The sequence below is a fragment of the Castor canadensis genome, chromosome 8 (genome assembly GCF_047511655.1).
Source record: "Castor canadensis chromosome 8, mCasCan1.hap1v2, whole genome shotgun sequence".
In the NCBI taxonomy this organism is placed as follows: Eukaryota; Metazoa; Chordata; class Mammalia; order Rodentia; family Castoridae; genus Castor; species Castor canadensis.
Genome location: NC_133393.1, coordinates 123,397,614 through 123,541,792, shown reverse-complemented (window position 1 = coordinate 123,541,792; position 144,179 = coordinate 123,397,614). Strand labels below are relative to the sequence as shown.

General features: G+C 34.4%; 1 protein-coding gene and 1 non-coding gene across 4 annotated transcripts; one reads left to right on the top strand and one right to left on the bottom strand.

Annotated features, from left to right (window-relative positions):
- The first annotated feature begins 36,665 nt into the window (after positions 1–36,665).
- On the top strand, positions 36,666–95,227 carry Slc6a15 (solute carrier family 6 member 15). Of its 3 annotated transcripts, none has more exons than XM_074084061.1 (12): positions 36,666–36,822; positions 66,559–67,015; positions 70,067–70,224; positions 70,565–70,691; positions 71,697–71,878; positions 79,029–79,139; positions 82,152–82,393; positions 82,498–82,690; positions 84,306–84,498; positions 87,331–87,490; positions 92,287–92,449; positions 93,857–95,227. In XM_074084061.1, the coding sequence occupies exons 2-12, from the start codon at positions 66,727–66,729 to the stop codon at positions 94,226–94,228; spliced, it is 2,190 nt and encodes a 729-aa protein (XP_073940162.1). In that variant the 5' UTR covers positions 36,666–36,822; positions 66,559–66,726; the 3' UTR covers positions 94,229–95,227. The 3 variants fall into 3 exon arrangements, with proteins under 3 accessions (XP_073940162.1, XP_073940163.1, XP_020009030.1); XM_020153441.2 differs by lacking the exon at positions 36,666–36,822 and adding an exon at positions 53,172–53,471; XM_074084062.1 differs by lacking the exons at positions 36,666–36,822; positions 92,287–92,449; positions 93,857–95,227 and adding exons at positions 53,170–53,471; positions 87,788–90,569.
- On the bottom strand, positions 59,397–59,503 carry LOC141426034 (U6 spliceosomal RNA). The gene has a single exon (XR_012451147.1). It is a non-coding gene; the product is annotated as a U6 spliceosomal RNA (small nuclear RNA).
- Positions 95,228–144,179: the final 48,952 nt, after the last annotated feature.

The window sequence follows — 144,179 nt, the reverse complement described above, 5'->3', positions numbered from 1 at the left end:
CTTTTCTTTGCTATCTATTTAGACATGAAATTTAATAACATGCTACTGAGGATATGGAGTCATAGGCAATTAAATATGGGAGAAGATTTGATACAAATATTGCAAAAAAAACCTTTTTATAATCCTTATAAGAAGTATCATTACAACTTATATTTATTGAAAGGCTGATATATTTCAGACATTGTACTAAGTAATGTCTCTTAACTTCACAGCAGTGGTACAAGTTATCCTGTCATAGAAGAAACAATTGGGCTAATGGGTAAAAATAAATAATACAGAAAGGGACAAAGCTGATATAAGGCAAATATAAAATTTAAATCTGGGTCTGATTCCAAATTCATAGACAAAACATAACTTAAAATATAGGCATTAAGTTTTAAGACTGTTTTAAATGAAAGCTTCAAATTTTTGTACTTGCAGTTATTTCTTTAAAGAAAAGCTCTTATTGTGACCACGGGAGCTATGTTGACTAGGAAAGTAATTTTAATTTTAATCAGAGCATAGTAGAGAGGCAGCAACATGTAACAGTAGCTAGAAAGCAGGGTTAGAGTGCATATTCTGGAATCTGACAGGCTGAATTAAAATCTCACCCCCAGTATTTATTAGCTGTGTAAACTTGAACACATTACTAGTTTTTTTTTGTTTCCACTTCTTTTTAAAAATATTTTTATTTTTTATTGTTTTATTATTCATATGTGCGTACAAGGCTTGGGTCATTTCTCCCCCATGCCCCCACCCCCTCCCTTACCACCCACGCCACGCCTCCCCCTCCCTCTCCCCCCCATCCCCTCAGTACCCAGCATAAACTATTTTGCCCTTATCTCTAATTTTGTTGAAGAGTATAGGCAATAATAGGAAGAAACAAGTGTTCCTGGTTGAGATAAGTATAGCTATACAGGGAGTTGACTCACATTAATTTCCTGTACGTGTGTGTTGCCTTCTAGGTTAATTCTTTTTTATTTAACCTTTTCTCTAGTTCCTGGTCCCCTTTCCCTATTGGCCTCAGTTGCTTTTAAGGTATCTGCTTTAGTTTCTCTGCGTTAAGGGCAACAAATGCTAGCTAATTTTTTAGGTGTCTTACCTATCCTCACCCCTCCCTTTTGTGCTAAAGCTTTTATCATGTGCTCAAAGTTCAATCCCATTGTTGTGTTTGCCCTTGATCTAATGCCCACATATAAGGGAGAACATACGACTTTTGGTCTTTTGAGCCAGGCTAACCTCACTCAGAATGATGTTCTCCAATTCCATCCATTTACCAGCGAATGATAACATTTTGTTCTTCTTCATGGCTGCATAAAATTCCATTGTGTATAGATACCACATTTTCTTAATCCATTCATCAGTGGTGGGGCATCTTGGCTGTTTCCATAACTTGGCTATTGTGAATAGTGCCGCAATAAACGTGGGTGTGCAGGCGCCTCTGGAGTAACCTGTGTCACAGTCTTTTGGGTATATCCCCAAGAGTGGTATTGCTGGATCAAATGGTAGATCAATGTTTAGTGTTTTAGGTAGCCTCCGAATTTTTTTCCAGAGTGGTTGTACTAGTTTACATTCCCACCAACAGTGTAAGAGGGTTCCTTTTTCCCCTCATCCTCTCCAACACCTGTTGTTCATGGTGTTGCTAATTATGGCTATTCTAACAGGGGTGAGGTGGAATCTTAGTGTGGTCTTAATTTGCATTTCCTTTATTGCTAGAGATGGTGAGCTTTTTTTCATGTGTTTTTTGGCCATTTGAATTTCTTCTTTTGAGAAAGTTCTGTTTAGTTCACATGCCCATTTCTTTATTGGTTCATTAGTTTTGGGAGAATTTAGTTTTTCAAGTTCCCTATATATTCTGGTTATCAGTCCTTTGTCTGATGTGTAGCTGGCAAATATTTTCTCCCACTCTGTGGGTGTTCTCTTCAGTTTAGAGACCACTTCTTTTGATGAACAGAAGCTTTTTAGTTTTATGAGGTCCCATTTATCTATGCTAGTTTCTAAGTGTGTTGGTTTCATTGTGAAATAGACATGCTAAAAATACCAACTTCAGAGCGATATGGAGGATTGAGTTAATATATGTCAATTTCAGAGCCTGCCCATAAGTAGGACCCACATATGAGCCAGTACTTCATTACATTTATGGATCAGGATTATGACATTATGGGATGGATACCAAGGATAGATTAGGAGAAAAAGGTGAAAGAAATTTGGAGTTGAAAGCAGAAAAATACGCACATTTAGCTAATTATGGACTAAAGAATGAAAAATAACTCACATAAGTAAGGTAGTGAGCTAATTATAATATTCATGATTAATCTAGCATAAACTAATTTATCCAATAAATATTTACAGAATGAATTTGAATACCAGGCACAATGTTAAATGTAAGAAACGTTAAAGTGAAGGAAAGATACTGTATTTTTGCCTTTTAAAACTACAGACTTGTATCAATAACAAAACTTAGCTCTAGTCATTTCTTAATGCAGCTGTTGAATGGAGACATGTTGGATACTCCAACATCTGTCCTGTATAAAGAGTCAATGTTTATTGAAATTACTTATTAAAGCATCTTCTGAGTTAGTCTAAGTATCAATAAATGTGTCACAAGTCTGCCTGAATATATATCACCCTATTGATTTAAGAGAGTAAGGAAGAGTAAAATGTATATGCATAGAGACACATTTAATCAAACAGCAGTTGATAGTATGATAAAAATTATTGTAAAAAATATAGTAGATTGCTATAAAGCTATTTTGCTTTCATTCTGTCTTTAAAGTTATATCTAGTACCCATAATTTTTCTTATAGGATAAAGTTGAATACATAATTATGCTCATTTCAATGTTCAATAATATATAAAGAAAATATTCAAGCTGCAATAAATGGATGTATTTAAAATCTTAGTATTTAGTAACTGAGAAGAAAAACCCTGTCTATCCTGTTTTGCTTTGATCTGGACAAAGAAACTGGTAAAATAGTCTTCATGAGTGTTGCAGAATAGTCTTGGACAGCTTAACAAATATAGAACTTTGGTCAAATGAGAGTTTAAATGTTTCCTAATGACAGACACTACTAGTAACTATGCACTGACATTTCATAAGACAATGTCATTTTGAAATAAAAGATTTATCAGTCATATTATGTTTTTGGTTTAAAAATGTGGTCATATTTACATAGCAAATATACAACCTGCATTTTTGATGAACATTATAATTTGAAGAGCTGTTTGAGTGTTTTGGTGAAACTTTAATTTTGTGGCAGGGCTTAAGACATATAAGTTAGTAAATGTTCTTTTATGTATACACTGAATATTTTGGCGCTTGAAATTCACTATTAACTTTCCAGCATAGTAAGTCTTCATTATTTTTATTGGCTTAACATACATTGCCTTAAAAGGAAAAAAATAATGCTATTAAATTCTGCCATGCTATGTTAAAAGGATGATAATAACCATAAGGGAAAACAAGTAAATTAAGTTTTCATAATACAACTTTATATTAACCAATGCTTTGCAATCCATTATCATGAAGTCATGAAATCATAAAATCACATATTTGACTATATGTAGCATATAAAGTTTACAAGAATATTCTTGCTCTCAAAAAATTTACAGTTTAGCTAGAGAGAAAAGAAAAACAGTAGGAAAAAACTAAAAGGCAGCAGAAGACATAAATCATGTTAAAAACAAATGTGGGAAGTATGTAAATATGACCATTATTTTCAATAGAAATATATAGAAAATTTAATGGAAATTGAATCTGACTTGAGTTTGGAGCTGAATAAAGAGGAAATCATTCCAGGTAGATAAAAGAGAATAAATAAACCATAGAAAAGGAATGGTTCATGATATGTTTAGTGGACAGTGGGTTTGAAGGGTTAGTTAAAATGAAGAGTCCACACAAGGGAGATCAGTTCATCTAAGTTCATAGAATAATAAGCTCATACTGCATGCCAAAACGGCACTGGAGAAGACATCTATTCATTCAATATAATTACACAAATGCCATGAGATGTTCTTATAAAAAGTTCCTGCTCCCAAGTTCCTAAATAGCTAAGCTAGAACCAGCAATCCTGCAATGATTTTCACCCCCTTTCCTGGTATTCACGCCCTGTGTGGTCCCTTCCACTGAGTCTTTAGGCTGGACCTGGTGACTCCTTTGAAAAGGAATAGAATACAGGAATAGTGGCAGAATATGACTCCTAACATTAGAAAATAAAAAGACCACAGTTTATATCTTATTTGCTTGGAGACAAGCAAGTTTCATGCACTTCCATGGCTATAACCCTGGGACAAAAAACTGATGTCTCAGCTGGGCACTGGTGGCTAACACCTGCAATCCTACCTACTTGGGGAGGCTGAGATTGGGAGGATCACAGTTATAGACCAGCCCAGACAAAAATGCTGGACACAGTGGCACATGCCTATCATCCTAGCAATGGCTGAAGCATAAAATAGGAAGATAGCTCTTCAGACTGGGCCAGACAAAAAATGGGATTCTACCTCAAAAACAAGCAAAAAAGGTGTGGCAGTATGATATATTTGATATATGGTTAGAACTTCTATAAATACCACAATGTATATCCACCCAGTACAACAATAAAAAAAGAAAATATGTTTTAATTAAAAAAAAAGATGTAGAGTGCCTGCCTTGAAAACACAAAGTCCTGAGTTCAAACCCCAGTACAGCAAGAGAAAAGAAACTGATGTCTCCAGTAAATAGCTTTGAGGACTTAAGGATCGCCACCAGCCACATGCATGAACTTGGCAGTAGATCCTTCTCTACTAAGCTTAAGATAATTGCCACTCTGGGGAGATACATTGATCTCAAACTTACAAGACACCTTTGGCCATAGTCAGCCAGCTGAGCTGTATTGAATTCCCTACCCAAAGAAACACTGAAATAATAATAAACATACGTTGTTTAAAGCTGCCAATATTTTGGGGTAATTTATTATGCAATAGATAGCTAATACCATCTAAAAACATAATATGGTAAAAGATGAGAGAGGTGGCCCCAGGGTAATATAGAGTTCACAGAAGGAGGACACTTTGCCTTACTGAGTTTTGCAAAAGGCTTCCTAGAGGAGATGATATTAGAATTGTATGAATGAGTAAGGGCTAGTCGGCTGAAGAAAAGTGTGTCATGTTTTAGTTAGTGAATATGCCATGCTTAAATCCCTAGAGAGTCATGAAACCACTTAACATGTTTGAGAAACACTCTTGTTTCAGTATCATGAGAAGTTCAATTGCTAGATTTAAAGTAATGGAGAATGAAGTTAGCTAGTTAAGGAGAGGGTTTGATTTTACTCTTCAGGTGATGATGGTTTTAATCAAATGAATAATCTGATCAATTAGATACATGGGTCTACTTTTATATAGGAAATAAGACATGAAAGAATAATACCAAGGGAGGAGAAAAAAAATTTACGCAATTAGGAAGCCTTTTCAGTAGTCTTCATTAGTGAGAATTAGGGTTGGACCCAGAGAAGTCATGGTAGGACTGGAAAACAAAAGACAGATGTGAGAAATACTTAGATCATACCAGCAGGACACCACAGATAATTCAGTGTAGAATGGGGTAAAAACGTAAGGGGGAACTGAGAAGTTGAAGATTATTCATCTTTTCCTGTTTTAATTAATATATCAAAATCATTTTTTCATATATCCTTTGTAACAGAAACTCGATTTTGTATGAGTGAAAAGATAACTATTTCCAAACATTTCTTCCAGGTTGATATGGGGCCTTCTCCACTTTAATTTTTATTTGGATAGCAAAAAGGGATATGAAAATTTCTAGGTTCACAGTCATATCACAACATCTAAAAGAAGAATGCTAATTCTTGTGGTTCTTTTTAAAGAGTGAGAGGGTTTTTTTTCTAGGAGACTTTAAGTGTATAATTCTCTGAGTTTCGACAAGTGTTCACAGTCATGTAGCCACTACTGCAATCATGATACAGAATGTTTTCATTGTTCAGATTTATTTTAAGCAAGTGCTTCATGACTGGGGGGAGATGGCAAGTCTGAAATCTTCAGGGCAGGGTGAAGACTGGTAATTCTGGCTGGAGTAATATAGGAGTCTTAAGTCTGAGGGTAATGAGGAGGTTGGATTTCTTCCCTATGGGAAACCTCAATGTGCTCTGAAGGCCTTCATTACTCACTTACATTATAGAGAATACTCTGCTTTACTCAAACTCTGCTGATTTTGATATCAATCTTTACTCAATTTGTACTGACTTCAATGTTAAATGCATACAATGTTAAATGTTAAATGCATTCAAAATGATTTCACAATATCTAGAGTAATATTTTCCTAAATCATTGGGTACCATAGCTTAGACAAGTTGACACATAAAATTATCCATCCCTCCCATTACAAATATTCTCATACACATATTTGAAAGCATAAGTTTTCATTTCCTTTGGGTACTACCTAATAATTGCTTTTCATATGTATTTGAATAGCTTATAAAAATGCTGAACTGCTTTTGTAAAAACTTTGTAACCATTTTTAAAGTGTCATCTTAAGAAAGTAGGAAAAATAATTAAATGTAAAAAGAACATAAGAAGAATACAAAAATTAGAGTGGAAATGAATAAATAAAAATGCAATAGCAATAGAGAAAATCAACCAAACTAAGAATTGGTTCTTTAAATAGGTCAACAAAATGACAAACTTTAAATAGCTATCAAACCAGCTATGGTAGGAAGCATAAAATAGGAGTATCTCAATCCAAGCTGGCCTGGCAAAAAAGTGAAACTCCATCTCAAAATTAACCAGAGCAAAAAAAGGCTGGAGATATGGCTTAAGTAGTAGAGCATTGTCTTAGGCAGCATAAAACCCAGAGTTCAAATCCCAGTACAATGAAAAAAAAAAAAGGCAAACTTTACCTAATCTTATGAAAAGAAACCTGTCAAAAACTGTTCCAGGAATTGGGGAGGGGGAAAGAAGACAAGCAGTGAAGGAGGTGAATCCAAGCTTGATATATTGTAAGAACCTTTATAAATGCCACAAGGAACCCCCACCAGCACAACAATGAAGTAAAAATAAATAAATAAATAAATAAATAAATAAAAAGAAAACCATAAAAATCTCAAATTAAGAAAACCAGAGGGCTGATGGAGTGGCTCAAGTGATAAGAGCACCTGTCTAGAAAGTGTGAGGCACTGAGTTCAAATCCCACTGCCACCAAAAGAAAGAAAGAAAGAAAACCAGAAATGAGAGAAGGGGCATTATTACTGAATCTATGGAAATAACAGAATTATAAAGGAATAGAATCAACAACTATATGCCAACAAATCAGACAACTTGCTGATGTTGTAGAAAGAAACAAACTACTAACACTTATTCAAGAAGAACAGAAAGGGCTGGAAGAGTGGGTCAAGTGGCTGAGCAGCTACCTTGTCAAAAGGAAAAAAAAGAGAGATAAACAGAAAATTTCAATAGCCCTCTAGTAAGCAAAGATGTTGAATTAGTAATTTGAAAACGCCCCTCAATGAAAAACCCGGTCTCAGATGATATTGAGGTAAATTCTACCAGACACTTAAGGAAAATTGATACTATTCCTTCTCATAAATTTCCAAAATATTGAAGAGTAGGTCACACATCTCAACTTATTCTATAAGCCCAGCATTATCATGGTACTAAATTCAGATAAAAAACATCATAAAGATCTTCAACAGAGCACTAGCAAACCAAATGTAGCAACATGTAAAAATAATTATACTACATGATCAAGTACAATTTATACCAGGAATGGCAGAATGTTTTGATATTTAAAAATCAATCAGTCTAACACACCATACTAATAAAAATATGACAAAAAGATACTCATTTCCATTTGTATTGAAACAATTTTTTTAGAAAACCTCAAATCATTCATGAATAAAAACACTCAATAAAGAATTAAAGGAAATGTCTAAAATTGAGTGAACCTCAACCTCAACCTCAAAAATGATAAGAGGGATCTATGAAAACCCCATAGCTAAAATTATATGTAATGTTGAAAACAGAATAAAAGACTTGTGTGTAAGAGTTTTAAAAAACACAGAGGTTTTTGCTCTCACACTTCTATTCTACATTGTCTTGATATGTGGTGTCATTAAAGAATTAAGAAATTAAAAATGTACATTGAAAAGAAAGAAATAAGCACTCTTTCGTTGCAGTTGGCATGATATTATACATACAACATTCCCAGTAATTCCCTAAGTGCTATTTGATTAATAAGCAAGTTTACCAAAATGACTGTAAGATCGATACACAAAAAATCAATTGTCTTCATATAGTCTACGAAGAAAATCTGAAAATTAAATCAATAAAACAATTCAACTTACCACTGCATCTAAAAGAACAAAAATAGTTAGTAATAATTTTAACAAAAAGAATACAAGACTTGCATTCTTGAAAACTACCAAACAGATGGGGCAGATAAGGCATATAATCTGAATGACAAGATGGTGCCTTTTGTGATTGGAATGTGCTACGCTAGTCCATAGGGTAGCATGACAGTCTTGCTGCAGGTGTAAATATAGATGATTTACAGGTAAGTAATTGGATGTAGTTATCCAAATCTCAAAAGAAGGGTTAAGGCTAGAGACAGAAATCTGTGCAACATTGACATATTCATATGATATGGACGAGAATGTCTAAAGAAAGCATGTGAAGGAAGAAGACAATAAAGTGTTAAGAGAAAGCAGATTTTAGTTTTTCATAGATCTCTAAAATTAGACAAAAGGAAGAGTTATTGAGTATATAAGAAAGTCCCGGATCTATTTTTCTCAAGCAAACCAAAGAATTGTAGGGTTTAAACGGCTATCTTTTCAACACACCAAAATTATAGTTAAATAAGACACAGAAATGCCACTGACCTGGTAAAAAGGCAAGTGAAATTGCTGTGATTTTGGCATAAATAGAAAATGGATATATTTAGCTATTCCTATTCCATCCTGAGTTTTCATCAGGGATGAAAACTATATTTAGCTAAACTTTTATTATAAATTTTAATTTTTGTTTATATACCTATAACAGTTCTTAGCAATGGGAATGAGGTGATGATATATGATTTAGTTTGTTTGTTCAGTGATTAGCACTTGCAGGTAACACTGTTGTATATGTGGGTGAAAGCAAAAATCCAAAGATAATGTACAATGCAGAATTTATTGCTGGATGATTTCAGTGAGTCAAGCAGTGGCCAATCATGTAGCATATTATTTGCCATGAACTACTAAAGAATTTTTGAATAGGAGTGATTTGTCCAGATTTACACTTTGGAAATATCACTGGAAGATTTAGGACAGAGGGATATGGGCACCACAATATGACAGTACATTCATAGCAAGAGACACAAAACAGCTTATCTTGATCATTATTAGCAAGGATGGCAAAGAAGAAAGCTGAAAGCTGATAGTGACAAGTCAATTGTCAGGTATCACAGATAGACTTGCTGAGGAAACTGACAACAAGGAGGAATCAGGATTTACTCCCTATGCATCTGCCTTCTTTTGACCTTGTTGAATTGGAAAAATCTTCAGGATATTCAGTTGCAGATGATCAGAAGGAGGTGAATATGAGTCTGAAACTAACTCAGGCAGATACATGTTTAAAAATAAGCTACTTCAAATAACTCATATTTGCTATGTTACATTGTAGAATCATGGTGGGTTTAAATAATGATTGAGATGCTTAAAACCCTTATATAACACTAACTGTATAAAAGCATACTATGTAAGTCCTGGAAGGAAATTGTAATATGTTAAGTATTTCCTTGTTCACAGACTTTGTTAGATAGAGCTGTACCACTCCTGAGTTTCTTGTTCTCAGAAATGAATAGCTTTGGGATGGATATTAATTTATGAATACATAAAGACTGAGTAATGGTACCATAGAAAAAAGGCAACTGATTAGGGGAAATACTTGATGAACTTCTGATGACTACTTCATAATGCTTAATTAGATGCAATTTCTGGGCAGGGTTTTTATGTGACCTACTTGTTTAAGAGCAGTGGAGAAAATTCTTTGAGCAGTTTTTAAACTTAACATTTCTTTGAGATGTAGTGTCTGATTGTCATTGCACTTGATGTTCACATTGTCTTGTTCTCTCCAGGGCTGCAATCTAAGCTGAACATAAAAAAACAGAGAAGAAATATACTGAAAGGATAGTGGAATCTTCCAATACAGGCTCACAACTTTTACACAAATATAAAATCCAAAAACCAGAAGTGATTTATAACTAATTTAGTAACAAAAGCTGGCATGAAGTGAAGCAAGACTATTAAGAGTGAACATGTGTGCATGCATGTGTACACACGTCTATATACTGATAAGTCTATGTCTATCCCTCTAGCCATTACGCATCCACACATTTTAACTGCAGAAATATTCCTACAGTGCTGCCCAAGGCTCTGTTAATGTTACTTCAAGGAATTCAATATGTATACCCTTTCTAAAATTAACAAAAAGATTATAAAACACTTCTTATTCCAAGTATTTTGGTTAAGGAATTGTGTGCCTGAAATGACTATTTTCTGAGTGGATTTACATTAACCATAATGATGAACAGGCTCCTGGCCGAAGTTATTGCTTTTTTTGACTAGAAATCTACAAATAGACTAGGCTCAGGGTTATCCTAATTGAATATTTTAACATGCTTCTTCTGCAAGTCACCATTCTTCTCTTCTCCACTTCAATCTTTACTTGGATTACAAAAAGGGATTTGACATTTTCTAGGTCGAGTCATATCACAGCATCTTGAAGAAATACTAATTCTTATGCTCCTTTTTAAAGAGAATTTTTTTTTCTTGAAGACACTATGGTTTGAATATAAAATAACCCCAGAAGCTTGTATGCTGAAGGCTTGGTCTCCAAGAGGTGAGATAATTGAGAATTGAAAATGTCATAAGAGCATTAACCTTCTCAATGCACCAGTTCTCTGTTAAGTTTATAGTTGAATAGGCTATTAGGAAGTGAGGCTTATTTGGAGAAGTAGGTCATTGCGTCTGTGGCTTTAAAGAGTATATATTTTGTAGGTTCTTTTCTCTTTCACTCTCTCTTTACTTTCTGTCTGCTGTAAGATCAGCAACCTACCTTGTCCCACCTTACTGCTGCCATATTATTGTGCCTTACCTCATACCCAAAGCAATGGAACCAGACAATCTTGAAATGAAATCTCTGAAACTTATGAAACAGTGAGTTCAAATAAAACTTTTCCTCTTTAAGTTGATTTTCTCTGGTATTTTGTAACAGCTATGGAAAGCTGACTAACACAGGGACTGAGCAAACTTCCCTCTGGTTCATTGGACTAAATTACCTCACATGCTATGATAATTTCACATGAGAATGAATGAGGTAGAAACATGATAAAAAATAAATGCTCTCCAATCCCATAGAAGTTTTAAATTTTCAATAACTAATATGCAAAGAACAAATTTTCAGCAAATGTACTAAGAAATAGAAACTAGTATATGAAAGAATGTTGCTTTCTAGTTTACCTGGTCATATTGCTATAAATAGTACCCTGAAATTCTTGCAGGTTATGCTAAGTCTTGAAAGTAGGTTTATACAGATATATCCCTTACCATATAACCCTGCAGCTCTAACATCTTAAATTACTGAGTTACCAAAATTGGTTCTAGTAAATCTAAAGTGTGCATTTCAGACTGTTTTTAAATTTAGCATTCCTTAATAGCACTTGGGAGTTTCATGTGAAAATTCCATATATATATAGTGTATTTTGAGCAAATTCACCCCTCTATTAAATTTCCTTAATTCCCTCCTTCCTCCCTCTCTTCAAAAAACAATATTTGATGGGTTTCTTTAAGCTATCTCTATACATAGATAACATACTTTGATCTGCTTCACCCCCCTCAGTACCCTCTACATTTCCCCCACTACTCATTGCCTCTCCCTACTCCAATAGTGTCTCTTTCTCACTCAAGTCCAATTATCATTGTTAGGTTTTTTTTTTTTTATCATTTTAGACCTAGATTCTGCATATGAAAGAAAACGTGATATTTGGCTTTTTTGAGCTTGCTTTATGTCACTAAATATGATGATCTCCAGTTCCATCCATTGTCCTGCAAACATATTTTTTCAAAATACTTCTACAGGGATCTTGCTATGTCTTTGGCATTTTACTAAACAGTCACTAAACTGTTTAGTATGGGCTTATAGTCTCTGATGTTGATGGGAGGGACCAAAGGCCACCACCTGATCAGGACTTATAAATCATTCCTGGAACTGAACTGATACTGCTTCTTAATGAAGAGTAAGTAATGGAGAGTGTTAAACTGATTGAAAGGCAATCCCCCTTGAGTAAATAATATACACTTGAAAATGAAGGACAGAAAGCAAAACAGATCCTGTCTGGGGTAAATACCAGTGGAAGGAGGGAAGGCATAAGGAGAGGATGAAGGAGAGGGAGTATGGTGGATATGGCAGATGTACTTTATATATATGTATGAAAATAGAACAATGAAACCTGCTGAAATTGTTTTAAGAAGGGGGCAGAGAAGATGGTGAATGGGATGAATCTAATTAAGATGCATTGTGAACATATATGTTGTTATTAAAATGAAACGCCACCCCTCTACAACTGACATATGCCTCAAAAATGCTGGAATAATACTAGTTAGTATTAGTCTAATATTCAGATTAACTTCAATCCACAATTTCTATATGGCTGCACCTTAGAATGTCTCTGCACATTAAAATATTGATCCAAAACTATAGAAGTGAGGTCCTAACATCAGAAATTTTAAAATAAACATCCCTGTTTATTCTTATATGCTATCAGCATTGAGAACAAGTGACTTAGACAACTCACAGCACCTAACCGGACATGAAAACAATCTCATGAACCTTGGGACTAATGTATTGAAAAGATAGTTATAGATAATGAGAGATATCACATTGCCCAATACAGTAATATCTTTTCTTAAGATTTTCTTCATTCAACAGCATGTATTATCTTGGATAAATATTGGAAATATTCATTCAAATGAAATGAGTCTCTCCATTTCTTTAATTCCTATTACCTTTTGTTCAATTATATTATTCTTAACTTTTCTCCATCTATGAGCTCTGGTTAGCCTTAAACATAGGCAGAATTTGCTAATCCATGTATTCTGAGACATCTGATTTATGGGTGGATGAGATTGTTGAAGAAAGTTGCCACCACTTTTGCTTTTTGAGTATTTCCTCTAATATTTTGGAAAAATTACATTGATAGGGTACAAGTATGTACACGTCATCAAATAAAGGAATAATGCATATTTCTTCTATAATCAAACATATTTCTTATCTTAAGTTTCCATAGAAAATATCCCAGTTCAAACTTGACAAAAAGCATTGTCTAAACAGTCAAGGTAAGGTATGACATAAACACTAATCAGAAGAATATTGTAAATATTCTATGCTACCTGGAATGGAAAATTTCAAAGTTTTAATTTTATTGCCCTCATTTAATTTAGATAAGAATGAAATTTTAGTACTTTTGTAGAGCTTTTTTACAATTTTCAGAGAGAGTAAATTATGAAATGCATATTTTAAAAGAAAAAATAGTTTAGGTCATACCCAATATTGAATTAAGAAAATAACAATTTAAAGCATATGGAAAAAGTTAACATTGAATATCTAAATATTAATTCCTAAAAAAGGCATTTGTTTAAGACCTAAGAAATGAATGTTTTTAAAATTTTTCTATCAGGAGAGCTTTCTGGATACAAAATACAGATATCAAAATCAATTTAAAGAATAATCTATGATCTTGAAGAAGTCTAAAGAATAGATTTTATTCAGTAGAATCATTAAATTAATTGAAGTGTCTTTTTTCACATTAAGCTGAGATTGTCCTTGTAGGATGCAAGAACATTTCTGCTTTGTGTTAATAATGGTATAATTTATTCATACATTATCCCTCTGTTCTTTCTTCATCAAGTTTTCTATTTCTATTTCACTCTTTGTTCACAAACTGATAGTTACTCAAGTCAGATGAAAAGATCCTCAGCAGCACTGTTCTCAGATAAAGTCCTAAAACCATTCCTTTCAATATGCACATTATGTAATCCAGCAGTTTAGTCATAAAGACAATATTTATTAATTATATAATTTCAAATAATTTACATTTTTCATGTAAAAATCAACTGATCATCCACTATGTACTTAATTTTTCATAGTTTAAACAGATTCAGACAAATTTATAACTTTTGGTTTCTCCACTTCAAAGATTTAAAAGTATCTTCCACAAAATATATGTTTTAGAAAAATATATATTTCTACTTTGAGAATTGCTATATTATCTGAATTCCAGGAAGGCCAGAAAAATGTTATTTTGTAACTTTAACAAACAAATGTAAAGGTTTTTATGGTCTAGAGACAGGGCCTCCTCATTTTTGTTGTTGTATTTTGTTTTGATTATAGTGCAGAGGATCAAACCCAGACCTTTGCCTACGGTAGGCCAGAACTGTACCACTGAGTTATAGCCACAGCCTGACTCTTCATATTTAATTTTAGCATCTGTTATGGCTTATTGTCATTGTCCAAAGATGCTTAAGGTAGGAAGAAAGTGAAGGGGGAAGGAAGAGGTCAGAAAAAAGAAAAGAGGAAGAGAGAGTGAGGAGTAAGAGGGTGAAGAAGGGAAGGAAAAAGGAAAGCAAACAGGGAAACACTTTGTTAGTGTCCCAAATATGCCTCTGTTGTCCCAGGCCTGAAATATTCTCACCCATCTATGTTTGGTATCCTGTTTGTTGATCAACATCAGTTCCAAATTTTGATTCTACATTTCCCTTGATCATTAACTGGATGTGATTTTTCCCCCTACATTTATTAAGTTTACCTCTTTGTATAACTCATTCTCAGATTGCCTCTCACCTAATAGCAACTTCTAGTGTAGAACATCAGAAAAGCTCACACTCTCAGGACAACAGGAGAGGAGAGATGTTCTGTTTCGCAGCATCTATTCCAAACTCTTAAAAAGAATATGTTCTTGCTTAGAAAGTGTGAAGCCCTGAGTTCAAAAACTAGCAACACCAAAAGAAAGAATGCTGATAGCCTTGCTCCATCATTTGCCCTCTCATTGACTAATCATTTGTAGAGAATGATTTTTTTCAATTTGTGGTTAGCTTATATCGTGTGCTCACCTCCCTAGTGGGACAGATGGCTCATTAATGAAACAGTTGACCATGAATCATGTGTACAAAAACACATACTTTAAAAAGGGACATTTCTGTTAAAGGAGTTGATGATTGATAAAGAAAAAAATCAATTGTTCCTTATGAACAACTTAATATAGGGCATAACAAAGGCAACAGCTACCGAATACAAGGATAAGTAAACTGCATTTCTGTTACCATAAATGATTATTTTATCATACTACAATAAACTATACTGAAAAGGAAAACATGCCTGAGAAGAAAAAAAAAAGCAATACCATAAGAAAGTCTAAACATCTCTAGAAATCTTAATTTTGTTTCACCCAAGTGTCTTATAATAGGATATGGGTATTAACTCAGTTTACTCAACTATGGCTTTCATAATCCTTTCTGACATTTGGTTGAATCTTTTGAACTTGTGAAATTTGCTTGGAAGAATGTTTTGTATTTTAAAGGAAATGTGTACCAGATTTGTTGGATTGGGCTGAGGCTTAATTAAAATTGAAAAAAAATACATAAAATGAAAAATAAATGGTTAAACACAATCTGACAAACTCATTATTGTCTCATATTAACTTTACATTAAATTTGTTGCAATGATATTCATTTCCTCAATTAGCCAATTATTTCAAATGTTATTATCCAATATGAATGGCCTAAACACATAAACATGGAAAATTTCTGTATGAATAGATTTGTTTCAGTTGGTTTTATATGTGCTCATCTGATTAGTATGCATTTTTATTATACAAATATAATAAAGTGTTATAGTAAGAGCTATAACACTTAGCAATGAACTTTTAAATTATTAAAGAGTAGCCTAATTTGCAAAGTAAAAATTATAATTGTATTTGTTAATCTTTTTTATTGTTTATTCATTTATTTATGTGTATACATTATTTGGGCCACCTCTACCCCCTGCCCCCACCCCTCACCCCCTTTGCTTCCAGGCAGATCCTGTTCTGCCCTCTTCTCCAATTTTGTTGAAGAGAAAACATAAGCTATAATAAGAAAGACATAACATTTTTGCTAGCTTGAGATAAAGATAGGTATACAGTTAGATTCCAAGCATTGCTTTCATGTACATGTGTATTATGACCCAAACTGAGATTGTATCAGTTAGAATATCATACTTTCACTGTGTGTCCTTTGCCTCACTCTATATTCAGCAATTGTTTATAGACGGTGTCTTGGCTGGTGGAAAGTTGCAGCACTGCCTTCCTGTACCCATAGTGGGGAATGTAAATATGCTTGGGGATCTTGGCTACAGAGATTTTGACTAACAATTTGGTAACGAATTTTTAAGAGTTTTCCTGTTGCTTTCTTCTCCTGAGTAATAATATTCTAATTTGTTTTCACCAAACATTATTGACAGAATTTCATTTCTAGTGGAAAACACATTTGGCTACTAGAGTGGAATTGCTGGTTTTGCAGCAATTTATACAGAAAGCTCTGTTATGTGTATGAGAAGATCTGTGTGTTTCCTAATTCTAATTTAAAGGCTGGTAACTAAGGTAGATTTTATAATACTAAAATTTACCATTGTAATACACAGATAAACAACATCTCTATGTCACTAGCCTCCCTTTTAAATAATATCTATAAACTCTTTGAATAAAATTATACTGTGGAACCAGTTTTAAGCAGTAACTGCTAGAAATGGAATCACAAAATTACTCTAGCATTTGGGTATTAAACACAAAGTTAGGAACAAAAAATCTGCAATAATTCTCTTTCAAATTGGGTGATGGATGATGAGAATAACAAATATAAATGAAGGAGACTTTAAGATCATGACGTTGATGTAATTAAAATAAACACAAATCACATAATTCAGATACTGCTTCTACTATTACATTGTTTCATAAAACCAAATTTTTAACATTGTTTCATTTTCATTTCCTGCCACATCTCCACAATCACAAACATTTTTGCTTTCAATTCCAAGAACCAAGGTAATTACCTTCAAGGGTAAAAAGATCTGATGTTCCTTTATTATAGATCCATGCACATCCTCCACGGAATTAAAACTAGGTTGGATCTAATAATCACCACAATCTTTTGAAAATTTCCTAACTAAACCAGTGTAGAGTGAATCAACTCAAAACTTTTCCTATAACCACCTCTTGAGTCTTTACATCTTGGTACTGGTTGACATTATTATTCATTTATAGACTTTGTATGTCACTTTCTTTTTCTTTTTTATTTTTTGCATTTCTTTTTAGCTTGTTTCTTTTTGTAAATTATACTTTTTTTTCTTTTATTCATATGTGTACACAATGTTTGGGTCATTTATCCTCCCTTCCCCCCGCCCCCTCCCTTACCTCTTCCTTTGCCCCCTTCTTCTCTCCCTATACCCCCTTGCTACCAGGGAGAAATTATTTTGCCCAAATCTCTTATTTTGTTGAAGAGAGAGTATAAGCAATAATAGGAAGGACCAAGGGATTTTGCTAGTTGAGATAAGGATAGCTATACAGGGAGTTGACTCACATTACTTTCCTATACATGTGTGTTACCCTCTAAATTAATTCTTCTCAAATGAACCTTTTCTCTAGTTCCTGGTCCCCTTCTCCTATTGGCCTCTGTTGCTTGAAAGTATCTGCATTAGTTTCTCTGCTGTCTAGTTTTTTGGGTGTCTTACCTATCCTCATACTTCCTTTCTATGCTCTCACTATCATGTGATCAAAGTTCAATCCCCTTGTTGTGATTGCCCTTGATCTAATGTCCACATATGTGGGAGAACATATGATTTTTGGTCTTTTGGGCCAGGCAAACCTCACTCAGCATGATGTTCTCCAGTTCCATCCATTTACTTGTGAATGATAAGATTTCATTCTTCTTCATGGCTGCATAAAATTCCATTGTGTATAAATACCACAATTTCTTAATCCATTTGTCAGTAGTGGGGCATCTTGGCTGTTTCCATAACTTGGCTATTGTGAATAGTGTTGCAATAAACATGGGTGTGCAGGTGCCTGTGGAGTAACCTGTGTCACATTCTTTTGGGTACAACCCCAAGAGTGGTATTGCTAGATCATATGGTAGATCTATGTTTAGATTTTTAAGAGCCTCCAAATTTGTTTCCAGAGTGGTTGTACTAGTTTGCATTCCCACCAGCAGTGTAAGAGGGTTCCTTTTTTCCCCGCATCCTCGCCAACACCTGTTGCTAGTGGTGTTGTTAATGATGGCTGTTCTAACAGGGGTGAGGTGGAATCTTAGTGTGGTTTTAGTTTGCATTTCCTTTATGGCTAGAGATGGTGAGCATTTTTCATGTGTATTTTGGCCATTTGAATTTCTTCTTTTGAGAAAGTTCTGTTTAGTTCACTTGCCCATTTCTTTATTGGTTCATTAGTTTTGAGAGAGCTTAATTTTTTGAGTTCCCTATATATTCTGGTTATCAGTCCTTTGTCTGATGTGTAGCTGGCAAATATTTTCTCCCACTCTGTGGGTGGTCTCTTCAGTTTAGAGACCATTTCTTTTATTGAGCAGAAGATTTTTAGTTTTATGAAGTCACATTTATCTATGCTGTCTTTTAGTTGCTGAGCTACTGAGGTTCCACTGAGAAAGTCTTTGCCTATACCTATTAGTTCCAAAGTATTTCCTATTCTTTCCTGTACCAACTTTAGAGTTTGGGGTCTGATATTAAGATCCTTGATCCATTTTGAGTTAATATTGGTATATGGTGATAAAGATGGATCTAGTTTCAGTTTTTTGCAGACTGCTAACCAGTTTTCTCAGCAGTTTTTGTTGAAGAGACTGTCTTTTCTCCATTGTATATTTTTAGCATCTTTGTCAAAGATAAGTTAGTTATAGTTGTGTGGCTTCATATCCAGGTCCTCTATTCTGTTCTACTGGTCTTTATGTCTGTTTTTGTGCCAGTACCATGCTGTTTTTATTGCTATTGCTTTGTAATGTAGTTTGAAGTTGGGTATTGTGATACCTCCAGCATTGTTCTTTTTACTGAGTATTGCCTTGGCTATTCTTGTGTTTCCATATAAAATTAATGGTAGATTTTTCAGTCTCTTTGATGAATGTCATTGGGATTTTGATGGGAATTGCATTAAACATGTAGATTGCTTTTGGGAGTATAAACTTTTTTACTATGTTGATTCTACCAATCCATGAGCATGTGAGATCTCTCCACTTTCTATAGTCTTCCTCAATCTCTTTCTTCAGAAGTTTATAGTTTTCCTTGTAGAGGTCATTCACATCTTTTGTTAGGTTTACACCTAGGTATTTGATTTTTTTTTTGAGGCTATTTTAAATGGAATTGTTTTCATATATTCTTTCTCTGTTTGTTCATTATTGGTGTATAGAAATGCTAATGATTTTTCTGTGTTGATTTTATATCCTGCTACCTTGCTATAGCTGTTGATGGTGTCTAGGAGCTTTTGAGTAGACTTTTTTGGGTCTTTAAGGTATAGTATCATATCATCTGCAAATAGGGATATTTTGACAGTTTATTTACCTATTTGTATTCATTTTATTCCTTCTTCTTACCTAATTGCTCTGGCTAGGAATTCCGGTACTATGCTGAATAGGAGTGGAGATAGTGGGCATCCTTGTCTTGTTCCTGATTTTAGAGGGAATGGTTTCAGTTTTTCACCATTAAGTATAATGCTGGCTGTATATTTGTCATATATAGCTTTTATAATTTTGAGGTACTTTCCTTCTATCCTTAGTTTTCTTAAGCTTTTATCATGAATTGGTGTTGGATCTTATCAAAGGCTCTTTCTGCATTTACTGAGGTGATCAAGTGGTTTTTGTCTTTGCTTCTGTTAATGTGGTTTATTACATTTATTGATTTTTGTGTGTTGAACCACTGCTGCATTCTAAGGATGAAGCCTACTTGGTCATGGCGAATGATCTTTTTGATGTGTTGTTGAATTCAGTTTGCCATTATTTTCTTGAGGATTTTTGCATCAATGTTCATTAAGGAGATTGGCCTATAGTTCTCCTTTTTGGAGGTGTCTTTGCCTGGTTTTGGGATAAGTGTACTACTGGATTCATAAAATGTGTTTGGCAGTTTTCCTTCCCTTTCTATTTCGTGGAACAGTTTAAGGAGGGTTGGTATCAGTTCTTCTTTAAAGGTCTGATAGAATTCAGCAGAGAATCCATCAGGTCCTGGACTTTTCTTTTTTGGGAGACTCTTGATTGCTGCTTCAATTTCATTTTGTGTTATAGATCTATTCAGTTGATTAATGTCTTCTTTGTTCAGTTTTGAATAATCATAGTATCTAGAAATCTGTCCATTTCTTCAATATTTTCAAATTTATTTGAATATAAGTTTTCAAAGTAGTTTCTGATAATTTCCTGGACTTCCATGGTGTTTGTTGTTATCTCCCCTTTTGCATTCCTGATTTTACTGATTTGGGTTTTTTCTCTCCTCATTTTAGTCAGGTTTGCCAGGGATCTGTCAATCTTGTTTATTTTTTCAAAGAGCCAACTTTTTTGTTTCATTAATTCTTTGTATGGTTTTTTGATTCTTATTTCATTGATTTCAAGTCTTATTTTTATTATTTCTCTCTTTCTGTTTGTTCTGGGACTTGCTTGTTCTTGTTTTTCTAGGAGTTTGAGATGTATCATTAGGTCATTGATTTGAGATATTTCAGTCTTTTTAATATATGCCCTTATGACTATAAACTTTCCTCTCAGGACTGCCTTTCCTGTGTCCCATAGGTTCTAATAGGTTGTGCTTTCATTTTCATTGATATCCAGGAACCTTTTAATTTCCTCTTTTATTTCATCAATGACCCATTCTTCATTAAGCAATGAGTTATTCAGTTTCCAGCTGTTTGTATGTTTTTTGTCTTTATTTTTGTTGTTCAGTTCTAGCTTCATTGCATTATGATCAGATAGAAGGCATGGCATAATTTCTATTTTCTTATATTTGCTGCGGCTTACTTTGTGCCCTAGGATATGATCTAGTTTGGAGAAGGTTCCATGGGCTGCTGAGAAGAATGCATATTGTGTAGAAGTCAGATGAAATGTTATGTAGACATCAACTAGGTTCATTTGATCTATGGTATGTTTTAGATCTAGGATTTCTTTATTGAATTTTTGTTTGGATGACCTATGTATTGATGATAATGGGGTGTTAAAGTCTCCCACAACCACTGTGTTGTAGTAAATACATGCTTTTAGGTATTTCAGTGTATGTTTGATGAAATTGGGTGCGTTGACATTGGGTGCATATAGGTTGATAATTATTATTTCCTTTTGGTTTATTTCCCCTTTTATTAGTATGGAATGTCCTTCTTTATCTCATTTAATCAATGTAGGTTTGAAGTCTACTTTGTCCAAGATCATTATTGCTACTCCTGCCTGTTTTAGGGGGCCATTGGGTTGGTAAATTTTCTTTCAGCCTTTCATCCTAAGCCTATGCTCCTTTCTATCAATAAGATGGGTCTCCTATTAGCAACAGATTGTTGAATCTTCCTTTTTAATCCAGTTTGTCAAATGGTGTCTTTTGACGGGGGAATTACGTCCATTAACATTAAGTGTTAGTACTGATAGATATGTGGTGATTGCTGTCATTTAGTTGTCTTAGTTGTTTGAGGGTTTGATTGTATATATCTAAATCAATGTTACTCTCTACTTTCTTGATTTTTCTTTTCCTATAGTTTGGTACTGCCTGCCCTTTCATGGTTATGTTGGGTTTCACTTTCTGTGTGCAGATTCCCTTGAAGAATCTTTTGTAGTGGTGGCTTTATGGTCACATATTATTTTAGTTTCTGCTTATCATGGAAGACTTTTATTGCTCCATCTGTTTTGAATGATAGTTTTGCTAGGTAGAGTATCCTAGGGTGGAAGTTATCTTCATTCAGTGCCCAGAAGAACTCACCCCAAGCTCTTCTTGCTTTTAATGTTTCTGTTGAGAAGTCTACTGTGATTTTGATGTGTTTACCTTTGTGTGTTATTTGTTTTTTCTCTCATACAGCCTTCAATATTCTTTCTATAGTCTCTGTACTTGTTGTTTTAATGATAATATGTCATGGGGTAGCTCTATTTTGGTCAGGTCTATTTGGAGTTCTGGAGGCTTCCTGTACCTGTATGGGCATAGTTTTCTCTAGATTTGGGAAATCTTCTGTAATTATTTTGTTGAATATATTACACATTCCTTTTTTTTACACTTCTTCTCCTTCTTCAGTGCCCATGATTCTCAGGTTTGGTCTTTTGATGGAGTCAGTAAGTTCTCGCATTTTCTTTTCACAGGTCTTGAGTTGTTTAACTAATACTTCTTCAATTTTTCCTTTAATTACCATTTCATCTTCTAGTTCTGAGATTCTGTCTTCTGCTTTTTCTACTCTGCTGGATTGGCCTTTCATTTTGTTTTGCATTTCTGTTTCATTCTTTTTTCTGAGGTTTTCCATACCCTGAGTCTCTTTAATATTGTCTATTTTCAGCTTGAGTTCATTTATCTCTTTACTTATCATGTTCTTTCTTTCACTTTGGTGTTTATACAGTGCTTCTATGGTTTCTTTTATTTGTTCTTGTGCTTTCTCAAATCCTCTATTTTTGTTGTCTTGGAATTTCTTGAGTGTCTCCTGCACATTTTGGTTGACCATATCCAGTATCATCTCTATAAAATTTTCATTGATTACTTGAAGAATTTCTTCTTTCAAGATTCTTGTGGGCTTCATTGGGTTCTTTGGCTTAGTTTTGGTGGAATCTGGATCTGGGTATATATTTTCTTCTTTTTCCTCTAGTTCCTGTACTAATTTATTATTGGGGGAAAATGTTCTCCCTCTTTTTTCTGTCTTCCCATCATTGCCCTTGCTGTTGCTACTGTCCCTGTACTGTGTGTAATTTAATATTGTTTAGCTTGTAATAATAACAATAGTCATATCTAGAATGGAAGGGTGAGAGGAGAGGGAAAGCAAAGAAGGCAAAGAAAAAGGGAGAAAAAAGCCAAAATGAAAAAATAAACAAAGAAAAAACCAAAGAAACAAATTAAAAAAAAGAGCCAAAGAAATAAACAGGGAGACATAGTGTACTAATCATCAGTAAGCTAAATAGGCATTAGAGAAACAGAGAGAAGGTGATAATTATAATAAAAACAATCCCCAAGTTCAGCTGAAATAAAGTTTCAGTCTTAATAATTTTGGTGTTAGTCCTTCAGCCGCCTCCAGTCCTGAAGACTTTTCAGTGTCTGAGTAGTTCTGTTGTTTTCTCATCAAAGGGGAAAAAGCATAAAACAATAAACAAAAAAGCCAACCAAACAAAAAAACAATCCCAAGTTCAAATGCAATACAGTTTCAGTTAGTCCTTCAGTATCCAGTCCTAGTTCTGTCTCTGTCTCATCAAAGGAAGAGAAAAAAACAAAAGGGAGTCTGGGACAGCTTTGTGAATGTCTATCTAAGGCTGTAGCTCACTTGCCTGCAACTGTCAGTCATCTGATGCTGCAGGCTATGTTTATTTAGAGTTCTCCTGGATGCATGCCCCTTTTGTTTTCTCCAGTGTACAGCCCTACTGCCTTTTGCAATTGCAGTCTTTTTTTTTTATTTAGAGTTCATGTGGAGCGTGCCACACTTCACCTGCTGTTACAAACCTTTCCCTCTCCAAGCACACTGTGGGAAGTGGCACCACTCTTGCATTCTCTAGCTGGCTTGTTAATTTACAGTTCCAGAAGGAGTGCCTCTCCCCACTCTCCAGAGCTCAGGGTGCCCCACTCTCTTTGCTATGTGTCTTCTTTTTTTTTTTTCACCTGCTTGTTTATTATTCAGTTTGTTTTTTTCTCTTTATTCCCTGGGTGGGGGTCAGTCTGTCCAGGGGGCTATGCTGATCTGGCCCAGGGTTGTTTGTGGGAGTACCACATGCTGCCTAGCTCACCTGGTGGTCTGCTTCTCCCAAGCAGGTTACGAGCTGGTGTCTGGCAGCATGGGAGCCTTCCTAGTTTCTCCATTTAACATGGTGTGGGGATGCTATGCACAGGCTGGGAGTGTGAAGGTGTCGGATTTTTGCCTCTTCTTGGTGGTTTTTCCTGCAAGGTGTATCTCCAGCATCTCTCCAAGATTTTACTTTAGGAAGGACACTTTCTGCTTCCTCCCTCTAGTCACCATCTTGGAATACATCACTTTCTTTTTAATACAAATTAGCTTTATTTGTTTTTTATTAAAATTAGCCTAAGTGTTAGAAACTTTAGGGTTTTACTCAAATTTTGAAATATGGGAGCATTAAGGAATGCTTTAAAATTTATCTTCCATAGTCCCTAAGACAAATCACTATAATAACTAGGGAAACATTCTGACTTGGAAATAAACATCCTAATTTAATTGTTACTTTTCTGGTATGATCTAATGAATACAAAAATATTTCTTCATGGTAGTTCAATTTCCTTTATTTTAAGAAATGGTTTCAAATATTTCCAAGCCAACTAATATGGTGTCATTTCTCAAAAGGTCAAAATACATAAACCTGGACCAATGTGTTGCCTCTGAGATAACAGATATGTGACACACTGAAATAATCCATGATAGAGAGAGCATTAGAATCCTCTTTTTTTATAACATGACTGGGTTCTTTATATTTCCCTTCCTACCTGAAATAATAAGAATCTATACAATAAAGATAATTAGGATTTTCTGTTTTGTATTAATGGAAAGTTTCATCTGCATCTGTTACAGCAACAGATTTTCTCTGCCAGTTTGAATAATCCATCACTTGAAAAACGTATGGTTTTCTTGGAATGGTTAAAAGGTACTTTACCTGGAAACAAAGAGATTTTTTTACTTGAATTGTGAATGAAATTAGATAAATTTCAACAATTTGAAAGAATGACTCCAGGTAAATACAAAATGAAAGGAAGTCTGCTGTCTATGATGAATTTCCTAAGTTGTAAGCTTAGAAGGTATGAGAGCAAAACCTTGACATTCTGTCAAGCATTAGCATAGTTTTTCTGTGAACCTAACAAAATCATGAATTTGTTTACATTAGAAAAATCAGGCAAAGTGGTTATTTATTAAGAGGTACAGAGTAAGTGAAGATGCTTAAAAATATTTTCATTAGTACAACAATAACAAGAAAACCTTATAAAAGTAACTTATTAATATTTATTGAGCAGCTACTGATACTATGTATCAGTATTGTGAAGAGTAACAGAAATATTAATGAATGTTATGCCTCTTATTTTCACAGCATTCTGTGGAGAAACAGAGAGAAAACAGCAGACATTTAAGATGTGAGGTCTATGAAAAATAAAAACTTAGAGTTTTTTTTGGCTGCACTAGGATTTGAATTCAGGACTTCATATATACTGGGCAGGCACTCTTACAGCCATTCTCCCATCCTGAAAAATAAAAACTTTTAAATGTAGTTCTAGGGGTATAAGTAGGAGCCAGTGCTCTGTGGCCTCAGGGAAAGCTTCACAGACTGAAATATGAGAAAGTCTTAAAGGATAACCAGAAATGACTTGTGGGGAAGCTGCAGTGGTATTATGAGCATGGAAGACAGAATAAGCCAAGATTCAGAAAAAATGGAAAGCATGGTTTGTTTTGAGAAATCTACACATGATTCTGCATGGTTGAATCAAAAAATACATAGTTGTTAGAAAGGGAAGATAGTTTATTTTAGAAAAGTAAGGTTTTGGAGGCAGAACCTGAGAGGTAAAGTTTAAGGCCCAAGTTATAAGATGTCAGTTCTTTTCAGTCAGTGGCAGGAAGAGAGGATGATATGGTTTGGGTGTGATTTGGGTATGTCCCCCAAAAATTCATGGTCAGAAGCTTTGTCCCCAATGTGGCAATATTAAGAGATGGTGGAATGTTTAACAGGTGAGGTCTAATGGAAGGTAATTAGGTTATTGGAGGCACAAAACTCTGAAGTGGTTAATGCTTATCTTGGGTGAATTCATGTATGATATGTTTGATACATCATAAGAATCTCTGTAAATTCCACACTGTATCCCCACCTATTACAACAATAAGGGAAAAAAATGAAGGGAGCAAGTTATTTCTTGCAAGAGAAGATTATTATATAAGAGCAAGACTGACCCCCCCTCAAAGACTTTGGCTCCTCAGTTCACCATTAATCTTTTCTGCATCTGGCTTTTTCCCTTCCTACTTTTCAGTTGTATTGTGAAATAGCCAAGGAGTCACACACCAGAGACCAAACCAATGAAGACAACTATTCTTCCTTCCTTCCTTCCTTCCTCCTTTCCTTCCTCTCTCCCTTCCTCCCTCCCTCCCTTTCATGTTTCTTTTGTCAGTACTTTGGTTTGAACTAAACACTTGCACTTTCTATACAGATGCTCTGCCACTTGACCCCAACCCCCAGCCCTTTCTGCTTCTATTATTTCGAGACAGGGTCTCATCTTTATGCCTGGGTTTGTCTGGACTTCAATCCTCCTATTTACACTTCCCAAGTAGTTGGGATCACAGGCATGGACCCCTACCATGCCTAGCTTTTAACTTCAAAACTGTGGGCTAAATGAATCTATTTTCTTTGTGACATATGCAACCTTGAGTCATTTGTTATATCAATAGAGAATGGACTAAAGCAGAGGATATTGAGATTTTAAACACAGACAGACAAAATTAGATGCCTATTCCAGTGCTACCATCTTCATATGTTCTCATGAATTTTAAGACAAAGAAGATATCACAAATCAAGTTGGGAATGGTAGTGTATTTCTGTAGCTCCAGAACTGAGGAGGCTGAAGCAGGAAGACTGCCAGTTCAAGGCCAGACTGACTTACAAAACAAGACCCTCACTTTTGAAAAAAATCAAAATCATGGAGTACTCAATATGTGGAACTTATGGAGCTAAATTTTAGTGAACATTAGAATTTTAGTTTTAGAGGGGAGAAATTTTCATTCTACTTCTATGGAATTTTTTTAATATTCATCTGCCCAGAGAAATTTGCATATTGTACACTAATAGTGTCTTTTTTTTACAACATATTATATTTCTGAGAACCAAGATGAAATGGATATTGAATAAATGCATGACTCAATGAATGAATAAAATTACTGGTCAGATCCCAATATATAATAGCTTTAACACCTTTTTAAAAATTATGTTCTGAAAAGCTTGCTCAGAAATTGTCCAGGAAGTGTTTCATTATTCAGTATCAAAAATCTCTGTTACTTTGTCATCTGGTCTATATCACCACTTTCAATTTACAAGTAGCAAAGAACCAATGTTTATTAATTAATTTAAATTTTTAATAAAAAAACTAATTAAATTAGAATTAAAGTCATTCACCAGCATTCTGGTGTGGCTTTTTTTGGTACAAGAAAAAGAGGTAGAACAATAGATAGTATTGAGGTGAATTTCGTATATTATATAATTCTTTTTACACTCTTAACTATATTTCCATGGTGTGCATCCCGGTAGGAAAAGAAAAGTTTCAGCATCAAATAAATAGAGAATGGGAACAAAACAGGTTAGCAGAGGTCTGTTCTCATCAAAGGGGAGAAACTATCCAGTCTGTTCCTTCTACAAACCTACATAAGGCACCCATCTCTCGAAGTCGTCCAAAGCCCAGCTTTGATCTATCTGTTGCATCTGATGTTGCATCAAGAGAAATATTTGCTGATGAACTACAAATAGAATGAGCTCATATATCTGATCAATAATAAAGAAAAGAAAAGAAGGTTTTTCTTACTTTTCCTACATATATGGTTGGTATTGTTTTGGATTTTCCAGAAAAGAGTCAAGGATAGGAATGAAAGATAATAGAAACAAAAATCCACACAAAATGCAGGTAATTTCTATTTGAATAGAAAATCAGTTTTTCCATATGTTCATAATGCCATTTGTTTATTTATTCCAAACATTTTCATTATGTGTCCTCTGTGAATCTTCTATTACTGTACTGATTTCTCTTACTCTACTCTACTGACCTAAGTTAAATATCCTTAGCCTCATGAGATTAAGGGAGGTAAGTATAATAAACAATATTAAAGACTAAATAATTGTAGCTCCTAAGAATGAAATAACTGTTATAGGGAAAGGGGAGAATTGAGAGTGGCTGAGCTGAGAAGAAAGATGCAATTTAAAATATTATGGTCTGGATGAAATTTAAAAGAAGAGTGCTGCTCATTGGTAGAAGACTTGTCTAGCATATGTGAGACCCTGGGCTTGATCCCCAGAATCACAAAAAAATTAAAAAAATGAAACAAAATTTTAATATGGTCTAGGATATTGAGCACAGCTGAAGGATAAGAAAATATTTGAATTTGGAGCAAGAGTGTTTCAGGTAGGAGAGTGTAGCCATTGCAAATGTTTTAGGACTGTGGATTACATCTGAAATGTTCAAGAGTAGCAAAAACTCCAACACGAAAGGAGCTGGGTGAGCAAAAGTGATGTGAAAGGGAAAAGTGCACGTAAGCCTGAGCAGTGTTTCAAAGAATGGATGGGGAACCATGAATGACCTTGTAGATCACTTGATGGAATTTAACTTTCTCTGAATAAAACAGGAAGTGTTTTAGTTTTTAAAGCATCAGAGTGACAGGATATGACTTCCATGGTCATAATGTTATTTTGGCCACAGAAGGAAAAGGGAAGAATCAGATCAAACAGCTAGAAGACAATTGGAATTATGGGTGGGAGGTAGATGTGGTGGAAGGAGAGGATGTGAGAAATAGTCAATTTCTATTTATATTGTGAAGGTATATCAATATTTTAATTTGGTTTAAATTGTTAAATTTGTTCACATATTAATTTAACTATCATAGTATAGTAAACCCACCTTACTCATATATTACATGTGATTTTGAGCAGGTACAGTAAAAAAATAATAAATTTTAAAAAATTTAAAAAAAATTCAAAACCAAAAATTTTAAATTCCCATGTACACTTTCCATAGGTCAGTTAAGGCAGAGTAGCTCTAGATCAGTCCTGTGTTATTACTAGTTGTGTTTAAATTGTTTATGATTGGCTGAGTTTCCCTCCCCTTGTGTTTATTAAAATATTCCTTCCAAAAATCAAATACTGACAGGTGAAAGTTATGCGAATCCCTGCCCAAACCCAAAAGGGAACATAACGTGCTCAACTTAAGTGATAAATTGAAAATGTTTGATTTGTTGAAAGGCAACATGTCTTTAGCAGAAGTTAGGTAGTGTTATGGGAAAAAACGAATCAAGCATGCATAGTATTTGAGATTAAAAATCATGAAATAAGATCTAGTATTTGGTGAGCAGTGTTAATGTGTACAGTCGTATTTTTTTGTGGCAGTAATGGATCCTACTCCATGCAATTTCAAGTTATGGATGCTTCGTTACTATTCATATGGCACAGGTAAATTTGAGTAAGTTTAGAGTACTGAACTCTACACATTCTGAGCATTTCCATTTTCCCTCAATTGAAGTCTTCTTAAAACCATATACCTTTGGATACCAAGGGTCTACTATATTAAATGAGTATAAAATGCTAAAGCTCTAACTCAGAATGTTGTATTTATTGTTTCTTTTAGATATATTTGCATTATTTTCCAATGGGAAATGTTTTGTGAGTTACTTGAAGACAGAGAGCATATTTTATGCACCACTTTGTCTTAGCTGTACAGGTACTTAGCAAATATTCTTGGATTAGGGTTTCTTCAATTAAACAATTGAGAAAACTCTCTAAAATTTTCAATTTTGGTTAGCTGTATTGTTTAACTAATGTTTCTATGATAAAAATGATTATGTGGTAACTAAAGCTATGTTTTAGGAGATTAATACCTATGATTATTTTAATACAATAGTACTGTTACAAAGGTTAATTCACTTAATCCTTCCATTATTTACATTACTATAGTGAGAAAATTTAAGTCCCTAGTCTTGATTAAAAACTTGAAATCAAAAAAGAGATGCTACTAAAGAGAAAAAGTGAAAAAAAAAGGGGGAGAAAGAGTGAAAGATTCACTTAAGTCTAAATTCTCCCTAGGAAGAAGATATAAATTTATGTCATTAGGATATTCTTGAGAATAATTAACACAGTTATACTTAAATTTAGTTCTTTAAATAAAGATAAAATATTACTGTAATAAATATAATTGCCTCTGGTCTCATAGTTTTTGAAGTTTATAATATCTTAGCATGAAATTCCAATAACCATTATAAATTTAAGCTATATAATAAGAAAAATCAAGTAATGTATGCACTGAAACTAATAGAAAATATCTTCTGGGTTTTAACCTTCCATTGATAGCAATATTGATCTGGAAAATTACGTTTTGCCTTAAAATAAGAAAAGGCAGGGGGGGGAGAGGGTACACAAATACTGATTTGAATTTGTAAAGTACAAATTCATTTAATTATATTAGCTTAATTGTGCTTTCATTACCTTGATCTAAAGTCTACAATACAAGTGAAAGTAATTCATTAAAGAAATTAGAGAAAATATCCAGTCAACAAAGAAGGAAAGGATCTCATTTGCATTATTAGAATGTTGCCTATATAGGCTCAGCCTACGTGTACCTTTAAAATGATATTTAAATTTCAATTAGTTCAAACCATTGTTTAGAATTTCTGGTTTAAAAAGAGCATGTTAGTAACTATAAACTATAGATGTTTAGGCATTGGACAAAAGGATTACTGGTATGTTTTAATAGAACTTCATGTAACACAAGAGCATCTGCCCTTTCAACATCTGAATTTATTGGATAATATTATAATTTTTCATATAAAAATCGCCTTTAAGAGACTCCTCAGAATAGAAAATACCATTATGCAAATCACAAAACTATTTCAGAAGCATCCTTATGGGGATTTTTTTTTGACTGTCAACAATTAACATGAAAAAAGGAAAAAACCTTAAGAAACCTGTTTTAAAGAAAGATATTTTAATCTTTGATTATTTTACTACCAAGTGGAAAACAATTCAAGTGGAGCCATGTGGATATGTTTGAAAACTCTCAACTTTCTCAGAACTAAATGGTGTAAAGACTATAAAATAAAATCTGAAAGATGCCTTAATTACAGTTTACTATGAGAAGAGTTTAATGTACTTCCACACATGCATGATAGCTTTGCCTGGGAAAGGTCACTGTAGCTGAAGGATGTCCATCTTCGTGAGGTTGTTTTCCCATAGGTAACCTCCTGTCCTCACAGAGAATGAAAATTTTCCACCAGAAAAATCATCAGAAACTCTAAACCTGGGCTTGTATTTTTCTAATTGCACAGACATCTTTCATGCCTGTAGATATTTTTGCTTCCAAGACAGCCTGCATTTCTGCTTGCCAACCTGAAACTTGTTTCACAAATTTTTCAGCAGCTGGTATGATAATAAGCCAGTATCCATGCAAATTTGTAATCTTCCTAATCAATTTTAACTACAAAATTAAAATGTTTAAAATATTTGAGTAAAATATTTTAAAGAGATAAGATACCAGATCTATTTCTTTAGCTTGATTCGTAATATACTGTCTCTGATTTTAAGAAATATTTTTCTGATACTGAAGAAAGTCTTCCAATACAATTATAGTTTTAAAAATTGTGATACAATTGATTTTAATTGAAAGATCTATTTTACCTTTCCTTTTTGTTAATGTTCTTGTAAAATGATACATTTTCACTAATTCAGATATGAGGTTGGCATATTTTTGCTCTAATAATTTAAAGGCAGTAAGTTAACATCAAGTATCTGTTTTGTAATCCACTTCTATTCATTCATTTTCCTCGCTTTATTTTATTATTTAATCTTAATTTTACTTTTATTGACTACTAATTGTACAAAGGGATTTCTCATGACATTTCATAGATGAATGCAATGTACTTTGATAATACTCAGTTCTGCTTCTCTTCCTTATCTTCTCTCCCCTCTTCCCTCTTCCTCTTTCATGTCTCTAGTTCTCTCTCTTTTACTTCCATGACCTTTAAAAAAAAATTCCTATGTTGGATAGAGAGACAAAATGCAATACTGTTTCTGTGGGACTGGCTTATTTCACTTAACATGATGACCTCCAGTTTCACCCATTTTCCTATCTGCAACATTATCTCATTCTTCTTTATGGTTGTGTAAAACACCATTGTATGCACACACATATATTTATGACATTTTCTTTATCATCCATCCATTGACAGCACCTAAGCTGATTCCATAATTTGTCTATAGTAAGTAGTGCTGTGATACGTATGTTCAAGTATCCCTATAGTAAGTTGATAGGTTCTTTTGGGTATATACCAATAAATGGGATGTTTGACACATTTCTTTAGAAAGAAAAAATAGCACCAAATAAAAGTAATTTTGATGCTGAAGTAAATTAATCCTTTTATTTGCCTAAACTAATCTTTTTTAAACTACAAATTAAGCACTATTTTATTATTTACTTGTTTTGGCAGTACTGAGGTTTGACCTCAGGACCTCATGCTTGCTAGGCAGGTGCTATATTACTTGAGCCAGACCTGTAGTCCTGGTTTTTTTCATTTTTATTACCATATATTCATTATACAGAAGGAATTCATTGTGACAATCCAGAATACCCTTACATTGAATATTGGTTAGATCACATCCTTCAACCTCCTCTGTGTACCAATTAAAACAATTACAGAAGTTTCATTGTTCTATTTCTAATACACATATGAAGTCCATCAACCATATTCCCTCACCTTCATTTCTTCCATTCACCCTCCCTTCTGAGTACCTATTTTATAGTCCTGTCCCATTTTTAGGGCCTGATGCCTTTTGCCTGGACCATCCTCAGACTGTGATTCTCCTACCGCTGCCTCACATGTAGTTGGTATTACAAATATGCATCACCATTCCTGATCTTAGAAACTATTAAATATAATTGCAAAGTCCTAGATATATTTAAAAGTTGTTTAGTTTATTATTTTATTGTAAAATAATTTATTTTATTATTCTATGCAATGAGCATTCGATTGCTATTAAAGTGCAATACTTATTACTTATTACTGATGAATGTTTATTGTATAAATATATTTATGTATACTTGTACAGACTTTTCAAATTTGATGCCCTGGAATATTGCAATGTGCTCAGAGATAAAGACACCCAATCTTTACTAAAATACAAGAATAACATTCATTTTTATATTTACTTTTAATCTTTATTTTTGGTAGTATTGAGGTTTGAATTAAGGGCCTTCTGCTTGCTAGACAAGCATTCTACCACTGGAGACCTACTTTCCAGATCTTTTTGGCTTAGTTTATTTTTCAAGTAAGGTCTATTTTTTTTTTTTTTTGGCCTGGGACTGACTTTGGACAACAATATTCCTTCCTCTAACTCCTGCTTAGTAACTAGGATTGCAGACATGTACTACCATGCTGAGCTTGTTTTTAGAGATAGGGTCTCACTAACTTTATCCATGATTCTCTCATATCCACCTTCCACATAGCTGGGATTACAGCATATGACACCATGCCTGCATTTTTTTAAATTTTAAGAGTTTATATTTTTCTCTCAATCATCATTATCAATATCTTTGAATTCAGTTATTTCCACAATAATCAGAGGTAATTTTGAGCTAAAAAATTCAAAGATCAAGCAACCTATCTATAATTTAAAAAAATTATGACCCTTTCAAATATACATGGAGAATACTGTAAAACTTCAAAATTTTAAGTTAAAAATATTAAGTGAATTATTAATATTAAAAGTTGAAGTTTTTATATAGAATGTATTTGATGTATGCTTTGAGTTTGCAGGTTTTTAAAAAGTCCTGTACTTTTTAGTAATAAATAGTTTGCTATGGAACAGATTATCAAAACAAGGAATTATTTTGTTTTTGACACAGTCATTCCTTTTTCCTTTTCTTCCCAGATTCAATGTCTGTTTCCTCTTCAAATGTTCCTTTTCAACCCTCTAAAATTTTTCATTTAGGCAAAGTGTCTAGCACAAGCTAGAGTATCCAGACATACTCATTAAACTAATGAATGAGAATGAGAATGAAAATGATTTTTTTTCTTTGTATTGTACTAGCAATGCATTCTTTAAGGTAAATCATGAATATATTCTTTTGACTATAACTCTTGATTATTCCTTCAATTCCTGTGGCATTGTGCTTCCTTGCCACTTACTTTGTTTCCTCTGCTTTTTTCTCTTAATACTACTGAAACCAAATAGAACCCTCAATGAAGACAAATGACCATCAGAACCAAAATATGGACATTTCTCTCATTTTACTCATTTCTTTGCTTTCTGTGCTTATTGTCTCTCAAGTCCTTCCTTCCTTCTTTTAAGTTCATTACAGAAATATTACTTGTAAGAAGTCAGCATGGTGCTGATGTAGACAAAGTTGGAAGGTATTTTCCCCCTCTTTTTAATTCTACTTTTAAGTTGGAGTGTGACCATTAGTAAATCATCTGAACTCTCTAGCCTTCAGAGTTCTTGTCTAACACAATGTAAAATTATTTTCAATATATAATTGTTGAGCTTCCTCTTAACTTTTAGACTGTATGATCCATAATTTTGCTTTTGATATTAGCATCCCATTTTATTTTTACTTTATACCTTGAATCCCTAGAATTCTTCATCTTTTTATCCCTTTCTCCATTATTCTGGTGAAAATTAAGATGTGTTTTAGAGAAAAAGGAACATGAAGAGAAAAAGTACAAAAGTTATGCAAAGGAAAGAAAAGGCAAGGCATATGGTAAATATTGTCCCACATTCAGTCATTTGAATTTGATATTATGAATATTATGTTTGTCCTGTTTGGCTTTAAATAACTTTTTTTTTCTTTTTGGCAGTACTGGGATTGAAATCAGGACCTCAAACTTGGCAGGCAAAGCACTCTACCATTGCAGCCATACCCCCAGTCCCTTTGCTTTTTTCTTTTAATGTCTTTATTCATTTATTCACATGTGCATACATTGTTTAGGTCATTCCTCCCTCCTTCCTTTGCCCCCTCTTTCTTCCCCCTCCCACTCCTCCTCACTTCCAGGCACAGCCTGTTCAGCCCTTATTTCTAATTTTGTCAAAGAGCAGACATAAACAATAATAAGAAAGACAAAGCGTTTTTGCTAGTTGAGTTAAGGACAGCTATACAGAGAGATTCCTAGCATTGCTTCCAGGTACAAATGTGTTACAACCCAAGTTGACTCATCTCTACCTGACCTTTTCACTAGTTCCTGATCCCCTTCCCATATTGACTTCTGTCACTTTAAGGTTTCTGTATTACTTTGCAGTGGGACATCAAACACTTTCATATTTTGGGTTTCCTACCAATCCCCATATCTCCCATGTGTGCTCTCCCCTTAACATATGACCCAAGTCCTACAACATTGCTGTATTTGCCCGAGATCTAAAGTCCACGTATGAGAGAGAACCTATGAATTTTAGTCTTCTGAGCCTGGCTATCCTCGCTCAGGATGATGTTCTCCAATTCCAACCATTTATTTGTGAAAGATAAGATTTCATTCTTTTTCATGGCTGAGTAAAATTCCCTTATGTATAAATACCACATTCTCTTAATCTATTCGTCACTATCTTCAAGTTCTGAGATTCTGTCTTCCGCTTGTTCTAGTCTGCTGGAGTAGCCTTCCATTGTGTTTTGTGTTTCTGTTTCATTCTTTTTTTCTGAGGTTTTCCATGTCATGGGTCACTTCCTTTTTAATATTATCTATTTTTTGTCTTTAATTCATTTATTTCCCTCTTTATAGTGTTCTCTGTTTCACTTTGGTGTTTATTTAGGGCTCCTATGATTTTATTTATTTGTGTCTGTGTCTTCTATTCTTTATTTTTGGTGTCTTGGAATTTTTTGAGTTCCTTTTGCACATTTTAGTTAACCATGTCTAGTATCATCTCCATAAATTCTCAGTTATTGCTTACAGCATATCTTCTTTAAGGTTGTTCTTGTGGACATTGTTGGGTTACTTGGTGTCATTTATCTTTGTTTTGTTGGAGTCTGGAACTGGGTATCCATTTTCTTCATTTCCCTCTGAATTATGTATTAAATTATTTTGGGGGGCAGGGGAAAATGGTTTCCATCCCAGTTTCTTCTTCCCATTGCTCCTGTTGCTATTGTGTAACTGGTCTTGATAAGCTAGTTGGTGGTTTCAATCATCTGTTTTCTTTCCCTTGGTTAAATTTTGTTTTGTGGCTGTTTTGGGTTTTTAGCTAATTGTGTGTGTGCTGTTTCTGTCCCTGGTTTGGGTGTAATTTAGTATTAAGTAATTCACAGTGATAAAACAAAACAAAACAACAACAAAAAAAGAACAATAAACAAAAACAAAACAAAACAAGCAAAAAACCCCAAATAAATCAATGGCAGAGATGAGCAAACAAACAAGAAACAAACAAACAAAAATTCCAGGTTCAGGATCAATAGAATTTCAGTCTTAGTTTAAGTTTTGGTGTTATTCCTCCAGTATCTAGTCCTGGTGTTGGTGTTTAAGTAGAAGGACTATCTTAGTCTTGCCAGGTGGTTGGCCTGTGGATAGTGCTTTTTTTTTTTCTTCTGTCTTTCAGTAGCTGCTGCTTGGTCAGATTCTCCCTCAGTGAGGTGTGGCACCTCATCAGTCTACTAGTTGTCCTGCTTTGGAGTTGGCTTATCTCTGTGCTTGTTTACTAGGGGCTTGTTTCTTTGCCTCTCCACCTTTCCCTGGGGCAAGGGCAAGGTCAATGATCTGTCAGCCTACTGCTGAGAGCATGTTGTGATGGTTCCCTGTTTGTTCCTCAATGCTACAGAGTCATCTGACTGTGGGTGCCCAGAGACTGAGCCCTGAAGTCTGCTGCTTTTCCTCCTTCCCTACTTCAGGCAGCAGCCTATCACCCGCCTGCTGTCAGCCCGCCTTCCCTTTGTCTACTGATGGTTCACGTGAGTTTAGCTCCTTGCACCTCCCCCCTTCTCCAGTGAGCTTTCACCAACCCCTGCCCCCTCTACTATGTGCTGGTTTTCAGTTCCATTGTTTATTGTTCATTTTTTTTGGGAGGGGAGGGAGGATCAATCTGTCCAGGGGGGTTGTACTGGTTTATCCCAGGGGTGGCTGAAGGATACCTTGTGATGCTTGGTGCTCACCTGTTTGGTCTGCTGACAGTCTTCCAAGCACAGTTGGGGCCAGCAGCTGGCAGTGGCATGGGAGTGGTGGCCTGCCTGTTCTCTCAGTGTATCATGGCATGGAGAAGCCTTCCATAGTCTAAGGGTTCACGGTGCCAAAGTTCCAACTCTCCCTTGTGCTTCACCTCCACCAAGTGTGGCTCCAGTGTCTCAGAAAGTTCCCTGATTCACCGAGCTCACGCTGTCTGTGCTCTAGTCATCATTTTTTCCCTTTGCTTTATTTAAATTATTTTTTGGAAGAATTTTGCTAGCTTGATCTTAGACCCTGATCATCATACTTCCATCTCCTAAATATCTGGACCACAAATATATGCCACCATGCCCAGTTTTTTTTTTAGATAGACTCTTGCTAAATTTGCCCAAACTGGCCTTTAACCATGACCCTCCTATGTCTGACTCCCAAGTAGCAGGGATTAGAGATATGTAACAGCACACTTGTTTTGTTTGTTTTTATGTGTGAAAATTTTATTATTGTTTTCCATTGTGGATTTTTTAGGTTTTTCCCTACAAGGTATAGATTCTGAATACAGAACAGACAAGATGAAACAAATTCATGATATAGTTAGATAGATGTAGATGCACATAGCCCACATGTATATACATACACACACATATATATATGTGTGTGTATATATAATGTTTTACATAATTTCTTAATCCTTGCCATTATCCTTCAAGGTAGGTGCTATTTCTCCATTTCACAGAAGTAGAAACAGAAGTGTAATAATGTTAACTGTGATTCCAAGATAGAAATGATGTGTTACAGAGTTTAACTTCAGATCCTGCCAGGATGTCTGGAGAGTAGGTTTTCCTAATCACTGTGTGTTGGCCGCTCAAAATAGTACAAGACCTAGGTTAGAAAGACTAACACATCTGAGGAGAGGATCCAGCAGTCCAATGTGTACATGTTTTTTGGAGATCTATAAGTCATAGAGTTTGTAAATCAGAGCTAGGACTTTATGTGGTAAATGAAGTACTTCTTGAGCAATTAGAAGAACCAGAAAAAAAGAATCATCAGAAAGATAAACCTGAGAAATGTTTTGTGAGATAACAGATGTAATTGCTTGTTTAGAAAAAGGTGAAAAAATGGTGACTCCATGAAACTTGATGTTTTTCCTTGACATTTGATGAAGACCTCTGAGGACCTTTCCTTAATCAAAATAAAGTCACCACCCAAATAGCTTATATGGCATGTGGTATTTAGAAGGAGATCCCTGCCAGAGTAAATATTTTAGTTAAGGGGATCCAATTTAGGTGGGGAAAGAATTCAGTCCAGGCACTGTGGGCAGAGGAACAGACTAAACTCTACAACATAGATTAGAGCCTTCTAGATGTGTGGGATTTTGGAAGGATGAGCTTATGAAATGTGATGAAGAATCTTAGTTTAAAAGACTCCCATCTCTCTGCAAAATCATTTGTTGGAAATAAAGTCAGATGCCCAGAAAGCCTGTAATTCCTTTGTAAGGTAAAATAATATTTATTTTCTGTAGCAAGACTTACTACAAGTAGGAAGACTAATAAATTGCTTTTCTGCATCATTGATGACCCAGAGGCTTGGTGAGCTTGTGCCTCCAAATACTAGGTCCATAAACACGTCATTGGAAAAGATTGGGATTTTCAGGGACAGAAAATTTGAGGTACCAGGGAATAGCAAGGTAGAGAAACACAGGCCTGAAAGTCAGGATAGAGAAGCTTAGGCTTTAAACTATTAGGTTGCTTAATTGTTCTTGTGGCATTAGATATTATTCACAAATACTCAGTCCTTTGCCTTTATCTTATGAGAGAAATATACTTTACAATCTCATTATGTGAGGTTTGCCAAAAAACTTTATTTAGTAATTGTTATATGCAGATGTGATTACCACTTCTAATTCAAGCTTTAAAAATCATTTTTCTTTTGGGCTTTTTCACTCTGGCCTTTGACCTTGGGTAGATCATATCTTGGAGTCCAATGGTCCAAAGTGGGTGGGAGACTTGTAGAGCAGACCTGACTAATGCTTAGAAGCAGTAGAGCCAGGTCAGTTTAAACATCTAATTCCTGACCACCACACAAGTGCCAAATGAATACAAATTCTGTAGTTTTAAACATTTTATCTTGTGAATTACTTGTTTTGCAACATTACTGTGACCATAGCATACTTATTCTGTGTGCTTAATTTTATCCTTGAATGAATCTTTCCAGTCTCTCTTATTTACTCCTGCTGTACTCTATTTCTAATTCTGACTTTTATTATAATTTTTCTAATCATAAATTGATAGAGACAACTGATGCGGGACCATTCAATGGTTCTTCTATTGTTACCACATAGGGGCAGATCTAAAAGATGAAAAAAAAATTTCATATGAGAATCTACTCAGCTAAGTGAGAAATACAGTGCTCAAAATTACTCACAAGAAGAGCATGTTAAAATAGCCAAGATATTACAGTATGAAAGACACAGGATAAGGGGGTGTGGAAATAACGGAGGAGAAAGTTTACAGGTAGAAACTCTATGAGACTGTAGGTATTTTTCTGACTCACTCTTAATTCTCATGTTTTACACGTATACCCAAATCCTTCACAGGAAGAAAATTAAATCAGTATCTTATTATATGTGACTGACTGCACACTGCTGTTCCTTGAAAGATTCTACCTCCCTCTGTGCCTAAGTTCTACAAATTTGTGTGGCCAAAGTCCAAAAATATAAGGTTATTTTATAATATAACAGAATTACTATATTTCTAGCAAGCATGTCTTCAACAATACTCTTTCCAGATCCCTAACTCTAAATGAATCACCTTTTAAATTCTCTGTTCCAGGGAAGGGCAATATCAAACTACCAATTTTTCAGACTTTGGTAAATAATGAGTTGTTAGTCTGTTCCTGGAAGTGAAATCCTTTTTTGTGTTTCTCGGAGATTCTCTTTCCTTTCTTAATATGGCGCTTGCTCAAAACTCAGTACCTCTTCTTCTTCCCTACTCTTCCTCATTTCTCCCTTCCCTTTCTACCTTCCTAGTTGATTCCCCCTTTACTTTCATGACCTTAGTTTTTTGTTTTATCTTTTATTCCCTCAGTTTTCATACATGAGAGTGTTAAAAAAAACAAACATATGATAACTTGTCTCTGTGGGACTGGCTTGTTTCATTTAATATGATGATCTTTGGCTCCTTCCATTTTCCAGCAAACTACATAATTTCATTCTTCTTAATAGCTGTGTATATATACCACATTTCCTTTATCCATTAATTCCTTGATGGACACATAGGCATGTGGTTGTAGTTTTGCCTGTGCCCCCAGGAGCTAGGGTTGAATTTATAGACTGTGTCCTACATTTTTCTGTATAGCCTTTCTGTTTTTCTGTGTTTTTCAGCTGCCCTATCACCTCTGTCATGATTTGGATTATAGCATCTCTGTTGCTACACTGACTCCTCTCAATTCAGAGTCTCCTAAGGGGAGTTTCTAGTCCACCATCTTGTCCCACTATCTTGTGGTATTAATGACCTCTTCTTATGCCACTGGAAAGACTTCTCTGGTGGTCACTTATGCTTAGCATTCAGGAAATATTTCCTTTAGAAAATGAGTGAATAAATAAATGAACAGTTACTCCTTTCTCCCTTAACTCCTATGATTGCTTTAAGACCCAAAACTTCAATAAAAGCTCAAACAAATCTCTAGAAGATTAATTATCTTTGCTCTCCCATTTCTCACTCATTCTTATTTTCCTTTCATGAGTAAAATGGAGCCTTGCTAATATGTTCTTTTGTTTATATTCTTTTGATGTGAATTATCTTTCTCTAAATTTTATATTTGGAAAATTCCTATATTTCTTGCAAAACCCATCTGAATTCTACATTGCACCGACTTAGAAACCAGGGCCATGTGCAAAAAATGTCAGCTTCTATAATATAATACAGCCAAACACAGGACTACTGTATGGCAAATGAATTCTACTATTAGAAATTTACCAAAAATAAGTGAAAATATGTCTCCATTAAAAGAAGAGGGCAAGAATATTTGTAGCAAATGTATTCATAACAACTTAAACTTAAACTGAAAATCCCAGTTATCCATCAGTAGGTGCATGGGTAATCATTGCATATTTTTATTCATGTGAAAGAAATTCCACTCAAAAATTTAAAAATGAGCTCAAATAATGTGTATCAATCAAAAAGTATGTTCAGTGAAAGGAGCCTTAATAAAAGAGCACCACTCTTTGATTTTGTATATATTTGAAATTTTATAGTAAAATGATGTATATTGGGGAAAAAAAATCTTTAAAGTAATTGTCTCACAGGAATGGTATAGGTATTACCTGGAGGGAGAGAGGAGCAAATTTTCTGGAGCAATGACCATGTTTTATGTCTTGATAGGTTGTTGGATTGCACAGTTATGTCAAAACTCATCACATGATATACTTAAGACTGTTAATTTTGTTTTATGTGAATTTTACCTCAAAAGAAATAAAAAGAACCATAAACATACATAGAATTCAAGTGAATGATGTATATGCTGAAATGCTCAGAGGGGAAATGTACTGATTATAAAACTTATTGTGAAGTGTTTCAGTGAAATAAGGTAGATTGATAGATAAGTAAAATGATGGAAAGATGGATTGATATGCAAAGGAAAACTTTATATGTGACATTTCTGATACCAAAAGTACCTATTTTCTACATGCAGAATTATCCATTTCCTTGTGTACACCAACTGGGTGTCCTACAACTTAATTCAATTCTTATACTTATTACCCAAGTTTGTTGAAAACCTTCAGATTCAAGGCTCAGTCCCACAAAACTTTCTCCCACTCAGACACCAGTCATACATAGTTTGTGCTCAGAACATCCACACTTATGTCTAACTTGGCTAGAAATTGGGGGTTCCTATATTCATGTTTAATAATTTGCAGTAACATCTCACAGAACTCAAAGACACATGTTATTCATGTTTCCTGTTTATTGCAAAGGGTAAGTTGAACAACCAAATGAAGAGGTGCATAGAGGAAGCTCCTGTGGGTTTCAAAGCACGGTAGACTTCAGTCCTCATGTAGTTTGGGAATTCTACCCTCTGGGCACATGGATATATTTTCAACACAGAAGTACCTCAAAACCCTAGTTTAGAAATTTTTATAGGTATTTAATCATATAGGCATAATTGATTATTATCTGTCTCCAGCCTCTTTCCCCTCCACTGAGAATGGAGTGTAGGACTGAAAGTTGAAAGCTTCTAATCCCGGGATGAGATAGGATGACCTTGCTTTTGGCCTACATCCAGCCTGAAGCTACACAGCAGCCCACTAAGAGCTGCCTCATTAAAACAAAAAATACTTCTATCACTTAGGAAATTCCAAGGGATTTAGGAGTTCTGTGTCAGAAAATAAATGTGTATTTCTTATTGTGTTATAATATGTGATAAATTACATGTAGTTAGATGTTAAAAGTAGGTTCTACATAATGGATACATCAGTTTTCACTAGAAAATTCTTCAAACATTATCTAAATGCTTATAATATTTCATAAGTTTTAGGAATCATTTTTGCTAATGGCCTTAGAAATCAAAGCTCATTCTTACTCAAATCAATTATTTCTCTTCTGGCTAAAATATAGTAGTTTTTCTAAGTCTGCCAGTCCATGCACATTTATTAGCTGACATTTTACTATAAGAAAGTGCTTTTTCTTACCAAAAAGCATTGATCTATTCATTATAAGCATGGTCTCATATATACTTACTCTGTTTATGGAATTATACTTCATTACTGTTATGAATTTCTAAGTTCAATTTTCCCAATATTTTTAAGTGATAAGTCTCCTTGATATATTTGTTTCTTTTAAATCATTTTTGGCACAAGATTTTTCCAAGTTCATGGTGTATTTTCTTTATTAGCATAAAGAAAATTTTGATGCTTCATTTCAGAAACTGATTCTTTTGAATGGAGAATGGTATTTAGAAACCAAGACTGAACATCTACTTATGCTCATTGCTAAGGGTGTGCTTGCTTCTAGGCTTTTATATTTATACAAAATTTGTAAAATTCTACTGAATTATATATATGAGTTATACATTTAAATAATTCTTTTGATAACTGCAATTTCACTACAGTATTAAGGAATTATTTTCATTTTATCCTTCTTTGACATCCTTCTTCACCCGTAAAAATGCTGTCTCCTAACATGCTCTGATTACATAATACAGCACTTATATATAATTCAGGGAGGATTTCTGGGTAAGATGATGATGTGAGCACAGGCAATTAACTCCTCCTTAGATCCCCACTGTAATGATGAAATGGAATTTTAAAGGAATTTCTGAATAAGAACTGAAAGCTAAAGAATGATATTTAAAAGATGTAACTATGAAGAATTTTAATTAGACATAGCAAAGACAGAAGGCTCTTTTTCTTCCTGAAAATGTTGCATTATCACTTTAAAACAATACAGATAAACCATTTGGGAACATCTTAAGTGCATTCTGACTTGTACAAGTGTCAAGTCCTTAAGGAACTATGGGGCAGGATATCATTTGGAAGAATGTTTGTGTGTGTGTGTGTGTGTTCTTTTTTAAGGCAAGGTCTTGCTATGTTATCCAAACTCCTAGGCTCAGGTGATCCTCCCACCTCAGCTTCCCCAGTACTTGGGAGTACAGGCACACACTACTGCCAATGGCTTAGAAGTGTATAATTTTTTGGGGGGTGGTACCAGGGTTTGAACTAAAGGCCTTGACATTGCCAGACAGACACTATACCATTTGAACCATGCTGCCAACTCTTTTTTGCTTTAAGTATTTTTCAAATAAGATATTACATTTATACACAGGTGGGCCTGTACTGTGTATGCCTCCCGTATAGCTGAGATGGCAGGCACTCACTATCACACCCAGCTTTTATTGGTTGAGAGGAGTTTCATAAACTTTTTGTCTAGACTGGCCTCAAACTGTGATCCTCCTGATCTCCACCTCTCAAGTAGTTAGGATTATAGGTGTGAGTCACTGAACCCAGCTAGAAGGATATAAATTTCAACTTAGATGGACTTTAAGACATAAGACCACAGGCAATAGACAACTTTCAGAAAGTTGAAAGAGCATCAGGGGAAAATCTCTGACATTATGGTACAACTCTAGAAAAGAAACAGAATAAAGCATTCCTCAGTGAGTAGTGAGACCCTTTTCTTATTCAGAAAAGAAGGAAAGGGGAAAGGGGGAGGAAGAAGGAAGCATTAATCTAAGAGTTATAAGAGAAAAGGCAAATCAATAAATGCCAGTGAATACAAAAGAGTTAAAGTCACGTTTAGTAAATTAAGATATAAAAAAATAAAAAAAAATGTATAAACAAGTTTTAAACCTGGGTCTTTCTCAAAGTACAACATCCTCCAGTATCAGTTTTAAATATGATTGCATAGCTTGGATTATGTTCTCACAACTCTTTTGTGCCTTGATAAATGTACAACCCAGGACTACCTTTAACCTGGGTTCCAGAATTAGAAGGCTCATGGAACATGTTTGTTATGACACAGAGCTGGCTGATGTAGAAATTGATACAAGAAGTGGATTCTGCCATCCTATCACACAAAACAAATGAAAACAAAAAGTAACACATGACAATGGTCTTGGGGTCAGGTAGTGAACAGATAATAAATTGTTATTGGAGACTAGAAAAATGACAATGCATGCAATGGTGAAATATAAGATAAATATGTCACTTGCCATAATCTAAAAAATAGATAATGTGCTTAACGAACCCATTATTTGGGGAGAAAAAGTTTTTAAGTACAATGAGATTGGCCTTTTTTTATCTTACCTATATTTAATAATGTATTTCCAAGTGAAAATTGAGTTCAAAGAAAATTTGAGTCATTTTTAACAAGTGAAAAAGAAAAAGTAACAGAATTTCAGGAATTGTAAGATTTAGAGACACAAATCTTTTGTTCAATTAGTAAAAGAAGGGGAATAAAACAAAATGCTTTGAGCAACTTCAGTAGACAAAGTGAGGTCATAACCATCACACATTTTGGTTTTAACTTGAATTTAAGTAATTTACCAATTCATAATTAAACTTTTGATTAGACAAAATTAATCCAGAAAAGAAGTCAAAGGCATGATCCCACAGATTAATAAACTCAGACTATCTACATTAAGACTAAAGAGACAACATGTCACAAAAAAGAATTTTGAGTTGGGATATTAATAGATGTGGTTGGGAAGCAAATACATTTCTTAAATTTTTTGAGAGTTATGCTTCTAGAAGTACTACTGTGTCTGCTTAAAGAGGCTGAGATTCTATTTGAAGGCGTAAAAACTTCCATTTCAGATATAACCAAAGATAGTAATTTTAAAAAGGAGACATTGATTAGACAGTGTAGAACCCAGAAGCCATGGAGTACAAAAGAAAAGGGTGTTACATCTAGGGAGCAGATCCATGACTTTTAATCAACATTTCCTTGATTAGTATAAAAATACAGGAAAGGTAGTTTAATGAAATTTCAGAAATGTTTTAGACCATTGACTACTCTGATTATCAGTGTCACTATCTTGTCACTATTCCACTATTACACATTACATTTGTGTCTGGGTATTTAGGAGCGGGAAGGATAACTTGTCTCTTTATACCTGTCTCTAGATCAAGAATAGCCACACCTAAGTCTGACTTGATTGAGACAATGGAAAGTGGATGCTGTGAAACATATCACATCTAAATGGAAACTCTATGTACAGTTATTGAACATGAGTTTGCTTAGTTTCTTCTTCTTTTCTGGTAAGGGAAGGTATGGCAAGTCAAAATTTTTCCTATGGGTAGGGTGCCAGAAGAGATGGTGCATGGAGCAAGCAAGTCGAGCTGAAGGACCTACAATTGTAGAAGTGAACTTGAACATGAAACAAATGTGTATTGTGTGGTAAGCAACTGAGATTCTTGGGTGGTAATTTGAGCAGAAAATCCACAGGATATTGGCTGATCTATAATTAGATAATTAGACCACTAAGGTGGAGTGCTCATGAATGGGATTAGTGTCCTTAGGAGAGAAGACTCAAGAGCTTGCTACTCCTCTTTCTGCCATGTGAGGACACATCAAAAAGTTGGGAAGTTGGCCATCTGTAATCCAGAAACACCTCATGAGACATCAAATCTGCTAGCAGACTTCTAGCCTCCAGAACTGTGAGAAAAAAATTTCTTTGTTTAAGCAGCCCAGTCTATGGTAATTTGTCTGACCAAATACAAATCTGACCTCATTAAATACAAGCTTAGTGGGGAAACTGATTTTTAAGATATAAAATAGTATTGTGTACAATCATATGTTTGAAATACTGATTTCTGAAAAAAATATAACTAGAGAGAAGAAAATCTAAATAGGCAGATTTTTTAAAAGATGTTGGAAAAATATGAAAAAAAAAATCCCACCTCCCAGAGACTACTAAACCCAGATAGTTTTAGAAACTAATTTTTTTCAATCTAAGAAGAGATACTTCCAAAAAAGATAGCTAGAAAATAAAATATTCCTAATTTACTTTGTAAAATCACAATAATAATAATAATATCTCAAAATCCTGGGAAAAATGTCAAGTTATAAAAAGTGATAATTTGTGCTGGATTGGCTATTGTCAATTTGACACTGCCATTGCTTCCTTCTAGTGTGGCCAACACTACATGTCTAAGACTTCCTTTCCCAAAATGTTTTCCTGGCTATTATGAACATCCACAGTCAGACAGACCCTCTGAGAAGCCACCATTCTCAGAGTGTCACATAGCCAGATGCAGAGCATCTTGAACTTACTTGTGAGCCTGGGAATCTCCAAGTAGTTATACAGCCTGCAGAAAATATTTTCATATCACAAGGTGTAGAGTTTCTTCTATTAGTTCATATTTATTTTGCTATACTTAAAATGCTAGTTCCTTGTTGTACATTTCCTGATAATAATGCCTTTTACAGTATGAGAAACTCCATTATAGAATCCATTATAGAATTATGAACCTCATTTCTGGAGCCATTACTGATTGAGGTATAAGAACATGGAAGATTAAGCATAGCCAAACTTTTCCCTGGGAGGTGAAGAAGTAAAAGCAAAAACAAACAAAATAAAAGACCCACCTCACCACAACATTTCAGGCTTCAAACTCTAGTTGGAGTAAGATTATACAATCATATGAGACTTAAATGTCTATGTTCCTTACATGAGGATTAAAAACCCACTATTAATTTTTTTTACTATATCACTACTTTTATTTATTTTTTTTTCTTTTCCAAAATTTTTTTTCTTTTATTATTCATGTGTGCATACAAGGCTTGGGTCATTTCTCCCCCCTGCCCCCACTCCCTCCCTTACCACCCACTCCGCCCCCTCCCTCTCCTCCCTACCCCCTCAATACCCAACAAAAACTATTTTGCCCTTATTTCTAATTTTGTTGTAGAGAGAGTATGAGCAATAATAGGAAGGAACAAGGGTTTTTGCTGGTTGAGATAAGGATAGCTATACAGGGAGTTGACTCACATTAATTTCCTGTGCATGTGTGTTACCTTCTAGGTTAATTCTTTTTGATCTCACCTTTTCTCTAGTTCCTGGTCCCCTTCTCCTATTGGCCTCAGTTGCTTTTAAGGTATCTGCTTTAGTTTCTCTGTGTTAACGGCAACAAAGGCTAGCTAATTTTTTAGGTGTCTTACCTATCCTCACACCTCCTTGTATGCTAAAGCTTTTATCATGTGCTCAAAGTCCAATCCCATTGTTGTGTTTGCCCTTGATCTAATGACCACATATGAGGGAGAACATACGATTTTTGGTCTTTTGGGCCAGGCTAACCTCACTCAGAATGATGTTCTCCAATTCCATCCATTTACCAGCGAATGATAACAATTCGTTCTTCTTCATGGCTGCATAAAATTCCATTGTGTATAGACACCACACTTTCTTAATCCATTCGTTGGTGGTGGGGCATCTTGGCTGTTTCCATAACTTGGCTATTGTGAAAAGTGCCGCAATAAACATGGTGTGCAGGTGCCTCTGGAGTAACCTGTGTCACAGTCTTTTGGGTATATCCCCAAGAGTAAAACCAACATTTTTTATATCTGAGCTTCACCTCTTTTCATCAAACACTCAAGGAAAACTCTTCCCTTAGGGTTTTCGCTGACCCTATGAACTTTCACTAACTGAAAAAAAGACCTTTTTCACTGACCCCTATCACCCTTGTTTCCCAACTTTTGTAAGGCAGCCTCCATAAAAATCTTAGTCAGTGAGACCTCCACCCCAGACCATGCTATTTCAAACTGAACCCCACCTTCCTTCTCCTGACTCTCACCAAATACAGGGACATCAGCAAAGGAGCTTTAACTCTTCACCATATACAAACTCGTAATTTAAAATTTATTCATTGTACAAGTATCATTTTTGAATTATAGTAATTTTAGAAACAAAAAATCATGATGCATAAAGAATCTGTTGAGGACATTCTGAAAGAATAAGATTTTTCAGTGAGTGAAAGAAAGGGTGTCTTGCATACCACATGCAAAATGTAAAACATTTTGATTCGAGATCTGTAAGTAGCTGTATGGGTTAATGCTGAGTATAGAATCTGACGTAGAGTGTTTTAAAAATGTAATGCAATATTATAGAAAATGAATTTATAATTAAAGAGTAACTTCAGAACTTGATGATTGTGATCTTTGCAATGAAGCATTCTCTTCTGTATCAACAAAGTGACAGCTTGTATTGGTATTTTAACTTGCCAGAGCCATTTAGACTTCATCTACAATGTGCAGAAACATTAGCAAAATTCAATCTTTTTTACATTGTCTTAGATGCTTCACTATTTTAGCCAATTGGTTTAAAAAATTATTTCATTGCTTTGACATTTGTCAAGTCAGTTAACCCTTCCTTTACCCATAGAGAAATTAGATAACCTAATTACTCTATTTTGTATCTAACTCATATCTCTTTATCTGTCATAAAAATGTAGAAAGAGCCAGGCAAAATGATGGGAGCTTCTATAATCCCAACACTTGGCAGGGGATGGGGGAATGCAGGAAGATGTGCAACCTGAGGCCAACCTGAGCAATGTAGCCAGACCCTGTCTCAAGATAAAAGAAAATAGAAGAAGAAAGAAAAGAAGAAACAGAAAAAAAAATAGGAAGAACAGATTACAGAAATATGGTTGTCCCTCGGTGTATCAGTCAGCTTTCTATCAGTGTGACAAAATATTAAGAATATTGACACAAGGGAGGAGAGTTTGTTTGGGCTCATTGTTTTAGAGGCTTTAGTTCATGATTGTTGTCCTTGTTGCTTTTGAGCTGGTGATAAGGTCATTTCACAGAATCTGGTGACAGAAGAAACCTGTCTACCTCATCACTGCCAGAGAACAGAGACAGGAATTAGAGATAGAGAAAAAGAGAGAGAGAGAGAATGGGTCAATATTTCCTGAAGTCCACAGCCCCAAGGACCTAACTCCCTCGGAATAGGCCCAGCTTTTAAAGTTCTGTCACCTCCCAATAGTGTCACAGGCTGGGAATCAAGCTTTCACATGGGCCATGGGAAAATTCTAATCCAAATTATAGCACTCACCATCCAGGGGAGGATTGGTTCCAGGACACTCAGGATGTCAAAAGCCTAGGATGCTCAAGTCCCTTATGTAAAGCAGAGTACTTGTATATGAACTTGCACAACACTCCATATAACTTGAATCAGATTACTTGTAATACCTAATGCTGTAAATGTTGTGTAAATAGTTGCTATATTATACTGTTTAGGAAATAGTGACAAGTAAAAAAAAAGATTTGTACATGCTCAGTATGGATGTATTTTTTTCCCAAATATTTTCTATCAGTAGTAGTTTGAATCTGTGGATATAGAGAACCTAATTGCACTCAGTAGGTATTTTAGGCTTGTGTAAAGTTTAATTTCATAAAACTTTTGAGACCATATGTCAAATTATGTTTGGTATGAAGAACACAGAAATAATTTTTATTAGAATGCAAAAAAAGAATCCCTATGATACACTATATGCATAGCTATATAGAAAAATGAATTAATAAAATCTCATGATATGAATTGATTTTGATGTTTTCTTTTAGTATTGTAGTTTATATTTTTTTGGTAAATCATTGAATTGTTTCTGTGAGCTCTTGGGGAATTTTCACAAAGTGTCATTCTAAGGGATTTGGCTTAAGAAATATGAGGGTAGGAAAGCTTGATGAATCAGTCTTTCCCTCCTTGGAAGAGAATGCTCAATTCTCTCTCTCTCTCTTTCTCTCTCTCTTTTTTCTGTAATGGTACTTGAACTCAGGGCCTACATCTTGAGCCACTCCTCCAGCCCTTTTTGTGATGAATTTTTTCTAGATAGGGTCTTGAGGAACTATTTGCCCAGACGGCTTCAAACTGCAATCATCCTGATTTCTGCCTTCTGAGTAGCTAGGATTACAGGCATGAGCCACCAGCACCCAGCTCAATTCTCTCTTTGACCTGAACATTTTTTTCAAATGACATGCATAGTATTAATTGTTTAAAAGTTGGTTATCAAATTTGAAAAGTCATGTAGGTTGAGTAGGGGCACGTATTTATTTACAGTGTCTAGCAGGCCATGTTATCTTGGACAAACAGTCTTTTTTCTTCTGAAATGTTTGGCTAATAGCCACATCTACATCAAAGGGCTACTGGAAGGGTTAATAAAACTAAAATATATAAACTATTTCACACAGCAGTGGCACACAATTATCACGGAACCAGTACTTGCTAATATTATTAAATACAGCATGGTCAGGAAGAATAGTTTTCTTTCACTTCAGGGTTGAATATTCTTCCAAGTACTGTTCTTTGCCTTCTCTGTGCTGCTTTCTCCTCCCACACCAACAATACCATGTAATCTCTTTTAAACTATGACAGAGAAAGCACTCAATAATTGTTAGCCTAAAAGATATTAGTAAATTGAACTTTACATATATGAAGTCTTTGTTATTAAAATTTTAAAATTGATAAATTTTACCTGTGACTGGAGTTCCCAGCTACTTTTTTGGGGGGAGGGGTCCAGGACGAGGAGGTCTTTCCATCCTGATCCCACTTATTTATTTTTTTGTAGCACTGGAGTTTGAACTCAGAGCTTCATGCTTGCTAGGCAGGCACTCTTATTGCTTGAACCACTCTGCCAGCCCTTTCTTGTGCTGGGTTCTTGGAGATAGGGTCTGGCAAACTATTTGCCTGGGCTGGCTTTGAGCAGTGATCCTCCTGGTCCCTGCTTCCTGAGTAGATAGGATTATAGGAGTGAGCCACTGACACCTGGCTTCCACTTTACTTCTTGTTTTCAAAGTTGGTTCTCCCTTGTTAAAAATCTTTCATTCTCCCTCTTAAAAATCAATAAATTCATCAAAAGTTTACAAGATGTTATTTTAAAAATATATACTCTGAGACCAATAGACCTGAGTTTAATTCTTCATTCCATCATTGAACTAGTTGTGTGGGTTTTGCAATTTTTTTCTGAGTATCATCTCTTTCTAATCCTTACATTAGGAAAAATCACTTAAATTATTTGAGAAAATTAAATAAGTTATAAAGTCCCAAGTACTTCCTGGGATGCTCAGTACAGTAATTGCTTTCTCCTACTTCTCTTCATTGGTATCTAGTATCAGTCATTATTGAGGATGTTACTAAAATATTTTGTGACAAGTAGCTTTATACACACATTTGAGATAGGTGTTTCACATCAGTGAAATAAGGGAGAAATATTTTTAGGTCTTCTTGGTACTCCTGTAAACCATTCATGCAAGCATACAGATAACTTTGTTTGCCACAGAAAAACCTAATCATGATTATGGTGGATGTATAACTACCCATTTTCTTAAGTTCTTCTTAGTTGTTATTGGTAATTTGTACTTTACTTCAGTTTTAGAATATAAGAAAAGGATATATATATATATATATATATATATGCCAATGTAAATATTTATCTGTCATCAGTAAAAACCAAATATGTGAGATGTTCTGTCAGAGGTTTGCTGTAACCGCCCCCCACCCCCACCCTCACCCCCACCCCCATGGTGACTCTATGAAAAAACATTCACTTTACCAGTGGCAGGTAAAGAAACATCAGGGGATCAACTCTAATGCAATTATTTATTTTTTTTTTATTTTACTTTTTAAAGGTGGTATTTGAAGAAAGGCTGAGAAAAAACCTCTCTTGACTGCTTTAATAGGATTAGTAGCAATGTTTTGACCTGAAATTTAGGTCTTGTGATTTCTTTCCAGGAGATTTCTCACTACATAAAAAACTGTCTGCCGTGGCCTTCTTATTTAATTCAATCTTAATTGGCTACAAACCCCGTTAACATCTAAGGGATTGTTGGAAGGCCTAAAAGTGATCACAGCCATCTAGAAGTGAACAAAAACACATACTATGCAGAGCAAGTTAGCATTTCTTTTGTATTGTGTTCTAGGCTCATTTTGTATTTCTTTCAAATTTTGAAAGTTTCAGCGACTATAAATATAATCTCTAGAGAATATGTCCCGTTTAGAAGCCGGTTCAGCCATTTTCAAAAGGAGGCTAAGCTTTGTGTTCAAAGATGTATGTTTTAGGAATTCTAGACATGGCTTAATTACAGCTACTAACAGACTTCATCTGGTAATGAGACCCCTTTGAAAAGAGTAGCACAGTTAAGGTGCCAATATAAGGTGGGGATAGATCTCTTAAACAGCCTTTCATAACCTGGTCAGAGTCACTGGTAAAAGCAAATGCCTGGAGTGCTTTTTCTTTCCTTTTTTTTTTTTTTTTTTTTCATGAGATGTGAATGGCTGGCCTGAGAAGAAATCTAGGATCCTTCACTTCTGGTCCTGATACCGACTCTAGAATAACCAGAGAATGGCAAGGCTGGTATCCTCGCTGAGACAAAGACAGGGGGCGGGCAGTGCCCATCCTTTCCGTGGAGTGGGCTAGAGGAAGACACCATGAGGGAGGAGGGATTTGTTTTGTTTTGCATCGGGCTTCCCCAGTTCCACCCCGCATCCCTGCGGGCACAGCTCTTCGCGCAGGGAGGACGCAGCGGGCAGCCGCAGTGGCCTCTGCGTCAAGGAGGCGGTGGGGCGGGGAGTTGCGGACCTGGCTTGCTGCTCCGCGCCCCTACACTCGAAGCCTTCTCCTCTCTCCCCAGCCTGTCGGCGGCGGCAACACGGGCGGGCCGGACACGTGGGTGCCTCCGTCACACCCTCACTCTTACACTCTCACGGACAGGCGCACACGGATCCGGGCGCCCGCATCCCGTACTGTTTGTCTAGCAGACACACAGGCGCTCATAATTCTCTCCTGGCCGGCCTGCTGGCAGTGACCCCCTAACCAAGCCCCAGGGCCGGCCCTTGGCACGCAACTGCTTCTCTCTAGACTTCTTCTTTGCACCCTCGGTCACAGCTACCCGGACCGGTCCTTCCTGCTGAGACGTGGACACAGCAATAAGTGCAGGGTGAAGACACACTAACGGTAAGCACACGCTCCTATGCTACAGGCACGGTTGGAGATAGGGTGGGGCTCCACATTATCCATCCAGGAGTCCGGGCCAAGAAGGACAGCAGAACTGATGGCTGGATCCCCGGAAAGACCCAGGCTGTGTCCTGGGGTGGGAGGGAGGAGGAGAACTAAAAATCCCTGGGAGGGTGAAATCGAGCTTGGGAGGTGGGGGTGGGGGGCAACCCTCTAGGCTCTGAGTCCTGCACCTGTGCAAATTGGGGGTTGGGTGGGGATCAAGAGGTGGCACTTGTAGGAAGAAGCACGTGAGTAGAAACGTGCCGCCATCCTTCCTTCTGGTAGTGGAAATTGCCAATAGCATCCTTTGAGACCTGCTTGTTTTCAACTCAAGTTGGGATTACAGGGCGGGGTCCGTTAATGGGAAGTCCAAGAGGAAAGTTGGGGTCTGGAGGAGAGGGACTTCTAGTGAATTGGAAGCCGATTCTCTTGAGCGTGGGCGGTGGGGTGGAGAGAGCCTAGAACCAATGGTCCTCCGTCCCCCTTGCCCTCGTACCCCGTGGTTTCTTTGCTACTGCAGAAGGCGACTGTCAGAGGCAGAGAGTTTTCACGTGACCCCAGTTCCCTTTTGCTTGAGGTGTCCTGTGATAAGTGGCCCGAAAGTGGGCCTTTCACAGCGCACCGGGCACGTGGCTGCTGCGGAAAGCTTGGCTTGCGCGTTTCTGCGCATCCTGGAATTTGAGTGTGGCAGTGAGGGTGGTGGCTCTGGGACTTTAAGAAGCGGATGTGAATGAATTGCAAGCCCATATCTTTGCTACCTTGTATTCACTTGGCTGCTCTGTGCGTGACCAGAGCAGAAAATGATTTCGAATACAGTATGATAGAAAGATTTGGGCACCAGACTTACAAACATGAATGGATCAGGGGGCAAGAGTGACCCGCTTAGTCGCAGGGGCCACAGGGGCGGGATTCTCTTCCGTGGAGCAGAGAAGTGGCCTTTGATGTGCCTTCGAAGAGAGTGAAGTACCTAGGCTCGTGGGCTACAGGGTCTTGCTTGCCTTTCCATCTTTTACCTTAGCTGGGTATGACTGGGAACGACTAGAGTAGGACTGGGCGGGGTCTGGACTCAGGCGTGGTGACGTCGGCAGTGTTTGGGTGCTTATGCAAATGAGCTGCAACCATCTCTGTTGGTCAGGTAGTCTTCCCTTCTAGGTCTTAAAGGGACACCGATCTTCGTCTGCACCATTCTTGCGGCTGAAGAAGTAAGGAGGAATGAAGGGTTTGCTTTTTGTGCTGAATTTGTTGGACTCCTCATTGCCCATTCTGCAGAGTATTTTCTGTCCGTCAGTGCCTGGTTGCTTTGTGTAGCACATGGGAACAAAGCAGCCCCACCAAGCTCCTCACCGCACCCACCTGCATTTCTTCAAGCAGGGCACTGAGATACAAACCTACTTATGTCTTTCGTTTGACTTGTAGGTGGTTAATAAATACTTGAGGATGGACTGAGTTTTCTTTGAAGAGGGTGTGTGTGTTTTTCTTCAAAGAAAATTCCATCTGTACGGAAAGAGATCTGAGTGATTATCAAAAGCTCCAATTTTTTTTTCTTTTACTTCTAATTTCTTATAATAGTTGACCATTAGTATGGGGATTTTTTTTAATCCTACCAAATATAAAGTTGAATTACCTGACTTTCACTGCATTCTTTTTTTTTAAAGAAGTTAACAGATTTTCGAAAGGAAGATAACCTTTCTGCTTATTACTAAACTTTCTGATTCTACATTATATATTTCATTCAAGAATTACTCTGTAATTCCAATATATCTAACTCAAACTGTGGCATTTTAATATAATTAAAATATGCATGTTTCTAGGATAAAAGTACCTTGTCACCCAATTAACAAGACATAGAGAACTTGAAAACTGGATAACTTACATTTTTGACATACCAATATATAAATGAAATTACTTACTTATTAGTTATTAAGGTTTTTAAGTCCGTTACTAAAATTAAAGTCCATATTTATAATTATTGATTTACCAAGTGATTGTCGTTCACAAATTTTAGAGTGTATGTTTTTAGAAATGTTTCTCCCTCATAAAATAAAACCTGTGCATGAATAGATAAAAAATTTGTATTACTGTAAACGTTGTGGTTATCATACATCCAGGCAATTTTTAAAAAATCATTCACTTAGAATGACAGTACTGAAAGAGCTGTGCTATCAAAAGCTCTGCTTTTTTCTTTTGTTTCTCAATTTACCTCTCAACTTTTTTTGAAGAGTGTTAATTTTTTGATACTATATACATATGCATGTTTGTATATTAATGTATTCCTACTCAGAGTAGATTTTGAAATGATTCCCGAGCAGATGGCTTTATTAACAAAAAACACATGCATAGTGTGACACAGGAAAAGCATTTAAGGTTAAATGGAGGTAATCTTTGGATTTAGTCACATTTTACTTATGACATTACTCTTCCAGTGGTGTTTAGTAAGTCTTGATAAATTTACTTAATTAAATATGAATTTTGATCAGTAATTATTTTCTTCCCTGTGAATAATAAGTCCTAAGGACAGCAGATACAAGATAGTTTTAAATGCATAGCATCAGTTGATATAGAATACAACTGCTTTTAGCATGCCACTTTATTTCCTCATGATTAATGCACTAAGGTATCCTTCACATAAGATTAATTGGTATCTTTGAGTAGGATGCTTACCCTGGGAGCTCTTTCACCAATCATATTGACAAAGATCAAAAGAATAACTCATTGTATTTGAGAGGACAGGAGGAAAGTCACTCTTATACTTATTTTTTGTAGTGGCACAGTTATACAGCTATTTGGCAATGTTTATCAAAATTATAAAAGCACATATCTTTTGATCAAGCAGTTCCACTTCTAGGAATTTATTCTACAGATATGCAAGTGCAAGAGATGCAAAGCTATTTGTTGCAACATTGTAATAGCTTATTACCAGAAATGACATATGTGTATCCCTGTTAGGAATATTATACAGTTATTTTAAAAAGTTAATCTAGTGTACTAAGAACAAAAGTTTTTGGAGATTTTTAAGTGGAAAACCAAACTGCAGAATTACGCATATAAAATAATTGCATGAAAATAAATAGATTGGAGGTTTTTTGGAAAAATATGTTAGCTGGAAAAAATACATATTTCCTTGTATATACACATACAAAACAAAATCTTTGGAAGACTATGATTACTTATGGGGAGTGAAAATGGTATTAGATATCCTGGTGGGGAAGGATCAGAGATATTTTTTACATTGTGGTCTTCAGTAGCATATTATTATTTATTTAAAACAATGCCCATATTAAAACGATCCCATATTAATTAATATGTGCTAATAAAAATGTGGAAGGGCCAGGTGTGGTGGCCAACTTCTGTAATCCTAGCTACTCAGGGGGTAGAGATCAGGAGAATTGCTTTGAGGTTCAAGGCCAGCAAGAAAAAAAAGTTAGCGAGACTCCATGTCAGCAAATAAGTTGTATGTGATGGATCACTGCTACAATCCTAGCTATGGAGAGGCATAGATAGGAGGATTGCAGCTGAGGTCGGCTCTGGGTAAAAACTTGAGATCCTGTATAAAAAATACCTAAAACTAAGAGGGCTAGGGACATGGCTCAAGTAGCAAAGCAGCTGCCTAGCAAGCGTAAAGCCCTGAGTTCAAACCCTGGTACCTCCAAAACATATGGAAAAAAACAATTGGGGTAATTTTGCTATACAATTATAACTTTCCAATATAATAAAATATTCTAAAGTAAAAAGATCAAATATGCTAGGTAGAGCAGTATCTAGGCCTCAGTTGGTACCAAATTAATAAGGTGAAGAATCAACAGCCATTTTGGCTCCATGATTTCTGTTTTTATTTCTGAATTTATAAGTAACTTTTCTTTCAGCATTCTTAGTAGTAAAGTTATATTGCAGCAGAAGATTTAGTTAATTCACTAAATTTAGTCTGTTATATCATCATAAAGGTACACTATTTTTTTCCTTTTTAAAAAAAGTTTTAGTTTAGAGATGATTACTGAATCACATGTAGTTGTTAAGGAATAACAATTCTTGTGAGTTTTTAGAAAGTGCTTGCAAATATAACATGTTACAAAAACTATACTACAGCATTGCAACCAGAACATTGACATCCACACAGTTACAAAACAGCTCCATCCCAGGAGGGATCCTGGTTACCATTTTGTAACAACCACTTCATTCCTGCCCTACCCTCTACTTGACTCCTGTAAAATAAATCTTGAAATTGGCTAAAATTATTAATCCTACTTTATTCTTCTGTTTCCACATTATTACAGCTATTTTATGTTTGCCTTTTCATATAAATTTAAAAATAATTTTAGCCATACAAAAATTTTGGTGTTCTGAACCATGAACAGGGCTTGGTGTCTGTGCATTTTGCTAGTAATCACCAGCAAAATGGTTTCTGATAATGGTTTAGGCATGAGATACACCATATGGAGCTTTGCATAAGACTGACTAAATTTGGATTTGAAAGTTAATATCTCTGCAGAGATTAGAGGAAAAACCTATACCACATTGCTTCCACATAGGCCTGGCTCCATTGCAAAAAGTTTCTTGGACAATATTTTAAATTGCAGTAAAATTTTATACTTTTAACTGAATCCAATAGATACTTAATTTATCTTTTTGTCAGCAAATGTTTTGGCTATTGATTGCTATTCAGTAACCATCCTAAAACATGGTAGCTTAAAATAATTTAGTATTTTTCATTATTCCATGGTGTGGCTGTGCTCAGTTGGGTGATTCGTCTGTTCTACTTGGTGTTAGCTGGCAGGTTAGCTGGTGATGGAATGTCAATGCTGGTGTTCTCACATCTGGTACTTCATTACAGATGGTGAAATACTGGTATCTGGTTGGGAGTTTCTCTCTCTCTCTCTCTCTCTCTCTGTCTCTCAGGTTTATACTGAGGCAGGTAGATTGTTTTCCATGGTGTCTGCCTTCCAACAGATGGAAGGCAAGAACTACAGGTTTCTTTATGCTAACCTTGGAATTTGCATTCTACTGGTCATAGCAAGTTCAAGACTAGCCCAAATTTAAAAGAAGAGGAAGTAGAATATGTCTTGATAGGAGATGTAGCATGTGCATACACAATTGGGAGGAATTGTTAGTGTTCATTTTTTAAAACAAATGACCATAGCATATAATTATAAAAGATCATATTTAAAACTCCATGAATATATCAAAATGTCAAGTGCCTCAATTCATATTTTATAAGATATAAAAATATAAATATATAAGTAAGTATAATTACTGGTCTATTTCTATGATAGATTTATGATGGCTCCTAAGATATGTCTTCTTTTTAGTCCTTGACAACTGTATGTTACCTAATTTGAACAAACATCCTTTGCAGACATAATCTTGAGGTTAAGAGATTTTTCCAGGCCCTATACGCCATCACAAGTGCCTGTGTAAGTAAGAGGCAAAGGGAAATTAGATACATAAAAAAGGAATTAGGCACTGTGACTGAAGAAACAGAGATTGGAGTAGCCGTGATTACTGGAGGCCAGCAGCCTCCAGAAGTTGGAAAAGGAAAAGTCCATGCCCTCCCTTAGAGCCTTCTGAGCAAATATAGACTTTCTAATACTTCGTTGTTAGTTTATAGAAATTTCTTTTGGAACTCTGGTTTCCAGAGCTGTGAAAGTATACATTTCTGTTGTTGTGAGCCTTCAAATTTGAAACAGCTTGTAAGAGCAGCCTCAGGAAATGAATATAGTTTCTAAGTTTGAGGACTTCTTTTATTGTGGTATGGGATTTGAACTCAGAGCCTACCCCATGAGCCACTCCACCGGCCCTTTTTTGCAGTGATGGGTTTTTTTTCTTTTTAAAAAATATTTTTTTCTTCTTTATTATCGTTGTGCTGGGTGGGGGGTATATTGTAGCATTTAAAATATGGAACGCATCATGAATTTGAATGTCGTTCTTGCACAGGGGCCATGTTAATCTTCTCTGTATCATTCAAATTTTAGTATTTGTGCTGCCGAAGTGAGCACTGTGATTTCTTATTCAAGTTAGGGTCTTTCAAACTGTTTACCCTGGCTGGCTTTGAACTGCGATCCTCCTGATCTCTGCCTCCTGAGTAGCTAAAATTACAGGCATGATGCCTGGCAAGTTTGAAGTATTGTTAATATTAATAAAACTTTAAGTATATTGACATAGGTAGAAGGATCACAAAAAGGCCTAGCAATATGGTTCAAGTGATAAAGTACTTGCCTAGAAAACACAAAGTCATGACTTCAAGACCCAGTACTGCCAAAAAAATATTTTAGAGACTTTTTGAAAGATTTTTGGTTAAAATTTAAAATCCGTTTTTCAGTTCATAGAAATCAACAAAATACACTTCAATTTGTGATTACTTTATGATTATAATTAATTTTGAAATAACTGAAAGTTCAGAGAAAAGAGAAGAGGTCTTATGTACTTTTTCACAGAACTTACTCTTTCTGATGTCTTGTGTAAAGCACAGTACATTATCAAAACCAGCGTATCAGAATTGGTTGGCATGACCCACAGAACTTTTTCAGATGGCTCAGGGATACTCTCTTTCTCTATCTCTCTAGTTCTATGCAATTTTATCAAGAATTCATTAACCCTTACTACACTGAGGATACTTAACTGTACCATCCAGACAGATTTCTTTCTACCGTCCTTTTATGGGTCGACCACGTATGCTCTCCATCCTTAACTCTCTGCAACCACTAATCATTGTCCATCTTATTATGTTATTTCACAATTATTACATAAATGGAATCATGAAATATGTATCCTTTGGAAATTAGGCCTTTTAAGTTTTTTCCCCCAAATTTCCTTGAGGTGTACCCACATTATTTGAGATAGCAGTTCTTTCTAGTACTTCATGGTGAGCATGTACGTGTAACTGTTCACTCTCTGAAGCAGGCACGTGTTCAGTCTGGGGATACTGTGAACAAAACCTTTGAACTTCTGTGGACATTTGTTCCCAAGTGCCTTACATTTTTATTTCTCTAGAATGTATACAAATGCAGTTGGTGGTCACCGTAAGAAGTCCATAAAATGTAATTGTCAAGTATTTATCAGAGTTGCCCTGGCATTTTACCTTCTTATCAGTAATGTACCATTGACTCAATATATTCACAACCTCACCAATATTTAGTGTTATTACTTTTTGCTAAAACATTTAGTCATTCTGATATACATGGAAAATATGTTTTATAAGGTATAAATTGTGATTTTTGTATTCTTTATAAAAAATGTTTTGTTCCTGTTGGGTACAATGGCTTATGCTAGTAATCCTACCTATGTAGGAAGTGGAGATCAGGAGGGTCACAGGCCAGCATTGGCAAAAAGTTAGTGAGACTTCATCTCAACAAATAAGCCTGGTGTGGTGGAGCATGCCTCTCATACTTGCTATGCAAAGGCTGTAAGTATGTGGTTAATACAGGGCAAAAATGTGAGACCTTATCTGAAAAATAATTAAAATAGAAAAGAACTAGGAAACTTGGCTGAAGTGATAAAGTACCACTTAGTATTGTCAAAAAACACAAACAATCAAAAACTTCTATTTCTTTTGATTGGATATGTGATTTTCATACCTTTTTGCTTAATGCAATAATTTCTTGTAAAGAAGGGTATAATTTGCAAAAGAACTTTTTAGGTTGAATTCTATATCGATAAAATATTTTAGATTGTCTGTCAAGATGATTACTTCAGCATTTCATAAAATTTCTGGTCATTTTTCCTTTTGTAATTATTTTATAACTATAACACGAAGAGCATGATGTACCAGTGTTTCTTGAGCATTTCAATATGTTTTGGCATTTGATTTTATTCATATAGTCTTTACTTTCAATTCTATGTATTAGAATTATAAAAATAATAGAAAAATATCATATAATAATGCAATCTAATATAATGTTGTGCAATTATAAATTATGATTAGAATTATAAAAATAACTGAATCCACCACAATAAATTTCAAATTCAGTGCTCATACTGGTTCGTATTTAAAGGAAGCTTTCTTCAGTAAGTTTTGAATTTGTCAAAATTTGAATTCACTCATTCAAATTTTCTGATGTCTGGTGCTTTATTACAGAAAAGAGTGCAGCAATAATCATAACCTAGTCAATATAGATGAGTCTGTTGCAGCCTTTCCTTATCTCTAAGATGCAAGCACCTACCTGTTCTTTCAAATCTTTGCATATTTGTGCTGGAAATGTTATTGAAAACTTACATAATTTCAGAGATGTTGTAACAATAGGTTAGAAGTGAAAAAGCCTTGAATGTTGCAGCAAGAATTGCCCAAAATATTGAGGTAGTACTGTAGTAAAAACCCTAGTGTGACTGTGAAGAAAAAGCAGGGCAAAGAGGCTTTTATTTTTCAGTACTGGGTATTGAACTCAGGGCTTCATGTAGGCAGGCACACAGGTCAAGAAGTGGTAAAAGGCTTTTTACCATTATCAGGAACAAAATAATGGGATATGAGTACATTTGTTTTAAAAACAACTGCAGAAATCAAGGATCAATTTGTAGCAATAAATTTGACAATTTAGATGAAACAGACAAATTCTTTCAAAAACAGTACTCACTAAAAACTAACACAAGACAAAAGTAATTTAAGTGACTGTATATCAATGAGAGAAATTGAATTCTTAATTTAAAATATTCCAAAAAGAAAACTCCAGGCCCAGATGGCTTCACTGCTGAGTGCTGCCAAACATTTGAGAAAGAAATAAAACTAATCCTACATGTACTCTTTCAGAAAATAAAAGAAAAATCACTTCAAAACTCCTTTTGTGAAGCCATCAAGAGCAGAGAAGAAAAACACAAGTTAAAAATTTACACATCCAAGTTTCCATGAATGTCCTTGAGGTAAATCCATAGCAAAACTGTAACAGTTTGATTCCAGTGATATATTCAGAATGTAATACATCAAGACCAAGACCAACCAAGGAAGTTTATCACATAAATAAAAGATTGTTTTCAGATACAATGCCAGTTACTGTAATATTCTATTCTAACATAATAAGAACTTATATAGTTATATTAATAAAGGCAGAAAATTATGGGTCAAAATTCTACACTTATTTATTTGCCTTTACTGAATTAGTAATAAAAAAGTAACATCTCTAAACAGATAAAGGACACCTAAGAAAAAAAATCAATAACTAAAATTGTACTTACTATCTGAAATATAGAATATTTTCTCAGTAAAGTTAGCATATAGATAAAGATGTCTGCTCTCAGCATTTCTGTTCAAGATTTTGTCTTAGGCAATAAAACAAGTGAAAAAGAAATCAACGGTACATAATTGAAAAAATATAAGTTAGATTATCTTCCCTCTTGTAAGTAGCTATTCCAGATTATTTTATCAAAAACAAAACAATTGATTTGTCATCATTGTAAGACAGAAAAACTTCTTAAAAATCATTTTTAATTCTATAGAGTAACATAAAACAGTTGTAATCTGAAATTAAAAGTATAATCATAGAACAAAAATGTAAACTAATTAACAAAAAAATTTAAACTAATTTAACAAAATTTATCCAGACAGGTATACTGAAATCTTTGAAATATTGTTGAGAAATGTTGAAGAAAATATATATAAATGAAAAGATATACCAAGTTCATAGATTTCAAAACTCATATTTTTAGGTGTTTGTGCTCCAAATGAATCCATAGAATGGAAGCAATACCATTTAAAATGCACACAGGCTTGTGTTTTGTCTGTTGCTTTGTTTCTGTTTTAGGTAGAAATTGACAAGCTGATTTCAACATTTATGTGGAAAGGCAGGACCCAAGATAAGTAAGACAATCAATAAAAGGAAGAATACATAAAATAAAATATTTGGGATTAAGAACCAGTGCATTAGAAATTTGTGATGTTGATTTTTAAAAAGTTTTGCTTTTAGTTTTTAGTGCTTCAAAATAGTTTTATACTGTAATTTATATGTGAAAATAATTAAAGCTAAACAAAAATGAATGAGAAAATTGTAAATATAAGCTCAAATTTAAATAATATTTTCCCCAATGTTATTTACGTATTTATGTTTTTACACAAATACAAAAAGGTAAAATTACTTTCACATTTATAATTGGCATACTTTTTAGAGTTTTTATTTATTTGTAACCTGTAGAAACTGATGTTTGCTAAGAGGCAAAAGAAAAAAAATGCTGGCAGAGTTTCAGGGGCTCAAAGAACCAATAGAGTGCTTGGCAATGATATAGAAAAGGGCAAGAATGAAAGTAGTTCATTCAGCCTGGGCATAATGCCTTCGATGGAACTGAATGAATCACCAACTTTTTGATCATTTTGTGTGTCTCTTTAAGACTCAAGCTCCAATGTAGCTAATCTAATGAACAAATGTGGTGAATTATTTTCAATGATAGAGATGATATTTTTCTCATTACTGTACACATACCCTTTACAATATGACCTTGTTGCTCCTTCCATTAAGAAGTAGAATTTATCTCTATTCTTGAATCAGTCTGGAGTTAGCTGTGAGAATTGCTTTGATCAGGGAGACATTATCAAGATGACACCATCTATAATAGCTTTTTTGCATTGGGCTTACCATCTTTTGGCTACAGCTGGAAGGAAATAAGAGCTTACAATATGAACAAGTTGCAACTAGCATTTTGGAAAGGTTGCATGTAGAAGAACCAAAGTGTAGTGGCTGATAGCTGGTTTCTAGCCAGAATGAGCTAGACCATCTCAGATGACTCCAATGGAATTGGCAGATGACTACAGTGTGAGAGTGTTGCAAGTCATGACCACCAGAATATCTGGTCATCTAAGCCTCACTTGTATTGTTGAACCAAAGACTCATAAGGAAATAAAACTCATTTTTCTAAACCACTAGGTTTTGTGGACTTAGTGGGCAATAATAAATAGCTGAATCAAAAAAAGTAGTGTTTAAGAAAACCTGGAATGGGTTGGGACATAGATCAATGTAGAACCCTTGTCTAAGAAGAGTGAGGCCCTGGGCTCAATCCCCAGTGCTACTATATATACATTTTTAGCCTGATTTTAATTCCAGCTACTCTGGAGGTGGATGCAGGAGGATCAGGAGTTTGAGAGCAGCCCAAAGTTAAGCAAGATCCTATCTGAAAACAAAATAAAAAGAATAGGGGTGCAGACATGACTTAAGTGGTAGAACACATGCTTGCAAAACCCTGGGTTCGATTTCCTCAGTAGCTCAAACAAAACAGCCAGGCCCTGGTGGATAATACCTGTAATCCTAGGTATTTAAGAAGCAGAGATCAGGAAGATTGTGGTTCAAAGCCACTCATGGAGTAAATAGTTCGGTATTTAATGTTCTCCTTCACAGTACAACCATAAGTGCGATGATAATCACAGTAAAGAGAATATGTATTGCATTATCTCAGTGTGATGGTATGTCTCTCAAGGACTTTCTTATTAGGTAACGATGCTGTTGTTCTCAATTTGTACATGAAGAAACTGAGGTGCGGTTAAATAACTTGGCCAAGGTCATAAAACCTAAGTGATGGAGCTGAGATGTGAGATTAGTCTGTCTCTAAAACCTAGTAAATGTTTGGCACCAGTGTGTCTTTAAATATCAAGACATATTAATTCCTGTAAGATCCCACTATAATGAAATAAGATAGATCATAGGCAAACATGAGGAAGTTGAAGTCATTATTTCTCTTTTAGATTATGAGTTTCATACTAAAAAAATTACCTATTATTTACCTGCATGAAGTAATCAGGGCATTTTCACACTTCTATTTCTTTCTATCTTTCCCATTTTCATTCCTGATTTTGTTACTTATGGTGTTTTTAAATTTCAATTTGTATTTCCCCCTCAAATAATGCTTATTAGTTATGATCCTTATTTTCTTGTTGAAATTAATGTTTACCTCTATCTTTAACATAGCAATCTTATTACTAAAGTCTTCATTTTTGATCTTTTATGATTGAAACCCTTTCTCCAAGCCCCATCTCTGCCCCATAGGATTTACCAGTTCTTCTACAGATAAGAATATTTTCTTGTGGCATTTGTAATTGTAATACAGGCTGGTTGGGTATAAAAGTTAGAGATTATTATTTTTCTCCTAGTTCTTAGTTGTTATTGAATATTCTGAGAAGTTCCTAAACTTTCTTATTGTCATGATATTTCATCATTTAAGTAGACCATGTAGTATAGTATATGTACTCTTCTCTTTGTTAGCTATAAGCTTTATAAAAGCAAGCACTCCATATTCTATTAATGATTATACTCATAAAATACCTTCACAATTTTTACCAAGCAAGTGAATGGATGAGGATTAGGAATGCATGAACAGAACCTTTAATGTAATGTATGAGACAGACTTCAGAGTTGGAGTGCACTTCTGTATGTAATTGTATCAGGAACAAAAGAAGTGATGCATGAGAAAGATCCATTTTAGTAAGTGAGGAAAACACACTTAATAAGGAACAGAATATACCTTATGCATTGGGGTATATCTCAATCAAAGTAGATTTGTGCAAGGAGGAAGTTAGCTACAACAAAATGTTTGTGAAAGTTATATGTGCTTTATAATTCTTAAATTTTGGCCATGGAAGTCACTTTTTAAACTCTGTAGAGGCTGGACATGGCAGCTCATGCCTATAATTCCAGCCACTTGGGAGGTGGAGGTTAGGAGGATCGAGTTTTGAGACCAGCCCCAGCACCAAGTTAGGGAGACTCCATCTCAACAAAAAAGCTAGGCATCATGATACATACTTGTCATCCCAGCATTAGCAGGGGGATTGCTGTTCAGTCCAGCCTGGGAAAATTAAGTATGGAGCCCTACCTGAAAAATAAGTAAAGAAAAAGTGTTAGGGTGAGGCTCAAGTGGTGGAGCATCTGCTTAACAGGCATGAGGTCCTGAGTACAAACCCCAGTACCACAAAAAAACAAAACAAAGCAAAACAAAATAACAACAAAAAAATGAATCAAAACCCAAAAATAATCTCTGTAGAAAAATGGGCAAAAATGGTTTGTCATAAAATGGGCAAGAAAAGATGATTTGGTATTTTTAATACTTTCCATTATTAAATATCACATTTCAACTTTTGATTTTACAGATATCCAGATTGTTCACAACAGATCCAGGATCCTTAAGACTTTATTACCTTGAATCAAGGATTTATTTGATATTCTCTTCAGTCTTTACTTCATACCAAGTACATTTTTAAAAATAAGAATATTTGCCATAAGGGTGTCTTTAAAAGTAGTATTTCTCAGACTCTCCAATGCCTAAGAACAGCAAGGTGGTGAAAAGAGAATTGGATGATGAGGTTATTGAGTCTGTCAAAGATCTTCTTTCCAATGAAGACTCACCTGAGGATGCTTTTAAGAAGAGCGAATTAATTGTTGATGTCCGAGAAGAGAAAGATACCGATGTTGAGGAAGAATCTGAAGTTGAAGATGAGAGACCAGCTTGGAACAGTAAGCTACAATACATCCTGGCCCAAGTTGGATTTTCTGTAGGTTTAGGGAATGTGTGGCGATTCCCATACCTGTGTCAGAAGAATGGGGGAGGTAAGTTGCTTGTTTGTTTGTTGTTTTAAGTGATGAATTGCTACAGTAGTATGTTGCTATTAGGTATCTCAAATAGCTCCTACTGTTGCTGCAGTCTCATTATTTTTGAAACTATGCATTCCCTTACAAACCAGGGGAGACTCATTTGTGGGAAGTGAGCCCAGCTCTGTTTTCAGATTAGGTTTCCATAGAAGCAGATTGGCGTGCTACAAATACTCAGTGATTGCTTAAGGGTAATAACGCATTCTTAGATTCTTTCCTTGGATGCTATAAACATCTTTGAATCTCTGACTGAAACTTTTCTCACAAATGCTACATACTTTGTGCCTGTCAATTTTTCCCCCTTGGAAAAGAGCCTTAAGCTTCTAAGACAATGCTGATGAAGAAAGACAGAATTTTCTCCCTCTGACTTACTAAGTTGCCTCACTCTTCCAAGAAAGTCAAACTGACGTGCAATTTAGAATGATTACAGTTTTGAATGCTGACCAGAAGTTTTAGAACCCATTAGAAAGAAAGTAGCCCAACAATGTAACACCCGTCTTTTGTAGTCCATGGAGACTTTATACCTTTGGTTTTCAGTTCTTCAATATTTTGGAAAAATGACCAGCTGAATAGAAACTTTGAAAAAATGAGCATTCTCAATTTTAAGCTGAAATAGCTGTGCCATCATTGATACCTAGGCTGTTTGTACTTGTGCTTATAAGTTACGAAGGCTCTTATCAAAAATCATCTTAAAAATCTAGGGTAAAATCTATGCAGAGGAAGAAATTGTTTCTATATAATAGTAATTGCATAGTACATCAAAATTAAACTGAAGCGGCTGGATATGCAAAGTGATAAAGTTCTTGCCCAACATAAGTTATGTCTTAGGTTTAGTGTGTAGCACCAGAAAACAAAATTAAAAATGTTAAATTAACATTTGAAATGAAACTACCTATTTTCCTTGAAATTATCTATATGCTGAAGTTTTTTAAAATAGGTGTGACTAAAACTACTTATTCATAGGTTATGCACTTTCTCATACAAAGATTAGAAGGAATATTTATTTGATATTTAATTGGTTTGTAGTAGTTTGTGTACTAAATAAAAATATGGTTTTATTTTTATTAATTGCAGTCCACATACCCTGTATCAAACAATATAGCCATTTATATGCAAATTCTTAGCCACCAAGCAATAAAAATCTAAGGTATTATGGTGTTAAAATGTGTTTAAGATATTTTTATGTAATTTAACCAGGCACAAAATAAGAGGTTTGGGAAAAGTAGCCTATTTGAAGAATCTGTCTGAGAGTTAAGAATTAATGAAGCTTTGTTAAACAAAACTGTAAACTCCTTAGCTAGTCAGTAACATCACCTATGAAATATTGATCAAGTCAATTATAAGCAACTAGGCATTACTCTGCATTTTTGTGCCTCAAAAATCATCTCATCTGTCTTGACCAGCAAATGGTGAATATTGCTTTTGAGACTCCTTAAAACTTATAAACCTTACTGGCCATATTGCTAAGGAAGGAGGCTGTCTTGGCTGGAAAGTCAGGTTTCATTCCACTTACTACAGTTTCTACCTGGTAGAGAGGTCTAAAAGACTCCATTTTTAGTAAGTGTTGTTATAAAATATAGCTCCTTTGTCTTCTCTCTATACGTGTAAAAAAAGTCAAAATATCCTTGCTCTGTCTGTCTCCATTCACATGCATATTAACCCACTCACAATCTAAGACTTCATTCAGGTATTACAATCCACTTTGCCATTTAGGGAACACTTTCTGGTCAGCAACCTCTGAATGTTACTAGCCATTTTAGAGTTGGAATTTCAATAATTAGGTTGTGTAAATTTGTGCATGCATCAATGCATTCAGTTACATTTCCTTTTGCAGAATCAACCAGTATCTGAAAGACTGAAAACAACTCATAGAAAAGTAGAGATTATATGTTAATTACTATATTAGGGAAATTCTTATATATAGTCAATATTATAGAGATATATAAATACTGGGATAAATAATTAAAGGGAAATCTATTACTACTTAGTTTTTCAATCAAACAACCCCGAGAATGTATTTAATACTATTGAACATTATTTTTAATAGGAAAAATGTAATGAAAAGGCTCATGAAAATGAAAATTATTACCACTGCTTACATGACTGTTACAATGAGCATCTAGTTGGACAAAACTTCAGATGAGAAGTTTGAATGTAAGAAGTCCAGTTAGAGGTTATTGAATACTATTTGTAAAGTGTTCTCATGTAGAAATGAGTACAGGTTTCACAATTAACTTCTTTATCTAGTCAATTGAATCTAATATTAACATTGCCCAACTAGTTTTTATATCTTTTAATCACTGGTCATATGTCTGTGATTTTGCTGAAAAATAATAGTTAAGCATGGAAGCTTTACATACATACTTTTATAATAGATATTAAATGTCATAGTTTTTCAATCACTCTTACCACCCCTTTTCATAATTTTAGAAAGCAAAAGATATTTGGTTCTGGAAATGCACTTTTTATATGTAGCATACATGAGAAAAATGACATCTGTCTTTCATATAAGTTATTTTGCTTTTTTTGTCTTTCAGACCAGGCATTTATTCTTATGTGGTATTATTTTATTTAGAATACAAAAAAATTTATTTCTATCAACTCTCATTTATTTCAATACGTCAGTTTTAGAATGCATGACAAATGAGTTTATGTCACATTTAGAATAAGACTTCATAAACATTGTGTAAAGATTTCTTGAACTTTATGAAATCTCTCCATATGACAATTAATTTTAAAGAATAAATTTTATTTTTAAATAAATTAGAACTGAAGCTATCTATTAATATCATTTCATCATGATTTTTTATCAGAAACTCCTTATTGCAGACAGATTCATGTTTCAAAATCTCAGAAGCTTAAAGAAATGTAATTACATTTTCTTCAAAGCCTTCTATAATTACTTCATATAGAAACTTAATATTATCGGCCATGAGAAATGAGAATTAGTGTGTATGTTACTGTGACTGTTGAACATGTAATGTATTTTATTTTTTCTTGTCTTTGTAGGTGCGTATCTTTTACCATATTTAATACTACTTCTGGTAATAGGCATTCCCCTTTTTTTCCTGGAACTTTCTGTGGGGCAAAGAATTCGGCGAGGCAGCATTGGTGTGTGGAATTACATAAGCCCTAAACTCGGTGGGATTGGATTTGCAAGTTGTGTGGTAAGTTTCTTCCTGTGATGCATGCAATAATCTTTATTGGGTTTTAAATGATATAATTTCTATCTAAATGAAACCTCTGAGCTGTGTTTCTGCACAGCTCTTTAATCATGTCTCAAAGATACTACGAATATATAAAACTAGCTCTATATTGATATTGCTCAATCTTGTTAATACATATTCTAAGGGCTGTTGAGAGTCATTAATATTGAAGAAAAGATAATGTCTTTCAAGTGAAAAATATAATACATATTTCTGAAATGTTGACTGGAGTGCATTTCATTTCACTGTTTTAGAGGAAGAAGCAAGAGAGGTTTTAATATAATCACATTTTATTTTGCAGGTGTGCTATTTTGTGGCTCTCTACTACAACGTCATCATTGGCTGGACTTTGTTTTACTTTTCTCAGTCTTTTCAGCAGCCTCTTCCTTGGGATCAATGTCCTTTGGTGAAAAATGCTTCTCATGCTTGTAAGACACGTACAATGTATTGTTATTTGTCCTTGTATTTAAAGATCATAGTTTTGCTAATGGCACAAAACTTAAAACCTTTTTACGTTATCTAACAATGTGGAAAAATCTTTCAAAATCAACATCATGACAAACTTTCTTCTCTTTTAGGATTGGCTCATTCTGAGCGATAGACTTTTGGCATCACCTAGTTTTACTGGCTCTTTTTGAGTTACTTTACTATTCCTTAACCTGGGTAAAATTTTGTAAACCTTCAGTTGAAAACTTTAACAATCATTTATTTTGTCCAACATGATTTGATAGCTTATATTTTTATTAAAACCTATAAAAGTAGAATTTGAATTGAAAGCATTGCTTTTATGCTTTGGATCTATTGTTTTGTAGTTTCCTCATTTTTAAATCCTACAAAATAAAGAAAAAAATTATGTCTCATATATGTAGTTTAAAATTTTCTAGTAGCCACATTTAAGGAAAACAAAAAAGAGCAGATGAAATATTTAATTCAATATATTCAAAATATTGTTTTAACATAATTGGTACAAATATTATTAATGTAATGTTACATTTTTTCATGTAGTAAATCTGAAATCCAGTTTGAATTTTACATTTATAGTGTGTGTCACTTTCAAATACTCTCATTTCAAAGTGCCTGTGGCTAGCAGCTAGATTATTTGATAGAGCTACCCCAGGGCATCAATCAGGTAATTATGAGGGATGGGTGAGGTGACAAACCTGATTTGTTTTAAATATTTTGACAAGAATCTCACATACTCTTATTTCAGGAATCCATAATAAGGGATATTAAAGAAGATACATGTCTACTGACTTTTCGAGGTTTTGCACAGTTGAATGCTCTTATTCTTCATTGTGATTTAAATGCTCTATTTCAATGATAGTGTTTCTCTAGGAAACATTAAGAGCTGACATATAGGGTTCCTGGAAAAAAATACTGTTTCATTACTCTTTATAGTCTGAACTGATTGTGTATTACCTTTCTTTCCACAGTTATAGAACCAGAATGTGAAAAGAGTTCGGCCACAACCTATTACTGGTACAGAGAAGCACTGAACATTTCCAGTTCGATATCTGAAAGTGGGGGCCTAAACTGGAAGATGACTGTCTGCTTGCTAGCTGCCTGGGTCATGGTTTGCTTAGCTATGATCAAAGGCATTCAATCTTCTGGAAAAGTTAGTATGGTATAACCCTCCTGATTCTGCTCAGCACCACCTTGTGTACCACAATTCCCTCAAATCTCTTTTTGCCAGTTAAAGACTGTTAAAAAGTGGTGCCTTAAAAAATGTGTTTAAATTAAGGAAAGGGCATAAAGATTTTATAATGAAATCTAATGTCATTTATAATCTTTCTGTGTTTCAACAAAATCTTTCAAAAACTTTGGTCAATATTTAAAAGTACTTTCTTTTTGCTATTTACTCAGTTGATTCTCAGTCGATGTGGTTCTCTGGTTACCAACTACTTCCAGTCATAGAAATTGGTTCAAGTGACAGAAGGAAGAGTTTATTCATTTTGTTTATTTTATAACATTCATTTTCCTCTGCTGTAGGTGTTCTAAGAAATAGATGCATGTAGAAATTTAAAATAATGTAGTATTGAGTGTTGATTAGAGTTCTTAATGTCATTAGGTAGTTACAGTAATTCCAACAAGAGTAAAATAAAAGTATAAAGACATGCCCAAGTCTTTATTGAAATTTGAAAACTTTTAAAGGCCACAGTTGAAAACATCATTAAGTAAATTCAGAATACCTTTTTGGTTGTTTTTTAAATGATGCTACTTTTTAGGCCCATTTTACTGATTCAAAAAAGAGGTTTGAGTAACTATATAACTATATAGTTAACTATAACTATATAACTTGCCCCAAGTTTCATGCAAATAAGTCCTACAAAATAAAATGCACCTATTCAGATCTGCCTAAATTTACAGTCCATGTGCCTGCTTTATGGAGATAGGGTCCAATTACAGACACCTGCCACCATCCCCGGATGCTGATGTTCTTTAAATGCCATACTGTCTCTCATTTGACATTTATTTCCACCAAATAGTGGATCTTTGGAGGGAGCAGAAGTCTGATTCTTCTGTGCTTCCCATTACTTTATATTTAACTAAAATATTGATTATTTCTTAACGTGTAAATCACAGTTGAGTTCACATTTACCTTCCTGTTGTAGCTTCTATATTATTTTGCCTATGAGGACATGAATATAATAGATAATACATCTGGATAATGTTAAATCCTTTGCAAATATTATTATATTTAACAGCTAAATAAATTATAGCAATTGGTTTAATTGCTCTACTATGTCAGAGCCACTTATAGTCAGATTATAAATAAAGAAATAGATTCTTAAGCCAGGTCTAACCACATTTATTCAATTCCTAAGATAATTTTGTATGAAAGAGAACCAAGTACTACAAATTGGTTCTCTGTTTTTCTTAGTCTGTGTCTTACCATCACTTAAAGAACTGTTTCACTCTTTTAATGAAATTACTTATTCACTTTTACTATCATATATTGACAAATTACAATTGCATATATTTATTGGGCACATAGTTGGTATTATGGCTTTTTAGGGCAGTGTGTAATAATTAAATCAAGCAAATTAGCATAGCTATCACCTCAAATGTTTAACTTACTTATGAAGAGCATATTTGAAACTTACTCTTGGTGATACTGGTGCTGTTTTTCTAATATCATGTAATAAAACTTTACCCAGTAGAACATAATACAACTTAAATAGAATACATACTTTATTATTTCAGTGAGAGGGCTTGAGGGAGAGAGTGACGATTGGGAAGAGTTTGAAGGAATTTGCTTTGTTGTGTTTTGGTTTTGATGTAGAGAATCAAATCCAGAGGCTCTACCACTGAGTCATACCCTTAGCTCAAGAAAGAATTGAATAGTACAGATGGGGAAAGAGCTAGCTGTAAGTAACATGACCAAAGATATGAATGTCTAAATTCTTACAATTCCTCAGTCTGGAACAGTCAGCTAAATATAATAGCAGAGATTCTTGAGGAATAAATGTAAGCTCTGTGTCTGTTTACCAAACAAAACAGCATCTAAAGAAGTCGTCACACTAGTATAGGATGGGAAAATGTGGTGTAAAGCTAGTATGTATGAAAATAGCTTGCTAAAAGAAGAATATGCGAACTTGTGATGTGCTTTGTCAAAATACATGCAATCTCTGTCTCTTTCTCTCTCACATACACACATACACACACACATGTGTGCCACCTGGAAATTGAATGAATTAAAAAGGGGTATGATAGTGTCATTGTCTTTTGGTGTAGACACACCTCAGTTGGACTGCAACTGAAATACTGGATTTTACTGTGATTTTTTATGATAGAGACGCAAACTCTTAACCCTGGCACCTTTATGTTCAAATAGTTGAATCAAAAGAAAAAGGGTATTCTCTATGTAGTCACAGAGAACAGAACTATGACTCAATACTGCAGATTATGGAGGCAGGTAGAGGGGCTATAAGTCTCAAAGAAAGAAATCAAATATGGTAACAGTTTAATCAACTGCCACAGTGATGGGAGCTCTGAGTCTTTGGTGATGGTCAGAGACTGCCTGCCCCCTTGTTATGGCATCTATTAGGGCATGGATGCCCTAAAGATGAAAAGTAGAAATGAGATGTTCTAAGCTTTCTTCTAACTATCAATTGTTATTTTCTAACAGTACTGCTTTTCTATTATTACCATTACTGTGCTAAATACTTTGCATACATTAGCTTGTTTAATTTTTTTCATCAGCCAGCCAGATGATTTGCATGTGTTCATCTCATTTTATAGCAGTGTTGATAGGTTTAGGAGGAATTAATAAATGGCCAGAATTAAACAGCCAATGAAAAACAGCTAAAAAATGGTTCTTTCAGAAGATGTTTTTATAATAAACATTCTAATACAAAGGTAAATAAATGAATAAATGTTGCTGTATGCTTTCTATTTTTCAATAGTTCTATAAAATGAAAATAGTTTATACAACATTTTGATTGATATAATTACTGCCAAGGGTCTTAAAATTAGCTGAAAGAAACAGATTTCATTGTTTCACTTCCCTGTCCGCAAAATGAGTATTTCGTGGTCAATGCAAGGCTCATTCATTAATTTAGCTTATTAAATTAATTCATTACTTTAACAAACACTTATTGAATACTTTCTATGTGGCAGACACTGATTTTGTTTTGTAAACACAGCATTGAAAAAAGGCAGACAACCTGCCTGGACTCATGAAGTTCCCATTCTAGTGGCAGAAGCAGTCAAACAACAAAATCATAAAAAAAAAATCAAGTAGTAATGTACATAATAAAAATGTATGCAATATGCACAATTTTAGGTAAGCATGTATGTAATTAAATAATGTCAAACAAACAATTGTTTATTTATTTGTATATATAGCCACTTACATTGAATTTAACCTATTTTTAGTAACATTAACAACTTTCTCTTTGAAGATCTGTAAGATTAGGGCCATTTGATTAAATACTAAGAATTTGTGTTTGAAGTCTCTGTAAAGTGCTGATTCAAGTTACATCCTTTTAAATCTTGGAACGTAGTATTGAATATTTTGTCCCTTTACTACTCAGAGAATAATAAAGTTGTGGATGTGACCTATTTACCTGACACTATTTAAGTGTTTGAAATCTTAAATGTGATTTTTCTCCACATTATATGATTTAAATATTTCTAATCTTTTTAGGAACCTATGTTAGAATCCCATCACTGAATCCAGATCAAGGTCTTTAAGAAACCAAATGTATGTTGAATTGATAAAAAATTGAAATAATCTAATCGTAATATAATTAACTATATAATTATGAGGTCAATTAGTAATATATTAATATATTTAATATATAACTTAAAAATACTGCAGAATACAGATAAGTTTTAGTGAATGTGTATAAAAAGGAAAACTTAATTTCCTGTAAGTTCTGTTTACTGAATACTGTTTTTGAATGTGTATTATATGCTACACATTGATGGCTTGGCAAAGATTAATAAAACATAGCGATTGTCCTCTTGAAACCCGCAATTCAATGGGTAAGACAGACAATTGCAACATTAAGTGCAGTAACAGAGGCACAGAGAAAGTGCCAGATAGGATAGAGGCGTTCACTGAAATTAACCTGGGATTTGGGAAGGTTTCTCCCATAGAAGAGGTAACTTGTGGTTGAGGATTTGATAGTTGAAGAGAAAGTTCAGGGAGAAAACAGCATATGTAAAGCCCAAAGATTTCTGAATACTCCTGTACTACTTTCACATAAAATTTGTAGTTTGTGTGATATAAAGCAAAAAAATAGCAGCTGATTGCAAATATTGAAATATCTATGGCCACTGGTAAAAAAATGGAATGTTACTTAGCAAACATGTGGAATGTTTCAGGATTTTTACTAGATCCATGACAGGTGCCATCAGATCTTTAGAAAAGAACACTGGAAAGTGTGTGCATATTGGACATTGAATTTCTGTAGAAGAGATCTCACAGGGAGTATCTGCGGCAAGATTAGCAGGAAATCTTGTCATGAAAAGTGACACATTGTCAGGATGGAAAACAAGGGGACAGATGTGAGATTTCCGTGGTAGAATCTGGTGATTAGTTGTTATGGGATGTAGGGAAGAGGATATGTTTGGTTTGCTTAACCTGGAAAAATACAAGCAAAGGAAGAATCTTTTCTTCCTTCCATAGTGGCTTATTTGAAATTAAGTTAAAATATAAATATAAAACAAATGATATATATTTTTATTGGAAAAATTATCAACTTATTCATACTGTCATTTTCACTTTTAAAATAAATTGGCTTAGTGGAAGTCATTTAAGTCACTTATAAGGCAGCATTTGAGTTACAGTTTAAAAGAAAGTAAAATATTGTGCAAATGTGAGCTTATGCTCCTGACTTGCCTCAAAATTTGTGAAGATGAATCAGAAAAGTTATAGATTTAATTCAAGGGAGATCAATGCATCAGAAAAATTTAAATAATAAAAGTAAGCACAGAGAATGAAAAACAGTTTATCTGAAAGTATTCTAATAAAACAAATGAAGAAACATAGTGAAGAAGTATAATCAAAGAAACCAGTTTGAGATGACTGGAAAGAATTTTGTTACAATCAATTAAATTAGATATAATTATTTTTGTTAAAATGTTGATTTTCAATATGTTGAGTTTTTACCTATAATATTTTTTCTTAGGGTAGTCAGTGGATAAAAGTATGGAGGAAGTGAAAATTACTGTATTGCTTTTTATTATATATTGTTTGTAGACATAATTGGATTCAATCCTTTACCTGCCCTGAGACATCTTTCCCTACGGCAGTTTTTCTTTCTCCATTCTTCCCACCCAGGGTCCCTCCATGGCTTCCTTCCACAGGTACATTATTATGCTGCTATTATGAGTTGCAGATGTGTTAGGAGTTTGAGATTTGATAGCGAGCAGGAGAGAAAAGGCCTTTGTCCTCACAGAGCTTATATTTCAGTAAAGGGGAATGAAAATAACTAAACAGACAAGTAAGATCACTTCAAGAGGGCTAAGTACTGTCATAAAACAAAACAAGGTGATATCATTGAGGTAATTTCATTGCTTCTCCTAGGGCAGAGGGTACAGCAGATGGCAGGACAGTATAGAAAAAGGCACAGTCTCCTTTTGGGTCCTCAGGGACAACCTCTGGGAGCAAATGGCGATGAGACTTAAGTGATAATGAGGAGTAGGTCCAGTGCAGATGGGGAGAGGTGTGAGCTTGGTACAGCTGTCAAATGTAATAGCCTGAAGGGCCTGAGCTCAGCAGCCAACAGAGGGTGGGGCAGCCAGGCACTCCAGTTTAAGGCTTTTCAGGGCAGAGGGAGGGATTAACACTTTACTCTGGTGGTATTAGAAACTCCTGGAGAATATTAAACAGGGGATGACATAACTGAGTGGTAGTCTGGAAACCATTTGGAGAATGTTGCAAATAGGCCAGGACTACGTCTAGATATTTCATTTCAGCAACTAAATGGATGATTGGAACCATTTTCTGAAATGAGGATGACTGAGGACAATTTTAAGGGGAATTCCAAAGTTTTCTTCTGGACCTGAAAAGTTTTAGACCTATTAGAGCTCCATAGGGAGATTTCAAACAGGTAGGGAATGTCTGACTAGATATTTTCGTTTTAGTGGCCATTGTTTGCTGGATTGTTTAATTGCAAAAATTGCCAAAGCAGAAGTTAAAACATTGTTATGAAGCAGGCATTCTACTACTTGAGCCACACCTCCAGTCCATTTTGCTCTGGTTATTTTGGAGATGGGAGCTCACAGTGAACTGTTTGACCAGGTTGGCCTCAAAGCATGATCCTCCTAATCTCATTCTCCCAAATAGATAGTATTACAGGTGTGAGCCTGACCATTTACATGTTTAATTTAGATTTGGAGAGGACTTGGCATAAGAACTACTCTCTACCTTGAAAGTTTTACAGAATTATAAAGAAACTTTGATTAGAAAACATATTTAAAAACATAAAAGTAGGAACTCATTAGGGAGTTTGTGCCTATTCATTTTTGTCTGCAATCTTGCTTTTAAAAAATGTAAGTAAACTATTAGGAATTGGCACTATTACAGCTATATGATTACTTAAGGAGTATTACAAAAGAGACTGAAAGGTTTACTTTTTGTGGCATGTATATACAACGCCATGTTATTCAGCCATTAAGGGAATGAAATCCTGCCATTTATAGCAATACTGATGGGATTGGAAGATACTATGTTATGAGAAATCAGCCAGGTGCAGAAAGACAAACACTGCATGCTCTCATTCACCTGTGGAAGCTAAGGAAGTTGATCTCACAGAAGCAGAGGGTAAAATAGTGGTTACTACAGGAGGGAAGAGACTAGAAATTGGTTGGATGACAGGTACCAAAGTACAGTTAGATAGGAAGAGTAAGTTCCAATGTTCCATTCCATACTGTAGTAACTATAGTTTACAACAGTTTATTATATATTTCAAGATAACTAGCAAAGAATAATTCAAAGCTTTCCAAAAAATATTATCTATCCTGGTTTGATCATTACACATTGTATATATGTACTGAATTATCACCCTCTAAGCCATAAATATATGCAATATTGGATTCCAAAGTGAAATTTTCATGTTTTTCATTCTATTTCAAGTAAGATATTAAATAAAATTGAATTGAGAATATTCTCAAAAGATGCCTGTGAAGTTATTAGTAGTATTACTATAAAAATGGTAACCATCACTATACAGAACAGAGCACGTTTAGCTATACAAATAGTGTATAGTTACAAGTAGTGTATCTCACCTATTTTCATTTCTCTGTCTTTGCAGATCATGTATTTCAGTTCTCTGTTCCCATATGTGGTACTTATTTGCTTCCTAATCAGAGCACTTCTTTTAAATGGTTCTGTTGATGGCATCCGCCACATGTTCACCCCTAAGGTATGTACCATATTTCTTTTTAAGGTTTATGGTCATTAGGTTTATTTTTTTAAATGTTCCCACAGTTATGTTTAGGGCTAATTGTTCTAACAACAAGTCTTTTAAATTACAATTAGGCTAACCAGTCTAGCAAAATAAGAGTTTTCATATATTTTTAATTAAATACAACCAGCTTTAAGTTTCAATATCCAATTTTTGTTCTAAAGTAAGTCTATCAGTATTTACACTTCAAAAATCCCTCATTTATAATAAGTTAACTTCTGGGTTTTACATTAACAAATTTAGAGACTTTTTGATTTTTGTTTACCCATCCCCTTTCTTCAGTTGCTCTTTGATCTTTTTGTGCTGTGAATTTCTTTGAAACTCTTAACAGTAATAACTTCCTACTAGAAAAAAATTAATGGCCATATTAATTTACATAGTGTTTCAGAAGCACCTGAGATTCATGGAATCAAGTAAAGGATCCAGTGTGTCCTAGAATACTGTTTCATGAGAAATAAGTGTTTTTCTCCTTTTGAGATCTCATACCTTCAGGAATAATATTAATAGTAGTCAGTTTATGATCTTTTATAAGTGCATATACATTTCAGGAAAATTCTTATTAGTCTTCACAGAGGGCTCAGAACTTACAGGTATTCAACTAAGTAGAGTTGAACTCAGCACTGGGAATACTGAACCTGGTTAATTAGAACTTCTGGACTTAATCATACCTTCAGGAATAATATTAATAGTAGTCAGTTTATGATCTTTTATAAGTGCATATACATTTCAGGAAAATTCTTATTAGGCTTCACAGAGGGCTCAGAACTTACAGGTATTCAACTAAGTAGAGTTGAACTCAGCACTGGGAATACTGAGCCTGGTTAATTAGAACTTCTGGACTTAATCATACCTTTATATTTGGGTCCAACAGGAAGCAAAAATAAGTTTGAGTGTATATATGTATATATATATATATATATATATATACACACACACACACACATATGAATACTCAACAAAATACTGTTCTACATTTCCATTAGTTTGCTAATACTATCTTAAGCAGACATTAAGATGCAGCTTGAAAATAGTTCAGAAATTGGGAGTTATCTAAATGTGCAGTTCAGATTGTGCTATGCTCTGGGCAGAATGATTGGCTCTGTGGAATTCTTTGCCACCCCTGGCAGCTGCCTTGACATGACGTAAAAGAAGCTGTGTTCTTTGTATGTCTGACTCTTAGTTGGTGTTCATTCTGTAGTGGCAGAAATGCTGACGTCTGTGTCTGGTTTTCTTGCCTAGTTCAAAAGTCCTGTTAAACATTTAGATTCATGGGAAGTTATCCTCAGTGAAAAACCAGTTTAGATTTATAAATCTGAGATACTTTATAGTTAAAATCTGCCTCAAATGGACCATACTTAATGATCAAAATATTTATAGCGTTGAAAAAATAATGTTTTCTGAGATCAAGACAACATAATTCTGTGTGAATTTTTGAATATATCTACTTCCTAAATTGGCAATTATTTGTGACACAATTCTGAATGTTTGATATAAGTAAATATTTTAGAATTTAATATAATACTTTTATATATCCTCGGTTTTTAAAACTTCAGCATAAATTAGTATTTATTAGTGTTTATAACCTGAATCACTATAAAAATGTTAATTTTTTCTTCGGCTTACTTTTCATTGGCTGTTAAGATGCTGCATGTGGTCCCTCTGGTCTGTCATAGTTAAGATAAAAATGATGTATTTGTAAATTACTTTTTAATTTAGATTATTTATGTTGGGAAGTACGTGCCTCAGCATGCAAAATACTCTGAAACAGCAAGTAGAGATTTAGTTCAGAAATTGAAAGCCAGTTCTATGTTGTTAGTAAATTGGTCTTTCCTGCCATCTAGTGGGTGAACTCAGCATAGACAGCTGAGTGTGTTTTAATCAGCATTAATCATAGACCGATAATGTAGAAATGGTGAATTATATCTATAGTTTAGTTAATTGCCCATGAATTATAAATATAATCATTATGTTTCACAAGCACATATAATAAATTTAAAAATGCTAACGAAATCAACAAATCTTAATATTTGGGAGAACATGGACTTTTGAGATTTGCTACACCTATAATTTACTTCTACCTCAGAAACGCTGTGTACCTTAGGTAGGTTTCTTAGCCTTTCACAGTCAGACAATAAGTTGTGTCAACTTCATGGGTTGTCACAATAGTAAGTGAAGTAAATCATACCACTGTTTATTAGTGTGTCTGCCACTGTACTTCATTTATGTTATCAGCCATGGATCACTTAGGCTATGGTAGGTACTGTGCTAAGTAATACAATTCTTGTTATTCCCAACTTTAAACTGAGAAAGGCAAAACTCAAAGAGGATGTACAGTTTTCCCTGGGTTGCACTATATTAAAAGTTCACACATTCAGAACGTTAGAACTTAGGATCTGAGAGGGTATCTTACAAATGGTTTAGTTGGATTTCTTCTATTTTCAAAAAACTGACTTTCAGGAAACTTTAGAATGAGTAATAACAGTGCAAATATGAAATTTATAAAACGTTCAACTTTATCAAGTGTGTAACTGCTATCTGCTTCAATTATTAGACTTACACAAGAAAACACAAAACTTAAGAGCATTAATGAGGTTAATTATTTAGCACCTTTTGATAATTGATTTATTTTGCTTTCATAATAGAAAAAAATTGAAGATAATTTCTCTCATATACTCTTGTGATGGTTTGTCTTAAAATGTTTAAAAATTCCTGTGTAAGAAGAAAATCTCCAAGTAAGTAAAATTTCCATGCAAAGGCCTGATAGTCGTTTCTATTCATATTCTTTGATTCGTTCCAGAAAAAAAATCAGGTTATTTCTGCTTAAAGAACAGATTATCCCTCAAATTTTAACAACTCTTAGGTGCATAAATATCATTGTAATTTACTTAAGCAGTAGAACTAATTCCATGTTAGTGGTTATTCTGAAATACTATTTTGTAGCTGACTTCTATTCTGTTTAATTTCAAACAGCTTGAAATAATGCTGGAGCCCAAGGTGTGGAGAGAAGCTGCTACCCAGGTGTTCTTTGCCTTAGGTCTGGGATTTGGTGGTGTTATTGCCTTCTCAAGCTACAACAAGAGGGACAACAACTGCCATTTTGATGCTGTGCTGGTGTCTTTCATCAATTTTTTCACTTCTGTCCTGGCGACATTGGTGGTGTTTGCAGTTCTGGGCTTCAAAGCAAATGTCGTAAATGAAAAATGCATTGCACAGTATGGATAATTCATTTCCACTAGCTTTTGATGGCATAGTTGTATGCGAAAATGTATGTCAAAGAACCTGAGTTGCTCATTCATATGCTGTTCTATTTTTTCAGAAATTCAGAGATGGTTATAAAATTTTTGAAAACTGGAAACATTAGTCAAGATATTATTCCCCATCACATTAACCTTTCAGCTGTTACTGCAGAAGATTATCGTTTAGTGTATGACATCATTCAAAAAGTGAAAGAAGAAGAGTTTCCTGTCCTTCATCTCAACTCCTGTCAAATTGAAGATGAGTTAAATAAAGTTAGTAGGTCATGTTTGAGCAATGAAATAATAATCATTCAGTTAAAATAGGCCTTATGCAGCACACTTCTTTCAAGAAAATGTTTTTTTAAAGGCTAGAGAAGATTATGCTGTTTCAAAACTCACATTCTTCATCTCAGAGAAATTCTTATGCAAATATTTGTTTTACTTTAAAATTTAATTCCATTGATTGAGTCACATTAATTAAAATATGAATATGAATAGAGTGATTTTCGTCATAGAATGGCGATCATTCTAATCATTTTCTTGGAATTTGATACAGAATTTGAACTATGACTCATTTGTGTGTACATTAAATGATTGCTTCGATGCTTGAGTGATATTTGAAAGAATCATTTTAACAGTTGTATTTCACAAGTCATTATTCTTTTTTCTTAGCCACTTTCATAAATTTTAACAAGTATGGAACTGGTACTAAATATCCTTTTTTTGGCTGCCACTGCATTCTTGTATTATCAAAAAGGAAAACAGAATGGAAAAACTGTCCATCAGACAGGTGCTCTGCAATTTGAATCACTCTCCCAGCCTTTTTGGCATGGGTCATTTTTGAGTTCGGGTGTTGCCTTATGCCAGGCTGGTCTGAATCCTTATCTTCCTATTTGCATTTCTGTGCTTAGCTAGGATGACAGTCATGTGCACCACACCCAGTCATTAGTTGAGACGGGGTCTTGTAAACTTTTTACCTGGGCTGGTCTTGATCTGCAATCCTCCTGATTTTCTCCTTGCAAGCAGCTAGGATTACGGGCTTGAGCTACCATGCTTGGGCCAAATTGTTTTTTCTTTTTCTTTTTAATTCTGATCTATCTGTTGTTTTCAGCTTCTTAAAGATAACTCATTATTTTATAGCTCAACATTTGTGATATTTATAAAAATTAACTCTTGTTAATGTTTGCTAGCAATCCTGTTTCATTCTACCTACTTGTCTCTTTATCCATTTTGTTATTAACATTTATCTGAAAATTCATGGTGTCTCTTGAATTATGAAAATCAACATATCAATCCAACTTTTTTAAAGCAGGAAGATAGGAATCTGAAGCAGAATAAACTAAGATATAATGTACTTTTTTTAAGATTTGAAAATTGACTTTTTGCAATCCACTTACTGTTTACATCCTCTTATTTTGCATTCACATTTTTCTGTAGAGTTTAAAATAGTTTATTAGTCATAGTATATTTTCTTTATACCAGTTGACTAAGCTATGCTGTATATGGTCCAGAAATTGTTAAATAGATATTTGGATTTATGTTTCTTTAGTAATAAATCACTATTCATATCTATAAGTTTTAACCAAAGGAAAAATACTACACATTTTTAAACACAATATATCATTCCAGGGTCCTTGTGAAACAATACACACTGCAATGTAATTGTGTAATCTGTTTAGCAATTCTGAATAGTTTCATTATCTGGCAACCTGATATGATTAAATTTGAGTCCCAAGAATGAGAGTATAATTTAAGAGGATAAAAGCTTATGCCATCATGTTTATTTCAGGTGGCCTCAGCCATTATTTAGAGAGCCCCCTTTCCTTTGTACGTGATACATAGATACGTAAGATTTTTGTGTTAATGTGCTACTTCCTGTATCTCACAGGCCGTTCAGGGCACGGGTTTGGCTTTCATCGCCTTTACAGAAGCAATGACGCATTTCCCTGCATCTCCCTTCTGGTCAGTGATGTTTTTCCTCATGCTGGTAAATCTAGGGCTTGGCAGCATGTTTGGAACCATTGAAGGGATCATCACGCCTATTGTGGACACTTTCAAAGTGAGGAAGGAAATTCTTACTGGTGAGGTTTTATGTATTTGACTTTTCATTGAAATGGTACCCCATTTTGTTCTTGATGAGAAATTAGAGGTTGAAATAGGAAAGTGTTGTGTTTTGGATTTTTAAATGTCTGCTTATTCGTATTTGTTATTTTAATATGTCTTTATATAATAAGTTGTATTTAATTATTCATTAATAAATATATGGTTAATTACTAATACTAATGAATTTATTATACTAGAATAAAGTTACAGATGTTAATGAATAATTGTGTATAGAATTCCAATAATTATATATAGTGTAGTTCAAATTGAATTACTCCTTAACCCAGAAGTGAATAGATGTAAATGATAAATCCAGATCCGGTACTCAGTCATAACGATTGTAGTTTACCAAAAGTTAATGTTTCTTGTTAGGAAAGAAAATAAAACAAATTGTCAGAATGATTTTTTATATGTTTAGTAGCAAGTGATAATTAAAGTACCAGTTCTGCACTGCACCTGCTTTGCATTTGAGGAGCATAAGGAATAAAAGAGAAATCATAATAGATATAAATAAGCAAGTTTCAAAAAAAATAGTAGTACTTAGTAGTACTAAATTAAGATTAGGTTGAATAGATAGGACCTGTATTATATGATATGCAGATAGCACAATGGAGAGTTTACATTCTAGGAAAATTCAAGACAGGCTAAGTGACTTAAGCTTAGGATGGAACTTTCAAAGAAAGAAATGAAAATTGAACTAGAAAGATTAAGGACCTTCTCAGAGGTCAAATGATAGCTTTAGCAAACATATATAAATGGAAATAAAGGAAACAGTAAAGAACCTAGCCAGAGCAGACTAAAAGAACTGTACTGGGAAGTGGTCCAGAATAAGACTGTATATGAGATAAAGAGGTGATCTTGAACACTAGGCAGTGGTGCACAAATTTCCCAATGCTCTTTATTTTCTTTAGCATTGAAAAGTTTAATAATGATTTGTGTGTAAATAGATCAAGTAAAAGTCTTGCTGCTTTAATTGTAAATAGGAATGTATGAATCAATTTAATTTCAGCACTTTATGAAATATTTTTATCTATGTATAGATGAACAACAATTGTTAAACTTCTTTGTTTTCTCCCAGAAAAGAGTTTCTATTTTGAATACCAGTACCTATACCATGCCTGATATACAGACTATAAAAGCACTGTTGCATTTTTTTCTTTGCTTCTCCCTGTATCCAAATGATCCCTTCATGTAGTAAAGGGCTTAAAAATTAAAAGAAATGTAACAATGCAGAAGGAAAATGACAGCATTTTCTGACTCCCACTGGAAGATTTATTTGGAAAGTACTCTCTTCCCCTGTGTCCTGTCTTTTGAAATCAAGTTTTTACTTCAAGTCACAGTTGCACTATGTAAATGTCATCTTATCACCTTTGTTAGATATTTTCTCTTCTTTATTACAATAAGACTTAGATAAGGGAATTATTAATTATCTTTTCTCCAGCAAAACTCCACCTATAACACCTAGAATGCACTTTCTTCCTACTTTTCTTACAGACTGTGGTGCAATTAGGCAAGAATATATGCTCTACTTTCGATTTTACTCAGTTCTGCTAAAAAATGATTGAGAAATAGAGCACAGTAATCTTTTATTTTTGTGGCCTCTGCTAATGAACTTGAGAGAATAGAGTCTTACAAAAATATGGGATTATATGGATTATAAAAGTATGTCTAAATTTTTATATTAATTGTAACTGATCAGAAGTTTATGTGTCTGTTTCTTAGACATTACTTAGTAAACTACTTTTAGATTGTTCTTCAGAGTTGTTACTTGGATAATCAGATTGCTTGACACTATAAAAACTAATTTCCACAATAATAAGGAGATACGGGTGGGTGGTGCTGAGGCTACATGTGATCATATCTTTCCAGTTACACTTTAAAGAAAACATATTTCACATACAAAAACATATAGATTTTTTAATCTTATTATAAACCACATTAGAAGCTTATAAAGATAAATGACTGTCAGGTGCCTGTGGTTTATACCTGCAATCATAGTTAGTTGGGAGGCTGAGACTGGGTAGATCCAGGTTAGAGACCAGCCCAAGCAAAGAGTTTGTGAGACCCATCTCAACCAATAGCTGGGTGTGATGAATGCCTGTCTTCTCAAGATAGATGGCAGGCTAACATTGGGAAGACTGTGGTTCCAGGAAGGTCTGTGCAAAACATGTTTGTGAAACCCCCCTCTCAATAGATAAAAGCTGATGTCATGTGCCTGTCATCCCAGCATGGGTGGAAATGTAAAATAGAAGAATTGGTGTCCAGGCTGTCCTGTGCAAAAAATAAAACCTATCTCCAAATTAACCGAGGCAAAAAGGGCTGGAGGTGTGGCTCAAGCAGTAGAGCATCTGTCTATCAACCATGACACCCTGAGTTCAAACCCAAGATCACACACACACACACACACACGGCAGTAAAGATAAGAATGACTTATGAGTATTTGCTCTCTGAACAAGTACTCTTTGCTAGTAATGCTACTAACGATAGAAGTATGGTATGGAAATTTATACTCTAAATTTTGTCTCAATTTTGCCTCATTTAATATTTGTGCTGGGTAATTGAGATTCTAGAGACTGAGGGAGATAAGTTAGTATTTTACAGTGAATTTATATTCTAGCTGAGCCTAAATCCAGATAACATAACTCCCAATAGCAATATCCATAGTGTCAGGAAATACATTGCCTATAACAAATTATAAAAGTTGGAAATATTGTTTGAATGTAATCTTTAATTTATAATGGCTCAGTTTAAAAGGCTTGACTTTGAGTAGAGGCTCATTTTTTTTTTCCCATGTTATTCTTTTCCCCCAGTTATCTGCTGCCTTCTGGCATTTTGTATTGGTCTGATATTTGTGCAGCGCTCTGGAAATTACTTCGTTACAATGTTTGATGATTATTCTGCTACATTGCCTCTGCTAATTTTAGTCATTTTGGAGAATATTGCTGTAAGCTTTGTTTATGGAATAGATAAGTAAGTATATTTGTTTTTATGCATTCATTTCTAATCTCTATTTTGAAAAGCCCAATTATCAATCTTTGTAGAATTTGAAAGGGGAGAGAAATGAAAAGAGAAAAATTATTTACCAAGTCAGACAGTTTGCAGTCTCTTATTCATCCCTTCTGGATGAGTAGCTAGAATTGTGTACACTGTAAGATCATCTGGAATCCTGGACTTTGGTTTAATTCTGGCTATCAAATAATAACTTCCAAGATCTAGTGAGTGTTGGCTAAGTTCTTTTGAATTGTTATTGCTACCTATATTTCACAGATGGGGAAAATCAAGAGACACCAAGTGACTTTCTCATCACACATCTGGAGAGCACCAGTCCTGGGATAGCCATTTTGTTTAAACCTAAACCGTATCTCCAAATTATTTTGTAAGCTATTTTATGACAGGATTGTGTGCATCGTAATACTTACAGTAGCAGCATAATTTGAGAAAAGGATATGTTTCCCTGACATACGTATATCATTTCCTGTTCACAAACTTCATATTAATATGTAATCATTATTTGAATTGACTATATATGCCTACACCTCTGAATTATGTACTTTCTTGATGTTAAAAAAATACATATTTCATGTGAAAAGAAACGTTAGACTAATCTCAAAGGAAAAATAAAACCTTTAAAGTATTTATCCAATGCTTTTTAAAGACATTGTAATTGACATATATGGATTGAGTGTTGATAAGATTATGAAGCTTATGAGCGCCTTATGTAAAGTTGGAATGAGTACATATTAAATGAAGACCAAAGTCCTCATGAGTGACATAAAGATTATTGACATTGCATATATTTTGTGACAAAGCTTCAAGAATGTTTAGTACTGTCAAAATCTCCAAGCCAGGAAGGATTGAAGACCTACATTTAATAACCACATACTATATAGAAAAAGTAGTAGCAAATCTATCTAACATGTGTTAACACTTATGCCTCCTAAAACCACTGTGTATAGCAAATAAGCATATGAAAAGATGTTCTATGCTAAAGTCCTCAGAGAAATGCAAATTAAACCAATAATGAGTTACTGCTACACTCCTGCTAGAGTGGCCCATGTCCAGAACATCAACAACACAGTGTTGCTGAAAATGTTAACCAACAAGAGTCTTTCATTGCAGGTGAGAATGTGAAATAGTAAAGCCACTCTGCAAGACAGTTTGGCACTTTCTAACAAAGCAGAAGATACTTTTACCATATGATTCATCAAGTGCACTTTTTGATATTTACTCAAAAGAATTGAAAACATATGTTCATTAAAAACCTGTGCACAAATCTTTGTAGCAGCTTTATTCATAATTATCAAAAGTTGGGAGTAACCAAAATGTCCTATAACGAATGAATAAATAAACTATGGTACATCCAGACAATTGAACATTATTCAATGCTAAAAAGGTTGTAAATGCATACTGCAAAATGACAGAAGGCACACTGATAAGGCTACAACCTGTATGATACCAACTATATTACATTCTGGAAAAGTTAAAAAAAATGGAGCTAACATAAAGATCAGTGGTTGACAGGAGTTGAGGGGAAGGGATGCATAGGTGCCACCCAGAGAATGTTTAGGGCAGAGAAACTACTTTGATATTTTAAGGGTAGATATGTATCATTATACATTGTCCCATAGAATGTACAACATGAAGAGTGAACTCTAATATAAGCTATGGATTCAGGATAATGATGTATCAATGTAAATTCAACAATTGTAACAAGTGTGCAACTCTGGTGGGGGATGTTGGTAATAGGGGAGGCTATGGTTATGTAGATGTAGAGGATATATAGGAATCTATAACCTCAGTTCAATTTTGTTTTGAATTTAAAATTTCCCTACAAATACAGTCTGTATAACAAAAATCATCTGTGGCAACTAACATTCCTCATGTTAGGGGAAATTTGCCTCTTTTGCAGAGGAAGATGTAGTATGTTAGCTGTAGAGCCAGAATTTTCACCTAGACCTCAATTTCAAAGCCAGGCTTCTTAACACTATACCAAGTATACTCTAACTTCCAGTCTGCACCATGATAGAATATGACAATGTTAATGGACTTCTCTGTCAATTTGGGTTTGTTTAAATAGCTTATTTCCAGTAGATGTGCTGCAGAATATAATTCAAAAGTTCCTAAACAATAATAGTGATAACAGCAGAAGGAAAAATAATATTGATAAAAATGCATGTATTGAATTCCTACTGTGTATGAGGTAGCATGTTCAGAATACATTGTTTATGATTTGTAACAGTATTTTTCCAAGGAAGGTGTTATAGCATATATATTTTTAAAAGGCCAAAAATGCAGCTCAGAGAGATTAAGATGTGCATTTAAAGGTGGCAGAACTATGACTAAAAATAATGTCTTTGATCTTCAAAAGTCATATTTTGTCTTAGGTACATAATTCTCACATCAAAGATGTTCTCAATTACTTTTCCCTCACTTGAGATTCTTGAGAATCTTTATATTCTTCCTGTTCACCTCCAAAAATTTCATGAACCCAATTTTATTCAACATCCTCACACATTTTCACCTATGTTTCTGCAGATAATATTGAAATAAAGTAGACAATAAAAATCTAAACTTTGTTGATACAGCAAATTCCAATGCAGAGAAAGAAAATAGTGGAACATACCAATTTAGTGATGAAGGGGAATAGAAATAAGAGAAAATGGAAAGGAGAACGCTGCCAAGCTGAAAATAATACCAAAGTATTTTGTTTTTTCTTTCTTTTTAAAAATTCTCTTCAATGACTGAAATAGCAAACCAAGGAGTCATGGTCATTGTTCAGAAGACATTTCTATGAACTCTAAGTCATGAAAGGGTAAAGATAAATGAAGTCAGCTTCAAGAACTACGTGATATCACATTTGTGTGGCAGGTAGCAAAAGACATTTAGGTGGATTTCTGACATATCCTTAACCATCTGCATCTCCTCCCTGAGAAGTGAGGAGCCACTCAGAACACATGGCCTAAACTGGAGACATTTCATACGGTCCTTGCCCTCACTTCAAAGCTTACAATGGATGCAGAATACAATAAGATTATCAATATTAAAGAAATATGCTCTCCATAAGCTCTTGAAACTAGCAAATCAAAGTTTCCTCCCCAGATGAAAATCTGCACTGAGAAAAAATGATGAGGAAAAATATGAATTAACAGGACAGAGTTGATGAGAGCATTGAAAAAGGAAAGTCCAGATAGATACTATAAAAGGACAGCATAAGATCAGAATTAAAAAGAAGTAATTAGAGACAAGAAATGTTGAAAATAGAGGTGGTATAACTCAGAAAACAAAAATGAAAACACTTAAGTGATGATGATCAAATTAAAAAGAGCATAAAACTAAAAGCACAATGTCTAATTCCATGAGAATAAAACAGAAGAGAATATTTTTTAAACCAAGAAGAATTAATGAAGGTTTTAAGAAAAGGAATTGAAACAGAAGTTAACAACAAATGATTCAAAGCATGTTAAAGCAGTGGCCAGAACAAATACAAACAACTGTAATTCAAGAAGCTGACCTGAGATGTCAAAAAGCCGTACAATAGTATCAATAACAGACATAATGATCAACACAAGGACACAATTTAGGTTATTAGCTCAAAAAAAATGGAGCATCCATGCAAAAACAAATCAGAAAGCAAAATCGTTTCTAAAAGAAAACTCTGTGAACAGACTTTACGTAACAAGATTATACTGTTAATTCTATGTATGATATTCAAGGAAAGAAAATGATTCTAAAATTTACCCAAGCTGAAATTCAAGCATAGTTACTACAGACAATAACAAACAAGAATTTAGGAAGATTGTTACAATCTCTCTGAAGAATCTACCAGAGAACTGGATTTAGACTACTGAAATGTCTACAGAATCATTAGCACCAGGTGGACAGTAAATGTTCATTATTAGGTAGACTGTCATGGCTACATGCTCCGACTGTACTAACATTGCACCTAAAAAGGTGAATTACTTTTCTTATAAATTGTATCTTAATATAGTTTATAATTTTAAAAATTCAACTTTCATCATGACTTCATGTTTAATTATAATTTATGGGACACAAGGAGGTAAGATGTTCTTCTGAACAATACTGTCACTTATCATTAGCAAATCCACACTGGAAAACTATAGGACAACATACTAGCTGATTAAAAAAAATAAAACTGGAAGAAACAACAACAAAAAAATAAGAGGAGGAACCTGGAGATTAAGGACATATGAGAGCTGATGGAATGGTTTAAGCAGTAACAGTGTCTGCCTTGCCAGTGTGAGGCCATGAGTTCAAACCCTAGTGCTGCCCCCTAAATAAACAAAAATAAACAGACTTGAGAGATATATCAATTTGTCATAAGATATGAACTTTCTTTCAATTAAAGCAGTTTGTAAAAAGAAGTGAGTTCAGAAAATGCAAACACCAATTAGGTTTGATATTTGATGATATTAAGGAATTTTTACTGTGCAAAAATTAGTTAAGGATTTTTTGAATATTGTAAATGCTGCGTTCATAAGAAAGGAAGCTTCAGTAAGAAGTCACTTTTCCGTACTTGGCTTTAAGCTAGTTTTCACTAAATGGAAATTATAGTACTTAACCAATTTCATTTTACTTCATACATTTTCTCACTTTATAAGTCATCTTCCAATATGAATTTTTGATCAATGCAAAATGTCACAAGGTATTGATGGTTCAATTTCTGTCCAATCTTTAATGAACTGCACATTTTTAAGGTATAGCAATTTTAACTTGAGGAATTAATTAAGCACTTTCTTTCTGTTTAGGTTTATGGAAGATCTAAAAGATATGCTGGGTTTTGCTCCAAGCAGATATTACTATTATATGTGGAAATATATTTCTCCTCTAGTACTATCATCATTGCTAATAGCTAGCATAGTGAACATGGGATTAAGTCCTCCTGGCTACAGTGCATGGATTGAAGATAAGGTAAAATACAAAATAAAAAAGATTTTTAAAAAGTTTAAAAAGTGCCAGGTTTTTGTCTTATATTTTCTTCACCCATATTTATTGCTTATTAATGAATGATTTGATTTCAGGAACCCTTACATTTATGATTGTGCCTAGGTTTTGTTTTGGTTTGGTTTTCTTTTGGGGGGGGATACTACGATTTGTACTCAGTGCCCTTGTGCTTGCTAGGCAGATGCTCTACTCCCTAAACCCAAGCCTTCAGCCTTTTTTGTTGTGTTTATTTTTGAGATAGGGTCTCACATTTCGGCTGGCCTGGACCACAATCCTCTTATTTGGATGATAGGAACATACCCTCAGGCTCAGATTTTTCTGTGATGGGGTCTTGCAAACTTTTTTGCCCAGTCTGGCCTTGAATCAAAATGTTCCCAATCTACACCCTAGTAGCTAGAATGATAAGTGTGAGCCACCAACACCCAGCTATGTTTCTGTTTTTAAACCTTGTGATTTTTTTAGTGTATTAAAATCCCTGACCTTTTCCATTCATTTGTTGTGTCATTGATGAACTAACCTTTGGGCCTTTGACTCTAGCAAACAATTTAATCAAGCCTCTATAAGTATTTTCTACATATATATATATTAAATTATATGTCAGATACTACATAATGAAAATACACATATTAATCATGTAAATATAATTTAAAATAAGTAAATATTGGAAGAAAGTTTGTAACATCTGTTTTCTATCAGCAACAACTATTTAAATTTTTCCATTCAAGTAGCTTTAGCCACATATTAATATAAATATGAGATACATATTAGCTGTTGCAAAATCAGCATCTTTCTTCTATCCTTTAACTTTCCCATGCTCAATAATTCCATATAATAATAACAACAAAGTCACAGTTGAGACATAAAGGAGCCTGTTAGCCTTACCAAATCACTTTGGGCCAGATGTGCTTTGAAATTTAGATTTTCAGATTTTTGGAAGATATGACACATGTAGTAGGTATCTATTGATTAGTAACAAACAACTCCCCAAACTCCATGACTAAAAGTTATGCTGATTTATTTTCTTACTTTTTCTGTGAACTGAGCAGTTCCTTGGTCTTGCTTGGGATAACTAATGCAGTTGCATTCAGCTTGGAGAGCTGGATTCTCTCTCTCTCTCTCTTTCTCTCTTTCTCTAGCGGTCTTTCATTCCTGGCCTCTAAAGTATCATAGAGTCAGGGAGCATTCTAAGAAACAGAAGCAAAATTGGCAAGTCCCTTAAGGCCTACTACTGGAATTTTCTGAATGTCACTTCTATTGGTCTATGGACCAATCTATTCCAGATTTCTTTATTTACAAACCTGACACAAATGTAATTGATTTATGTGTGTCTATAGAAAAATAGATTGTGAAAAATTATCTCTTTTGCTTTCAAAGGCGTCTGAAGAATTCCTGAGCTATCCACCATGGGGAATGGTTGTCTGCATCTCTCTGATGGTCATTGCAATTCTTCCTGTCCCGATAGTCTTCATTGTTCGTCTTTGCAACCTCATAGACGATAGTTCTGGCAACTTAGCTTCAGTGACCTATAAAAGAGGAAGGGTCCTGAAAGAGCCTGTAAACTTAGAGGGAGATGATGCAAGCCTCATTCATGGGAAGATACCAAGTGAAATGTCATCTCCAAATTTTGGTAAAAATATTTATCGAAAACAGAGTGGCTCACCAACTCTGGATACTGCTCCTAATGGACGTTATGGAATAGGGTATTTGATGGCAGATATGCCAGATATGCCAGAGTCTGACTTGTAGTTGGGGGGAAATCAGAGCATTATATTTGGTTCATTGTTATCAATGAACATTGGCTCTACTATGTGAAGCACTGGGCTTCACTGATCAGACGGCAATCTCAGGTGTTCTATGGCTCACATCTTAACTCCTAACAGTGTATGTCAGTTCAACCACAGCATTCCTTTGGATTCTTTGGTTTACATTTGTGCACAAAGGATTATAGACAAAGCTCACAATGACTGAGGCCCATGTTTGTCAGGATTTTTTAAAGTACTTTTGGTGTATTTTCAAGTATTTCTATCTCTAAAAAAAAAGCAGGTGTTACCTCAGTTTGTAATAATTTCTGGATTTAATGGTATTGGGAATTTAAAAAATGATGTACCTTAAATTTACAAGTTAACCTTGAGGGTAACTATCAGTATTACAATGAGCAGTTATATGAGTCAGTGCCTCTAGCACATTTCCATGAATATATTGTGTAGATAGCTGTACTTACTTTGGTAACATTGATACCTTCTTAGGCACTTAGTTGAAGAAAATTGCAAAATATTTTCTTACATAATCCTTGTATAGAACAATACTATTGAAGAAAAAGAAGGCACTAATGTGGGGATGAAAGTTTAGATTCAGAGGTGACTGAGGACCATGTGAGTGATGGCTGTATATTCAGTGTGAAATAGATGTATGAAAATTATGTAAGAGTCTAAGAGTGAGTCACTCAGCACTCTCAAGAATTATGCAGATTCTGCATTTTTCTTATGCCCTGTGCCTAAAAAATCTTCTTGATATTTATTGTGGTTTCAAGATTACTCATAGTATATTTATACTGTGTATTTGCAATGTATATAGATGTACATTAGTACTCTAAGTACTGATTTGAAAACCCGAAGCAAGATGGCATATTATTTCATATATTTGTTTTGCTTCTGTTTTTTGCAAATATAAATCCTTTTTTAAGTGATTGTTAAAATTGTATGGCATTACATTTTAATTTACAAATAAACAAAGTTTAAAAAATGGTGTTTTTGTAACATTGGTCTTTCTTGAATCAGCTGAGCTGGATTAGGGTCTTTGTTCCACCTGAACTAGATTGTCTGGCACTTCACTCAGCACTTAGGCATTTCATAATAACCTTCACATTCCAAGTGGTATTAATAGCTTGATTAATGGAGCTACAACTGCTTTAGAGACAAAGGAATAACAGAGTATTTTAGTAACATGATGTATTAATGTAGTCTAACAATACTGAAATATACTCATAGCTTTTCTGAAGCCATGTGTCCAGTTGAATGCTTTCTGTACTAGAGCTACCTCTAAAGTTAAGTATTGTGAATTTTAAAAATGAAAATCCTGCATCTATGACACTAGATAAAGCAAGGGAATCCTCTATACAGTAGCTTTTCAGTATTCAATACAAAGTACTGACTATAATCCTCATGGTTTACACTAGGTATCTAGACCTACTCATCCTATATAACGGCAAACCTATTTCTTTTGTCCTGCTTCTTCCCATTTCCTCCCCCCGCAGCCCTGGTAACCATTGTTCTATTCTCAGTTCCCACCTATATGATTTTTTTTAAGACTTCACTTATAAGTGATATCATGCAATATTTGTCTTTTTGTGTCTGCCTTAATTCTTTCAACGTAATGTCCTTCATTTTCATCTGTGTTGTTACACATGATAGTATTTAAAAAAGGCTAAATAATATTTTATTATACATAATGAATTTATTTTTTACCATTCATCCTTTGATGAGCACTTAGGTTGTTCCTCTACCTTGGCTATTATGGACAATGCAATAATGCAATGAACACAAGAGCACAGCTAACTCTAGGAAGTATTGATTTCGTTTTTACTGTGCATACTCTGCATTTTGGGTGTCTTCCTTGCACTGGGAAAAATCTCCACCCTAATAGGCACACATTAATATGAAGAATTCAGGAATTAAATTTTTGAGGTACAGAGAATGTAAACCCCTTCTGATTCTCTCAGTTGGCAGATTCTAAACTAGAATGAGGAAATCAAAGCAAAGTGAGTAAGGTTCTCTCCTTTTTGCTTCTTTCATGGAACCAAATCTTCAGCTGTTCTTTTATTCTTTTGTTTACCCTTCTTTTAATGTCTGTTACTAAAAAAAATCCACCTTATTCTTAGTATTAAGCATAAATGCTATCCACCTTTTCCTTATTTACTTCTCCTTGCCAGTGAGATCCCTTATCTGTCTTTTCCCGGCACTATACTATTTAATCAAGAAGTAGTTGTTTGAAGAATACTTTTAAAATTTGAGGTACTTGTCTTTGCATTGTTTTCTACCACTTCTTTAAAGTTTGTCCTGAACTTACATCTAGATGGGACATTGTCAAGAATTCTCTATTTTGTTTGCTTTTTTTTTTTCTTTGCTGCACTGGGGTTTGAACTCAGGGCCTCATGCTTGCTAGGCAGGTGCTCTTACTACTTGAGTCACTCCACCAGCCTTTTTTTGTGTTGAGGTTTTTGGAGATAGGATCTTGGTAACTATTTGCTCAGGGCTGACTTCAAACCACAATCCTTCTGATCTGTGCCTCCTGAGTAGCTAGAATTACAGATGTGAGCCACTGGCACCTGGCAAATATGTTTTGTTTTTTGTTTTTTTCTTTCGGCAGTGCTGCAGTTTGAACTCAGGGCCTTACACTTGGTAAGCAGGCACACTTGCTGCTTGAGCCACTCCGTCAGCCCAAATTCTCTGTTTTCAAATGCGAAGGAAGCTGGGGAGTAACAGAATGTCTTCTTTAGTGTTCAGAGTAAAACAAGAGGATAAGGGAGGAAATAGGCTCATTGTTAGGCGTAAGAGTTGTAATACAGGAGCCCAACGTCTTGATTCAATGAGGCCATATGATGTAGCTTAATGAAACTCAATTTGTGCTTCAGTGGATTTAAAGCTTTCCATTCCTTTATTATTAGTTTGTGAAAGTTTTAATTGACACAATTGAGCATATTTATGGAGTATACTGTGACAATATAATTCGTAAGGATCAAACCAGGGTAATTAGCATTTCAACCTCTTTTAGTATCTATCATTTCTTTGGGGCCTACAAACTCTTTTTCTTTTAGTTCTACATAAAATAGATAATAAATGGTGAGCTACAGTCACCCTACTGCACAGTAGAACACCACAACTTATTCCTTCCATCTAACTGTATTTTGGTGCCTGGTATTCAACCTGTCTTTATTCCCCATCTCTCACACCCTCCAGAGATTCAAGTAAATACTATTCTACTGTTTTCTTCCATGGTATCATCTTCTCACTTTCCACACATGACTGAAAACATGTGATGTGCTCTTGGATGCCGAAGTTACTTTTTCATCTGACTTTCAAATATGTTTATGATTCCAAAAATTCCAAGATAAAACATAAAGCTTATTACCTATGCTTCTAAGTTAAGTCACTTGTGTTTTTAAAGACATATTTATTACCCTCTGAATTAACATCCTCTTAGGGTAGGTAAAGGACACAAGTTTTTTTTTTTTGTTTTTTACTCTTCAGAATTATCCTTACGTGCATTCTTAGCTAGCAACTGTGAGCACAAAGAAAATGCAAAAAATGACAGAATATGAGTCCTAATTTGTCTTCTCTTGAACAAAATGAAAATGAAAGTGTATAGCAATGACAAGTGGGACTAAAACATTTTGGTAGGGAGGCATTGGAATTCTTAATATAAAAAAATTCTGGCTTCCATATTTTTACTCTTCAGAATTATCCTTACGTGCATTCTTAGCTAGCAACTGTGAGCACAAAGAAAATGCAAAAAATGACAGAATATGAATCCTAATTTGTCTTCTCTTGAACAAAATGAAAATGAAAGTGTATAGCAATGACAAGTGGGACTAAAACATTTTGGTAGGGAGGCATTGGAATTCTTAATATAAAAAAATTCTGGCTTCCATATCTTTGGCAGGGATTCACTGCTTCTCTGGCAGTGCCTTTTCCTTACAATTCCTTTCCTTTTCATTCAATAAATTTTTGCTATTAGAAAAAAAAACTTCTGAAAGTAAAATCATTTTCTCCTTTCAACTGCTTCCATGTCATGTTGTTTCCTGAAAACCCTCAAAGGATGGTGGAGTATGAGTAAAGTCAATAGTGATGACAAGTTGCATAGATTTTTCCCACAAATTTAGTTGTAAATTTTTGAGTCATGTGGGTTTTACAAAAATTGAGAAATTATGAAACTTTAGAAACCTATTGGAAATATTAAAATTAAACATTACATAAGCTATGTACTACTGAGTCTAGCACATATTTTACCTTTATAACTTGGAACTGAAGTAAAATGCTCTAAATGAATGACCCCAAAATGACTAATCTAGTTATTATGACATGCATTTCTATACAAAATAATGTCTTAAGAATGCTTATAATGTACAGGTCAAAAGAAAAAAGGGACTGAATTTAGGGAGAGATAATGCCTTAATTTAATGTCACAAATTATCTTGTCCTAAATTCAATGTCCTTTTGATCCTCCCATTGCTGTAGCATACCACAGTCAATATTACAACCACTGAAACTCAGGCACCTCTATCACAACCATCAAAACAAAGAACACCTGACTATTTGAACAGCAGGAAATGTGTCATGTGCTCCCCATGCAATACCACATGTAGGACCATGTAAAGAAGAGAACTGTGCACTGTAGATTAATCTCAATTGCTATTCTTTTCCCACTGATCACCTTTTCAGGATATATTTAGTAAAATATAACTAAGATAGTTATAAAGTTCCTTGGAAGAACTTGACATATTTCTGAGAGTAGAATTTTCTGAGAAACTAAGTCCATTATAATAGTTGCAAAAATAATGTAATTTCACTGTCCTTTCAAGGGAAGCTTATACAAAGCAAAATGTGATACTCCAGTGTAACCCTGACAGGAGAATATGCAATAAACATTACAGTTTTCAAACACCAGTCAAAAATGTAGTGTTCATTTCATCTACTTGTCTCTAGCATTTATCTACACTATTAGCAGGTCAACTGAATTCATAGATGCAGACACCTCACCTGTTTTCATTCCCCATAAAACACTCTCTCACTCTTGTCAGGAATATTCCTTTCACTCCTGCTTCACTTTAAAGCTTTGTTTTTATTTGAAAAAATGGTAAATGAACCAATGTGGGAATATTTGATTTCAGTTAAATTAGTTTCTGATGAAATTAAAAAATCAAGATAGCCTCTCTGAATACAAGGCTGGTTGGGCCAGCCTCTGTTAAACAAAGTAAATGGAAGCTAAATCATTCTTTGTATACTTACTTAATCTAGTTTCAGGCAGAATCATTTGAATTCAGTATTTTCATGAACATTCGTATTGAATTTAATCATATCACTCATTTTTGAGTTACTATAGGAAGTACTTGACATATACAATCAATTAAGCAAACAAGTAAACAACCAACCAACCAACAAGCCATTCTATATTGGAATGTCTGTTCTCCATTTCTTTTGTCTATTTGAAGCCATTAGTAACCTGGTTCTAGACATTCATTTCTATAGACCAAGTCTGATTACTTACATAAGTACACACTTTTTAGTAGTATTGTGTGGGACTTATTTATTTTGTTTTATTTATAATTCTCAGTCATAATAATTCACATCTGTAAAGCAAAGAGAAAATTTTCTAATTCAAAATTGTTTAGCTTCCTCTCCCCCACCTCTTAGTAAAATACTTATTTTCTCTTTTTTTTCCTTTTCAAGTTTTTATTTTAATGCATTTTTTGTATTAAAAAGAAAAGCATGATTACCACAAATTACAAAGGCTAAAGCAGGACTAGAATAATGAATGAATCACTTCAGCCTGAAAAGCAGAATGTTACTCTCAATAACATTTATGTTATAAAACCAGCTCCTTAAAGCATAAAACACTTATTTTCAAAAAGCTCCTCTCTCAAACAAATGGATAAACCTACGCTCTGGTTAAATTTTACAGAATCATTCCAATAGCAAAGGCAGCACACCCTTTTAGTTGTCTCTTAGTTGTTTATTTTCCTTTTTTATGTTCTTTTAGAAAAAAATTGGTTCACATGCTAAACTTCAACTTTTCAAAGTTTTTTGATTTTTTTACTTATCCAAGTTAGACTGTTAGAATTGGTATCATATTTTATGAGTGAGTGAGCAAATAAGTCTAGGACAGTGAAGGGTCATGGATAGAGCATTCACTGTTTTTGCTATTCTCATCAGAAAAGAGCATTTTATAATGCATACAATGGTGTTAAGTACTAATTCTAAGATTTTTGACTTGATTTTGTCATAACTACTTAAAAGCATATGTTTCACAAGTAGTTTGTTTCATAGGAATTCAATACTGATGTATAATTAAGGCATAATATTTCTTTATTATGAGCATATAATTTCAGGTAATGTTATAGCATAAAGGTTTTAGGGATAGAAAACAATTTTAGCATTAAATAATACTATTTCTGAGTGAAAGTAATCATAATAGTTATTTAGCAATAGCTGAATAGACTTCTAAATTTGTTTCTGTACAACATAGCTCTAGTCATCAGAAGAATTAATTTATATGCGAATGTGTGTTTGTCTTTTAATAGGAAAAAAGGTACTGCCTGAATAATATTAAAGGAAGACATGCACTAGACAGAGGACCTCACTCACTTTCCTTTCCCTGCTGTGATGCCCTTCACTGATAAGCCAGGCATGACAATCTTATCTGGCTCCTATTGATGAATTCTCAAGGCTGACTTGAATTTTGAAGACAGTGATCAGACCAAAATTGCACTTCTAAGTAGTCTGCAAAGAAAGTAGTCTAAAAAGAAAAGAAATACAAAAGAAATATGAAAGAGAATAGTGAAATCTGTACTTTATTACTGCTCTTCACAGACATAGATTTTTATTTTGCATACTTTCAACCATACTACTCAAAGTGCTGTAAATGAATTTATTTTGCTAGCTTATCTATTTCAAATGTGTTTTTATTTATTTTCAAAGATGATTCATAGCATTTTACATATATTAACAAACACACACATACAAACACACACATAGTAAATGTTTAAACCATAACTGAAAAATGGGTTCACACATCTTTTAACAACTAACATCTTAATAAGAGTGTCTTCCAATTAAGAATCAATGTTTTTCTTTTTATATTCTTATAAAGGTTTTATCTCTACACATAAATAAAAAAATTTTTCTTTTAAAATCACATGGTAGTCCAGATGTATTAAAAAACCAAACAAAAAGCCCTTAAGTCAAAAAAAGAAGAAAAAAGAAAAGTCCACATGATTCTACATAAATTTTACATATGATGCAATTTACAAAGTCCCAGAATCTTTCAAAGGCTTGGTATTTCATTTCCTTCCCCTCCCTCTGCTGAAAGCAACACCCCTGTCTTCAGAAGATTCCTCCCTGTCCCCTACCAGCACATCTCTCCCCAGCACATTCTACAGCAGTTGCAGTATTTATAATTCTTTGAATCCTCCTAATTCCTTCTAAGCTATTTTTTACGCATGCTATTGCCTGTATCCACATCCTCACAATTCTCTCCTTAATCTTTGGCTATAATCAACCCATCTTCCGGTTCTCAGTTTAATGGTATTTTCCTTCGTGGGGCTGCTTAGTCTGCTTATGTGCTGTGGTTACTTTTGGGAGAGCAATCATACTGTGTTCAAATTCTCTTCTTCCTACATTAACCTGTAAACTCCCAAAGGACAGATACTTTGTTTTGTTCAGAAGTGTATTTCCAGAACACACATAGCACTTGACTTGGAAGAAGCATTCATATTTTTTTAAGAAGGCAGAATAGAAGCAAAGGCAGTATTGATGTAGCAGAAAAATTAGAGAGCAAACAAGGCCATGCTATTTGCTATGGCTTGGATATGGTTTATCATTCAAAGTTTTATGTGGTGGAATTGACCTTCCCAATATGGTAATGTGAGGGATTATGGATGTTTGAGGAGGTGGAACTTACAAGGTCTTTGAGAGGTCTGTCCTCAGAAAGAATTAGCAGTGGAATACTAGTTAGTTCCCAAAGGAGGGCTTGTTACAAAAGAGCAAGCCTTGCCAATCTCTTTTCTCTCTGGTTTCCTGTTTTGCCTTATGAGCTCTCCCTCAAACTTTAGCTCCCACCATTGTGCCAGCAGACCTAAAGGGATACTCATCACACATCAAATTGGCTGCCCGATCTTGGACTTTAGGATTCTAAATTAGGAGTTAAAGTAAACCTCTTTTTTTTAGAAAATACTCAGCCTGAAGTATCTTGTAGTAAAGAAAAACTGACAAATGCAGTCTTCCTATACAATAGAGTAGTCTGCTTATTTAATTTATTAAAACTAGAGAAAAATCTAGCTAGACACGATCTGACAACTACTAGGTTCCCTTCAGGGATCATGAATGAATATGGAAGAATTTTGTGTAAATTTTCTTGGTGATTGAGAACTAGCAGAATTTAGAACTAGGTTGCTGGGCTCATGAACTCTGTTTCATTGGATCCAATGGCTTTCAGCAATTCGCACAACTTCTCTATCCTTCGAATGATAACTACACCTAATTTATAAGATTAGGAATAAAGTGAGAATACAGTGGGCTTGTAATACAGAATCTTTGTACTTAGGACAATGCAAAAATAGTACATGACTTAACTATGATCTTCAACACTTTCCTGTTTTTCACATGATCCAGTTTCCCACCTGTGTTAACCAGCCAGACTTCAATGCTCAACTATTATATTTAAATTTTCCATTATAAATATACTGTTGTAATTCTGATAAGAGTTTAAAGGACACTATGTGAGAAGGAAATTTGTAAAAACTTTTATACTGATTATCTTAGGGGAGAAAAGAGATTTTAACAAATAAAAAATTAGCCAATATTTCAGACATTAACTAACAGAAGTAGCAAAATAAAAAGAATAAAGACTAATGAACTGAATTGTAGTGTTTAACTCTTATTTATAGGGGTTTCTACTTTAAAATGGACGTGTACAATGACTGTCATTCAAGAATCTTCCATAAGAGGGCAGTAGCACATTTCCACACCAAGAAAAGATTTCAACTATTCTTATATATGTTCAAGTAAATTGACATTAATGACTGAGGTTTAGGAAAGTGTATGCTTACATAAAATCCTGTGGCTTCCTTTGACTTGAGGCTTTATTTTACAAATGTTTACTACCATGTAATTAAAAAAATTATTTATTTGAAGAGAAAAAACTTTTGTGAAAAATATAAAAAGACCAATATTATCAGTTCTTAAAAAGGAGAAGCAATAATTTGTACCCACTAATTTCCAAATGTTTATTCAATATTAAAGTTTAAAAATTAAGTTGTTAAGATTTCCAGGAGGGAGAGGAAGAAAGACAAATTTATCTATTTATAATGGCTGTATATAAATAAAAGCACTTAAAATGAGAAAGAAGGAAAATACAGATAACCAGTAAAAATGTTGCTTTCCTAAATACAAACAAGCAGCAAGAAATGTGACACAATTCTTCAGCTAAGAATTCTGAATATTTGTAAAATATTTTGAAAATATATTTATTAAAATATAATTTCTTAAAAGATGAGTTAGCCAAAATTTCCAACATTGCTTAGGCATTCATTATCTCTGTATATCAGTGTGTATAAAACATCATGGGTCATCTTAAAAACAGATAAAATCTATTTATAATACAATAGCAAAAGTAATTTATTCACATCATCTTGAATCATATACTCAAAGGTGTTCAATAGTATTCACTGCTATAAATTTTTTTCTTAAGAAAAATATCTGCAGCTAATTTAATAGTAACTCTACAAATATGATTGTTATTTGGGTGATATATGGGAAATAAGTCTTTAGAATGCTAATGATAATAATTACATGAATTGAACATGATAGCAATTGCAAAACTACCATGCAAAGTATGTTTCAACAATGGAGTTTTTGACTGAGTGCTAATGACATGTCAAATAGAATTCATGTTGTTAACTTTGCAATTCTGATCTCATTTGTTCCTCACAACAAATGCACAAATTAACCATTCATTACTATGAGCTGCATTTCATACTTAAAGCTTAAAATCTGTTGCCAAGAAAGTTCACAATGCTAGTAAGTGGGATAATTAGGTCTCTATTTTCTCTGCTTTGGGGAGGGGTGCAGGGAGAATGATGGTGGGAATGAACCTAACTAAAGAAAATTATAAGCATATATGGAAATGTCACAATGAAATCCTCAGTATAATTACATATACTAATAAAAATGTTTTCAAAAATTGGTACATGGGCAGGAATTGTGGCTTATGCCTGTAATCTCAGATAGGCATAAGGAGAAGAATTGCAATCTGAGGCCAGCAGGGGCAAAAAGTGTGAGACTTCCTGAAAAATGACTAAAGCAGAAAAGAGCTGGAGGTTTGACTTGAGTGGTAGAGTATTTGCCTAGCAAGTGAAGATCCTAAATTTAAACCCCAGTATTGCAAAAGAAAAAAAGACAGATTAAAAAAAAATAGGACATTATAAGAACTAGACAGTCAATTTTCCTATATTTTTACTTAGAACCTGAGTTCCTGTGTGAAATGGTCCCACTTTAAATGTTAGTTGCATTTGAGATTAAGACTTGAAGGATTAAAGTGAATTAGTTAACAGATCTGGTAACATTTTCTTTTTCTTTCTCTTTTTTTAAATTTTCTCTAGCTCTTCACAGGTCTTGAGCTTTTGTTAAGACTGATAGAAAACTGATACATAAAATACAGGGTAATGGAGAAAATAAGCAAGTAAATAAAAAATAAAGGAACCCAAGTTTCTTACTATGAAAAAATGGAGTTGCAGAAATGTAAGTGGGAAGAGTAGGACTGGAAGTAACAGTGAAATTGTGATTTTTAAAACAAATTATAAATAGATAAATAGATTTAGAGGCAGTACAGATATATGTGTGTATGGAGATTCTTACACATATTTTATGTGAACATTCTCCACAGACCAGTCAACAAACAATCTTGCTCCATTTAACACGACCACAACTATACCCAAATTTTAGTTTCTAATTCACATTTTCTATTAGGGCTTTTTGAGGAACTGGACAAAGAAAAGAAAGATGAGCTTGGGACAACTTCTTGGACTAAGAGTACTAAATGCTGAAAGAGTAATGAATATGTGTAGAAAGCATACAGCAACAATTTGAAGGGGCTTCCACTGACCAAACCTGGAAGAAGTTGAGCACCCCAAAAATTAATGATAACAGTATCTATAATACTTTCAGTGAAACAGAAATCCACAAAGCATATGTACATAAATAAATAAATATTAAAAAAAAAGACAACTCTACTTTAAGTTGGATGTTAACTAGTAAGTATAAAATCAAGGCTAGAATGAGAAAATCAATATTTGGCAACCATCAAAATAATAAGTAATTAGCACATGAATCATAAATAGATACAAAAATTGATTGTGGAAAGTTTAAATAGAGACAGGATATTTGCAGAATCACAAAGCATAATTTTCCAAAATATTTAAAAATTATTTATTAGTTAATACATACATTTCTAATTCTACAGTGGAGAAACTTGTCACTACCTTAACCAAATGATAAAAGTTGGCATCATAAGTAATACTGTGATATCACATATATATCACAAGCCATGGTGATATGTTTTGAGGAAATCATAAATCAATATAAAGCTTCTACAAAGTAACAGATATTCTTGAATCCTGTCATAGTCATAAAATACAAGGGAAGTCAGAGAAACGGTTTCAAACTTAACAGACTAATGAGATGTGACAATTAAATGTGTTATACAATCCTGGATTAGACTTTAATCTTTCAAAGCACGTTATTGGGACAATCAGTGAGATTTGAATGGGGTTTTTGGGATTAAATGATAATATTTAATCAATGTTGGATCTGTGCTAATTTCCTGATGGTGATGATTTTATTGTGGTTGTGAATTGTTTGCAAGTATCCTAATCTGAGAAGAACGTTTATGGAAGTTGTTAATACTGTCTGGCAATGTTTACATAAATTTGAAATTATTTACACAATGGAATTTTATGCAGCCATGAAGAAGAACTAAATGTTATCATTCACTGGTAAATGGATGGAATTGGAGAACATCATTCTGAGTGAGGTTAGCCTGGCCCAAAAGACCAAAAATCGTATGTTCTCCCTCATATGTGCACATTAGATCAAGGGCAAACACAACAATGGGATTGGACTTTGAGCACATGATAAAAGCGAGAGCACACAAGGAAGGGATGAGGATAGGTAAGACACCTAAAAAACTAGCTAGCATTTGTTGCCCTTAACGCAGAGAAACTAAAGCAGATACCTTAAAAGCAACTGAGGCCAATAGGAAAAGGGGAACAGGTACTAGAGAAAAGGTTAGATCAAAAAGAACCTAGAAGGTAACACCCACGCACAGGAAATCAATGTGAGTCAATGCCCTGTATAGCTATCCTTATCTCAACCAGCAAAAACCCTTGTCCCTTCCTGTTATTGCTTATACTCTCTCTACAACAAAATTAGAAATAAGGTCAAAATAGTTTCTGCTGGGTATTGAGGCGGGGGGGGAGAAGGAAGGGGCAGAGTGGGTGGTGAGGGATGGGGTGGGGGTAGGGGGGAGAAATGAACTAAGCCTTGTATGCACATATGAATAATAAAAGAAAAAGGAAAAAAAATGGTTTTTAAAAAGATGTGTGAGAAGAGGTGACCAGAGAGAACAACAAATGCTAAGAGAGTAGGAAGCCAAAAGAGGAAAATGATGCAACCCAGGGAAGGAAGGGAGTGTCTAAGACAGGCTTGAGGGATGGACAGTTGCCCCATCTTCAGGGCCCTGCTGCCTAAAAGACATTGGATTTATCATAAAAGAAAGTGAAAGTCCTGAAAGTTTTAAGATAGGTCATCGACACCATCCGATTTTTAAAATTTTTTTATTCATTTATTCACATGTGCATACATTGTTTGGGCCATTTCTTCCCCCTGCCCACTGCCCCCTCCTTCTTACCCCCACCCCCCTCGCTTCCAGGCAGAACTTGTTCTGCCCTTATCTCTAATTTTGTTAAAGAGAAGACATAAGCACTAATAAGAAAGACAAAGCGTTTTTGCTAGTTGAGATAAGGATAGCTATGCAGAGAGATTCCTAGCACTGCTTCCATGTACAAATGTGTTACAACCCAAGTTGATTCATCTCTAGCTGACCTTTTCACTAGTTCCTGTCCCCTTAAGGTTTCTGTATTAGCTTCTTTGCAGTGGGGACATCCAACGCTTTCATGTTTTGGGATTCCTACCTATTCCCGTACCTCCCATATGTGCTCTCCCCTTAGCATGTGACCCAAGTCCAACAATATTACTGCCTTTGTCCAAGATCTAAAGTCCGCATATGAGGAAGAACATACAATTTTTGGTCTTCTGAGCCTGGCTAACCTCGCTCAGAATGATGTTCTCCAGTTCCATCCATTTACTTGAGAATAGTAAGATTTCATTCTTCATGGCTGAGTAAACTCCATTGTGCATAAGTACTACATTTTCTTGATCCATTCATCAGTAGTGAGGCATCTTGGCTGTTTTCATAACTTGGCTATTGTGAATAGTGCTGCAATAAACATGGGTGTGCAGGTGCCTCTGGAGTAACCTGTGTCACATTCCTTTCAGTATAGCCCCAGGAGTGGGATTGCTGGATCATATGGCAGATCTATGTTTAGACTTTTAAGAAGCCTCCATATTTTTTTCCAGAGTGGATGCACTAGCTTGCATTCCCACCAGAAGTGTACGAGAGTTCCTTTTTCCCCACATCCTCGACAACACCTGTTGGTGGTGGTGTTTTTGATGATGGCTATTTTAACAGGGGTGAAGTGAAATCTTAGTGTGGTTTTTTATTAGCCTTTCCTTTATGACTAGAGATGGTGAGCATTTTTTCATGTGTTTTTTGGCCATTTGAATTTCTTCTTTTCAGAAAGTTCTGCTCAGTTCAGTTGCCCATTTCTTTATTGGTTTATTGATTTTGGGAGAGTTTAGTTTTTTAAGTTCTCTGTGTATTCTGGTTATCAGTCCTTTGTCTGATGTATAACTAGCAAATATTTTCCCCAACTCTGTGGGTGGTCTCCTCAGTTTCTTTTGTTGTGTAGAAGCTTTTTAATTTTATGAAGTCCATGCTCAATGCAAATTGGATTGGTGGTGGGGCCTGGAGGAGAAATTACAAAAGCAGGAGAGAGGAGGCTTGCTTGCTGGAGATGATTGCTAAGCTACCGTGATCAAAATGTAGACGAAAAGGAGTAGCTGGACTTGAGAAATATTTTTGAATTAGAACCCTCAGCTATAGACCAATGGATAAATGGAGAGATTATGAATTACTCTGAGATTATCTATAAGATCTGGGGGCACATAAGTTATAGTTTGGTGGATGTCTCAAAATATATGTATAACATATTTTGCCTCTGTGAAATATTCCATGTATACTGTATATGCATTTATTGATAATTTTGATATCATTTGAAAATAATTAGAAAGACAGAAAATATATAATATTGCATTCATAGTTAATGCCTTATGAGAAAATTATGCAAGCTTGTACCTTGAAGCATTTCAAGTGCTAATGTAAGCTATCAATATGATTACCACTATTTTCTATCACATTTTAGATAATTTAATAAAAATTCCATAATAGATTAGAACACCACTTCTTGGTGGCTATCTGATGGTTCACAGAGTAAAAAATATTATAGCATTAAAAGTAATTTCAGAAGTGATTACTGGAGTCCTAAAACAATACTGTTTTCAGAAAAATATTACTGTGATTCATCTCTAAGGATCCTGGCACCAAGAAGCCTTTGCATTAATTTCAAAGAAACATCAACTAATACTAATTTTTTCTGCTTTCTTTTTTTCCTTGTTATCTGTGCTTCATCGGACTTCAGCATGTCATTTTTGAGGAAGAAGAATGGGATAGATGGGATAGAATGGTGTATTATTCATTTGTGATTATAGGTTAGTATGACACAGGAAAGAGATTTAAAACAATAACTAGTAGCTTTCCAAAACATTGCATGGGCTGAGAAAGGAACTTCCAGGAAATTGAGAAATGAATGTACAGCAAGAGAGTTGTCACAAGTGACCTCAGTTGTTTGCAATGCCAATGTGATATAGTGTGTGTGTGTGTGTGTGTGTGTACCAATTACCTTGTCCACTAATATTATTGATATACTTATTATTTTATTAAGGCTTGTGATGGGTTTTGACTTTTTACTTTAGTCCTTACATTATAGAATATTGAGGTGGAACTGAGGCTAAATTTGGGAAGTAATTTAGAATCCAGGAATGGAATCTATGACTAACTGGATTCTTGTCTGCCACTTTTTAAGAGGAGATGAGAATATTTTATGGCATAAATTATAATCAAATTTTTTTTGGCTAAAGCATAAAATTATTATTGTTTTTATATAAATGTTTTAATATATGGAGAAGGGTTGCACAGTTGATTAGTAACAGAAGGGGGTACATCATGCTAGTAATTTATGAATTTTTTTCTCATCTCAAACCCACAGTTCTGTGATGTTAGTGTTGTCTCTTAGAGTGTGGCCCCAGCCACAGCTCCTAAGTCTGGGAACAACACTTAGTTTCATTTCCTTATTTAGAACCTTTCCAGAGCAGCTTCACCATGCCCCCTAGAGGTATCAGTTCCAGATGGGAAGAATCCTCCCCCTACAGACCTGGGCTCCAATCTCTGCAAAACCCTTAATCTGAGCTCCTTTGTTACCAGCGCTGGCCAGGCAATGTCTTCTATTCCAAAGTCTAGATTCTAGCCAATTGAGTCCCCACTGCAGTTCCTGAAATATTAGCACCAGTCAATTTACTTCATGTCTATGAAGACTGAGACTTAACTCTGTAGGGTTTTCTTCTAGACCACAAAATTCAAATATTCTCAAACTCTTTCTTTTCAACCTTAAGGACAGTGGCTTCTTTCCTTTATTTTCTTTGTAAAATCTTTTGAGTCATCAATAATTTTTATGCTAATTTTTTACACTAAAATTTCTCTATTCAAGCAACTTGTATTGTTTCTATTTCCTTAACTAGAAATTTGTGAATATATTGTACTCATTATCAAGCTAAAAACAAAGAAAGGTCCTCCAAAAATAATGAATTCATCAGAAATGGACGCTGTAAAGAAGATACTTGTGCCATAATAAATTGTGTTTGTATTCAAGGAAGCAAATGAAGATAAGATTTTTTTAAAGGTAATGAGGAAGGCTATGTAGAATTACAGCCTTTGATAGAACTATCTTTGACTTCAAGACTCAATAACAAGGGTCTTAAACAGTGACCAGGGTCAATCATAACAAAAAAGGACATGTAAATCATAAGTCGTAGTATGCACTGCTCAACTTGATGAAATAGAAAAAGGAATTTATTATAGGGAAAAAAATTGGAGGAGCATATGATTAAACGAAGGAGATGAGATAAAATAGACTACCATATGTTAGCACCACCACTTCATAAAGAAACTATTACTTAATAAAAATGGAGGGAGAATGATCAGAATTAGAGCCAATCTTTCCCAAGAAGAGGCAGTGACTTAATGAACACAGATATATGAATACATGTCACAGATATTCTTCAAATATTCTCCACTACTATATTTGGGAAAAAAGGTAATTATATATCTAGCCATGTAAATTCATCCAACTGGATCAATTGGAAGTGTTTTGTTGTTGTTGTTGTTGTTGGTAGTGTTTCTTTCAATTCTCACATTGTAAAATGGACTCTAAATAACGGCAATTTCTTTACTGATTATGGCCAAATGCTTCAGGAACATTGCCCTCTTCAGTATGATGTTATAGTGCTTTCAACAGAGATAAGGAAATGCAAAAGGTCAAATATTATTATAGGTGAAAAAAAGCTTTAAAAGGGTCACTCACTGTTTTAGAGGTAGCTAAAATCAGACATGTTATTTTTTGGGCTAAAATCCAATGTATCTTTTATTATTTGATTTTCAAATACAAAGTGGAAGATAAGATAATAAACCTTAATGTAACCCAATTTACCCAACTTGAAGCATTATAAAGGATTTATTGGTCTTATTTAGTCTATTTCATACTTTTTTCCTGGAATATTTTGAAGCAAATCTTAGAAATCATATGATTTTAATTAGGTTTTCTAAAAGAAACAGGTTATACAGAGGCAGAATCCAAACCATTCTGTCTCTTTGTTACTGACCCTTAGCCAATATTAAACATACTCTGACTTGATTCCCATAGATTTCTGTCCTTAGTCTTAGTAGAATGGCTCTTCTTCCTTTTCTAAAACTTTGAGCAGTTCTAACCTTCCCATAGAGAGATGTTCTGGATTTGGTTACAATCCAAGTGACTGTTGGAAAATAGAAGGGGATTTTGCCACTTTTATTACTTCCTCCTGTAAAGAAACAATGAGTCATGGTAACAGGCAGTCACAATTCTATCACCTCATATGAGATGAGTTCAATGATTAAGTGATCCCCTTTTATTCTTTTTAAATAACACTAAAATAGCAAGCCAACATTGCAAGTTGTTTGCATCATGGTAATTTATCTTTTGGGGGTTAAACTTCATGTAGATATTAAGGTCAATTGTCAACAATCAAAAGTACCTAATTCTACCTATACCCTCTGAGAATAAGGGAAAAAATGTCTTTCCTTTTATGATGAGTGTCAAGAAAAGTTCCATGCTGCTATGAAACATTTAACCGAGGAATTTTCAGGAGAACCCAGCCACCTATGACTAGGCTCCAAAATCTGAGTCATGTTCCCTCATTCTAAGGACACTCTCTTCTTTATCTACTGAAAGACACTTCCTTGTTAAGCTATCACAGTTTTGTTTCCCATCATTTAAAGATTCCACTAATAACTGCAGTGGAATACCAAAGTCATTTTTTGTTATTTGTTGATATAATTTGGGACATATAACAAATGTGCTTGATTCTAACTTATTCTGGTTCAAGTCATTACTGGTCTAAGTCATTCTGTTTGAAATAAACTGCATAGGAAATATAGGGCAGGCTTAAACAATACTGTTTTGGATGAGACCTGGAATTTTAGGTGTAGCTAAAATCCAGACCTATAAGTCAAGTTGGATCTGATTTTGGCATCCCATGTTTCAATTCCTTCTGAGTCCTCTCTGCTAGGATATAAGATTGTTAGCAGATAGTTGGTGTGAAATGTATATATGTACCTACACAAACATGTACCCATATTTGACAAATAACTTTTCAGTGTGGTCCATACTCACATTAAACACACTTTATGTTCTATAAGGTGACTTCCCTACCATGTAGACAGCAATGTTACTACTTATCCTTAGGATCCTCTTCCTAGTTCCAATATCATAATTGAAGGACTATGGATCAGTGAGAAATAGTGCTATTTGCTATGCATTTTTCAAGCTTCTGCTCCTTGCAGGTACTTTCTTTCTTTTAGAAGGAAAAAAAAAACCCAAAACAAAAAAAATACCACATTTACTTAGATTAGACTGAAGCAAAACGTTGTAAATGAATGTGATAGTTCATTGTGCTCCAATACATAACAATCAGTTCTTCAGTGGGTCAGGAATTAGGAAAGGGAGGAAATTTCTTTGTTATACCCTCACTGCATTATCCAAAACTTTCCATCTTACTGTGTACTAGATAAGACTGTTTGAGGAAAAGTTGAAAGATTTTTCTCTAAAATAAAAGGTGTGTGATGATTTGATATTAATTTCTGAATATAAAGTTCTTCAATCAACACTATCATATACCACTATAACAATATTTTTTTAATTTTGCTGTGATTAAAATGTCTTTGGAAACTCATTTGAATTATAGCCTTTTAGTTCTCAGAAATTCTGGTTTAATAAGTTAGGGAGGTTATTTTTAACAAATATTTTAGGAGATTTTTATGTGAAAGATCCATATAAATTATGAGAATATTGATCCCCCCACAGTGTTAACATATGAAATAAACTTTAATTAGTAATTGAGAAGAGAAAAAACTTGTACTGGGTATATGTCATAGTGCATGAATTCAGTTTCACAAATTACTTTACTTTACCAAGTTCTCTTGGCTCGAATATATTGTAAAAGACCTGAATCTAGAGAATCTGATTTCCTCAGACATAACACAGCTTTTAGTATATTCTCTTTCCTAAAAAAGATACTTCCTTGCTTCCTTTATCCTCTAAACACCCAGTGTCCACAACCTCAATGAACTCAAATTTCTGAGTACAAGAAAAAGAGGATAAGCCAACTTCAAGCATTTTTTACTTTGCTTCTGAGCAGAGGCCCAAAGGCATGACTTGAAAAATGGGGACGGAAAAATATTAACAAGAATGAAAACACAAATTATGAACATAAGTTATCTTGTCATTTGGATAAGTCAACTAGTATACATACCTTTGATCATTATAATATTCTTTCAACTTACCATTCCTACTTCTTATATTTTAGAATTTTCTCTAACAATGAAAATAATTTGTAAACATAGATATTTGAGAAATACCAAAAAATCACGAAAGTAAATAAAATATTTACACATAGTCCTATCAACCAGTATGTAATCTGAAAAAAAAATTGAAGTTTTCTCTAAATAACTTAAAAATCTCCCCACCACTTTATTCCTTTATTTCACAAGCAGAATCCTGAAATAAATATAGATGAAGAATCTCCTAGAAAATATTGGTCAGAGTAAACATGACATAGTGAAGCGTGGGAAATAATAATGCAGAGAGTTTCACTTGGGGTTTTTCTCTTGCCTAAAATGATTCTGTTTACCACAAGTCACTGGCATGAGTGCCCAGTTAAATTCTGTGGTCAATGTGGCTGGTCTATGACAAAATATATGACCAAAAGCAAGTTAGATTTTATAGTTTATAGAAAAAAGTAGGTATCTAAGTGTTCAAGTAGTTCTATGCTAAAATATTGTATGATACATATAGACTTTCAGACAATTGTTACATATTATTATTTTTTAGTTTAGTTGAGTTTATTATCACTTTAACATGATGTTATTATACATTTACTTCTTTTGGCATAGATTCTCAATCCACATGGTGAAGAATAGTCCTATACTACTCTGTTAGATCTTAAAAAGCAATTCCAATTCTAGATCACAACCAAATCAGTATCTTCTAGTCAATATTTTGAATACTGGATTTTTATTAAATAACACAAATAATTCTAGTGTGTGAACAAGTTTGAGAAATACTAAAATAGGGTAAAAAGAGGTTATGTCGCTAAGAAATCATTTTCATTTAAAAAGAGTTTTCAAAATATTTGAATTTCCTTCACAGATCTTTTTCTCCCTAGACAATACCATCTTCAGTATCAGTTGCCCAAATTTATATATTCATGGTCTTGTATGGCCCCATTTTGAAGAGAGGTTCAATTATATTACTTAGAAATGTCAAAGGTTAGTCAGTATTGCTGAAGAAATTTTTACTCAAGCAAACAGATATAGTTGAGATTATTGTTTTACCAAGATAATTCACTAGAAATTAGTTTTTGGCCTGAATTGTTCAAACTACTTTAATACACTATTGGAAATGTTCATTTTATTTTAATTTCCACAATAATAACTATGTTTTAGACTCTTGACAGTTTAATTTAATTAAAAATAGTAATTTCTTTGGTCCTAAAAGTGGAAGGACAGCAGCATTTTCTTTTGAATCCAATGTATGCCAATAAATCAAATTACAAATGTTTTGTTGTCTTTTCATCTTCCATGTCCCTTCTACATACAGCCTTATCTTTACACAATGTGAGCAGGGCTAGAGAAGAGTTATTTCAGGAATGTACATACCTATACAGAAGATGGGCTAATAAATGACTAAAGAATATGTGTTTTCTGAGGAGCAGTTCTCAAGATTTTGCTATTTTGAACATAGAATTATGGTGAGGTAGAAATGAAATGGGATACCCAAAAGTTCTATAAAAATGTAGAATGTAATCTCTGAATTAATATTTTTACATGCAATATATCTTGTCTGACAAATCTTTAAGTCAAATTTTGATTTGGAAGGTTCAGGCCAGTTTTTTTTTTTTTTTAATTTGTGATGACATCTTGATGTTTTTCTCAAACATCATTTTGGTCTACTAAGCCAGTAAAATACTTTGTTGAGTTTTCATTCAGTAGTGATTTTTTATCATTATAGTTAACCCTACTAATGAGTGATAGTCTTTAGTGTGCCATACCAAATTGGTCTAAATGTCATTTTGCAAATCATCATTACCATTTTCAAATGAATTTTTGTCCCATATCAAAAAACATAGATTTTTAATGATAAACAACTTCAACTTCAAAATCAGATACTAAATAGGCTAGCTAATTTTTCAACTGGCTGCCAGTACATAAACAAATATGAGATACTGGAAATGGCTTCGATTTTTTATCACCACAGACAATATTGTGGCCTGTTATTTCTTCAACATACTTCCAAAAATAACATTTGAATCAGACTTATAAATTATTCTTTGTCATGAATTTGAAGAGAAAAGCATCCTGTGATCTATTTATTTTGTCCCTTGATGGTGATGTTGGGATTTTGGGAGGTTATGGGCAGTTATAGAACTAATATGGGTATAATTATATATGGCTTTGAGGTTTAGTATTTTCATTGGATATGTTACTGCATTTAATGATGCATAGTTAATGTTTTATATACACAGTCTTACTTGGAGAAAGAAATTCTGATCTCAAAAGCATATTCTTTATGTCTGCTTATTAAAAACAACAAAAAGAGAGACAACAAAATGAAAAAAAATAAAACCTTATATTGTGTGCCAGACCCTGAAAAATACACCTCCCAAATTTCTTCACATATAAATTTGAACACTTTGTAATTCCAAAAATGCATAAAACTCTACTCATATTTCCAAGCTAGGAGAAGAGAAATTTTCAGTTTCAAGAGAAACCAAAGTGTACCTCAACAATGAATTAACAAATAATTATATTATCATAACATCAAATTACATAGAATTAGTATAATAGATTTCTGGTCACATAAACTATTTTACAAATTGTTTCCATGCTATAAACATGTGGGTAAGAAAGTAGAACAGACTTACATAAGACGTCTCCTGAAGAATTTCTGTTTGCAAGATGATTTTACTTTTTTGAATTGCATTTACTCCTTCTAAGAACCATGTTTGAAGTACTTGGGCATATCTACAGAGACTGAGTGTAAAGGAATTGAGAGTTGGAGCACAACCTAGAAAATTGCATCTCAAACGTGAATGTTTATACAAAGCACATGAGGAATTAGCGAAAATATAGATTCTTATTCCATGACTGTGCATTTCTAATAAGTTCCCAGGTGATGCTGAGTTTGCTGGTAATAAGCTTCACACTGACCAGCTGGAACCTAGAGCAATGACCTGCATAGCTCAGTGCCCACTTCAGGGAGGCTTTATACCAAAAGAGAGGCAGGGCTTCAACCCAGATCTGGATCAGTGTCACTTAAGGGGGCCTTTGACATGGGTGCAGTTACCAAGCTCCATCAGTACTTTAGAGTCTCAACCACGGTGAGTAACTACTGACTTAAACAGGAGAAGTATGGATGCAGAGAAAAAGGATACTTTCAGAGGTAAACAGGAAGAAGGAGGAGGATTTCAGTCTGAAACAATGATTTGTGAGGTAAAAATAATGTGACACACAGTCAAACCTTACCATCCAGAACCAAACACAAAGACTTTACAATGTCCCCTACGGTCCCATGGAGCCTGGATTCCAGTTGCCTCTCTGAAATCATCTCTAACTCTGCTCAAGACACCCTTGTCTCTTTATTATTTCGCATATTCCAGAAGCAAACAATCCCAGATCTTTACATTAGACATCTACTGTGTCTGGAGTAGGCTTACACCAACTCCCCCATGGCTAGCTCTTCTAACCTCATTAAAGTCTTCCCGCAAATAGTGTTTTCTTAGTAGACTTCTCTGACCATCTTATTTAAAGGTCAGCTTTCCAACAGCTCTTCTGATCCCCTGAATCTGCATCACTTTTCTGTGGCATATATCACACAGTCTCATATTAGTTATTATTTATTTATTTATTTACTTAATTATTGATTTTTTTGTGGTACTGGGGTATGAACTCAGGACCTCACACTTACTAGATAGGCACTCTCTTACTTGAGCCATGCTTCCAGCCTTTTGTGATTTAATTGTGTTTCATATAGGGTCTCATATTTTTGCTTGGGGCTGGCCTTAGACCAGGATCTTCCTACCTATGCCTCTTGTGTAGTTGAGATTACAGCTGTGTGTCAGCACAACAGCCACATTGGTTGAAATGCAGAGGGTTCAGTAATATTTTTGCCCAGATTGGTCTCAAACTGTGATCCTCTTAATCTTGTGTCCTGGATATCTGGGATTACAGACCTATACCACCATGCCCAGTCCTCATATTAGTTGTTATGTTGATTCAGCATTTGTAATTCTATTCCACCTTCTCCACCACCATTAAATGTTTAGCAAAAATAATAGAAATCTTTGTCTACCTATTCACTTACATTGTCAAATTGCTTTAAAAATTCCTCTCTTAAAATACGTCTCATAAATGAATGAGTACTTTTAAAGTCGAATGCCACGTCAAAGATACATTCTGTGACATTCTCGGTGAATAAAGGACCTACCTTTAGACTTCCTTCCTGTCCTGTTAGCTCTTCATTATATTAAGCTATAAGATCATCTTATTATACATTTCTTATCTTCTCTCTCTGTCCAATACCTATGAACATACATATATTTATTTATTTTTCAGTTCATTATTAGAACATAAAATCTCAAAGAATAATGACAGTCTTTCAAAGGATTCTATCAAGCATCTATAACACAACTTAAGAGAATAGATGGGTAATACATATTTGACAAATCTTTCAAAAAGTGGAATCCTAGACATATTTTAGGGTTTTTTTGCATTGCTATAATGTAATAAATAATTTCCTCATTCTACAGTTCTCTGACATTGATGGATGATTTAACATTATTTAAGTGAGCAAGGACAAACAAATCAGTTCCTCAGTCCTTTACGCCCCATGTTAATCCTATGATCCTTTCACTGAGAAAACTTTTGAGTATGATTGTATCTACTTGTCAATATGCAACCAGGTATTCAGATCCTTCTTTCCTTTCCATACCATTTTCTTGGCACCAAAAGATGCATACCCCGAATTCTATTAATGATGAATTGGCACCATGGAGAGTCTGGCTCAGCCCAAGGTAAATTCACACAGCTGGCTAAAGTCATCTGATGGTGGGGTGCTGTTTTTCTACTTAAGCATACTTGTGGTCTATCAAGAGCTATTATTTCATGATTGCTTATTTTTTGTCCATCTGGACCTATATTTTCCATTGTACAGCCCGTTAGCAACCCTGGCTACAGAGGTTGCCCAGCTGCCATGCCATGCATGAGGCCGTGATACCAAGATTTGCTAACAGATTGGGTTCTGTGTGTTCTTTGTGACCTACGCAGCCCAGTGCTATTGATTTATTTACAGAGTTTGTGGCATAGAAGACCATACCCAAAGACATAATATGGCTATGCCTTTATTGCTCATCTTGATCTAGCTCCCTGCCTAAGTAGGTACAGGAAAGGAAAAAAAATCCCTCAATTTTAACTCAAAATACAATAATATTATTTTCCAAAGTTATCATAATGGTTAAAACCAAAGTAATCATTTCAGAGTTGACAAGGCAGGAGCCAAATGCACCTTGTACTAGGTATCGTGCTCAGTGTTCTGCCTAGTAATTAATAATCACTATTTAGGAATTCATTTATTTATTCATTCAAAAATATTTATGAAAACCTACAATGTACACAAGGTTGTACCTGACACTTAGTTTAAGCTTTAGCACTCCTAATTACACAAAACATGAAAAAGCAAATAGGAAAACATGGACAATAGTGTTATGCTTGGAATGAACTTAAACTCAATTAAACATATATTCATTAAACTATGTAATTTGTGGTCGAGATTTCACACTGCCCTTGCACACAGATCATTATTCTTTGGTTTGATCAACTATACCTGCATATCATACAAACAGGAGTTTGATGTTTGGATTTAGAAAATTTCTATAACATTAGGACAAGAAAATATTGTAAAATCATAGTCTTCAGTACTTTCTCTTTGCAAGCAAAGAATAGATAAAAAATAAAGAAAGAACATTCTTTCATGTTCATTGCAGCATTTTCAATAGTTAAGATGTTAAATGATTTAAATGTCCATTAACAGATGAATTGTTAAAGAAAATATGGTACATACACACAATATAATGTAATTCAGTCTTAAAACTGAAGAAAATCCTACAAAATGGAACAACATGGGTGAGCCTGGAGGACATTATGCAAAATTATCTAAGCCAGTCACAGAAGGACAAATACTATAGATGTCCATTTAAATACGTATCTAAAATAGCTAACCTCACAGAACCAGAGAGAAAAATGATGTTTCCAGGGCCTGAGGGAAGAAGGAAATAAGGACTTGTTGCTGTTGGAGGGGTACAATGTTTCAGTGACTAAATTGTAGAGATCTGCTACACAACATCATACATATAGTAACAATAGTATATGTACACTTAAAATTGTTAAAACAGTAAATTTCATGCTGAATTTTAGGTTACAATTTTAAAATTTGCATACTTGTAATCTACTTTTTGCCTGGGTACTTTAGGATTTGGGGGTGTTTGTTAGTAGGGGTGATATTAAAAAGGTAAAAAAGTATCTTTCTTTGCCTTGAAAGAGTTTCTAATTCTTATGAAAAGAAGATTAAATACGCTCCACCTCCAAGGTCTCAGTTTCCTCACTTTAGCACCCCTGTCCCAAAGACAGTAATGGGAATTGCACTACAGCTTCCTGGTAAGTGTTCAGAATATATTTCCATGTTGACACCCATTCTGATATATTGTTGTCTATTTCAATTGGAAAACTATATTGGCAAACCCAATGCTTTCCCTGTTAGAAATTGCTGCATAGTCCATTCAACAATTTTCCAAATAATTAAGTTTCTAGAGTACAGGAAAGAGTCAATCTTTAAACACTTCCCCATTACTAAGAAATGCTTGTGTTACATCTTGGATGATGATGGAGTTAGTGGTATGGTTCTCCCAAAGTGGAATTCATGTCAATCTAGGAATCCTTAAAAAATCCTATGAACTCTTCAGTGTGGGACAGAAGTTGAAATTAATGGTGGTTATTTAGCACTGCTAGCACTCAGGGGTCATACATATTCCAGAGTGTTAGAAATTCTACAGTGTGTGGGAAGTTACAAACAAACAATAGTTTTAGAGTATCCTGCATGACTTTTAAACATTTACATCATCTATTGCAGATAAAAAAAAACCTCACTTATAATTATTAGAGAGTAGAACCTCCTTCTATTTTACATATAACTATAAAGAAGTTTTGCACAATTTTAATTTATACTGAATTGTGTAGGAATGTAGCTGTATAAATCAAGGGAAATTTATACCCTGTTCTATTTGGGGAAAAGCAGTGTTTTATTATAAATTATTGTATTTTTATTTTCCAAGTGCCATGTTTCACACATTAGAGAGATTTATGCTTGATTTTGAATAGGTAGGTAATTCATTTATCTGTAAATTTACTTTCAAGAATGTAATTGAGTGTTAGAAAATTAAAAACAGTACTTTTTGAATATCTGAAAAAATTTAAAATTACTGTACTAATTTGACAAAAACCATTTTCAAATGATATATACCTCTATTAAAATCATTTGAAAATCCTTATCTTGCTACATATAAAATCTGGTAGGGAATACATGAAAATGAATACTGCCAACAATCTGACAAAACGATGTCATCATAAAGAAGGAAAAAAGTGTCATCAAGAGCACATAGGAAGGAGAACCAGGCCTTGAAGGAATAGTGGAATTTATGGGAAGTGATGGGGAGAGGATGAAGGAATAATGAGACAAAGACTAAAACTAAGTTTAGGATGTGTTTAGGAAAAGAAAAATGATCCCAAAGTCTTTGGGATAAACTATCTTGGTAGTTTATCTATGTCTGAACTTTTCTGCTGTTAAAAAGGTTAATATAGTTGATGTACTTTCTATACAAGAACGAATATAGATTTTTCTTTTGCAATACTGGGGATTGAACTCAGGGCCTTCACCTTGAGGCACTCCACCAGCCCTTTTTTGTGATGGATTTTTTTCAAGGTAGCATCTCACACACTGTTTTTCAAGGCTGGCCTGGAACCATCATCCTCCTGATTTCTGCCTCCTGAATAACTAGGATTACAAGCATGAGCCACCAGCATAGGGCAAGAATGAATATAAAATTTTTAAACCTGTTGAAGTCACCATAAAAAGGTAACTATGATAGAAAGGAGAGAAATACAGGGCAGGAAGCAAATCAGGTTATAATATACATATACATGGAAATGTCATAATAAAATTCTCTGTGTAGCTATCTTAAACATACAAAAATGCCATTTTTCAAAAATAGGGAACATGAAAGTAAGTCCTGCCTGGGGGTTGGTACCAGTGGGAGGGGAGGGGATATAAGGAAAGGTGTAGGTGACTGAATGTAGTGGAAATATTATGTACACATGTACAAAAATGGAAAAATGAGACCTGTTGAAACTATTCAAGGAATTGTGGGAAGGAAAGATAAAGGAGGATGATGGGTGAATTCATCTATGATATATTGAAATAAGTTTTGTAAATGACACAGTGTACCCCCAGTACAACAATAATACAATCATAAAAAAAATTCTGATGAACATAAGCAATAGACATGTGGAGCAGTTGGAGATTCTCACATGGAACAGAAGTAACAGAATGCAGAAGAGAAACATTGAGAAGGAGCTGCTGGATGCCAGTTAGACCAATGCCAACAAAACTGAAGTATGTAGAAAGTAGGAGTGCCATAAGATTCACTTAGATTAAGAATATTTGCTTGCTGTTTTATAACATAGAAAAATGAATTTGTGTTGAAAACAGTTACATATGATTCAACTCTCAGCTTTGAGTAGTATTCCTGCCTCCTACATTTCAACTGAATACTTGTTGAGTTTATGACTAGACTCAAAACATATTTCAGAAACCTAAATTTGTCTGGTTTTAATCACCTTGGTTCCCTGGAATAAGTAGAGGATATGAAACTTAGTCTGCCTGACCCAAACAGAAACCATCTGTGGTCTGACTGTTTATAAGGACAGAGCACTTAAGTAGTTGAGAGTATAAGTTTGGAGTTTGTAAGAGGCAGACTGTTTGCCTGTCCCTCAAAGATGCTGATGCCCCATGTCCTAAAACCCAGAATTTGTGCATATGTTCTGTTACATGACAAAGGAAAAATAAAAATAAAGTTGCAGATAGAATTAAGGTTGCTAATAAACTCACTTTAAAATAGGGAGAGTATCCTGGATTATTCAAATGGGTCTAACTAATATAACCACAATCTTAAAATAGGAACAGGAAAACAAAAGACACAGAATGAAAGGAATATACAGCTATGGAATAGGTCAGATGAGATGGCAGACTAATACAGAGCCAGAGTATCTGGGTTCAAATTCCAGCAATGCTGCATAGTAACTGTGTGACATTATTGGACTAGTTACTAAATTTTGTTTTGCCTCTGTTTTTCATCTATCAAAGAGGGAAGGTAAAAAAATCACATGCCTAAAAGTTATTGTAAGAAAGAGGTGAGTTATTCAAGTGTCCTCTAAATCACTAAAAAAAAGTGCCTAGGAATTAGTAAGTGCTATATAGACCATTATTAGAATTATTCTCTAGTGTTGTCCCTCCATGTTATTCCTGGAACCAAGAGGAAAGCTCTAGAGTCTGCATCTTTGCTATTCTTCTTTGCTGGAACATTCTTCTCTGGGAATTCTTGTTGCCTCCTTCCTCTCCTCTTTTGGACTTCTATTAGAATGCTACATTTCCACTGAACTCTGCTTGACTCCCCACCCTCAGCTTCTTCCAGCTCTCATATCTCCAATTTTTCCCTAAGAGAACTTTTCATTATCTGCCACACTGAAGATTTGTTTATATACATTACTCAATCTTCTCCAATAGAATTAGGGCAGGATCTTTTTTTGGTCTCTGTATGACACATGTCTACAACAGTGCCTAAAATAGAGTTGGAGCTCAAACTAATGAATATATACATTACCCTATTCATAACATCAGCTTGTTGCAGTACAAGGGCTGGCTAAATGTTCTACAAAATGCTCTCCATCATGGCTTCATTTTTATGGCCACTGCTATGTGCTCTCTTGGCCTCTTCAGTTTAACAATGCATTGCTTTTGCTCCACTTGAATCATCTCATGCTGCATTCTACATCTATTATTTAAGGTATACTTTTTTACTTTTTCCCCATCAGGTCTCCTAAACATCTTTTTTTTCCCCTGGATTGCTATGGATGGTATGGAATCCAATTTTTTTCATTGCTTTTGCAAGCTTTTTCTTAGCATAAATTAATTGTACAAAGGGGTTTCATTGTGATACTTACACATATGCTTATAATGTACTTTGATCAAATTTACTCCCTCTATTACTTTTTGTTAAACCCTTCCATTCTTCCCCTCTCTTTTCAGTTTTTAGTAGATTTCATTATGCTATTTTCATACCTGTACATAATGTACGCCTATCACATTCCTGCCCATTACCCTTTCATTTTCCCCTTTCACCTCTCACTAGATCCCCAAAAACTAGTCCTTCTTTGACATTCATGTCAGATTATTGTTATTATTCACATTCGAGCCAGAAACATGCTTAACTTTGCTTATCACACTGAACACAATGATCTCCAGTTGTATCTATTTTCCTACAAACAACATAGTTTCATTCTTCTTTATTGCTGAATAAAAATTATCCATTGTGTATATACTACATTTTCTTTATCCAATCATTGGCTATTGGGTATTTTTGCATTTAGAGTTATCAATGTCTGTGCTTTTCCTTAATAAGTTCATTTTTCTGTGACATTAAGAGTGTTGGTGGTTCTCTTTTCCTATTATCCCCAGGATTTTTGTCCAAGCCACAAATACACATTGTTTGTTTTAATGCTGTCACTTACTTCATCTTTCCAAAAGGTGTCAATTGAACATTTGTCATGCTATCAGAAATAACAATTAAATCAGTGCATAAGCAAGGACATAGCATACGTTTTTATCATAACTGCCCTTTGTGAGACCATGATTATAAGACATATTCAATTGTAATATGTTCCAATTATAGAAATAATACAGTATTAGAACATGTACAACATGATTGTTAAAAAATAACAGTTTAGACAGCATTTAGTGGAATGAGCTATCGATACATTTAGGGGATTGTTAAAAAATAGATTTTATCCCATCTTCCTTTGCAACATTTTTCTTTTTTTTTTTTTGCCTCTGGAGTAACCTGTGTCACATTCTTTTGGGTATATTCCCAAGAGTGAGATTGCTGGATCATATGGTAGATCTATGTTTAGATTTTTTTTTAAATTTTAATTTTTTATTGTTTTATTATTCATAGGTGCATACAAGGCTTGAGTCATTTCTCCCCCCTGTCCCCACTCCCTCCCTTACCACCCACTCTGCTCCCTCTCCCTCCCCCCCACCCCCTCAATACCCAGCATAAACTATTTTGCCCTTATCTCTAATTTTGTTGAAGAGAGAGTATAAACAATAATAGGAAGGAACAAGTGTTCCTGGTTTAGATAAGGATAGCTATACAGGGAGTGCAACATTTTTCTTACCTGAGATTTATGCTGGAGAGGGTATTTAAATCATCTATTACATTGTTCATCTATTATAGATAAAGGAATATATAAGGAAGATCCATAAACCAAATGTAGACAGTATAACATGGAAATTTTAGGAATATCTATAAATGATGAGACTTATTTTTGTTTTTGTGTGAATCAAATCTCACTAAAGGTTTTTCAAAATTGAATACTTTCCTTTTATTTTCGTTATTACTGACTAAGTATATTCGCTTTTACAAGTTCAAGATAGAAAATTCCATTCAATTCCCTTAGGATTGGATTGAAGACTTCTTTAAGGTCACAGACTGAAAAATTGTAGTACACCATAACTCCATTCCAAATATCTCTGAACCACAAGTACTCAGAAAATTTTAAAAAGTCTCTATTCTTTATTTAACTGTTTACATACATGAGACCAAGGAAATAAATACATAATAAAAAGATACAGTTTAGATAGCAGTTGATATCAAACAGTATTCCTTCATATATAGAATGAAAGCATTTCTTTCCACTGTCAAATTCCAATTTCTATTGCGTTGGAATGGCATATTTTTAACTCCATTCATTTGGACTTGTATAAACTACTTATTTTTTAATTACTTCATTTGATGTATATCTTCCAAACTTACCTTCCAGCCAATTTAATTGTAATTATTCATCAATTTTAATTATTATTCTTTTGTCCCCTGGTCTTCACATTTAAGTATCATGTGATGAGTCTTTAGTTTGTTATAAAATTCTACATGTGTATCCTTTCTCCTATAAATCATACTTAATTTCATTTTGACAAAGCTGGTTCTGGTTCATATTTCATGCATTTGTACTGCATTACTGGTGCCTTTTGCATATATATATATATACACATACATATGTCTATACATATACATGTATATATATATTAGTTTTCTGTTTTTTCTTTATTCATTTATTCATATGTGCATATATTAATCTTATAATTCCCCATTTTCTGAGTCTTTCCCAATCCCAGTCTTAACCTTTAAAAACACATTTCTCTTTCTTGTAGTTGTACTCTCTTTCTCTGTGTTTATTATTCTTTTACTATCTTCATATGTAATTACTTGTGCACAGTGCTGCACAGATACGTACTCAATCAATATCAACTGCCTGATGGAATTACTACAGAAACTGACCCCAAACAACTTTTATGTGTTTCGTTAAAAACATGCAGCTAAGTGTATAGGTCAGTGATAAAGTACTTGTGTAGCATGTGGAAGACGTTAGAATTTTAAAAAAGCTGAGTACAGTACAGTAGCTCATCCTTATAATCCCAGCAACATGGGAGGTAGAGATGAGGAGGATTGTTCTTTGTGGCCAATCCAGGCAAAAATTTTTCAGCCCCCATATCAAACAATAAGTCTGGCATGATGGTTTCTCTTTTGTAATTCCAACTGTGCTGGCCCTGGGCAAAAACAGGAGACCCTATTAAAACCTAAAAAAAGAATGACCTTGGTTCAATTCCAAGCAGCACAAAAACAAATTAAAACCATTAAAGATTTATTTATCAATATTTGGATAACTTTTGGGAAAACTTATATAAAAGAAATCAATAGTTTCACTTTTGTTCAGATATTTTGGCAGTAGGCACATAAAGTTAATAATAGCAGATAAAGTAGCCTCTGTTATTTATTGATTAAATAGCAATAGTTGTATTTATTTTCCAAGTTCACTATTTAATCTTAGAAAGCCATACACTTATGTAGAGAAGGCTTGAATATTTCATCTTGTATTTTGGGTTGTTAGAATAATATGAAAAACTTTCACCAGAATTGCTTCATAAATATGGTATCTTTCTTTAAAGCATTAGCCTTAAAATGTTTATATCTCAGATAACAAAGATATCTTTAAAGTCTTTTTAAAGAAAGTCTCTTTCTAAAAGCTATCTATTTGACATATAAAATACTTATAATTCTAGAGAGAGAAAGAAAAAGGAATATCTTTGTCCTTGGAATTTTCACATGTTGGCAAAATCTTTTCAAACAAAATAGAAAGCTTATTCTAAAAATCATCACCATCCTTATTGAAAATCAGACTGTGTCAGGACATGTTTTAACAATGGAAGAAATCTTACATATAAGTGAATGTAAAAAAGAATGTAGGAGTTCCTCTTCAACTATGGTTGTATAGCTTCTTTTGGACTAACCACACCACAAATAATGTCACAAACACTTGAAGACTAGAGACTGGACAAATTAGATAGCTACTAAAAGGAAGGTGATATAAAAAGAGAATGACATTTGTTGACTTGCTCATTTTTACAGCCCTTCTTGAAGGGCAGGTCCCCAGGTTTACACTATAGGATGGATAAAATTTCAATGGACAATTCTTGCTCTTCTTGCGTTGAAGAACTGTACAGCCAAGCTTGCTGGAAAGCAACAGATGACATCCTAAAGAGAAGAAAGTAAGAGAATGAAACTCTAAATTCTTTGTATAAACTCTTCTCACATCTCTGATTGACTCCAGAAAATGTATGCCTAGGGGAGTCTCCAAATAGCTCAGAAAAGGCTAAATTAATTAATATGGAATTTAGTTCTCTTCGAACAAAAGAAAAACAAGAATTTGACACTTGAGTTCAACCAAGATACATCTCTGTTTAGAATTGAAAAGAAAATGTTTTGGGGAAACATAAAAGTCAGAATTTTTATAACATGTTATTAATATTGCCCAAGACAACTGAAGATATTTGTCCTATGATGAGTCAAGAAAATCATGAGAGACATTTTTACAATTAATATTGATAAAACAATTGAATACCTATTATGAAAAGAAGACCAATCAACTGAAACCACATTCTCATTTTTAAAAAAACCTTGATTTGAGGACCAAGATGGTGGATAGCTGACAGATCCTGGGACCTTGACTTGCACTATTTCAAACAAATACTCCAGATTTTCACGACAGCAGGGATTGGGTAACCCTGCTTTTCCTGCCAACCAAGATGCCACCAACACATAGAGGGCACATAATATTCATTGACTGACCCATATGCTAGCTTTTCATAGTGTATAACAGCCAGGAGAAGGGTGAGGCAGGTGCTGGCCTGCCTGCCTGTTCTCCAGATAGAAATAGCCAGGGACAGGGTCAGGCAGGTCTGGCTGATCAGCCACTTTTTCTTTTCCTTCTTTTTTTTTCTATCATAATTCTCTCCAGCCTTGGTCATTAAAGCTAAAACACAACACAGAGAACCACAGAAAGAGATATGCAAGTATCTGGAAAGACCTGGACCCACTACACATGCACAGACACAGAACATCCAATTGCTGTTTGCCTACAGAGACCTGTTTCTGCCTGAGTGTGTCTGCAGCCTTGCTAACAATAATGCAACACAGACAACCTTACAAAGAGAGCTGCTGCAAGCATCTAGGAAAACCTGGACCTACCAAACATGTGTGGACACAAAACTTCTGTCTGTTGCCTGCCTGCACTGCCCTGTTTTCAACCAAGTGAATGTGCAAAACCCTTCAGGTGACCATGAGACATTATCTGTTTTGGACGGAACCACATATTCTAGTGCACCTGGGGAGCCAATTGTACACCTCTGGACAAAACTGGTATCCAAATACATGAAGGGAACATTTCCCTTCTGCCTGGGGGAGAAAAGGCAGAACACAGAGTTATAAAAGCCTGGTTGGGAGTGCGGTGACTCAGCAGCACTGTAGTGAAAGCCAGGTACTAACTACCTTTGAGAAACTGGGAGCGAAATGAAACTGAAAGTTTCACTAAGAAAAAAAGCTCATTTCTAATTCATTGTGCTCATTTCACTGTGAGTGAAAGAGGCTGGTGACTGCTCATTTACCAGCCTCTCACAGTACCACTTCTAAGAACCCATCTAGGCCAGAAGGCCCACCGACTAAGAAAGCCCAGGTGCAACACCCACAGCTGAGCCCCCCACCCAAAGCTGTCTGATAGGGAGGGATAACATCCATTGCTATGCAACCCAACATACCAATCTTAAGAAGGGACAATGTCTTGGTCAAAGTCCCTCTGAAAAACCATCACCAACTGAACCTGAAATCAGAGGAAAGAGTCCAGAACATTCATACATTCATTGAACTGATATACATGTGTATGTATGTATGTAGGCATGTATATATTCTTATTTTTTAATTTTAGCTTTTATTTTTATTTTTTCTTTCAACTTACTGTTACCTACCTCCCAATTCCATTCTGTCCAAACACTAATTCACTTAGCACTCTATCACTCTTTCCTTTCTCTTCCCCAATTTTTTCGTTCTCTTCTCTTTGCATCTTCTCTCCCTTTCTTTCTCCTCCTTACTGTCCTCTCCTCCTGTTCTGTCTCCCCTATAATCCCAACATCCTCAATATGTATCCACTGAAAAGTCTATTATACCAACTTTACATGTTACCTTATCCTTCCATTCCTTCAGCAATCTCTGACAAAAGTACCCTCTCCCACAATGACTGAACTACATCTAACACATACTAGGGACTTAGTAACCTAGAACCTCCAAGCCTTACACCACTTCCTTCCTCACCCCATCATTCCTTTCTGCCCCTTCCTCTAGCACCAGCTCTTTAAATACCTAAGTATTTACCTCTTTCCTAAAAACCCTTATTGCCCCAATTTCCATGGCTTGTAGATAATATCACCAAGGGGCTCTCTACATATTATGTAAATAACTGTTCTAGCATTGAATCAGTGGATTTGTTGTTGCTAATTTATACTGCCAGTTCAGAGAACAGAAATATCAATCAGCCTAGCTAATGACTAACCCAGTCATAGCACAGGAATTGAGCCAAGGAAAGATAACAGGTGATTAAAATCCCTAAATAGTCACTCAATAGAATAGGACCACAGCACATCATAGAATCATGGGGAGAGGCAGAAGGCAAGGAAATACAATACTTCAAAAGACTAACAATTACTAGAGGAATTAGTGGAAAATGAAGAAAATCAACACTCATTTGTTCAAACCAGTAGAATGACAATAAATATGTATAATGAGTCAAATGAGGTCTGTAAAGGCATGTTGAAAGAAGACATAATAAGCAAACTCATAGAAATACTCAGGAAGGAGCATGATGAAAAGGTTAAGGAGAACATACAAAAACAACTCAAAGAATTTCAAGACAGCAAAAATAAAAATTTTGAAAAGATACAGGAACAACTAAATGAACTCAGAGAGGACTTCAACAAACTCCAAAAAGAAGCTAAAGAAATTGCAAAAAAGAGATACATGAAGTAAAGAAGACAGCACAAGATATGAAGGAAGAGTTTAACAAAGATATGGAAGTCTTCAGAAAAAAGAATAAAACAGAATTCCTGTAAATAAACAGTTCCTTAAATCAAATAAAAAATTCAGTCGAGAGTCACTAAAGCAGACTATACCAAGTGGAAGACAGAATTTCAGGGCCTGAAGACAAAATAGGTATTAATGAAAAAACAGAAGAGTCCTTACACAAAAGATTGAAGAGCTGCAAAAGGAACATACAAGAATTCAGCAATTCCATTGAGGGACCAAACCTGTGAATAATGGGCATTGAAGAAGGACAAGAGGTACAAGCCAAATATATACATAATATACATAAAAACATAATAACAGAAAATTTCCTAAATCTTGAGAAAGTGGTGCCCATTCAGGTACAGGAAGTCTCCAGGACACCAAACAGACATGACCAAAATAAAGCTTCTCTATGGCATATTATCATTCAAATGGCTAGCACAGTGAATAAAGAATGAATATGGAAGGTTGTAAGAGAGAACAGTCAAATAACATATAAAGGTAAACCCATCAAATTAACAGATTTCTGAACAGAGACCTTAAAAACAAGGAGGGCAAGGAATAAGGTATTTTAAGCACTGAAAGAAAACAATTTCAGTCCTAGGATACTCTATCTAACAAAGCTATCATTCAAAATGATTGAGGAATAAAATTCTTCCACAATAAACAGAAACTAAAACAGTATATCATTACTAAATCACAACTGCAGAAGATTTTGAAGAGAATCCTACACAGAGAAGATGAAAACAAACATACCTATGAAATGGTAGGATATATAAATCTTCAAGAGAAGAACAGACAAGTACTCACAGAATAGCACAGTATAGGCTGCACACACATATATCCCTGAATGACAAAAAACAATTAAATGGCACATCTGTCAGTAGTAACACTGAATATTAATAGACTCAACTCCCCCATTAAAAGACATCATTTAGCAAACTGGATTAAAAAGGAAAACCCGACAATCTTGTTTACAAGAAACCCACCTTATTGACAGAAATAAACACTGTCTTAGGGTGATAAGGTGGAAGATTTATTAAGATAGTGGTTCCCCAAAACAAGCAAGAGTAACAATAATTACATCAGATACAGTGGACTTCAAACCTAAATTAGAACAGACAAAGAAAGATATTTCATATTAATAAAAGTGTAATATATCAAGAGGAAATAACAATTACCAACATTGGTGAACTGAACTTCACTAAACATACATTAATAGACTTAGAATCACAGACAGATCCCAACACAATGGTAATGGAAGACTTTAATACAAAAACCACTGATCCTTTTAATAGATGCAGAAAAAGCCTTCGATAAAATTCAATACCCTTTTATGTTAAAAACACTGATGAAAGTAGCAATAGAAAGAATGTACCTCAACATTACGAAGGCTATATATAAAAAAAACATAGCCAACATCATACTTAATGGGGAAAAGCTGAAAACATTTCCCCTATGATCAGTAATGAGACAAAGGTACCCACTGTCCCTACTCATATTCAACATACTCTTGGAATTCCAAGGTAGAGAAATAACACAAGAAGAAGAAATAGGTAAGGAAGAAGTCAAACTATCCATATTCACCAATGAAATGATTTTATACCTAAAATACCTGAAAATCTCCACCAGAAAATTCCTAGACATTATAAAAAGCTTCATCAAAATAGTAGGAAACAAAATCAATTTACAAAAATCAGTAGCCTTTCTAAACACCAATACCGATCATATTGAGAAAGAACATAAGAAAACAATTCCATTTACAATAACCTCAGAAAAATCAAATACCTAGGAATAAACTTTATAAAGGATGTGAAAGTGCCAAAAACATATGATGGAGAAAAGACAGCCTTTTCAACAAATCTTGCTGGGAAAACATAATATCTGCCTGCAGAAAACTAAAATAGATCCATGTTTGTCACCTTGAATGTGTATCAGCTCAAAGTGGATTAAGGACCTTAAGATCAGACCTGAAACCTTGAAGCTAGTACAGGAAAGAGCAAGGAATACACTGGCAGCAATATGTATACTCAAGGACTTCCTCAGTAGAACTCAAGTAACTCAGCAACTAAGAGAAATGATGGACAAATGGGACTACATGAAATTAAAAAGCTTCTGAACAACAGAAGAAATGGTCTCTAAATTGAAGACGCTATCCTCAGAAAGGAAGAAAATATTTACTAGAGGTACATCAGAGAAGAGACTGATAACCAGGATATATAGAAAGCTCAAAAAACTAAACTCCCCCCAAAATCAATGATCCAATAAAGAAATGGGCAAATGAACTCAATGGAGCTTTTTCAGTGGAGAAGTGCAAATGGCGAAAAAACAAGAAAAAATGCTCACCATCCCTGGCCATAAAGGAAATGCAAATCAAAATCACACTAAGATTCTACCTCACTCCTGTTAGAATAAATACCATAAAGAATACCGCCAGCCTGGAAGCGAGGGAGGTGGGGAGGAGATGGAGAGGGCAGGGGACAGGGAGGAGAAATGACCCAAACAATGTATGTACATATGAGTAATGAGTAAAAAAAAAAAAAAAAAGAACACCACCAGTAACAAATGTTGGCTAGGATGAGGGAAAAAGGAACCCTCATACACTGCTGGAAGTAATGTAAATTAATACAACCACTATGGAAAAGAGAATGGGGACGCCTTAAAAACCTAAAAATAAATCTGCTATACAATCCAGCAACACCACTCATAGGTATATACATGAAGGAATGTGAGTCAGCTTACAACAAAGGCACCTGCACACCCATGTTTATTGCAGCACTATTCACAACAGAGAAGCTATGGAAATAGCCAAGATCCCCCACAACTGATGATGGATTAAGAAAATGTAGTATTTTGTATGCAGTGGAATTTTACTCAACTGCAAAGAAGAATCAAATTTTGTGACTTGCAGGGAAATGGATGGAACTGGAAAATACCATCTTATGTGAAGTTAGTCAGGCTCAGAAAGCCCAAAGCTGCATGTTCTCCCTCATATGCAGATTATACACATAAAAAATTGCAGCAATATTATGGGAAGTGGGTCACACTAAGAAGAGACTGCAGAAGTGATAGAGCAAGAGATGGAAACTAAAAACGTGAATGTGGTTGTTGTGTATAGGAATGAATATAGAAATCTTAAACTGACCAGGGCCACCATGGGAAGAGGACTAGTGAAGCGTGAAGAGGACTAGAAAAGATGAATCAGCTGGGGTTGTATGACATATATGCACTGAAACAACACAAGAAAACTCCCTGTGTATCTATCTTTATCTCAAACTAGCAAAAACATATTTCTCTTTTTATCTTTTATGTTTTTCCTTCTACAAAATTGGAGAATAGAAGGGCAGAACTGGTTATGGCAGGAGGTGATGATACTGGTTGGAGGGGGAGGTAACAGGGAAAGTGTGAAGGAGGGAGAATATGTGCAAATACTGTGTACACATTTATGTAAATGTGAAAAAAATACCTGTTATAACTATTCCGGGAATGGTGGAAGGGGAAAGTGGTGGAAGGGGTGAATTCAATTATTACATATTTAATATATTTTAAGAACTTTTGTAAATGCTACAAAGTACCCCAACTCAGTGCAACAATTTTAAAAAATAAACAATTTTTTAAAAATTGAGAGAGACCATATTCCTCAAAGTAAAAACTAAAGAATATAGTTTTGAGAAGAAAACTTAGAATACCTTTACAATTTGTCAATAGACTAAGCTTTGTTAGGATATAAAATAACTAATCAAAAAGAAAATAATAATAAGGTATTGAACAAAACTTTTTATTAAAAGAAGTCATTAAAGAAATAAATATATATGCCTAGAGGGATGTGGGAAAATATTTGAAACAGTTGCAAAACATATTTCTGAGTAGTATCTAGAAAATTTTAAAATCCTACAACTAAAAAATAAATTCATAGACAACCTAATACAAATGATCAAATATTCAAATAGATGTTTCCCAAATAAAAACTATCAGAATGAGCAATAAGTATGTGAACAATTGTGCAATATCATTCCTCTACATGAAAAATCATACTAAAACTATAAGGTCCCAAATAGTTAACGCTGAAAATGACTGGGAACACTAAATGTAAAGAAAGTTGACTTATTAAGTATTGGTTGTGGGAGCTTAAATTTTTACATTTTGAATATATGGATATTTATTATAAAACCAACACAAATTTACTTATGATCTAGAAATGTCAAGCCTTCATACTTACCCAATAAAATTAAAAGCATGCCCCTTAAAAGACATGCACAAGAATGTGCACACAGTTTACATTCAATGGCAAATTTTTCTGGAATCATCCACGTTGCCATCAGTAAAATGGACAAGTTTTTGCATATTTATAAAATAGAGTGACAATCAATAATGAAAATAATGAATGATTAATGCATGTAAAAACATGGATGGGATCACAAAAATATTGAGTGAAAATGAAATTGATTGTACTAAAGCATAAAAGTTTTATGTAGCTTTACATGTATAAGAGGTTCTAGAATTGACAAAAAGAAATGAAAATCGCATTTATCTCTGGGAAGTTAGTGTAGTGATTTACTGTAAAGGGTCACCAGGGAAATCAGCAGTGATGGTTATTTTCTGTACCAAGGTATGAGAATGGTCTGCACAAGAATCTACATTTGTGAAGATTCTTTTAGTGGTACACTAAATATCTGTGCTATTCATTGTTTGAAACATCTCTCAAAAGAAGCAAAAATTAAATTCTCGGTAATTACACACATTCTGCAGTGGAGGGGTTGGGGGCAAAAATATAAAATTAAAAAAAAAAACATTCTGCAGTCTTTGTATGGATGTGCATTGCTGTTCTCAACTAACTTTAACATGCATAAAAATAATATCAGTTGTTGGATGAATAAAGAGATGCATTGATGAATAAATATATAAGACAAGTATTTAAAATAATTATATTTTGCAGTTACTGAGTATATGAATATTTACTGTAAAAATCTTTCAACTTTTCTCTTTGTTCAACAATGTATACTAGGAAAAATAAATGTAAGATATGTTTTATTGTAATTATTTACTCATTTCATGCATACTTCATTCCAGCACATAGGCTTGGTTACTTCTTCCTCTTGGTGTCACAACAGAACAGCTATAAACAGTTAGCATTTTCATTAATGAACACTTTAGTGCTATTTGAAGAAGGCATGTCAGTTGTTGATCCACTAATTCCAAGGAGGTCTCAACATGTGGAATGCATGCCAGCAACAACACGGAAGAAAAGAATTGTTGAGAACCCTTTAAAGTTTGCTGGACCATCAGCAGTAATAACGGTGTAGAGTTTAATATTGTGTGGACAAACGGATACCAACTAAGGTGAAAGGAATCTGAAAAGTAAGAATCAATGTGAAGAAGTTTCAAGAGTGCATGATAAAACCTGCAAAGAAGTAAAAGTTAATTCTGATTGCTAAAGTTGTTTTCCCCTTTCTTGATGCATAACACAAAGATAGTATTTTATTTTATTTTTCTTTTTTTGGTGGTACTGGAGTTTGTACTCAGGACTCATGCTTACTAGACAGGCACTCTACCACTTGAGCCACTCCACCAGCCCCAAAGGGTATTCTAGATTTAGTAACATAGAGTGCTTATAAGGACTACTCTGACTACTATGTTCTATACACAATGCTGGGCTACACGAGACAGACAGTAATGAGTAAAACACAATCCTTGTCACTGAAAATGTATCAGGTGCACAAATACAAACAATAATATAAACATACCCTGTAACTTCACTTTGTAGGAGAATCCAAACTTACCTGGAATTGTTTGGAAATTTTTCTTAAAAGAACTGACATATGGTTAGTTATGAAATATAATTATCTATCACCTTGTTCATAAGACTAGAAAAATACTCTGTTAAAAAAAGAACTGCAAGCACATAAAAGTCAGGAGGAAAAGAGTGTTTCAAAAGTGATGAAATCTTTTATATCTGAGAGCATGAGAGTTATAGAAGGAAGGTAGCCACAAAATGATGTTAGTTCAACTGTTGGAGGGTGTTGTATGCCGTGGTAGATATTATAGTATTGTAGCTAGAATCTTCCCAAACTATGGAGTCACAGCATCTATAGCATAGGAAAGTACTGATAAAAGTGAGGCTCTTCTTTTATTGAGTTCTTAAACTCAGATGCCTTTTTATTTTTAATGATAAGTAATAGTTTCTTACCAGTAATCAGCTGAGTTACTAAATTACTCTTAATGTTGTACCCATACAATACATTTATGATACAGCAAGAGTTCCTGAAAAATAAAATCCAATATTCACTAGATATCAAACTACCATTCAAATTGCATATACATGTATGTAAATGGAAAAATGAGACCTGTTGAAACAATTCCAGGTATATGGGGAGGGAGAGATAAAGGAGCTTAATGGAGGGGGTGAATTCAATTACGTTATATTTGATATACTATAAGAACTTTTGTAAATGCCACAATGTATCTTCACCCAGCACAATAATAATTTAAAAATCGTGGGTGGTACTGAACATCTTCTAAGATACAGGCATAGGTACGAAGAAATGTATAATTCCTATAAACTGAAGAACAACTTCACATTTACAAATTGGACATCTCTTCCTTACTGACTACTACCTAGTATTTTATGTCTTTTCAGATATTAGAATGATATTTTTCCCCTAGAAAATGAAATATCTCCCTAGGGCAGTTTGTGATGATTTGATCGTTTTGGGGACCAGAGCTAGGCATGAAATTCCAACAATCAGACTTGACCATGCAGAATATGGCATTGTGCTGTCCATACAATTGTTTAAGGGATGGTTTTTCAATAATTAAACAGAAGTACAGACTATGACTTCTGTAAAAGCACCCACAGTGTAAGTGTGGACTTAAAGCTGCCAAGTCCATCTTGACGTCAAATTAGGCTTACATATAAACCCATGTAGACAAAAATGACTGCAAAAACAGGGAGCTGGAAGAAGAGAAGCTGGAGAATGAAGCAAGAAAGTTCTGATGCCTTAATTTTTGTCTATGTAGGGTAATATCTAAATCTACATTCTTTTTCCAGTTAAAGAAGTCAATACCTTTTCTGTCTTTCCCTATAAGATAGTTGAGCTGGATTTTGTGAGTTGTTTTTTGTTTTTATTTTTTATTATTCACTTATTCACATGTGCATACATTGTTTGGGTCATTTCTCCCCGCCCCGTCCCCTGCCTCCACCCTCTCCCCTCCCTTCTCCGATTTTGTCAGTTGTATCATGAGTTCTGACTACCAGTTACCTGGTAGGAAATAAACATTTCAATTTAAGTAACCTGCCTGAAGAATCCATACTTTCAGACACTTTGTGTACATCCCCAGATAAGTAAAGGCTAAGAGATAAAAGATAATTAGGAAAGTTGGTTGGTTAATTTGGTTTAAGTGATTCAAGTACAGTAGATGCTTGATATCCACAGGTATATGGTTCAGTTACAAGTTGACTGCCACTGAAGAAAAACTACAAATGCTTAGTGCTGTACTTAGGATGCTTGATTCATTTTTCCCAAAATGCCATCCAACTTCCACTAAATATTTGTTTCCTTTCAACAAATCTGAAATTTTCACTTTACCATTTAAATTAAGCAATTCACTTTTACCTTGCTTTTTGACACCATTTTCATTTTTGAAGGCACATTTTCACAAAATAAAGAGCAGGGAAATACTCCATAGATTGCATAATGATTTAAGCACAACTAACTAATAATACAGGACTGACTGAGAGCTTCTTTGCATCAACTGAGATGCATAATGTATCCATGGGAATGTAATGATTTTGCTTTTGAAATTTCTTTTCATTTTAAAAAATTTATTATTTTCTGTCTGTTCTGTCAAAATCATGCATAATCTGCAAATACTAAGAGCTTACTGTAATCACACTTAAAAGAAAATTGTTAAACATGTATGTTGGTTCATAGAGATAAAAAGGCTTCTCTTCTGTAATTACTTGATTTATCCCTACTTATTTTTTAATGTAGCCAAGACATTAATTTCTATAACAAAACCTAATAAAAAATGAAACAGGATTCAAAGTAGCTGTACATCCCATAAGTGAGTGCAGAAGAACTGATGGAAAGCAGCTAAGAGACTCACCTGTTAGCAATGCTCCCACAGGAGAGTTACAGTAGAAAATCATTCTGTGATATATTCTGAACTGCATGTACACTTGCCCCTTGTTGTTTCAATTTAAAGCTAAAATGAAAAGATTTCCAACTAACTATAACTTGAAGAGAAAGGAAAATTTGATGTCTTGCTGTGAAAAAACTAATACATGTTTGGCAGTTAGTCTTGGTACATTGAGAGGTAATGAGAGCTGCATGTAGAATCCCAACTTTAGTTTTTCTTTTATTTTTATTATTTATGGACATAAGGCATGAATAATAAAAGGAAATTATATAGTTCAGAGAAATATGTTAGCTCTCAGGAGGTAAAAAGAAAACTATACAACCTAATGATTAATAAAATGAATTTGCTATACAGAGCAATTGGTTCCTAACTATAGACCTACAGGTAACCAAATGAAAAAAAGTTATTTGACTCTTAAAGGTAATAATTTTTGATGTGGACAATATCTCCTAAAGAAAAACATTAGTCAAGTTACCAAGTAAGTAAAACAAGTTCTTTTCAAATGCTCATGTGAATTAAAAAAGCTAACCAGTTAGTCATAAAACCTGCACCATTCTGGGAAACTGAACTACTCTGTTATAAAACTGCTTCTGCTTTGCCTACTTAGAATAAATGTTTATATGCCATTCAAGTTAGTGAAAGCTAATGCTCTAAGTTCATACTCAGTTTATGTGAGCGAGTCATTCATATTGCACAATAATATTCTCATTTTATTCTTCAGCAAGTTTAAAGAAGTTCTAGCTTGGAACAAATGTAAGAATCACATTGTCAAAAGCTGAGACTGTCACACCAGGAGGTCATCTGGTTTCTTTATTCAGTTGAAATGTGTAGGCAAAATTGTACTCCATGCATATTTACAGTTGGAATCATATTTATAGTTTTTCATTATGTTTTACATGAAAAATACCTTAATGCTGGAAACAAAAGGGATTCCTTTCCTTAGAGTGCAGATATGTATTTTTAATATTTTCTATAAAGTAAGTTAAATCAGAACAGCTTATACATGAGGTAAGATTTTGTTTTCTTCCTTGACTTTTTTCATTAAAATAGCTTTATTCTTAGCAAAATACTCCCTTTTGATGAATCTGTTGAATCAAAGCTATAATTTTTAAGATAGCATTCAGAAATTGACTACATTATTGGGTGGCTATAATTTTATAGATTTATAAAATTATGAATTTTCCATTATGAAAGTCATCCCAAATTGTAATAATCTTCATTTTTTAGCATATCTCTAAATAATCATCTATTGAGTCTCATAATAGCATTTAGTCTCACAAGGTCAGAGACTTTGCTGGGTCAATATTTACAAAGCAAATAGAAGATACCTATAATAATCTTATCCACAAGTCCTGGTATATTTTCTATATGGCATTAAATTAATTTTTTTTATATGTCTCTTAAGCTGGGTGAGAATTTTCTCTCAGTCGTTATTGGGGTATCCTTCACCTTGTAGATTCCACCCAAGTACTACCTGTAAAATGAACTAATGACTTACTTACTGTTTACCACCAGCATCTTTTTTGTCTAAGCCTGTTCATTCCTTAGATATCCAGCAGTTCTATGCAATCATGTTACATGTGTGATATTAAAATCTTTGCACTCAAGGCCTGTTTTTATTTTTTAGAAACCATTTTGTTTTTGTTCTTGAAAACGGTCACTTTTACTCTCATTTGATGTAGTTTGAATAAAGGTTCAATACTCAGAAATATACATATTTCCTGTATCTGGCCAGTCATTATATCACATTCCTCTGGCTTACAATGATTGGTTCATAGAAAAACACGTGATAAACTCTGACCCAATGAAATGAATGAAAGTTTACGGACAAGGAGGTCCTGAATAAGAGCATGTTACTCATACTTATGAAACATGAATAGAGTGTGAGTTTGGAGCTGCTAGAGATGGTTTAAACCAAGATATGAGAGATTGCTGAACAATTGAACTAACGTTATAGGGAGAAAGGTGAAAACCAAGAAAGGGTATCTGAATCTTGGGACAGAATTTCAACTGCTACTCAAATTACTCTAAAATGTTCAGTCACATAAACCAATAGATTATCTTTCTTTTCAAGAACTTAGTTCTATTTTTCTGTCTTTTTATAACATACCTAACATCTTCCTAGATATATAATTTACCTTTCTATAAAAAATTTGTATTATCTGCCTCAATCCAGCATGGAGCAGTGCTTAGATACCCATTGTCTGTGAATTTAGAATTCTGTCCTCCATTTCAAAATCCATTTTCTCTTCCTATTTGCTTTTTTTAAAAGTAGCCTTTTTCTCCAAACCATGATACTGTCATCTACTCTAATCTTTTCTATTGGCTTAGTACCCAGGTAGTGGACAATTTGTTGTTGTTGTTGTTGGGACTGCAGTATGAGCTCAGGACTTTGTGCTTGCAAAGCAGGGACTCTATTTCTTGAGCCACAACTCCAGTCCATTTTGCTCTGGTCATTATGGTGTTGGGGGTTTCAGAACTATTTGCCCAAGCCAGCCTTGAACCATGATCCTCCTGACCTCAGCCTCACAAGTATCTAGGATTACCTTACCGACATGAGTCACCAGCACCCAGCTTAGATTTTGAATAATTAAGTCAATAGAGCACAAATTTTACTCATTAGGAAGAGAAAACAAAAATTTAGAATTAAGGGAAGTTGACAATGGATCATCAGCTAGCTCTGTGAACCACAAAAAGATTGCTAGTAATCAATACAAAATCTATTTTCCATGCTTGATAATGTTGGAGGAGTTGGCATATGATAGAGTGAGGTGATCATGAAGCAGATGGTACCTGCTTTCCTTTTGTTGAATTTCTTCAGCAATTTGTAGTTTTTTCACATAATAAGCATTACTTTTCCTTAAATTAAAAAGGTTTTCCTAAAATGTTCAAAAAGTTTAGGTTATATCTCAGTAAGATTATGAAACAATCAGCTCCATGTAAAAGTTGGTGTGCTTTTTCTCACTTCTAATTAGAGATGCTTGTCTTTTTCTCATTATTAAAAAGCAACCACCATCTTGAGATTCAGAACTCTCTATGAATTATAAAATTCTGTTATCTTAGGATAACAAAACATTTTTAAGCTTCTACAGAGTCACATATGACTTATTGAAATTTTTAACTACAAAAAATGAAAAAAATGTTTTGGAGACCCAATCATCACATCACCTCAAGTCAACAAATAACTGAGGTTTTTGTTGTATTGTTTTTACAGTTATGTATTGCCTTTACTTCAGATGCAAATATTAAAAGCAAAGCAAAGTTCAGATTTTATGCACTGGAAAAAAACTCATTTCTTTTTGATACTATAGTACAATGCTCCATAAGGTGCTAGAATTAATTATAGCATCATGAGCTCAGGAATATTAGGAGATCATTCTATTAAAACGATGAATATACACAGTGGCTAATTTAGTTTTAATTCATCAAATTAAACTTAGTAGACATTAGGATGATGTTTAGAACTCAGGCTTTCGAGACAACAAAACTGAAATCCTTATGGTATATTCAGGTGGAGATTAAAATTCTTGTTAAATTATGAAGATGAAGGTTGCATCCTTCCAGGAGTTGAACTTTGCTTCAAGTATTTATTGTTCATTGTATTTCTTTTTTGTTTGGTTGGTTTTTTGGGGGGAGTATTATTTACTCATTTATTCATATGTGCATACATTGTTTGGGCCATCACTCCCCCCTGCTCAAAACCCCCTCTATCTCCCCCCACCACCCTCACTTCCAGGCAGAACCTGTTCTGCTCTCTTCTCCAGTTTTGTTGAAGAGAAGACATAAGCAATAATAAGAAAGACATAGTGTTTTTGCTAGTTGAGATAAGGATAGCTATTGCAGAGAGATTGCCAGTTTTGCTTCCATGCACCAGTGTATTATAACACGAATTGATTCATCTCTACCAGATCTCTTCACTACTTCCCAGACACCTTCCCATATTGACCTCTGTTGTTTTAAGGTTACTATATTAGTTCCTCTACAGTGGGCACATCAAACACTTTCAAGTTTTGGGTTTCCTACCTTTCCCTATTCTTCCTGCATGTATTCTCCCCTTAGCGTATGACCCATGTCCAATAATATTACTGCATTTGTTTTAGGTCTAACCTCTGCATATGAAAGAGATCATATGATTTTTGGCCTTCAGAGCCTGCTAACTTCACTTAGGATGAAAAGATTTCATTCTTCTTCGTGGCTGAGTAAAATTCCATTGTGTATAAATACCACATTTTCTTAATCAATTCCTCAGTAGTGGGGCATCTTGGCTGTTTCCATAACTTTGCTATTGTGAATAGCACTGCAATAAACATGGGTGTGCAAGTGCCTATGGAATAACCTGAGTTGCATTTCTTTGGGTATATCCCTAGGAGTGATACTGCTGGATCATATGGCAGATCTATGTTTAGTTTTTTTAGAAGCCTCCATATTGTTGTCCAAAGTGGTTGTACTAGCTAGCTTACATGCCCAACAGCAGTGTACGAGGGTTCCCTTTTTCCTTGCATTCTCACCAACATTTGTTGTTGGTGGTGTTTTTGATTATAGCCATTCTAACAGGGGTGAGGTGGAATCTTACTGTGGTTTTGATTTGCATTTCCTTTATGGCCAGAGATGGTGAGCATTTTTTCATGTTTTTTTTTTTTTTGGCCATTTGGATTTCTTCCTTTGAAAAAGTTATGTTTAGTGCAGTTGCCCACTTCTTTATTGGTTCATTAATTTTGGGGGACTTTAGTTTTTTGAGCTCCCTATATATTCTGGTTATCAGTCCTTTGTCTGATGCATAGCTGGCAAATATTTTCTTGCACTCTGTGGGTGGTCTCTTCAGTTTAGAGACCATTTCTTTTGTTGTGCAAAAGCTTTTTAATTTCATTTAGCCCCATCTGTCCATCCTTTCTCTTAGTTATTTGAGTACTGGGATTCTATTAAGGAAGTCCTTGTCTATATCTATTGTTTCAAGAGTATTCCCTGGCTTTTCTGTACTAACTTCAGAGTTTCTGATCTGATATTAAGGTCCTTGATCCATTTTGAGTTGATCCTAGTACAGGGTGATAGACATGAATCTAGTTTCAGTTTTCTGCGGGCAGATAACCACTTTTCCCAGCAACATTTTTTGAAGAGGCTGCCTTTTCTCCATTGTATGTTTTTGGCACCTTTGTCAAAAATAAGGTGGGCATAGCTTTGTGGATTCATATCCAGACCTCTATTCTGTTCCACTGGTCTTCATATCTGTTTTTGTGCCCGTACCCTGCTGTTTTTATTGCTATTGCTTTGTAAAATAGTTAGAAGTCGAGTATTGTGATAACTTCAACATGGCTTTTTTTTTGCTGATTATTGCCTTGGCTTGTCACTGTCTCTTGTGTTTCCAAGTGAACTTTAGGGTAGATTTTTCAATCTCTGTAATGAATGTCATTGGGATTTTGATGGGAATTGCATTAAACATGTAGATTGCTTTTGGTAGTGTAGCCATTTTTACTATGTTGATTCTACCAATCCATAAGCATGGGAAATCTCTCCACGAGTTCTCTTTGTAGAGAGCATTCTCATCCTTTGTTAAGTTTACTCCCAAGTATTTGATTTTTTTTTTGAGGCTATTGTAAATGGAATTGTTTCCACAAATTCTTTCTCAGTTTGTTTGTTATTGGTGTATAGAAAAGCTAATGATTTTTGTAAGTTGATTTTGTATCCTGCCACCTTGCTGAAGCTGTTTATGGAGTCTAGGAGCTTTTGGGTAGAGTTTTTTGGGTCTTTAAGGTATAAGATCATATAATCTGCAAATAGGGATATTTTGACAGTTTTTTACCTACTTGTATTCCTTTTATTTCTTCTTGCCTAATTGCTCTGGCTAGCAATTCCAGTACTATGTTGAATAGGAGTGGGGATAGTGGGCACACTCATCTCATTCCTGATTTTAGGGG

Bases quoted from the DNA above. Each gene is read 5' to 3' on its own strand.
- Slc6a15 (XM_074084061.1), top strand. From the start codon at position 66,727: ATGCCTAAGAACAGCAAGGTGGTGAAAAGAGAATTGGATGATGAGGTT. The intron at 70,225-70,564 runs GTAAGTTTCTTC...TTTATTTTGCAG, and splicing joins TTGGATTTGCAAGTTGTGTG to GTGTGCTATTTTGTGGCTCT. The intron at 87,491-92,286 runs GTAAGTATATTT...CTTTCTGTTTAG, and splicing joins TTTGTTTATGGAATAGATAA to GTTTATGGAAGATCTAAAAG.